The sequence below is a fragment of the Cydia pomonella genome, chromosome 2, assembly GCF_033807575.1.
Source record: "Cydia pomonella isolate Wapato2018A chromosome 2, ilCydPomo1, whole genome shotgun sequence".
Classification (NCBI taxonomy): domain Eukaryota; kingdom Metazoa; phylum Arthropoda; class Insecta; order Lepidoptera; family Tortricidae; genus Cydia; species Cydia pomonella.
The window spans coordinates 29,716,852-29,838,747 of record NC_084704.1 but is presented as its reverse complement, the minus strand read 5'-3'; the positions used below and the strand labels follow the sequence as shown (position 1 = coordinate 29,838,747).

The window sequence follows — 121,896 nt, the reverse complement described above, 5'->3', positions numbered from 1 at the left end:
GTGGTTTTCATTATCATTATGCTGGCATAAATATAAAGAAAAGCATCTATTTCGGACAAGATATCCATATTACAACATAAATTACAAAACACAAACAAGTGTGTGTGTTCATTAAAGCCTAATCTAACTACCCTGTGATTATGTGGTCGTATCAAAAACACACGCATTTGATTTTTAACGTTACGAATGCAGCTCGAACGGTCTATGCCTACTCTATTTTTTCTCAAATCTGCCAAAATGTACCTAAACATGACGCGACTTTAAAATTTCATTAACTTCTCGATTATCCAACCATTGCTTGAAAGTTTCACGCCAATAAATCGTTAGAAAATTCATAAAGAACATGTTGATCAACATGCAAATGTAATAACGAAGAAAATTAAGGAACTTAAAAGACATACATTTCAAGTCTTTATGCTATTATAGCGAATACTTCAGTAAGTTAACAGGCAAATTAGATTTCACCCGACTAAAGCACGAGCCAGCAGACGACCCGGTCGATGACCTAACTGGCCTGTTACTATTGCCATTGCTTACCGAATCGGACGCTGGGGGCAGGGATTTTAACTTTTTGACCCGAGAGCCAGGGCTAGGTTATTCCCCAAGGGCCAAAAGCACAGAGTAGATAGAGAACTAAGCGTGGCAGATGCTTCCCACAGGCCGTAGCCTAGCCACCATTTTTTTCGCGTTTTCAGAGTTACGATTACAGATGTAGTGAGTAATCCTTTCCCGTCGTATTTTCCCGGAAACGTTCGTATTTATATCATGTTATTTCAGTCAACCTCAGTACTTTTTGTACTGCGACGGACTGAAATAGCATGACATCGTTCGTCCGTTTTCGTGAAAATACGATGAGAAAGGATTATTCACTACATGTGTACATATTCATGTAGCAGCGTGTGGCTAGGTTTAAAAAATACCCTGTTATTTTTAGCGGAGGTGAAATACTTAACACTTTGCGTAGTTTAATATCGCAATTATGATGGTTAACCTGAGCTTCCAACTAATCTGCGCTTTTTGAGCTATTACAATAACACACCCGGCCTAGCGGAAATCTATCCATGGACCTTACAGACTTGGCCGTTAGGTTCAAAGTAGAATGAATTGCTAGCAATGGCTGTAAGACGCTTTTCTGGGCTCTTGAGGACTGTTAATAAATCATGAGCAATTCTTATTACTTTTTTTGACAGCTCATGACATGGCAAATGTTTTTACTTCTTCAACCGTTTTCTTACTTACTAGAATAGGTACGTTCGAAAATGTTATTCTGTACAAAATATCATTTGATATTTACCAGCCGCTTTTCGGTGATTGAAACCATCGTGAAGAAACTGGGTCTTACTACAACAGCCTAGATTTCCCCTCTGGGTTGGAAGGTCAGGTGGCAGTTGCTTTCGTAAAATTAGTGCCGGTGCCAATTTTTTGGATTAGGTTGCCAAGCGGATTGTATCAACCTTTTGTAAACCGTGGCATAAACCCGAGACCACTTTAGGAAGATGTTGATGACGTAGACCCCACTCTACCTGGTAGTATAATTAGGTATATAATTCCGCTATCTGCCTCTCTAGTCTCTATAGCACGACTGAGGAAGAGCAATAGAGAAGCAGATAAGTTTTTCTCGGTAGGCCGTCAGGTTAGTTGAGTGGGCTCAGGCTCCCAGGCCAGTGAACCGTTGGCTGGTTCTCTCTTGTGATGACGCGGCCTCGGCTCTTAGGATTAAATGTATTTCAATTTACAAGTTTAGATTGAGAGTTTGAGATCACAGACATGTATCTAAGTATACCACTTTGGGTGTTTTTCTTATGTAGACTTGGGATTAAACACTTTTTTAACGTTGAATTTAGATCTTTAATTTCGATTTGATTTTTCTGCTGTCTGATTAGATTTTTTAATGATTTTTTTATTTTTCTCGTCAGTCATCACTGTAGTTAGTACGAGTAAAACGAATTTTACCAAGACTTAAGTTTCATGTTTTATCAAAAATGCAAATCGCATCTCATCTGTATTTAGGTATTGTTGTATACAGATGATTACTATAACTAGCTTATATATAAAATAGGCCCTTGAGGCATTGTACCAAGGATGCTGGCGGCATTTCCTCGTTGTATCACAATACTGATACGTTGTGCGAGGAAGCCGCCAGCTCTTCGGTCGTCAGTTACGTCAACCAGACGTTTCGCGATATCCCCAAAAAACGTGTGCGCGCTGGGACCCCATGGACCTAGAGTTTCAACGCCAATTACGTTTCAAAATTTCGGCGCTTTCCGCCGCTGCGCCCCATTTTACATTAGTCCGTTGGAGGTGGCACGGTGCCAGTGTGTCTACGCAGGTAGCATCCCACACTAACATCCCAAGCTCCAAGGACACCCCATCAGGCCTCTTGCCATCATCCCTGATAATGCCAGTCGGCTCAAGAAGAGCAGGCACATTGATGGTGGCAAGAGATCGACGGATTATGTCATTAAGTGACGCATGTCTTGAAAAACGACCTGCACTTTTTTGACAAGATAATTCAAGATAATCTGTATTTTAGATACTTCATATTTTAATATTACTTTGCCTAATAGGTACTAGTAAGCTTATCTATATCTGTAATTTAAATGCCATCGACTTAGGTAGGCGTAGCGTAGTTAAGTTATTTAAAGTTTTTTGTAGAATTTTTAATCACTTCTTTACTTAATTGGTGCAATTGCGTCATACAATATAACGCTCTTGTAAGTAAAATAAATGGTTAAAGTATATACGACAATCAGAGATGCGGAAACGTGACATTTATAAAATAAACATTATAATAAGTAGAATGTAAACATTAATACGTATTTTTTTATATCTACTTACAAATGTAACCCACCATTTGGTTCGTTAATATAGTAAGCGAGTTATTTACACATTGTTGGTGCTAAGGGCATTTTCCGTTTATTAGCATGATTTAACACACTTCACAGAGAGCGCGACCACAAACAAAGAGACGGTTTCTTTTTATGAATCATTCTGTACTTATATACAAACATACCTGAACTTCTTAACACCTTACCACTTTCCAAATTAATAAAACAACCCATAGAATTGAAAGTTTTTCCACTTATACTTAAGTATTCTCTACAAGCCGCTTTATTGTCTGAAGAGCTGCGTATGCAGAAAATCGACCTGCAAAGCCAACATGGGGGTAGGGAGAAAACAGTAGAGTTGTATAAGTCTTACAGTCAAAGTTTGATATGCAGTCTCTTCCCGGAATTACTGGTTTATCCTAAGTTTGACCAAAGCCTTCGGGCAAACATGGAAATAAATTCAAATTTCGGCCTTTGGCTGAAGTATTTTTAATCAATACTATTCCTAACTTTTCAGTCAAACGTCGAAAGTAAAATAATCTGTTTCGGGCTTTGCCTAGTCGGTCAGCCAAACGTCGATCTGTACTCGGAAAATCCACCCGATCGTAAAGTTCCTGTGTAATGTTTATACTGAATTCATATTAAACCAATAGACAGGTAGGATAGTTTGTTAGGTTGCTTCAGATGCCCCAAGGGCAAACTGCCTAGCGCCGACTCAGGGAACGAGATTTCAACTACGACAATATTATAACAATAAACATTTAAAAAAAAACGGTTTTTTATACCTAATTTAAGGAATGAAAATGCTAATAGAGTCAGACCAAGATAAGTTGGCACCGATTTTGATAGCCCAGACAGTGCTATAAAAACCGTTGCCAACTTAGCTTAGTCTGACTCTACCTAATTCAAGTTTTGACTAGTCAAACCCGGATTTCATGAAATTGAGCTTCCACCAAAATTCTTTAGTCAAAGGCCGAAAAACGTCATTTGTTTGGGAAATCAGATCTGAGGATTGACTAGTCAAATTTAGAAGCGCCGGAGATTCGATGTTTGACTATAACATAAGCACTATTAAGCATCCGGACTCTCGTTGAAAACCCTGCCTAATGCATTTTCAAACTTTGCTTAGTATGATCGGAATCGTATAAACTTTAGAATATATACATACTTACATATAGGGGGAAATAAATAATTTTGTAGAATCATAAGTTTCATTAGGGCTTATTTTTCATTTCATTAAACATGCAAAGGCTTAAAATTTTCAGGCTACAATAAATTCTTAATGAACGAAACGAAAGTCCGCGGTGGACTATTTCTATTCTGAACTAGTTTATTTTTACAACCGTAAAGTTGTCGTATGCAGAAGTGAACCCCAAAATAGGACAGTTAATTTTCAAGCCGTGAGCACGCCGCCATGTCCGCAGTGCAATAAGTGCGACCGAAACAACATTGCGAGTGAAAGAGACTTGCACGATGACCGAAATCGATGTAAGACCGCAACAGGAATATCTCGCCTCTCACCTAACCGCCGGTACGCGCGCACCGAGAATGCACTAGCCGGCAGAGACTTGCACAAGTACCGAAATCGATGTAAGACCGTGAGAGGAATATCTCGCCTCTCACCTAACCGCCGGTACGCGCGCACCGAGAATGCACTCGCCGGCCGTATCCAATGTTTATATAAACTTTTCTATCGCATTGATTGTGACGACTGTTTGAAAATTGGAACGTTTTTTTAATTATGTCAAGAATCATGAGCTTGGCTGATCAGATATTTTCGTAGGCATGTTTCGCGTTGCAGAGTCTATAGCGTAGGTATATATTGTTACGTCACTGGCAATGTATTAGTCAATCGATGACAGCGTCTAGGGTTCACAAACATTGAACAGCTGTGGTCTTTGTTCGTGGCTCGCCAGCGACTGGCGATGGCGGCCAAGAGAGCGGCAGCGGGCAACACCACCAGTCAGTAGCACACCAGCCTCCGTACCGTGTCCACGCTAAATATTTCCGTGACAGTAACCTACTGATCCAATCGAATTAGGATAACTATTATCTGTGCAGTGTCTGTGAATTTTTAGTTGTGCATCGTTTGAGTTTCAGGTAATTTAATTTAATTTTTATACGTAGGGATTTGAATGTAAATAGAAAACAAAGACGAATTTGTTTTGCGTGCGGATGATTCGGTGTCAAAAATAACAATGCATGTCCTCAAATCCTTTTTAATGTTGTTGCTTTCTTTTTTGCATTTTATTCAAAGTTCACTACCTCTAAATTAACTACCGCAACAATTACTAGACGAAATATTATTACTTAATCAAAATAAATGAAGCGAAAAATCAAGCGTGACGAATGTTTAGGAGATTTACCTAACTGATATATATAGCGGGAAGAAATGTTTTCGTATTTAATTTAATCTTGACAAGTTGTTATTTGGCAATTAATCCTGCAATTTTTAAACAATGTCTCTCAAATACAAAAACAACTCGTTCTAAACTTGTTTTCTAATATACTCTTAGGTATTCGTTTTATTTATCCGAAAACGCAACACAAACCCTTGTCATTTGAATGCCTTTTATTGCATTTCGATTTGGTAGATTTATTAAAAATCAATTTGTAAAATCAGCATCAAATAGACGGCGACGGCCAAAGATGTCAAATGTATAGTAACAAATTTGTTAGGTACAAAATAAGGATGCATATTTGTCGTCACCATTGTAGTCTGTGCCGTCAGTAGTCACTTCACTACTGCGTGTACCTAAGTAGGTACCTATACCTATTAGATATACCCACTCAGAATGATGACTTTTTCTTTTGGCAATAGAGTCCTAGTTCAGTATAGGTTCGTCATGACACTTCGTTTTAGTGTCTTTTCTTTACAGGTAGCCTAGCCAAGATGTCAATCGTTGATAGAAAACACCAATCCAAACTTAAATAATGTATGGAATTAGTTATATGTTTTTTCCGTAGCATCGGTCACCCCTTTTTGTCGTTTGTCGATGTACGATTGTCATCTTGGCTAGGCCCCCGTAATGACCGAAGGCTGCGCACCCGCAATAATCACGCTCTAAATTGCCAGTTGGAGCAAAAACCTTAATTCAACCGAGTCTGTCATTATGCCTCGCTTAACAGGAGACATTTGCTAGAGGCAGTTTATAGACCAAGCTAAGCTGGCAGCGATTTTGATAGCCCCGTCAGTAGGTTATTTAAACGTCATAATTTCATAGAAGTATCACTGCCAGGTTAACTTGGTCTGCCTGACTCTGACTCTATCCTCTATCGTAATTCTCCTTTGTGGGAGTTATATTCCCACAGGTAGGTATATTCCTGTTTTTTTTTTACAAAAAGAATAAAGTAAGTCAGACCAAGCTAACTCTACAGCGATTAGGATAGCACAGACTGTGCATGTTGTTATTTTAATTGTCATAATTTCATAGAAGTTTTACGTTTAAAATAACACTTGCACAGTCTTTGCTATCAAAATTGCTGTAGAGTCAGCTTAGTAGGTATAACTTTAACAATAATTATTTTAAAAATTTAGGTAAGTAGGTACAGTCGCCATCAGATATATCGGAGCGGCCAGGTGCTCACAAATATCTGAATCTGAACACACCTCTATTGTCAAGGCGTAAGAGTGCGTGCCCAGATATTTATGAGCACCTCGGCAGCTCCGATATATCTGATGGCGACTGTACCTATGAGAATTTACAATAAAGAAACATTTCAACCGCAGCGTCGAAGCCATAAAAACTATAAAGCCGACAGAAGTTTACAAAAATGTCTTTTTTTAGATGAAGCTGCTGAAATATTTATAGAGTCGGACCAAGCTGACTCTGCATCGCATTTGTAATGACAAAGTGTGGCTATGTCATCATTAATGTCACATTTCTATAAAAATATGACTATTATGAATTTATGACACTGTCTTATTTAAGTCTGTTCAAATCGGTGAAAAGTTAGCTTAGACGTACTCTTAAGTATTTTTAAGTCAAGAACTAGAACTTCTAGAAAAACCGGTCAAGAGCATGTCGGGCCATGCTCAGAGTAGGGTTCCGTAGTTACTCTTCCGTCACAATAAGCTAAACTGGAGCTTAAAGTATGGTAGATTGTTAACCAAGGGATGAACTGTGGGTGTACGTCTTTTTACTATGAAGGGGAAACTTTTTGCGATAACTCAAACAGCTAAACTGATCATATCCGCTATAGTTTTCATTTAATGTCTTTCTTAAGCTCTACTTCCAAGATTTTTTTCATATTTTTTGGACCTATGGTTCAAAAGTTAGAGGGGGGGACACTTTTTTTTTTCTTTCGGAGCAATTATCTCCGAATATATTTACTTTATCAAGAATTGTTTGTTGAGGACCCCTATTAGTTTTGAAAGACCTTTCCAACGATACCCCACACCGGTAGGGTTGAAGCAAAAAAAAAAAAAAAACCCACATTACGTGTAGGGGAGGTACCCTAAAAAAAAATTAATTTTTTAGATTTTATTGAACGATTTTGTCGGCTTTATTGATTTATATATCCATGTCAAATTTCAGCTATCTAGCACTAACGACAACGGAGCAAAGCCTCGGACAGACAGACAGACAGACGGACATGGCGAAACTATAAGGGTTCCTAGTTGACTACGGAACCCTAAAAACTATAAGGGTTCCTAGTTGACTACGGAACCCTAAAAACTATAAGGGTTCCTAGTTGACTACGGAACCCTAATAAAAAAAGGCCTAGATAATTATGAGGGCTGGGAAGTCAACCCGATAAATCAAAATATTTTTTCATTATATAGTTCTATGAATATTATGTATATTTGTTCTATGTATGTCACATATAGTTCTAATTTCAAAAACCCTTTTGCTCGAGTTATCGGGTTTAATCACCCACTCCTCGAATTATATTTGCAAGTATACAATATAATTTCGTAGGTATGGCATGATGGTTAACTATAAATATTATGAATAATAAATATACAGACTTAATGATTAGTTATATTAATGTATTTATGCATCTGTACTCAAAGAACTGGTCGCACACCTTTTTCAATACACATACGTCTTCGCAAGTTCGTCACCCTTGTTTCAAATTGCAACATTGTTTCAGATGAAGCAATGCTTTAGAGAAAGAATAATAACAGAAAAGAGAAAAGTTACTAGCTCAAGTGAGTTACGTACGCGAATGCAATGAAATGCCCAGAATAAGATTGGGTAAAACTGCAAACCGATCAACGCTTTAGAGCATCAATCATCTGTGTCCGATATACTCTTCTTCTTCCTAGCGTTGTCCCGGCATATTGCCACGGCTCATGGGAGCCTGGGGTCCGCTTGACAACTAATCCCAAGATTTGACGTAGGCACTAGTTTTTACGAAAGCGACTGCCATCTGACCTTTCAACCCAGAGGGTAAAGCTAGGCCTTGTTGGGATTAGTCCGGTTTCCTCACGATGTTTTTCTTCACCGAAAAGCGACTGGTAAATATCAAATGAAATTTCGTACATAAGTTCCGAAAAACTCATTGGTACGAGCCGAGGTTTGAAGTTTGAACCCGCGATCTCCGGATTGCAAGTCGCACGCTCTTACCGCTAGGCCACCAGCGCTGTGCCCGATATACTCTAGCATTGTTTCACAATACTCTGCAGATAATTGATTGAGAAGATGTCCCACATTGAAAGTATAAAACATTTAGAATTTCTAGATCTTATAATGCACATAACTTTTCTCACTTTATTGAAATTGACGGCAGGACCAAAAATCACCGGCCTAATGCAATACCTGCAGACGTCATACGATTGAGAGAATTCTATGCTTACACCTACATAAGGCCTTGCGGGCTTACCGAGCCATGCTTGTAATCAATCAGGGGTTGCGAGCTACTTACACACAGAAATAACCACGCCATATAGGCGATATGACATAATGGTACCTCTTGTATGAGTACCTTACAAAGTCTCACACGCGAGCACGGCTTAAACCACTGTACTGCCATTATCGTTAAACCTATTGCTACCGTTGGGATTAGTAGCTATTTTCGGCTTCAAATTGGGGCAGTACAACTTTATTTTAGGTAGCTACAAAGCTGCAGCGAAAACCCTTTGCATGGTATCTTATTCTCACCGCGATAAGTCCGCCTGTTGCTACCTTTATTTACATTGTAAATCTGTTATTTAATTTATTATTTACTTACTTATTTTAAAGACTTATAATATCTAACTTTTTCTTGTAGCTGGTCATATCTGATGGCCATTTTTTTGCTAAATAATTACATTAAGATAACCATTACCAGTGAAGGCCAAATGGATTTATAGTTTGGAAAATAAGTAAAGCATTAGCCAAATATTGAGAGCCAAGAATATCGGGTCGCCGATATTGAACCGCTCCATACAATAGACATGATGACGTAACTTTATGTTTATACCCACAGAAGCAAGCCTGACATAAGCCTAAGATGGCTATAGGTGCAACATTGAAACTTGCATACAATCAGGTATGTTACTATTGGAAATAATCGCCAGAACCAATTACACCATTATCAGTATTCACGGAAAAATCCAACGAATTGATCAATTGGGCTCATTAAAGTTTCTCTGAATCAAACCTCATGCGGGAATGTAGGGAAACGAGGACATCGATAAGGAAGCGAAAATTACCGACACCCTCCAGAAGACAGACACCTTATGTACAGTCAGCATCAAAAGTAGCGGATCAAATAACGTTTCATAAGTATCTACCATTTTATAACAGCTTACCAAAAAGTGATGTATTTAATATAGAACAACAAAGACTGTAAAACTTTGTGACTGTGTGTCTTGAGCGCGAATTTTAACAATTTATCTATATTTGGAAAAGTTATCCGGAATATCAGATACTTTTGGCGCGTTGTTTCATCCGCTACTTTTGATGCTGACTGTACTTCGACCACTTCTGTTTCTTATATCGAACGATTATACAGAATAGATGACTAAGAACTCCTCAACATCTACCATAGGTTGACCACTAGGTTGATCACAATTTTCGAATTCACCCAATTGCACAGCGGTCTTAGTTTTCAGAAAACATGCTTTCTCCGTTTCAAAACTCAATAATCTATGTCCATGTGCACGAAGTTTATTCGTTTTCTAACTTATCAAACGTCAATCAGAGTCACCCTTTCGCCAAGATAAATGCCACAATACAGGCAGAAGGCAGATCGGACCCAATAATCGCCAGTGACCTACAGTACCGTACTAAACGATTCCCAGTCTTTGTCGTAGTTCGATTTAACTGTATTTAACGAAAAAGTTTTGACTTCGAATTATGTATATCCGTGTCTAGAGATCTCAACTTACTTTTGGGAAGTGTCATAATTGCACGAGTATATTTTTGTATTCCCATATGCTACTAATATTTAATCACTTATGTTAATCTCATCCACGTCTTCTCAGTCGCAAGTTAATTTTAAAGCCTAGTAAAAACTTAATTAAAAACTTCTCAGCGTCTGTCTGCATCCTTAAGTTTGTAAATCTACTTAAACAATTTACTTCATTTACTCCTCACGTGGGTTTTTCAAAGAAATTACAATAAACAGAAACTTGACGTAATGCTATTACATATTCACCGGAATCTAAAGTGAAATGTTATTAACGTAACAACTCTGTTATCTTGTAAATCATCATAACAATTCTCTAATAGAGCATATTCACCGCCTCAGATGGACTACGATTGACGACGTCAAAAACTTGACAGCTCCCGAGATTAATCTCGGTGATTTATTGATTGTTTATAAAAACCAATATTCCGTCTGTTTTTTGCTAAATTCTTTCTGTTTTTTTGTGGATGGAGACATGGCAATAACAAGGACGATGGTGTATTCCCATCTGTGCCCGCCCCCCGATCAGGGTGCCTGCATATTTTAACGCCCGCATGTCCTGAAAAAAGAATGAATGTCTTCCTCCTGTGCATGACTCTTCAAGCAATTTTTTTTGTAAGTGTTAGGAGTTCAACGACCCAATACGATAAAAGTAATAGCTAATTTATTTCAAGGCTTTCTGAAAGGAAATCCGCCTAAGTATTTGCGGTTCTACCTACGTGCAGAATTAATGGCGTCGTAGGCTTTCTCTGACGACGAATCACTTTTACAAAAGAAATAGGTTTCACGCGGAATTCCTTGGCGGTGTTTAGAGGGGACTCTTTTTTATCTGAAATTCAACTAAGTATGTATTTATAAAAAAAAAAAATTACCCTCCCTTCATGCGGTACCCTATGAAAATACGGTCTGTAGCCTGTAGCGAACGGAACGCAACTGTCACTGTCGCACTAATATGGAAGATAAACTTGGCTACGCGGGCAGATTTGCGTGGCGGAATGTTTCCAAATATTTGGAAAAATTCTCGGGTATTTCACAAGAAATAAAGAAAACTTTCATTTCGGAATCGGTTACAGGGACCGTGCGCATTGGAGGGTCTGCCATCTTGTGGCCTGAATTGGAATCATAAACATGTACATTTACACGTCACGTGATTTCTTGTGCATAGTAGGTTCTGCCATCTTGTGGGCTACATCGGAACAATAAGCATCACATTTACGCCTCGCGCCAAAAATCTGACGGCTGTTGTGCTGCCTCCTGTGAAGATTCTGTAATTTATCAATGTGGAAATTTTGCACTTTTGGAAACTTTCCGTCAGCACATCAGTAGTTTTCATATATCTTCATAAAAATATTAAATTTTTAGCCCGGAATACTAAACAAATTGTCCAAGTTCAAGCAAGGATTCCGCTTTGACGTGAAAACGGCTTATTGAAAGATTGAAAATATCTTTTTAGAATTTCGTACTCATTTGTCATGATCTCGATTCTGGCATATCACAACTTATGGCGTTATTCATAAACGTTTGTCAAATGTTAGCAAAATGTTGTCCCTGTTCGTCATTTTGACATTTCTGTTTATTAGAAAGAGACAAAATTTAACAGATGTTTTTAAGAGGTTGCTAAATGTAAGAATAAGAGGGGTATTTCTTTTTTCAATGTTATTTTCATTTATACTATGCAAAATTGCCCCAGAGCATTCTTCATATCTGAAGCTAAATTCAATTTTCTTATACGAATCCAGAATCCTCCATTTCATTTAAAACTTACCAATGTTCAGAATCCCATTTGGTTTTAATAGCGTGGCAGGGGTCCCAAACGCCCCGAAGGTGTCAGCAGCTAGATTAAAGCCATTTCTTTCATAGCTCATTGCTAATGCACTACTTTCGGGACTGGCCAACAAACCGGCGGGAAGACATTTAGTGTCCTCGTTCTATTAGATTGAAATTATAGTCCTGCGTGAAATTGGACGTGTTAACAACCTCACTGCGTGAAACAGATTAAATTGGGACAATATACTAGTGCGTTTCTTAGGAAGAGGAAATGTATCAATTGATGTTAAGAACTCAATCAGACCAAAGAGCATCAGCGTGCTCGTTAGCAATGACATTTTAGCGTTAATGTTTAAGCTAATAAAGCAGCTAAATTGATAGAATAAAATAATAAATAATAATAGAGCGGCGATTATTTTACCAGTGACGAACAAACTTTTGGTTTTGGATAAATACAAGTTTTTATAATTGTACGAATAAAAGAGTGTATTTAACGAACTGGTTGCTATTGTCAAATGATGTTTAGATTACAGAGACAAAGAAACGTTAACCCTTTGTGAATCACCATTGTCATCACTCGGTAGTTAGTCATTGTTCCATCTGCGGGTATTGTACTTGAGAAGCGTTTAATTTCATCGATTCAATCAAATTCCACCATTAAAAACCTGCGTTGCATAAGATCTTTCAACATGTGAAAATTTACATACGAATAGGACTGATAAAGTTCTCCAAGAGACTTAGTGCAACGTAGCCCACGGTAACATGAACATGCAAAGGCCAAAATTACCACTGACCCGGTTTTGCCAGCATTTTATTGAACCACTAAAAAAAGTAACGTTTGTAAGCTACATTAGCGGAATGCTCTTGAACTGACTGTCTCATTTTTAAACGTCAATTTTATTAGTCTCATGTTATGATTCTATAATTGTTATATCCTATCAATTTGCGTGACAACAAGCTAATAATAATATATGCAGTATTCGCAACGTGGCGGGAGTCATTTTAATGACGTCATTACGCTGAAGTAGTTGGCCTGCGCCGCTGTCTCCCGGCAATTTTGGGGTCCCAATACCATGCCTGACAACATAATAAAAAGTGGTTACCGGCACTGAACTATCTCTTCGACCGTTCCCCAAAAGGAATGTAAATGAAATCAGTACAGGTATAGTGGAGTGCACTTGTTTCGCAGCTTTTGACCGGGTAAAATAATGACAGATCAACTTTCTGTGGAATAAAAAGATGACGGCGAAGGCCTAAATGTGGACGTGGACACTATTGCTACCATCACAATCACTGATTGCTAACATCACAATAAAAGCTAATAATTAAGTAATCAACTAATTTTAGAGTTGAAGAAGAGAATAAGTTGGAGAAAAGTACAGTTCAATCGATAGGTTTTCCGAGTGTGCTGTGGCAACCAAAACAAAAGATTGCAACTACCGAATAGACATCGTATGCCCGTTTATTAAAGCTTTATTTTCTTTGATAACAAAAACCGAGATCTTCATTTGCTACGAATAAGTTCTTCTATTTTTAAATTAAGTTGTACATTATTTTACGGAGCATCTAACTGAAAAACATTCACTAAAAGCATTTGACTTTAAAATAGATCATTGTTGAAAATATGCCCGAACGAATTAGGCCGCTCTATAGTACATTTTGAGTCTTATCCAATACAATTTGTGTCAGAATGAGACGTTTTTGAAACAAATTGTATACATACAAATTACATGTAAATTAACCTTGGGGTGACGATAACTCATTCCATGTTCTAATCACCGGTATCTGTAGTGTATAAATTATATATTAACAATTAATTTGTAGTATCTCGACGAGCCCATTAACTAGTGGCATTTCAACCTCGACCTGAATTTGATTGGGCCTTACTTAGTCTCTTAGGAATATTAGGAACATCCAATTAGATAACAATTGGTTGGCAGTGCTGTTTCTATTGCAGTATCAATATTGACAAACAAATCCAATTTGATTTAGTTAAACCTATAATATACATAATATTCTGTAAAATTGGACTAAATAATTATTGATTTTTGGTGCAGTAATGTAAAACAAAACAAAAATTTCTTAGACCAAAAAATCTATAGGTTCCATTTAATTTCATAGATTAAATGTGTGGATTGAAAATTTTGTGTTAACGACTGTGTGAAGGTACTGCGTAAGTACGAGTATTACTCAATCTCAATATACATAACATGGGCTTAGATCACTCACTCAAATTCGATTCTTATCTGACACGTATCACTGACAGTTATCCCTTCTCCATAAATATGTATACCCCGGTCCCGGCTACAATTTCCCGCTATAAAAAAAGGTCTGATATGTCAAACATCTTGCGCGTTATTACAATATTTCGAGTTGTTGTTGTCGAGCCGTGCGCAGTACAGTTGAGTCGCTCGCGGCACAATACACTTGGGGTCATTTATTTTAGCTTAGTCAGGCTTTTAAAGTTATTTTAGTTTGTTGGATTCTTGTTTCCAAACGGAACTAGGTATACTTATCGTGGAATAATTTAGCCCCGCTGGCTTACGTAAGGTCCCAATCCGGAACGTCACAGCAAAGGTTACGGCTGAGGTTAGGCTTGAAGGCTTGATCGATTAAAGGTGACAGTCCATTTCTGACCGCAGCTGCACTACTGCTCCGACATTACTGCAGCGGCCTGAACGCGTCGGTGTTATTGTCGATTTCCATAGTAAAATCAATGACGGTACCGACTGCACGTAATATGGTAATTTTAACGTATTTCCGACCGCAGCTGCACTACTGCTCCGACATTACTGCAGCGGCCTGAATGCGTCAGTGTTATTGTCAAATTCCATAGTAAAATGATGACAAGACCGACTGCACGTAGCATGGCGATTTTTAGTGTTTGGAGCGCAACTGCAGCTGCGTGCCGCACGTCAAATCTTTCACCTGTACAGAAATGTCTTTGGTCACAGATATTAGTAGCTCTAAGCTAAGAGGATATAACCACTACATTCTAAGGAGTTTATTACACCCGCGGATAAACAACCCCGATAGTTTCTGTGTTTCGCGGTAGGCCCTCTGTATCCTGGCGTGGCTCTTATTGTTTTTTATTAATGTTTCCTGATCAATTCATTAAATAAACTGTGCTTTCATTTTTTCGTACTTTTCCGAGGTCAGCCGTAAGCTCGAAAGGGCAAGAGCGATAGAGAGGCAAATATACGATTTTCAAATTAAGATTTTCATGGTAGGCAATAAGTAGATAGGAGCTATGTATGTATGTATATATAAATTATTTACGTGACTGATAGTGAAAAAACTGGAAAACTAGTTCGCATTTGTACTAATGATGAGTGTTTTTTTCCTGTTTTGTTTTCATTTTTGTACAATTAAGAGTTTTACTACTACTATGTACTACTAAATTACAGGACGCACTTATATGTTAGAAAAAGATCGATGTAGGTATAATAACTGTTATTCATCATACAATCATGTACACACAGCATACAAATGTGACAATATAATATTTCTTTGATGATTCTAAGACTGAACGGGGTGGTCGTATGCAATTTCCTCTCTCTCCTCTTTCTCTCTGACTTATCCATAGATTTCGGAATTAAAGTAGAAAATGTTTCGAATGAAATAGCTTACTCTGTATCTTCTGTATTTGTGTTAGGATACTACGAAACCATAATAGTAGATCAATTTTTTTACTGGCCACAATGGTCGCGCATTGTGCGGCTTTTGAGGAATTTCCTCCCCCGGGCGCTCCGACTGAGCTCCCTGCCGAGGGTCTACAGTATGGGTTCTTCAAAAAAAAAGTGTACAGGCTTTTAAAGGGTCGGCAACGCGCATGTATCACTTCTGGAGTTGGAGGCGTGCTTAGGCTACGGTGACTGCTTGCCACCAGGCGGCGCGTATACTTGTTTGCTACCGACCGAAAAAAAGTTTAAGTGATTCTCGCATTTAACAGGATTAATTACTGAATGCTCGCTGACCATACCGTGGCACAGTGAATTTGGTGTGATAAAATGTGAAAGTGTCGTAATATCATATTATATACATCGTGGGTTGGTAAAACCTGGCAGATTTTAAGCACGCATTCCTGAGGAGCAAAAAAATGTTTAATCAAATTCGGCAAAAAAATGTTCTTTTTTCTTTTAGCCGATAAAAAAGAAATTTTCTGCACACAACACGTTATTTCTTTTTACATCTTGGCGAAAAAAAAACACCACAACGAAGAAGTAAAGTTTTCTTAATTCATCTATAGATCAAAATTGCGAGTGTTCTTTTTAGTTCAGTAATGTTTGTCAGAAGGTATGTCTAACTAAACCAAGTCACATAGAGACAGCGCCCCAGCCAAAAAGGCGTTTTCTCTAAAAGAAGACCGATTTCAGAAAACTTTGTATGATATTTTGGTCTCTAAATGCGATTAAGAATACAAATTTAAAAATTATCAAGTTTTACCAGCCCACGGTGTATAATATCGTTTAACTCGTTTATGGTGACACTTTTTCACTTTGTCATAGCAAAGCCATTCCTGAGCTAAAGGAGGAATCAGTAAGTTGTATTACCATGTATTATAAATGGCAAAGTTGTTGTTTAACACATGGTAGCATATGGATACTCAATCATAAGAAAGATTACAAAATTGAACCACGAGAGAAGTGACAACGGTTTTAAAAGTAAAATTTTATTGACAGTTGCGGGGATTCAAGGAATGAGAGTTAAATAAACTTTGCTACAGAGTGCAACACGAAATTTTTTCATCACTTCACGAGGAAAATATGTATTATTCCGATTAATTTATTCAAAATTCTTTCTATCAGTCCCTTGGCTGACGTAAATAGCTTTCTTCATAAAGGATTTCTTGTCTCGCCCGTCAAGTTTTATAAGGTCTAGTCATACACTGTATCTGCCCCGACCACGAGTGCCGTCGCCTATGGACACCTGCAACACAAGAGCCATTATAAGATTTAAATTTGTGCTTCAGTTTGAAATAGGACACTGGACAATATTAAGTGTAAATTGCGCAATTATAGCTCTTACAAAGCAATTTATTCATTTATTTTTCACTGTTAGGTAAAGAAAGTAAAATTGGCTTAATATGAAAACTCGGAAAGATAAATGTGTAATATTTTACTAACACTGAACGTCTACATTGGAGAATTTATTCTTACGTGTCGCATTGCCATCTCCGAAACCCACGAATCTCTTTGCAAACCAGCGTACACCGTATCCATCATAGTACGGTCAAATTAAATCAAATTTCACTAAAGTCAGGAACTAATTCTAAGGACTAATAAAATCACTACGGATTGTTTTGTATGGGCTAAAAATTGAACTTTATACAATCGTTACTAAATTCACCCCCCCGGAAAGGGGTGAAATCGGCTGAAAATAATGTAATGGTTATAACTAAGAAGAGAAAAAAGGTGTACTCGGTGCAATTTGGCGTACGTTTTACAACACTTATATCTAAATTCGCACGTGTTATATATGTTAATTTAAGCTACGGAACAGGTAAAAAAAAAACAACATACAAAAAAATCTATTTTGGCCATTGCGGGTCTGGGGAAAGTAATGTACTCGGTGCAAATTGAGAAAATAATTAGAAAAAATATCTAAATTCAATGTCAAATTCGCACCAGGGTGCGACACCCGGAAAGTAGTTTTTCATGTTTTACTGTCGTTGTACTTTGGGGGAAATTTTAATACTATTGGAAATTGATGCAATCATACTCATTTGATTTTGTTTACATTCGCACCCCATAAAAAATTGGCATTTTTATACGGAACATGCAGTTTTGTAATCAAGTACCAAAAACGTAGAGCAATAAATACACAGAAGCGACAAGCGCGTGATTAGTGGCAAGAGAAGGAACGCGCGTAGATGCACCGACGAAGCACGGCTCTTGAGGCACGAGTAGTGGCATGTACTGCAAAAATAGTAGGGTTTCTGAGTATGCTGACAGACAGTCAACAAATTAAATACAGGTACGCTCAATGTTTGTTAAATTCGAAAAATCGCGTTTTTCCATATACTTACGAAAACGTTAGACTACTTAGTTCACTCAATGATTGTTTAAAACAATAGTTCCGTTTTAATGCCAGAAGAAAGATTTGTGCTCGTTGCCCGTCAAAAGTGTCAAACAAACTGTCTCGGAACAATCGCTACGCGTAGGGTTTGAGATCCGGATGTCCGAAATATCCGGATATCCGTCAATTATAAGATCCGGATATTACGGATCCGTTAAATATGGTTATTGACCTATAACCGAAACAATTTTCTAATGTAATTTATGAATAATTTCATACCATTTTGTCATTTAAATATAGTATTTTCATATATTTAATCAATTCAAATACTAACAGCACATCAATTTTGATCATGTCACGCAGTAACTTTATACAATGAATGCGAATGTTGCTTAATGCAAACATTAGATCATTGGATATCCTGATGACTTGGGGCTATAGGCTCAAAACAAAAGCGACCTGGAGGCCAAGACTAGGATAGTAGAGTAGGAAGGAGAGAAAAATGGTCTGATAATCAACCACTAGAATATCTCCAAATGAATAGGGCTAAGATGGTCGGCTCTTTATCATTTGTCATCATCATTTAAAATTGGTTGGGGTAATATCATTGTATTAAAACATTAAAAACGTTATTTCTGTGTTATCTAAATCCGTTTATTCGGATATTCGAATAATTAGAATATCACAATATTCTAATTGCAAACCCTACATATAACTTCCCAGTAGTGACACAAATAGGTAATATAATACTGCGAGGAGGATCTTGTTTAGGAAATAATCGGACAGACAGACGGACATGACGAATCTATAAGGGTTCCGTTTTTTGCCATTTGGCTACGGAACCCTAAAAACAGAGCGATCGAGTATATTCCTTCAACAGGATGCTCTCCTACAGCATATAAAAAGGGCTTAACAGACCCACATTGGGACCAATTTACCTGAATAGCGACCCACAAATGCTAGATTCTTGCAACTAGGCTTGGCGAAAGAAAAATGATGGACCAGCGTACACCACTTTGTAGAAAACCCTTCCTGATGCTAGTCTCAGTTGCAAGTGCAAAGAACGCTGTACAGGGTGTGGGTGAGTAAAACACGGATTTAAATACACTATGCTTTGCGCATGGGAAGGTGCATGCTCTGGGACAAAATAATACGTAAAAAAATAAATATTTTTGTTTAATTAGTGTGTAACTTTAATTAGCTAGATCCGGAGTAAATTACAATAAAACGATCTCAGTATTCTTAATTTTGATAATAATACTTTTATCGAAAATATTACTTTACTATAAATATCGTTCAGCAAGTTACCTTTACTTAAACATCATTTGCCTTGCAAATTGTATTGAAACAGCCATCCGACTCTTGGTGGTGTCATCCGGTATGGAACAAAAATAGTGTAATTTGCTTGTTTATAAACCGATTTTCAAAATTTTAATGGAATTTTATAGCTTACTAATGTAGCATTCATATCTTCATACAATGTTTTCCTGTAAAGTTACAAGTAAAGTTGATGAAAACAAAAAACGGTTTTTTTTCGGGAAAATTTAAATAAAACTTAAAATTTCTCGCAAACTATGGTATTTACAAGGTCAAATGTATAAACAATATTGTAGCGCATTTAATTTTGCTTTTTATGACACCCCACACAAGCTTACATGTGATATACTTTCTGTGGTATACGCAATATTCTGAACACGGCACCGGCCATTTTGATGACGTCATAACTGGTGACTTAACCACGTTAGAAACTGTCTCCCGATGGTTTTTTTTTGTCAAAATAACATGCTTAACAAACTGGTTTCATCAAAGGCACCTTTTGGGCCCTATATGACCCTAAGGGAAGCGACTTCATACCTACTCGTATAACATTTTTTTATACAATCAAACACATTTGAATAAGTAGTCGATAAAGCGGTCAAACACCGATAGATTATTAATATGTTGTAACATGACATCACTATTTTTGATCTCACATAGACAATTTACGCACAAACTTGCATTTCATTTTTGGTCGCACTTTTGAAGTTTGACAGTCGTTCTTGATATCCTATTTCTATGTATCCGGATCCGAAAAATTGTCGGATATTGCAAACCCTAGCTGCGCGCTGCGCTATCTCCCCGCCCCGCGCGCCCCGCGCCGCGTGCGGCCAACCACCTTCGCTCGCAGTTCGTTGCGATTAATTCTATTTACTTTTTGACAAACTTCCGGTAAAAAAAATCTATTTTTTATTTAGTGCAAATGTAGTGTCTTTAGATAAGTACCGTTTTTAAAATTTTCACGTCTCTCTTAATTTCCCCCGAAGCACAATGTACAAAATAATTAAAAATACATGTTCCATAATTTGCCCAGGCGTGCAAAGTTAACTGAATGTTTATAATGCTTTAAAAAGCTTAACTTGAGATTGCACCAACCGACTGACTTAGCCTCGAGCCGCAATCGAAAAAAAAAATTTTTTTAGGTTATCATACATTGAACATCTTTTTAATTAAGATATACTATGCACCAAGGTGTTCTCTATACACTACTTAGCTTGAACCCAATAGCTTTTAATTTACTCCAGAATTACGGCACTTTATAGTTTATACCTAAAATTTAACGGTCTTCCGTACATAATAGAAACGGTGCAACTCGGGGGAAATAATCTAGTTGCGCCATCTAACGAATCCAAAAAAAGCACGACTACACGACTTACTTCCATACTTTTCCTTAACTTGACTATACTATCACGAGCAACATGAGTCCCGCTCTCGTCGGGTTGCTGTGTGCGCGGTGGTCACGCATTTAGTCAAGAGGATGGGGAAGATAATTTCAAAATGTTAACTTATCTTAAGTTAAGAAATATTTGCTCCTCTGCATTAATTTCATTCGAGTAATTTGGTTGTATTTCTTCGATTTGAAGTTAAATTGCTATTTATTTAATCGGCATACAAACGATCACAATTCAATATCTGGTTTTTAATAATATTGCGTAACTGCCTTGGACTGACTGTGATTCTTGTAGAAAGGCAAATCTGTTCTTCATTTTCGTATACAATGTAGCATTATCGTCACTTACTTCTTCTCGTAAAATATACAAATAAGTAAATCAGTAATTTTATTTATACGTCTGACAGTGACATTATTCATAACTCATTGACATTGACAGTCAACTGACGAACGCTGCCGCGACTGCACGCCGCAAGCAGCAGCAGTCGGCCGCTGCAGTAATATCGCACCAGTAATGTCGCAACGGTAGTGCAGCTGCAGTTGGAAATGGACTGTCACCTTAAGATCGAGTAGAAACGTTTATATTCAAGTATTTTGACTTTCGATTAAATAAACTATACTTTCTTTATTACATTATCTATGTATTACGAGGGCCCAAAGCATGCCTAAAGTCAAAGATAAATTGAGTAAGATGTAAAAAATAACAGAAGACTGCATGCTTCGAATTTGATAGGTAAACGAGATGGCGATGGCGCTGTACATCCTCATAGATTTTGCGGTAACTCTGACTGTCAATAGTTGACAGGTTGGAGTATTCCCAATCCCGTATCTCCGCCAGGCACAGACAGGAATAGGTGTTTTTATATAATTAAATCATTCCCATTTGTCCCCGCCTCATGTATGGCGGTCACACGGGGCAGGGACAAATAGAAATACACTGTTGCTCTAGTCTAGTGTGCAGGTAGGTAGTGTAATTGTTACGCAAATAGCCACGGAAGCGGAGTTATTGTCCATTGGAAAGCGCGTCCATTCACTTTAGTGCTATTTCGGCTACGTCTTTATCGTATCACGAGTCTAGATGCTGAAAAAAAACTAGGCAATAAAGAGACAAACATATTAACAATAAAGATGTTAAGACCTGTGTTATATTTTAACTATTTTATGGCTCTTAGGCCGCAACTTTATCTTTTTGATGCTCCTGAAAAATAAAGGGTTTTGTCCAAATGCCTTACTAAATATTATGGAACTGATCAATGATAAGGAACATGTTTTTTAAAGTTTTAACTAGATAAAAAGTAGTAATTTTTACTTGTCCAAGGCGTAGTAAACACATCAATCGATGTTGCAGAATCTTTGACATGTAACATTTCTCACTTTTTTCTATAGTGAACTTTTGAACACACAGAAAGATCAGTTGAAGTAAAAGCTCTCTTTTTCTTTTTAATGGATGACAGACTCTGAAAGACACTGTACTGCGCCATCCGATTCATTTCGTACAATTATTATTTATTTAAATGTGATTTTATCGCATATAAATAAGATCCCAAATTACCTGCGATGTTATGAAAACGAAATTATCTTGGAGTATCCGGGATTTTTTCCAACTGTTTGGAAACGTTCTGCAACATGCACAAACAATTTCATTTTGACCGTCAGAAATCAATGCCAGTAGACGTTTTGTCTGATAGGATACATACAAATAACTAAACGTCGATAATGTATACTGGAGAAACTTATAAAACCTTCTTGTTGAGTACTTCTTTGAAGTAAAACGTCGCGTGTAACGTTCAAAAGATGTTTTAAAGTTTGCAGTTTATTATAACAGGCTTATGCCCTATGCCCTCGTTATCTTACCGACGGCGATCAGTTAGAAGCGTGTAGCAATAAGCAAGGATTGATAGTTTTCGCCATAGGCGAGTATTTTCTCTTCAAAAAGTTCGTGCTTTAGGATTAATGTTTGCATCTCTTTCATTCGCATCGGCTCTACTATTTACGTCTACACGTAACTAGGTTTCTTGTCTGAGAAAAGTGTCGATTGCGCTAATCGTTCTCTTGCCGCTAATCGGTGAGACGCTTTGTCCTGTCAGACTGGCTAGCATGAGTTGCGTTCTCGCGCGCTAGTCCATAACGCAACTCATGCTAGCAGGTCAGATATGTCAAAATTGTCAAATACGTACTTATAGTGTTTGTTTTAATATATATGTCCATGATAAAACAGCTCATAAGGGACATACGAGTTTAAAAACCAATTTAGTCGAACAGTCTGTCTGTAAATCTATAGTTGTATCGATGTAATGTTATTACTTTTTTCCGTATTGTATTAAATATTCGTATTAATTGCTTATTGTTTGAGATATTACTAGATCTTACTTATCAAACCATAAAACACTTATCTATAGACAAAGGCTTGGTTTTAAAACGGCTTCAGTCTCGCCTGGAGCATCTATTTAGATAATTAACCTTACTTTTAAAGGATTGTCGTTATGAGCGCGATGACACACAATTGTTGGTTTGGATATAATTAATATTACCTATTTAAAATTGTAAAATGTTAATAGAGTTCACAAAGTAACTTAGCGAATCTAATGAAGGGACATGACGATAGATGAGGAGACAGATAGAGGAGGCATGAGGGAATATTAAATTTGTTCATGTTGAAGCATCGGAACTGATAGTTTATGTTTCTGTACGTTATAGTCTGTAGATTCGTTCTTTTTTACGCTGTTATAAATAGATTTCACTAAATAGACGGTTACTTTGTTCTTGGAATTCCTGTAAATGTATAATACTTATATCTTAGGTATGAAGATCGAAGCGTTTTATTTTATGCTTATCGAATTATATATATTTTAGGAAAAGGGAAAGGGTAAATGCATTTATAACTATTTGTATTGTAGTATTTGTAGTAAACGTACTTTTAGATATGTAAAACGCGCGGCTGCGCCCGCGCCTGATTAGGCATTAAATAGGTATGTACAATACTGTCTATATGTATGCGTGTTTGACTCATTCCTCAACAAAGTAATCTAATTGTGTCGAGTTATGACCATTGAAAAAATGCTATGTTCATTATTAATAGGTTTTGTAAAATAAATAATGTATATTTATTAGGTTGACAACTATAAAAAAATATTTATGTACACCAGTGTATATGTATAATTGACACATGCCAAGAGGATTCACTCTCATTCGTAGATTAGTTATTCATAAAACTTAAAATGCTCATGATAGCATCTTATCTTATCTTAACTTATGGGTTTTCGGGGCCCTTGCGAATACACTTCGACCCATAGGGATCTTTTGTGTAATCACCCCCTTAGGAAAGATCCGTCAACTACTCAAGCTCATGATAGTAAAAGTAATACGTATATATGTTTTTCTTTCTAATTAACATAAATGTCAAAGTAACTGAGAAGAACAGGAGAAATTTTAACATACTATTTGTTTGTTTATATTATTTTATATACATATATAAGAGAAGTGAAACACAAGTGACAAGACTCGACACATGTCACGCGGGAGAAAAGCCATTTGCAAATAAAAAAATAATCTCGTAGTCAAAGCAAATCTTGCTCGCGACACATCAAAATATTACTTCTGTTCTATTGATCCCACTTGAGATAAGATTATAGTTGAATCTAGCCACTTCAGATACTTAACACCTGGCGTTCGAACATCAAAAACGTGTATAATACAGTAATCACTGATAAGACTAGTGCCACTCGTGATATTCGGATGTCTGATGGCCACTAGCCACTAATCAGTCAACTTACAACATTGTTAAATATTAGCATTATCATTATTACAGATATATAAGTACCTAGTACACGCGAAATAACATATTTCTGTCATGTATGTATTATGTCGTACACCATATGAGTAACACTGTAGTGATATTGTGGTCAGCCGCGCCCCATATACAAATTGGCGCTCAATTTTTTTCTGGTGATTAGCTACGCAGTCTTTGATGTGATGAAATTTACTTTCTATGAGTTTTGTTGTTAGAATACACGAATTTTAGTCGAATCTATAATTTTAAAAATGTTATCCTTAAGTTAATAGAATGGTGTAGATTACATCCAGGTACTCAATACTCAATGTTTTATTGCATATTCACAAAGTGGTTGTACAGGTGGTAAACTTATAAGCTAGGTGTTTGTGAACCCTGTTGGGCACTGCAATATTATTATTTACAATTCCAAGGAGAGGAGAATTTGTGATGTGGTATTTTATCAATAGTATCCATTAAAATATCCTAGTAGACAAAAAAGATAGCCTTACCCTTACGTACTGAGGATAAATATCCTAAAAATTATATAATATGAGGCAAATTACCTGAGTGGTTTTTATTCTTGCAAATCGCGGCACGTGCGACGTCTATGTAGATATATATTTGTGGGTTCGCCTTATCGTTGAATCAAGTGGAGATTAACACACAAAATACAACTCGAAATCACTTCTGACGAAAATAGGATAGTGATATGGGTATCTATGGAAAAAAACGTATATAAAAAACTTCTTAAATTAAAAAAAAATCCCATTCATTCTTAAAATCTCATCCATTTACAGTTTGTCACTTTAAAAATTGGTATTTCAATGTTAAATATTAATCCGCATAATTATCTTAAACAGTCGAGGTTTCCAATGTACCTATATGTTTGGGGTCAATATTATTCAAATTGTGTAAAACCCGTGTGTAATTAACGACGATAAAAATATCTGATATGTTTTCTCAATGCAGTTAAAACTGTTAAATTAACAAATATCTTATGTATTTGGCTAGCAGTCTATTGTTTATATTTGTGCCCAGGCGGGCAACAGAATAAATAAAGTCATTTAAGAACCCTAACTAGATTCGCTTTGCGTCACTGTTTGTATCAACTTATAGAAAATTTTTTTTGGCAAAAGTTTCTTTTTTGGTACAAGCTTTTATTTCTGACTGTACTTTTTTTCCACAGGCAACTAATACTCGAGACAATTCTAAAAACCCCAAACACAATTAGGTTGCGTTGTTTTATCAGAGTTCCTATGGCTACCTCCTGTGTCCATCATCAGATCAGCTTGATGGTACTATATGGTTGATTAGATTGTCACCCGACTTACATATGTACGCATCAGCTTCATCGGAAACCGGGAAGTGGGTCAAATTTAACTTGCAAGATTTGTCCCATACATACGAACAAGGCAAGTTAAATAAAAGCTTCTAAAAAGGACTTAAGTGATGTGTAATCAGATGTGAAAAGTGATCTTAATGCACCGTGTTATAAGGTACATTTCACCATATTATCGCAAAATGCACTACCTCAGTTTTCAATAAAAACGTCACTATTTCAAGTCCAGTATTTCGGTTACACGGGTTGTCTAATAGAGTTAACCTGAATCGACAGCTCTGTATCTGGATTCGGGATTTAGGTGGATTTTCCAAACAATTCAGCTGTAAAACTATCCAATTATAGTCCAACAAGTTTAATACGTAATTAAGTATCAATACCGATGTTCATTTGGGTTCACAGAAAACCGCCTATAGAAGAATTTCATATCCCTTTCTCTCGTTTGGCCTGGTTTTCAATCAAGGTGGCAATCTATGTTGATATTTATATTTGGGTGTCTATAGTTGGGTGCTTTTACGGTACACTATAAACACATACAACATTATCAGGCTGTAGTTGAATTAATTAGTTAGAACATATTAAAAAATTACGTAGCTAAACCATTCAGTGACGTCGCTAGTCGGAGATTCGAACTAGAGATTGCATGAAGTTTGTTTGAAAAAAAAATTATCGATAATGTATTCGACTGCATTGAGAATGGGATTCGAAAGTACCGTTAGTACAACAGTAATTATAATTATCTATGACGTTATCTTAATTATATTCATTAGCTAATCTACGATATCATGTCAACTAAGAATACCACACGCAAAGAATACCACTTTTACTTAAATGTAATTTGATGTTTTTTTTTTCTAATTTTAAAACGTTATTTTATTATTATAGGATTCATTAAAAAACGACATAATTATGTTCACAATCCCATGCTCGTCGCGTCCATCTATCGAGAAATAATACCGCCAACGCGCAAACGGGCTGGCCAGAGATAGTTTTAGCCCTATAAGGGAACTATAGTTTATCATAAGCATAACGAGGAAGGTTTAAGTTGTACTAAAATAGACCTAACTGCCTACATTTGGAACTCATCCAAGTGCTCAGAATATGAGGGTTATGTTATGTACAAGTTACTGGCAGATGTAGCCAAGGAGGCCTCCAACGACATAAATGCAGTATACTCGTATCAACATAATATTTCAACGCCTAATGGTTATGTCTGAATAAATGAGTAATTAATTAATTATTAAAAACAAATAAAACACAAATTGATTAAAATCAGTTATACTGTTTTAAAAGTAACAATTTAAAATAAACATAGGTACGGTTAAAAACGGTTAACAAGGTTTATATGAAAGTCTTGATCAGGACAATACTTCTATAAAGCAATAATTGATTTTTTTCATAATAGCTCAAAAATGCAAGAGCGATAGAGATTTATTCGATCACGAGGCGATGTTTGCGGTAATTTCGATATTTGCGGTAGCCCTTTTGCACAACTTAATCTCCATAGACATCTAACTTTTTTATAATTACTCGTATTCCTAAACACAGAATCTACGCAAAGATATATGAATATGAGCTATGAATACACATAGCTAGAATATCGATTAGGAAGTTGGTTGCGGTCTGTACGTACCGCTTTACTTGTTATTATGTAGGTACTTGAGGTTGGCTGAAAGCCCAACGGGCGTACAGCTTGGTACAGCGTACACAAACCGCTGTTCGAACGCGACCCTTTGTGTGTGTGCATATTATTTAAATGGGCCAAACACAATGGCTTACTAAAAGATGGTGACGATAATTGTTGAATTCGAATGGATTATAGGAATTAGGTACTTAATTTCTATAGTAATTTTTACTTTTAGTTGTCACATCAATTTATACTTTTTGGGCCGTCTTGACTTCTACTTTAGGTACCTACTAGTGCAAGAAGATAGGTAAGAACTAGTTGGAACGTAAGTGATAAGAGTTGCTTGTTATTGCCATTCATCGAAAATTTCAGCCAGTACCAGCTGAAATGATCTCGAGCAATTAAATTTCATAATAACATTAATATGAACCTTAATTGAGCAGAACTTAAACTATAGAAACTGTTTGTAGCAATTAATTTTATTGTACTACGCCGTACCGAAATTGCTACAAAATTTACGTTGTTTTGTGTTCTGGTTCTTGGTTGGTTGCTGTCGTTGGTAGTTATAGGGCAAAACACCTAGACACCGTCTAATCGACATCTTAGATTAGAATGCAACCATCATCGCGTAAATACGTCATTCTACTCGTATTGCCCTCGCCTCGCCAAACATGATCTGCTATTCGAAAAAAACATCGGTGATTTAAATTTATATGGGTGACCTTAAACTTGAACTCGAGTATTCAAGTGGGTTGCATGCAAGTCGTGAGCTTTAGATTCTGGTTTTTAATAACTATTTTCCATGACGCTGGACACAATTAACTCCTTACTTATTAATTGGTTCCAACGATATAGTCGTACCAAACAAGCTGGTCAATTGATATTATTTGCAACAAAATCGTAAACTTATGTGACTGCTCGAATCGATGGTTGAAATCTTAAAGCTTTTAAGTCACATTCAAGCTTTAAATTATTATAGAGAGGCAGAAAACAAAAAAGCTGGAGAAAAGTAGATTTAATTAGCTGTGATTGTGAAATAATTATTAACTTAGTGTAATTTGAAGATAAGCGGTATTAATTTTCATGCCTTGAGTCGGATTTCAATATATATTTCAGTTTCTACTGTAGTGCTTCTTCTCGCATGGTTACTCTAAACTATTACTACTACAACAATCGGGATACTTGCAGGTACTCTGACCTAACCAGTTCATTACGATGCGTCCTCTTTGACGGCCTCAACCCAAGTGAACGAGCCTGTCCAACATTTACCGTGTCCCCACCACTTGCTAAAACTACCGTGTTGCCAAAAGTATCATGTTATTTTCCCAACTACCCCTGTATTAATCGGGGTAACATAATAATGTTGTCACAGTTTAATTATTATTTAACTGCTATCTTAAATGTGAACGAATAAATCATGACATTACATAACTGTTACCAAGTAGTAATTAAGTGCGATAATGTCGATTTATTTTGATTAAATGGCATGTGATTCGAGTAAGTGCGGTGAGCGGGTACGATCGTGTCTATTTGTGTAGTGCCTGTTCAGTGTTGAGTGATGGTGCTGCAAGCTATTGCCGCTGGAAGCCGGGGGCAGGTACTCGCATCAGTGACCTCGTATAAAAGTTAAAAAAGTTAAAAAAGTTGATCGCCATATGTGAGGGTTATGCTGGGCAGCGTGGTCTTAGGTACAATTCAACCAAAAGTGAAATACTCATTTTTAAGGCTCCAAAGTATAATTCAAATCTAACTGTGCCTAGGATCATGCTGGGTGGAGTACCCCTCAAGGTGGTGGGCAGCTTTAGATATCTAGGGCATATGCTCACCGGAGATCTGAAGGATGATGTAGATCTGGAGCGGGAGAGGAGGGCTATGGCGGTAAGGGGCAATATGGTTGCCCGCAGATTTGCACGTTGTAACACACAAGTAAAGTTAACGCTCTTTAGGGCATACTGTCAAACTTTTTACACGTGCAGTCTGTGGGCAACATTTACACAAAGGGCCTATAACACGCTGAGAGTTCAGTACAACAACATTCTGAGGATGCTGTTGAAACTGCCGAAGCACTGTAGTGCTTCGAGCATGTTTGCAGAGGCGCGAATAGATGACTTTTACGCCATTAGGCGTAAAAGAATAGCGTCTCTGCTGAAGCGCGTGCGTGGCAGTAGCAACAGCCTCCTGAGGACATTGTCCGAACGTGCCGATTGCCGCCTCACAAAGTACTGGGTTGAGATGGTGATAGGCAGGGCCAAATAAACCATCTTGCCCCGTGGTCCTCTCTACACGCAGGGATGTATTGTAATAAATAGTTATAAGTGTTGGTGTATATGTGTTTTTATGTAAGTACTAATATAGGATGTAAGTTGTTTTGATTTACTAACAAAATATGGATCTGATGGTCTGAAATAAACAAATTTTATTTATTTTTATTTATAAATGGGGTTTCTAAATTTGTGTGACGTCAGCATTATCTTCACAGCAAATCTTACCAAAAAGTGACCCGACCGATTGTCGTCAATCCATAGAATACAAGTATAAGAGATAATTTTGTTATATGAGTGACGTTATCACGGGCGGACTACATTTTTTTTCCGTTGCTTATGTTAAGGCAAAAAATCGTTTTAAACATTTTTACATATGCGGAGTCAGTCTGACATATAATTAAATTAAACATAGCTACTGAAAGTTAACTTTACCTAAAAGCAATTAGTAAGTCTACCAACTTTAATCTTCTAAAAATTAAACCCACCTATTAGATAAAGCTTCATTTCTTCTCTTCTAATTCGGTCCCTCACTGCTGAGGATCGTGACTTCGCTTGCAAATTTTCCTTATGCTCTTTAGCAGCTCTCCACTTCTCCCTGTCGGTTGCTTTGTGGAAAGCGTTGCTTAGTGTGATGTCCATCTGAGCGGATATTTGGTCACACTATCTCGTTGGACTTGTCTGCCGTCCACTTTTCCCATGACCACAAGTCTCCAAGTTGTTAGGGTCTCTACGAGCTGGTGGATAGATGGTGGATAGTCTAGGTTTGTTTCCAATTTGAGCTGGGCTAATATATGCTGCGTGTGTGCTGCGTGCAGTTCAGGGTATTCAGGGCATCTTTATTTAGTGCTCACATTTTTCATTTGTTTACTGTCTTATCTACGAGTATGACATACTTATACACAACAGAATAAGCAATTCAAATTTATTACTTAAAAGGAAAATACTTAGGAAATAAAACAATTACTTCTGGTAAGTACAAGCATCGAAACTGAAAAAGCTTCTTTTTGCTACAATATTGCGTGCGTGTTCGTCACATATTGAATGTTTGTCAGTCAACGTGGCGGATTCCACTTTGATTCGACTTGTAAACGTTTCTGCGAGCCGTTCTTTTCCCATTGGTATTTACTAAGTAATGTTTCACTGTAGGGTAGATTGTGCCTGTATTTGAAAGGTTCCGTCGTATTTCACCAATATCCCGTCAGCAGATCCTGACCTCATGACAACGGGATCTACGAATATACGAAAAAGAGCTTTCCTAATCAGTACAACGATCTTCGAAAATCGGGGAAACATAAAACAAAACAAAAAAAGAAGAATAATACCTATGTATAATGACGAATTGAGAACCAACCTCCTCCGTCGAATTTTTTTAATTCGTTAAGGTGCGGTAGGCTCAGAGAGCGAAGTTTTTAAAAGATCGTATCGCTTTTTTAGATAACAATACGGTTGCCAAAAATATTATTTATTTAATCAGCGATTCGAATCCTGATTTTATGACTTACGCTCGATAGACATTTTCTTTTTACAATTTATGCAAAAAAGCTAAAACTATGGAAATTGCTTGTAAAAATGCGTAATTTTATTTTGAGGGAACTAGGTGATTACTTTTTTCTTTTTTTAAACTTACAACAAATCGAAATTCAAAAACATGATATCCGCGGTCCCGAGCACGCACACCTTACGCTTACGCTCAGTGAGAGTACAACATGAACCTACGCGGCCTTAAAATTGTACAGTGCTTGTCGCTATAGCCTGCTCGTCACAAAATGAATCTCTCTGTCAGTCAACATCAACGTGCGGATTCCACTTTGATTGGACGTGTTGACGTTTATGCGAGCCAAAAACCAAGGTTACTTTTGTTTCAGTATGTTTTTACTAGACAATGTTTTCTCCCCTGCGGATGTAAATGTTGGATTCTTAAAATACGTCGTCATTATTAATGATAGTAAAATATTATTACGCTGGAAAAAGAACCAGTGAAGATACTTTTGCACAGCTTTACGGATCCTCCGATTCTGTAGCTTTAAAAAAGCTACCACCTTCTCTACTACTACATTTTTAAATAACTTTTATTATTGCAATGTTCGACCTTAATTAGATACCTAAGTAACATTTCACTAAAATATCCATCATCCATCAACGACAAGAAACTTGTTCAGGTTGAGATATAATCTTGACCTATTTTTCATTAAGTAATTGATGTAAAAAACATCCGTTTTCACAAACATTTCAAAGCGTAAACTATACCATTTAAAATACACCCCATATTTAACCTTATTTTTTTTGATTGGTTGACTGGTAGAGAATGCCTTAAGGCATTAAGTCCGCCATTTGTACCTTCATGTATTGTGCAATAAAGATTAAATAAATAAATAAATAAATCTTATACCTTTAAACGAGCAATTCTTGTATATATATATATGTATATTTATATTTCTGTGATCTCGGAAACGGCTCTAACGATTTCGCTGAAATTTGGTATATGGGGGTTTTTGGGGGTATACAATCGATCTAGATTAGTCTTATGTTTGGGAAAACGCGTGTTTTCGAGTTTTCATGCGTTTTTCTTTCGACGCAGAATATGGTCGCCAATTTCGTTTTGCCGGCCACTGTCCTTCTGGTCCAGCGGGTTAAGACGCGGACTGCTAAACGAGTGATACGGGTTCGAATCTCGCCCGGTGACTAACTTTTGTTTTTTTTATATGTTCAAGTTTATATATAATTTTTTAATTTTTATTGTTTTAGACAAGTTTAATTTAGTTAAAAAATGTAGTTAAGATTTTCACCTATACACCACCATATTACACAATAAATAGTTATAAGCGAGCAAAGCTCGGTCGCCCAGGTACTAAACCTTTATATTACACTTTTCAAATCTTATAACTTAAGTTTAAATCGCTTCTCGGTGTCTGATTAAGTTGAAATTTCACGTACTTCCGTATTTCCGATGATGATGCATTAATTTGCTACCATGGATGTGCCTTGGAGGTGATCTGATGATTTAGGCAGACAGCCAAATGAACTCCTCGATGAAAAAACATAAACACATTGAGTTTAGGCAGTTATTTGTTTTACAAGGGGGCAAAGTTGTTGGTTAAGAGTCCGCAGTAAGCTCTGCCGAATTTCACCTTCCCATACAAACGAAGTTTCGTTCTCATTTTAAAACTACGCGTTGGATTGTAATGAAACTTTGCACATACAATGACATGAGGTATATCTATGCCTGTAATTAGTTTATATAGCTCCAGCTTAAAACATCAAACGAAAATGAGCAAAACAAGTTTTGTATGAAAAACTTAAATACGCTGTTTTTTATTTACTATGGTATCTGAAGCTACATAATTACAAGTATAGATATACATTATACTATTGTAAGGACCTACAAAGCTTCAGCGCAATCTACTTATTTAGTCGTTTTAAAATGAGCGCGTAACACTTATATTGGATAACCGAGCTTGCTGCGGACTCTTGACTCCTCGTGTAAATATTGATTTTCGTTTCGAGTACCCAAAAGATTGTAAAATTTACAAAAGATTGTATGTTTCCTTATACTATGATAACATATAAATCCTGTTATCAGTTACAAGTGGTATCTGCAGCTGTTCCATTCATTCGTTATCACGTATCAGACGTTATCATTCATTAGTGTCAATGTAACTTGTATCTCTTATTGGTTTGTTATCTTTAGTGCATGTAATTAATTATATGCATGACCAATTTTATGTAATATCCGAGGATAGTTATTTATTACTCTCTAGAATAGATAGCTAACTGTTTACTTAATGTATGTGTACGTAAATATTATTTATTACTTTACTATTACAATTAATAAAGTTTCAGGGTTATCTTAGGATATAATATTTAAATATTGGAAATAAAAAATACCAGAATGAAATTGTTAAGTTTGATCGGAGTGTACAGGTTTTTAAAGGGTCGGCAACGCGCATGTAACACCTCTGGAGTTGCAGGCGTCCATAAGCTTCGGTGACTGCTTACCATCAGGCGGGCCGTACGCTTGTTTGCCACCGACGTGGTATTAAAAAAAGTTTGACCATAACAATTTCACCCTGTATGATATGTTAGGATGATATTTATTTATTTCATAATATTACATTGCATTGACAATGTATAAAAATTATGATCGTCGAGAGTACAATATGAAATACAAGATACTCGTATTCTAACAAACAATACAACACAGTTTAAGAGGAATTCCTAGTTGCGATTTTTCCATACAAACGCTCTCGACTGATTCCACCCTGGATTTTTAACCTAGAGCAGTGATTTTTTCAAATAAGATCAATATCATCAATATCTGTGCCGCTATGTTTTGCTTTTTTGGATTATTTTATTTTGAAGAAAGATACAGCGCCTCGAAAATCGCAAAAACGGCTCAATTGAATTGGCTGTAAAAAAAGGCACAGTATACAAATATGACAAAAAATATCCAAAAAATCAAAACATAGCGGCATAGATTATTTCTTCCTCTTGCAGTTTCCAAAATTTCATAAAGATTGATTGCGTTTTGGAGGAGGAAACAGTCGAGAGCGAAACCTCGATTTTTGAGTTTTTTGCATGTGAATTTCAGTCCGGGCTGCAGTTGTCCTTATCGCACGAATTGGAGGCGGAGACAGTTTCTAAATATACGTACACAGAAGAAATAGTGATGGGCATAACATCCTTATTAGGGATTGCAGAACCGGTACTGTTTTAAAGAACCAGGATTTCCCGGTACTTTCGTAACCGGTCTAATTATTTCATTATTTTAAATAAAACGACAGCATTTTGCGATTTGACCACTTTTCGTATTATAATTTAATAATCACATGTTCTTTTACTAAGTATAATCACAATAAACAAGGTAATTTTTTTAAGAAATATACTTTGTATTTTACATTGCGCACACTTGTGCGTCACAAGTAAAAGATAACTACTTTGATGTTTGCCACTAGATGGCAAATTTAATGCAATTACATTGACGAGGGGATTTATATACTTATAAGCAGGGATCGGAAACCGGTATTTTTTGTATGGGAACGAAAACGGTTTTTTTTTCGTTCTTTGTTAATTATTTCATTCCTAATCGGGCAATCTAATAATACGAAGTCGTTATCTAAAAACACAACTGAGTCCTACATTTTGAGTATAAAATAAACCGAAATATATGGTTATTTCGATGTTTTTGCAAAAAACCGGCTCCGATCCCTGCTTATAAGTATCGCAGTCGTATTGTATAATCCGCCGTATTACATTACGGCTAGCCGATATCAAAATAAGGGCCATTTTGAAATGCGGCGGTTCAACGATTAAGGTATGTTGGGTAAATACCGGATGCGGGTGAAGAACGTAGGACATTCATTTCTCCCTAATTTGGCTTTATTTTTTAATGGTGGCAACATTGTGTAAGACATCATTTCATTGCGCCTCGACTGCCAGTGTCCCCGCGTTGCTTAGGGAGTTTGTGCTATGCGCAATCCAGGCGCGGATACAAGATTTGGCTTAGGGGGGGGCCATTTTGAGAAAATCATATATTTTTGCACAGAAAATAAGGTAAAAAAAATTTACTCAATTTAGTAATGTGAGAGCCAGGGTTTTAGGGGGGGGGGGCATTGCCCCTATGGCCCCCCCTTGTATCCGCGCCTGGCGCAATCACAGAGAGCAAGGTAAATTTCGCGAATTTGAATTCGCCCTGTAATTTATTTTGCGTATTGTGATGAAACTGTGTTTGTTTTTGTAATTGTGTTAACAGACCTAGCACTGCTGTAGACCGATATCCGATCGTGACCCATCCAGGTAAAGATCGGAAAGAAACAATCCCATCTTTACCTATTTAAAACAGCAGTGATTGTCAAACTTTAAATTTTCTTCAATTTACCTACTGACCTACTTAATTATCACATTTATTGTTTTCTTGATCACACTTTCGTACCATTATTTTTATCCTGTACCATCCAGTTGTATGTGTATGTACACTTACTTACTGACAATGTAATTTTTTTAATTCCCGCAACCCAAAGGTTGCCTGGAAGAGATCGCTTTTTAGCGATAAGACCGCATGTTGTTTACCTGTGCTTATGTTTCTGTTTTCTTTTGTATTGTTTTCTTTTATTGAGGTGTGTAATAAAGAGTATTTATATTGTATAGGGATGATGATACATGTTGAATTTTATAACAAAATCGAGTAAAATAGATAGCAAATGAGCAATTTTTCGCAATAAAGTACCTACACATACGGATGCATATGTAGATGTGCACGCATACATACATAGCTAGTTTCGGATACAAAATAGAGATAGGGCTTCGAAATTAGTTTCCTTAAAATGCTTCAAGAGGGCTCTCTTTTCCTATATATTTACTTTACTCTTTACATACGATCCTTACATTTTATAAAAAAAAGATTATATATCAACTATATATTATATACATAATTGCAAAATTAAACCAATAAAATCGCAATTTTACTTATTTTCCATACTTCAAGATGGGCTCGCAGTGACCTTGACCTTTTTAAAGAACTACTTAGTATTTTTGATTTTTAAATTTGATTCTTATTTTTTTGGCGACCTTCATTAAAAATGATTGGGCACGATTATTTTTTATTTTGATTTTTGTCCCTCCTACTTAAGTACTTAATATATTCCAGTACATTCCTTTCAATAAACAATACATTTACACTTTTACTAAACCTGTACAGTTCACGAGATCTTAAATTGTCAAAACTTCGAAACCTATCAATTATTTTAGTGGTTTTTCTTATTTTATTACTTCGTGTAAACCTTACAATAAGAGGTTTCTTAGCACATTGTTTACTTATCAAATTACCTTATGAGTTATGACATAGGTATCAAAGTTTGAGAGCCACAATTTTACCAATTTTTGTATCAGGGTTAAGATCGGATACAAAAATACGAAAAAAAACACTTTCGTTGACAACTTTTAAGTTTGTAATTATTGGTGGCTGTAATGTAATTTATATACAATGGATAATAGACACCGGACCTATTTCTTTGTGATACCTTATTCTCTTTCCATTAGAAGCAACTTTTTTTCACCATTCGATGTTCTCCCTTGATGGCAAAACACTCGTTACCCTAACCGTTCTATATTGAAGATTACCAAAATTCAGGCCGAATCTACGGTTATTATTTAACGATTCGCTCCTTACTTCAAGAATCTGTCACGTGCTGAGATCTCGAAAAAATTTTTTTCACGAGTTCTCTCAATTGGTCCCAAAATTTTCCGGCATTACCCAGATTGTCATTGTCATCAAGTTTAGCCCCATCGTACTATAAGTTAAATAGATTGTAGTTTAAACATATATTTATACCTACTTACAAAATTTCACAAAACACCATGATCACTCCCAACTTACTGATACGGATAGGTACAGTCAAGTGTAAAAATATGGGTGTACACATCTTACTCAAAAATATGTCCCGTTGCATCTTATTCCAGTGTAATAAGAGCGTAGTACCATATTTATGAGACGATTCTTTCGATACATATTTTTGTACTTGACTGTACGACGACGACCGAAGCAGGGACATCATTCTTTTTTTTCTCTTACTTATATAGTAATTAATAGATACAGTATAATATAAAAATGAAAAACAATATTATGTGATAACAACAAAAACAACTTGCGTCGGTCGGGCAGCGCAGGATAAATTCCGTCCGGCTCGCGGGCGATGTCGACGGAACGGCGCGCAATGAGCGAGCGTTCGAGTCTCGCGTCTGTGTGCGCGCACTCACACTTAGATAGCTCCCGCTCCCGCCCACCGCAGCGCGACAGAAACATAGCTTCAAAAATTCGAGATTTGAAAAGTTGCTCAGCTAGGAATTGCTCTTAAGGTTCCAGGAATTCTTCTATACAATATATGTAGCAGTGTTTGTTTTATATTTTCTAGCACTATTTGTTTTAGGTGGGATCGAAATTCCGACCCACTGTTTAGGTAACTTTTCATAAAGGGATGGTCCCACAGTTCTTAAATACGGTGACATTTCAGTTTTTTACTCACAAGTGTGATGAGAAACATTGTGTGTGCCACGAGCGATACAAGAATTACGAACTCGTGTTAATTAAGCCCTGGCCCTCAGCTTCGGGCTTAATTAACACTTGTTCGTAAATTCTTGTTTACCACCCTTAATACACAACGTACTATTACACGCAAGTGAGTCCCGAGATTTTACACGCAAGAGAGTAAATAATGAACAATTATTAATAGACAACAGACAACAGAGATGTTGTAACCAATAGATCCAATCAAATAAGATCACTGCATCCAATCAAAACATCGACGGGACTCCTGTTCATTCGTGGCGTATTGGCGATGTGAACTTGATTGACGTCACCGCTCGATAAACAATTCCAACCACAATCGTGGGCGGTCAACCATTTCGCAACAGAAGCATCAGAACTTGGAATATCTTAAGTTATTTAACGAAAATAAAAATAAAATTTGAATAAAGCCAGTTTAGAGCTCGATAACATAGGACACTAATTAACCTGTCCTAATTTGAAGAACTCATTATTATACTCGTATTCGTACACCGAATTGGGGTTATCGTGATATTTGTAGGTAAACAATAAATAATGTTTCTCCTACAAAGTACCTTCATGGATGATAATATATGTATAGATCGTGTCATTCACGAAGACGCGTGCCTTGACTCGTAATGTCATGTTATTAAAGGCTAGATTTGTCAAATCTGTGCGTCATCGTGGATGACACGAAGTATAATGTTTATAATAGGCTATTGGCGTTGTCACGGTCATGTCATAATCTGTTGCGTGCTTAGAACAGACCAGGAGACTTCGAGTCGATATGAATGTCGTATGCCGGTTCGACCAGTCTGAAATAGGTGTTAATACTTAATACTACCGTAAAATGTCAAAATTGCATGGGCGACTCGGATTTATAATTGAAGACTAAAGGAACTACGACAGGTTGAAAATATAAACCTAAATGTTTTCTTGACCTTGACACTTTTGGCAGTGACGTGCCTGTCCTATTATCGCCGACTGTACTTTTTTTCCATACCTAGTTACTAAACCGTTACTCATTTTGAATATTCTATTTGACTTCTGCTTTCAGATTCTTGACGTCATTACCAGCATGACTTATTAATAAGTACTTTTGTATTCACAAACTCGATGTTACCTAGAGTTCTACCTATAAATAGGGTTGTTTCCAATTTTTCGAAACGCTTGTATTACGTTCTATATTAACTAAAAGTTGCCCTAAAATTCAACTTTTATCCTAAAAAAGGCTTTAAATATGTTAAATTAACAAAATATATTTTGACAGATGCTTTCGCGCCCAAAACGCTCTTTGGAAATTGTGTGACAGCAGGCGACGAAGCGCCCAGACTGCCCACGGGATTCAGTTATCACCATTTATACTCTTATACTCGTATATACATATGTAAAGTACGTTGTGAAAGTAAATTATGTAAAAAGTTATTATTTGTGCCTAAGAGTTACTTGAACCGAATAGCTCCTAAAAATGTTTCCATACCTATTCAATATATTTAAATTCTGCCTAAACTTTCTATTTCGTTTGTCAAAGTGCGCGTTTTCGGGTGATTTTAAGATAGTTTGCGAAGTATGTGGAATATTTGCCAATTTTTTGACCAACAAGGAGGGACAGACAAGCTTAGTTGCTTGCTTTACCTACTCACCGAAAAGTTTGTCACTATACCAGCCACCACACCACGCTACTCACTGCTTGATTTGTTTTTCGTTTTCGTGACATTAAATATTTGATGTTATTGTAGGCGTTAGCAAAAGCATCTTGTTTTTCATAATACCTATGTGTCTATATTCTACCTACTCCTTAATAAGGATTGTTTTTTACATTAATGCTGCGAATTACGTCTTAGCGTTCCTTTGGCAAATAGAGTTTTTTTTTCAGATAATGTTAAAAAATACAACACCATATCTTAATTTTTAACCTGTAACCCACTGTTCAGCAGAGGCCTGCATCATAATATATGCGCATCAGTTTTTTATGTATATTACCGCCATACCAATCGTATCTTTCTTGCTTCAGGGTATAATACCTTACAATGGTAATGCTGCGATGACGCCCGAGCTGACGATGGAGTCCAAGGGCACCCAGATCCATCTGCCGCTGGTTGGGCGCGGCAGCCGCGGCGAACTGGGCGACAAGGTGACCTTCAGCCAGGTCAAGAGCCCGCCGTTCACAGAGCAGCTGAATAATGGACAACTGCTGGGGTGAGTGTTGTTGAAGGGCAGGTCCATCTGCCGCTGGTCCGCGGTGTCAGCCGCCGCGAGTGTGATAAAGGCACCTTCAGCTAGGTCAAGAGCCCATCGTTTGCGGAGCAGCTCAACAATGGACAACTGCTGGGGTGAGTGTTGTTGGAGGGCAGGCCCATCTGCCGCTGGTACGGGGTGTCAGCCGCCGTGAGTGCTATAAAGGCACCTTCAGCCAGGTCAAGAGCCCATCGTTTGCGGAGCAGCTCAACAATGGACAAATGCTGGGGTGAGTGTTGTTGAAGGGCAGGTCCATCTGCCGTCGACCGACGAGTGTGATACGGTCGCCTTAAGAACCTTGGTCTTCCAAGCAATTGAACAATGATCAACGGAATTGATTTTACCGATTATACCGCACAATTATTAAATTATATTTCTTGTGTGCTTGAATAAATTTCTCACTAATCATCAATGTATTAAGCCGATTTCTAGATATGTTAGCCAATAAATGTAAAAAAATATTGTAAAATAATTGTAAATCATACCATAACATAGATTTTTCGGTGTCTTGAAAATAATTGCAACTAGGTGTGAAGTATTTTTTTTCTCTGAAGCGCCATAAAACTATATTTTAAGCTGCTAAAAATGCTTATAGAATGCGAAAATTATCGTAAAAAAGGTGTGTAAGATTTTTGTGGTAGGAAATAAGTTATTACTGACAGCAGTTGTAGTTTATAGTATTGACGATGTTCTGTTGTTCACGTTTCGGTTCACGCTTGATGCGTTTACGTTTTTTCTTGTACGTGCCACCCAATGGCCGCATCGCTCCAATTGAAAGTTATTTGATTTTTCAACACGAGCCGCTCTCGTGGTTTTGATAGCGTAGGGCGTTGACTTATTACGAAACGATTTAAACAGATTTACGTGTACCTAATTAAAAATAAATTCATTTCTATATTACGTTTCCTAGCAAGAATGCCACAGAACAAAGTTATATTTTAGAGGTAGAAACGTTTACATGTGATTTTTATATGGGTATGTATGATTTTAAACGTAAGCCTATTAATTTACGACCCAGCTTGACCTAAAACTGAAGTCTTGAAGTTCCGATGAAAGTGTTAATGTGTAATTAATTTTATTGAAATATAGATTTTATATACCGGAACTGTAGGCTACTGTATATGAATTTATGTACACATAGGGTCGACCTATTTTCTATTTATATCATGATGGGGCCTGTTTTTTATATTTTAGGGTTTACCTATTTTATGGAAATCCTTAGTAAAATCTCTATACCAAAATATTGGTTTTTGCGTTGCGAACGTTAGGAAACGTGGTGGGTTTAACATTTATTGTTGTTAATAAATTGTTACGTTCCGCAATTTCGGTTCTTTTCCAATATCCCGGAAAGGTATTGGTAAATAACAGTGGTAAATAACAATAGCTAGGTTACTATGTACATTACGTAGGCGCCCTTGGTCCACATAGGACACAGCTGTGCGTACGAACCTAATTTTCTGGGCCAGTTGGAACGCGTAATCACGACATTGTTTCACTGAACAATCGATGATGGAAATTGTATCGTGAATGGACCTTTAAAGTAGAAATTACACATCTTATGACAGAAAAAACTTAATAGTACTAAGACTACTAACTGAAGATTCTGTAGGCTAATTTGACGATTAGCTTATCTACTTGTCGGTTGTTGCTCTCTCTTGGATTAGCAATGTACTACTCAAAAAATAAGTTAAAGAAAATAATGTTTTTCCTTTTATTTGGTCTAACAACCTTTTCGTGTAATCTCGGTTCATTTAATTTCAGTTCTCCTGATTTTTTTTCGCATATTTATTCATTTTTTCTTGTTGTTTGTTTAGTCGAAAATCACTTCTTACAACCTCATTTTTAAGGGTTTTGTAGTCACCTAGAAACCCTCATAGTTTCGCCATATCAGTCTGTCCGAGGATTTGCAACGTGATCGTTAGTGCTAAAGATGCAATTTGGCATGGGTACATAAATCATGCATTGCGACACAACGTTCTAATAAAAAGTATAAACATTTTTTTTAAGGGTACCTCCGATACAAAATGTTTTTTTCTTTTTAAATGTACTATGACCTAATGAAGGTAGAGTGGGGTATCGTTAGATCTTAGTCTTTCAAAACGAATAAGGGTCTCCAAAAACCATTTTTGATAAAGTTAATATTTTCGGAAATAATTGCCCCATATTTGAGTCAAGACGCTCAAAAATAACTAAACCCGCCTGTATTTTCATATCAAATCGTTGAAGTGCTTGTTCAAATATTTTTGAGCATCTTGGCCGGTCCAATATATCTGATGGCGACTGTACCAGTCAGCTGCAGGTATAATAGATTCCCCTGCATAAAAGTTCATTTACAAAAGGGGTCAACTATCTTTACAGCTGACTGTACTCACATACTCCTACATCGCAACGACATAATACTTCATAATAATATAATGCATATTGTGAGTACCAAATTACCGACACAGACAGTTGCCGTCATTGTGTTGAGTGTTGACATTTGTATGTATATTTACTTATATTTAATTAACAACGTGTTTTTCTTGTTTTTCTGCCAAGAGATTAACTAAGTTAATATGTACAGTTTTCCATTGAACACAGTTATTATGTAAGGTAAATGCGAGTAAGTGCGGCATAGGAGTAAGTATGGCTGGCCTTCACATTGGGCCTGTTTACACATTGGTTAGTGTTTAATGTTTATTCCGAGTTTATACCTACATTTATCACTAAACGCGAGTAGCAAGTAGCAAATGTATGAACTCGAATAAAACACTAATCAATGAGTAAAAAGGCCCCAATGTTATGGCCATCCACACTTATCCCTATGCCACACTTATCCCTGGCACAAACTTAGAACTTAACTGCCTAATATTTATATTACTCGTACCTACTTTGCAAATTGTTATATGGTTTCATAAAGTTCGTTAATTAGTTGGTACTTATTGTTTAATCAAAATATGTCATCACCTGCCGAAAATAACTTGCAAAACGTAAGGATTCCAGGAAAATATCGAACAAATGGGTACGGTTTTTAAAAGGTCATTGCGTAGGGGAGTTCTCTTTGCGTTACCTAGGGCAACGTTCTTCCTGGTAATTTAGTTACTTTTGGAACTTTTCTCATAACTTTATCAAAAGCAAACTGACGTTATCGATAGCATTTCCCTACTTACTACTTACTTATTTCTTTCTGTGTTTACAAAGCTGTAATATTTTAATGTACGAAAATTTTCTTTGACGTTACCAAGGGCAACGTTCATCACGTTTTAAAAGGCGTCCTGGTAATTTAGTTACTTTTGGAACTTTTCTCATAACTTTATCAAATTTAGTAAACTGACTTTATCGATAGCATTTTTCTCCTATTTTTTCCTGTGTTTACAAACCTATAATATTTTAATGTACGAAAATTTCTTTGACGTTACCAAGGGCAACGTTCATCACGTTTTAAAAGGCGTCCTGGTAATTTAGTTACTTTTGGAACTTTTCTCATAACTTTATCAAATTTAGTAAACTGACTTTATCGATAGCATTTTCCTCCTATTTTTTCTTGTGTTTACAAACCTATAATATTTTAATGTTCGAAAGTTTTCTTTGACGTTACCAAGGGCAACGTTCATCACGTTTTAAAAGGCGTCCTGGTAATTTAGTTACTTTTGGAACTTTTCTCATAACTTTATCAAATTTAGTAAACTGACTTTATCGATAGCATTTTCCTACTATTTCTTCCTGTGTTTACAAACCTGTAATATTTTAATGTACGAGAGTTTTCTTTACGTTACCTAGGGCAACGTTCTTCACGTTTTAAAAGGCGTCCTGGGGCGGTATTATGGTTCCATTTTTATCACTTGTCGCTATGCCCGTCACTTTCGCGCTTACATACTTGTTAGAACGTGACAGGTATGGTGACAAATGATAAAGACCCGATCATCTTAGCCCTACAGGTTGGATTTTTTCTCGTAACTATGTTAACAAATAGACTTTATCGATAGCATTTTCTCATTCCGCCGCATCTATCGACATCAATTTAAATTCAAGTTCAATGACCTGATTTCAGATCAAATTTTCTGATAACTGAATAAGATATGTAGCGATTTTCTGATTGCTTTTCGTATTGAATTAAGACATCGTAGACAGATGATTGGACTAGGCGAATACAAATCAGCGTTGCTATATAGGTAACATATGTATTATTTATCAATTTAAATGAAGTAACATCAAGGTTTGTGAGACCAATGTCAAGCCGAATAATGTACCTAAAGTGCGTGAATGACGATGGGTTTACGTACTCAATATGATAATCAAACGTGGTTACGATGCATTTTACGTCGATAAATAAAAAATAAAATACCGAAATAGTATAATTCTATGCAAATATACGCGTGTTTCGAGTAGGTATCGTGCATGAGTAGTAATTAAGATGTATCCACTAATCACCCAACATTAAACCGTGGAAGTGGTTCCGGCCCGTAATGGCTTTGATCATGATCATCAGTATAAATGTTCATCAACTTATATTGTCCCTCACAATGCCCAGCATAGAAAGATCCCTAGATCAGTATCAACAGCACGTAGCAAGAGATGTGAGAAAGTGACTTATCGCTAACTGTTAGTACATTGTGCACGTTTTTAATAAACTGGATACATAATTATTTGTTTTTAAATTATTTTATTCCTGTTTTATACCATAATGGTATTTTTATCGCTTTTGTCATTAATAGCTGCAATGTGATTATGCAATAATAAAAATATTATAAGCATAAAAGTAAACACACTATTAAAAAAACGCGACGTGACCTAATGAAACGCAACCTGTGTTGAGTGAATGAATTAAATAGTATTATTTACTATTACCAGAATTACACTAGAAAACAATACATATTGATATTGTGTAAGTAAATGTGTTTCCGCCTTAAATATATAAATAAATAATAATTAATAAATTAATAATCATGAGCTCATACGAATATGAACCACAAAATACTAAACTACTGTGTAAACTTTTTAATGGCGTTGTATATTAAAATCAATCTCTGATAACAATACGATTAGTATTTTTCAAACAGGAAGGGTACGCTGATAGATGTCATCTCCATACAATTTATAACCTAAAAACGCCAAACACGCTAAGATTTTTTCTGGACATTTTATGACAAGAATTTGACAACTTGCACAGCCGTCACACAACTAATCTCATTTCCTTTTCATCGCCCATAACTAGGATCTTCGGGGTGTAATCTTATTACGAAAACATTGTATGGCTGCCGGATTCAGGTGTGGGTTCATCCTCCACGAAACATATACTTCATTTGGTCAATTTAGATTGTAGATGCCTGTTTAATTAATTAATTAATTTGAGCGTTTTATCCTTTAAGTGGAAAAAATAAGTGGTTATTTTTCCATACAAACATCGACATTTTCCTCTCTGGATTTTGCCCTAGATGGATATTTTTTTATATGAGTTCAATATTACCATTACCTGTGTCTGTCGGTTTTGCTATTCTGGATTTTATAAGAACAAGGCCTCTTCAAACAGCGCTAAAAACGGCTAAAATTGCGCCGTAAACAGACGCTTAGCATATAAAATCGGCATCAATAAACGCAAAAATTTAAACGGTCAGACATAGATAATTTATTTTTCATTCCGCTCCCAAAATTTCATTACGATTGGTTAAGTTTTGGAGGAAGAAAATGAATCGAGAATGAAAGCTCGATTTCTGAGATTGTTACGCAGGGTTTTTCGCCTGAGCTGCAGTTGTTCTTATCGCACTAATTGTAGGAGCCGCCCCCGACAGCGCGAAGGGATATTTACCTAAAATTCTCAAATCTGAAAAGGGGATCAGCTGGTATATCCTCTTAAGGCTTAGTATTTTGTTGATACACGAATATGTAGGTACGCTTGATGATGTAGATGATTCTTTACGTCGACGCAGGAACGTAGTTTGTATTATAAAAACGTGTCAACATTTTCATATTTATACCTTCCCGATAACAGCTGTTAAGATTGTTTGTTCTAAGATGCAACGAAACTGAGTGCATGTGTACCGCACGAGTGAGGTCGATGCAATTTGCGACACGCACATTTCATTATTGAAATTTACTCGCTATAGGAAACTCCTGATATTTGTTACATCCTGAATGTTGAACAATACCATCATGTATTATTATTAAATCATTAGATTACACTGAAAGGAAAAAAATGGGACTTGCGAACTATGTGTTACACCGGCTAGCAGGTCGGCTTGTAACAACGAAATGGGTTTAAGATATCGGTCATAATTTATTTCTTACTTACTTAAATTCAGTTATTTTTTTAGTTACTCAATTTATATTATAAGTTCTGTTAATTATTCCTTTTAGTTGTTTATAAGAAAATTAGTGTGTTTGTGAGACGTGCTATGACATTAATTATTCATCTATATATATTGCAACGACAAGTTTTACGACTTTGTCTCTTGAACCAAAATTTGGTTTACAGGTGTCAGGAATTAATTCAGGCCCTTGTAGACTTCACTTTTTGGCATGGTAGCGCTAGATGTATTTTATGTAAGTTTACACTCGTGTATGTATGTTATTAGAAACATATCCTTTTATAGCTCTTTTATGGGTTTCGTTTTTCTTTCGAAATGGTACTAGCAAACCAACCGAATAAACCATAAAACGTAATTTTAGTTCTTCCGTATACACTGTTAAAGAAAATAAGTTTTTATGAATCAATCTTCAGACGGAGGACTGGCCACATTAACTTCATTAATCAAATCAGTTACCGCTAAATCTATAGAAAACTAATAAAGCGTTCAAACTACCTCGTCCTACATATTTTAGTAAAAGATTTACTTACAGAGACATTTACCCTCTATTGGCCTAACACATATTAGAAAAGTTGGCTGGCAAATTTAAATCAATTGCATTTGAAAATAGAATTGAACATTTTAAAATCGAACGAAACAAAAAAAAAGAAAGTCTGTTCCATTTGATAATTATTTAAATTCAACTGGAAATAATTTGTACTATTATTAGGACCGTGGTAGCCGTAGAGGTTATACCTGTCTTTGTGGCCGTATTGTCGAGGCTAATACATACGTACATGACCAGTGTTGAAGCAGAGTAGATTCAACACTAAGTACATTAAAATGTTGCTAGGAAACTGCTTCATTACGCTAACGTACTGATTACATCTACTAACTACTACTCGTACTTACAGTTATTATTTATTTTTATTCCTCCTTTCATAATTACAAGTAATGTCGATTGACCGTGTCATTCATGAAGCCGCGTCCTTGACTCGTATTGCCATGTTATTAAAGGTTAGTTTTAGGAAATCTGCGCGTCAGCGTGGATGACACGAACTATAATTTTTACAAACAGAAGAATCCGCTCTATTTGAGTACTGGAAACTCTCATCGCCCCATATTTTAATAAACTGGTCGAAAAGCATAGCGGATGTCACCTTAAGGCCTGATTGGCTCACATGCGATTTTAGTTACATTGCGGAATATTGAGGTTACAACCAATTCGGCCGACCGATGAAATACCGCAATGTAAAGAAACTTGCATGCGAGTTCTAGCACCATCTAAATGAACCCTAACTCTATCAACAGTATGATTAAGTTATGCACCTAGCACTTGAGTAAGTAAATTACTAGGTGCGAGTTAGCAAGTACTTGCGAACTAACCGGTTCAATTACCACTACCGTTGTTGGCCTCCGAGTTCGTACCCAACTGATAAACAAAGTTTGTCTTTGTTAACTGGGTTATGATTCATACTACACACGAAGCTGTGAAAATTTGTACCTACATGTTTTCATTTGTGTAAATCAGTCCTACTTTGACTCGAGAAAGTGACAAAGCGTATAAGTAATGGTTTATAGGTTCAAATCTTAAAAGTTGAAATTACCAAAATCTGATTTTAAAACACAATAGGTACCTGACATGATATGGTGGCAAGTCTTGACAACCTTCCTTTGTAAGCATCAAAAATGTTTTTTGATACACACTTTATTGCCGGCTGTACTTTCTCTTCTTTGTATGTCTATCCAGTACTTCTCGAGACCATTCAATTGAGCCTAAACTCGAAGAGTTCCTTTGCCTACCTTCCGATTGCACTATCAGATCAGCTCCTAGTTATTATTGCATTGTCATTGGAAATACGGTATGCCAAATTTCAGCTCGAGCAGATGCCGGGAAGTAGTTAAAATTTAAGTTACAAGATATAATGCAATTAAACATATATTAATACAATAAAATTTTACGCGGTGAAGGTAAATAAACGTGTGTAAAGATGTATATCGCGAGATCATTTCTATACATATATCACTATTGACTGGCGTTTTTTATCAACAATTGTTACTTGGGTTGACTCGCGGTAACCCTACTTCTTTCTTGATATTCTTCTTGTCTTGTCTTGTTCTTATCTTGGGTTGTTTCTTGGAAGAAATATCTGCTGCAGCCATTTACTAAGTGGTTGTCAGTCAGCCCTTTCTGTTTGTCATATCAAAGTTTCAATGCTAAAATACAGTATTTTTCCTTGAATGGAAACATTTAGTGAAGTGCTTGTGCCACAGACCGGCTAATAGACTCCGCATTATGAAGCTATTAAGTCAAAGCTTTTTTACACGTAAAGTACTCACGACGCACGTTACACGCTTGTTACCTACACAATTTTATTATACAACAGCCCGTGCTTACCATAGAACTCATATACTTCAGTTTAGTTAGTACAGCTCCTAAACGTTGACGCCACTGGGCCATATACAGATAGCAATACAAACTGTTTTAAGCCTGGCTTGTGTGCATATAATGATTATCGCGAGTTGTTGGTAGGTGGTGGTAGGGTTCAATGAAAAAAAAATAGGCCCTTATTAACATTGGTTATGCCCACACGAGACACGTGAACGTAATTGTTGTGTAGGACCCTGCACCTGAAATGAGCAAAAGCTGCATATAAATGCAATTGCTATGGGCGGTAATGGTTTCATAAAGCCCATCTAATCGTGCTGATCTATATCGAATAAACTCAGACCGAACCGTTTCCATTAGCCATTACTTAATTAAAGTTATTGCTAACCCAGTCAGGTGCAGCCAGCAATAAGTATAAGTTTTTGTTATATAAAACGAACAAAATACCTATGTTGTTACATATTGTCGCTATATCTTGGATTACATGGAAGAAATTTTGTTACTAGCTCACATACTAACGTATAAGACAAAGTTATTGAATTTACTGAAAGTAAACGTGCACATGTCTTTTGTGTCAAAATGGATATTATTCTATAAAATACACCCTAAGAATTTGTCTTAGACATTATGAACAGTTCACGTCTTCGTCCTACGAGCTTCTCGTTATATATATTATACTAAGCTTTACAAGACCTGAATTTCCAAGATAAAGAGCTTTAAAGTGTACGTGGGCTAAGAACCCAAATCACTACTTAACCCTCCTAGATAGAGTATTATAGGTCGACTTGCGCCAACTTGCGATCAACATGCTTGATAACATAATCTGTGTTTCATCAGTTGCATCCCGCACTATTATGTAATAAGTGTAATAACCTACTAACTAACTTATTTATCTCTCCTCTAGGTTGTAATCGACTAATCGTGGACTCAACTAAAATGGAGATTCACATTGTATTATACTTTATAAACATATCCCGGGTTTGCGGGGATAAAACGTACTAGTCTACCAGTGCTAGGGATTCTTTAAATATTGACTGAACCGTTATCGATATCGATAGCAAGCAATTTCTTAACCATAATAACAAATGTGACTCATCCTTGAAGTAAATACATATTAAGTATTAATTCTGTGCCACGTTGTATCTTGTCGCAGTGACAATAAAATGAGATCCCTAGAGGCTTTCGTGCGATACAAAGTGGCACATAAATTCCTGCCTTCAAAAACTAGGAGCAAAGCAAGCGAAGTGTGCGACGTTTTAAAGTTTATCAGAAATTATTAAGGGAGCTAAAGCGTGTGTGCATTTTGAACAGCTCAGCTACTTCAGCTGACTCAATGTTTTATAATGAGGGATCTAGTCGCACGTAATCTACGATTAGGGGTAATCAGGGCGTGTGTGCGTATGCAAATGGAATTAGGTAAACCGTATACCAAGGTCGTATAATAAGCAATTTGGCTAACGAAGTGTACGAAGCTTCAGCCCTTTAGAAGCTTGACATGGTCTTAAATGGCTTCTTGAAATAACACATAAAATACGAAGATGGTCTCTCCGAGGCATCAATATGTGCTGTAGGTCATACTGTTTTTTAAGATGGAGCCAACCTCGCAATCGTGAAAAAAATCTGGTCTTCCATAAAAAAACACTGATATTATGATTCACCTAATGTATGACACTGCTTTTTTTAGGGTTTTCGGGTTTGTCCCCATATTAAAAGTTGCTCATCATGACCAGCATATTGACCCCTCAAGGTATGGCTAGACAAAGACAACATTTACACTATGTTTATACTTTCTGAATTTAACAGGGTCAATCAGTTCTTTGGGAAACATAAAGCCTATTTCCATAAAACTTAGGGCATTCGACTTACGAATTAACAGTTGGAACAAAGTCGCGTTACATAAAAGTTTAATAATATTCAGTTGAACTTAACTATGAACCATTGAATGGATGGAGCCTCTTCGTCTGCCATCGTCTGGATTTCCGCCATGAATTATTTATCGAATCGCGTCGATCTGCATATTCCGTCCTCCTCTAACTTAGGTTATGTTATGTAAGAGAGACTTGACGCCTACTTAGCATGTCTCCCGAGATGCCGGGAAAGTGTTTTATTAAATTAAAGACCGGGAAAGGTTCTTGAATGTGTTAGGAACGTATTTAGTGTTCAAGTTATCATATACAGTAGTAAGATTTTATGGTAATTGCACGCAAGGGCTAGTGGGCAAGTAGGTTAATTCGAGTAACACGCAGAACCTGTTTCTTTAGGTGTTAAAAATTAACTTTGCTTTGTTTTTGTGACCTGCTTTCTTTGCCTTAAGTGTATTTATAAATAGGTAGATGCACATATTCGAACAGTAACCTCAGTCAACCGCAATTTCCAAACCACATTATTAAAGTGCCTACTTCATATTCACTGAAAACACAGATAAACAAGTAAATCCTAATAAACATGAGTCGGTGAAATCGTATATTGCACCCGGGAACCTTCGTACCTAATCTTTACAAACATACCTACAACATGACGTTGTGACGTACCTAACATATTTTGTCATGATCTAATAATTGTAAGCCCTACAAACCTGGCAAGAATGCTGAACGTACGCAACAAACATAGCCTGTAAGTTTCTATACTATAAACGAGTACATTCATTGCATTATAGTGTATAGTATATGGTGACAAGTAGACTAGATAAATTCAGGTGTAGTATACGTCAGGGTTGAGCACGTTGGCAACTTGCCAGCAGCATTACAAAACCATTGATGAGATGGAGCCGAGTCGGCGTTTCGTCATGTGCGTGTTGAAGTTCTCTATTATCTCCACCTAAATACATACAAGATAAAACTCAGAAGCAGTAAAACCTTGACTGACACGATTAGTACCCGTACCATGAGTCAAGACACTGCTGACAGTGTCAAGACTGACACGTCATCCCAAGGGACACCGATTAATTCCAAGGACATTCCTAAAAATGTTTGGCCGTTACGTTGGGTATCTATGTTGCTACTACCAGTTCGGCACTGACATAAACGCTATCGAGAACGTAATTTACTTTCCATACATCTTGATCGCACTTATATGCGAGTACGAACGAGATGCATAGAATGTAAGTTACGTTCTCGATAGCGTGCCGTTACCCAACGTAACGGCCAAACATTTTTAGGAATGTCCTTGGAATGAATCGGTGTCCCTTGGGATGACTTGGAATGAATCGGTGTCCCTTGGGATGACTTGGAGAATTGAACCATGACCACAAAATAAAATAAAACATAGTTTATGCCTTATAGATTTAGTTTTGTAATAGCAAGGATAGGCAGTAATCAATTTGTATTATCACTCCTTAGGGTCAGAACCCAGAGAGTGACTCAATTTCACCCCTATCACCTGCGCTTATTTATCTGCTAGATTCTTCTGTGTCACACTCTCAGGTGTTTCAACCAATTCCGCTTATAAATACTTCTCCTTTACTCTTGTTTAAGACCAACTAAGAGTGAAAGAGATGGCATTATGACCTGACTCGCCACTTAATTTTGCGGCATTAGTATAGTCTGACTAGATGACTCGTGCGTAGGAGACTGTTGCCCCTCCTTGTGGAAGACCAACGGCTCTACGCGTCGCCATTCTGTCAGCGCGGTTGGCGCAGAACTCACTCAGCTGTGATTACAATGATAATTGCCACTATCCTATGTATTTATCCGTCTGCTCAGAAAATATGAAATTTTTGCACGATGCCACTTATGTTTCTACTATTCTACGTATTGTATAGTAGATTATCTGTACCCCTAGTGTAAATATTTTCGACAGCGAAACGTGACATACGCGTTTGCGTTAAGTGTCATTTTGTATGAGATTTTTGACTTTCCAAAACGTCCCGCTTGGCGCGCTGTTCAAAAACCCATACAAAATGAGACTTAACGCAAACGCGTACGTCACGTTTCGAAATCGAAATTATTTACACTAGGGGTACTGATCTTGATATTTTTCTTTTTGTGACACCCTTCATGAACGCTAACAATAATGTTTTGGCTTTCCTTTTCTCAATCTCACTAAAGGCGGATAGACAAATAAGAATTAGTCCTGTTTTGTTTTGCACATATTATGCCAATAGTCGTAGCTCACATATTAGGGCTATAATAGTTTACGCTCTTTATTTTTTTTAAGCATCGTAGCCCTAAATAGCGCGCACCGAGCACCGAAGTCACAGAACACACGCCCGTCAGTAATTGCGGACGCACGCGCACGGATATACGTGTACGAGTATGTTTACGAGTGTACGGAAAACTTCATGTGTTTAATCATTCCATCGAACTGTGAACCTCATAACATAGCTCCCAATGTATTCGTACCAACGAGTTTGTTTTCGCGAAATGTTTAGTTTCGTGATAACGCAATAACTGACGTCTATTTTTAGTCCGCTGAAACCGTAACCTTTAAAATAACGACGACGTCACGACCAATTTACCGTTTTCGGCAGTTTATCGCTCATAGATTAAGTATACATATATTTACTGAAAATTGTACTTTTTTAAATAGTATTTTTTGCATAACTTACTGTTTCAAATGGAATTAATAAAAATAGAGTTTAGGTATTCAATTCCGTTGTTTACTATTTGGCGTGCAGTTTTTAAAATGTGATCCAAAATTTTGTTGAGCAAAATAACAGCAATTTACATATTTCGTAAAAGGAATAGAGGTAGGTATGAAAATAAAAGCTACCTAACTATTTTTCAAACTTGTCTATAGAAAGTGTTTGATCATTAGGTATTTAAAGGCCCGCGTGCTATATGTGTATAACTCTTGTAGAGTGAAATTTCGCCTCAATCGTAATAGTTTACAACAAAAAGTTTCGACACACTCATGTAGATAAATTAATATACGAAAGTGATATAAAAATAATTTAATGAAAATGTAAAACTGGGTCTCATAAAGGCAAAAATGTTAACGTTAGGCATAGGTATTTGCTCAATGCTTTATATAACTTCTAACACTATCATTCAATGACGGTATTTTTAGTAATGTCTAACCTTTATCAAAGCTTATAGCAATGTAGGCCAATTCCAACTTACACTTTGATGTCAAAATAATATTTGAATAATGACATTTTGTTATTATTCGCCTGTGCGTCTCGCTCGCGCCAATACATGTACGCGCGTGTGATAACGAAATGCAAATATCATTTCGACATCAAAATGTAAGTTCGAATCGGCCTCTGCGTCACGTCAACAGGGTTTTGGATACTTATGAGAAAAATTATTGCACTGTTTGCCGCGCGGTATATATGTACCTAACAGTTGTATAAAAACATTTTTATGTGAGTTGTGTCAAGGGCACAATTAATAACACGCGTGAATATTTCCAGCACTCACACACGCGTTGCACTACTACTACAGTAACAAGAATATATAAATATAACATAGTCAAAAGCTATGGCGATACGGCTTGCGTTGGTAGTAGGGTTGCCAACCTTGGTGAACATATTAGCGGGACATATGCGATCAAATTGCGAGACTTGGGTATAAATGCGGGTCGTTTTCAACCGGCTTAACTGGTTAAGGTATATAATATTGGCCTACGTATAGCGGGACGGTTGGCAACCCTAGTTGGGAGTAATGATATAATGACGTCAATCTATATTAGATACTCCGAACATGGGTGAAATACTGCATGCATTCTTTTCTTTTATTACCTACATTATGCTATAAGGAAAATTTAGGAAATAATGTGTGGTGTACCTTAGGCAAAGATGTATTTGTTTATTTAATATTAAGCAAGCAGCAGGCAGTTATATTACTGATGTTGCCTGTATACAGTTCTCTTCAAGATAATGAAGTCGCAAAAGAGGTGTAAAGTAATTTTTCATTTCAGAGGTTCACAAATCAACCTATGTAATGGAGGCGCTGGCACGGCCGCCATGACGGGCCTCGTCCGCAAGATCCCCAACGGTTACGACCAGAAGAAGCCAATGGCGTCCCTCACACATCTGCCCAAACGTCCCCCCGTTGACATCGAGTTCTCTGACCTCTCCTACTCGGTCAGCGAGGGTCGGCAGCGGGGCTACAAGGCTCTGCTGAAGTGTATTAATGGGACCTTCAGGTCTGGAGAACTGACTGCGATCATGGGGCCTTCTGGTGCGGGAAAGAGCACGCTTATGAATATTTTAGCGGGATACAAGTAAGTAGCATATAAATTTATCTTGAAAGTTAATGCATTATATGTTAACGTTTTGTATTGAAATGACCTCCGCCTTGGCCTGTCAAACTGGGCGGAAACGGAAGATAATAAGCCCCGAGGCCGGTTGTAGATCCATCTTTTCCTTATCATCCGATGCAGTACCAACGGCAAAAGAAGTTTCACCTAAAAACAAAACATTCTAAACAATAACCTTATAAGAGAGGACCCCTAAATTATAGTGAATGTTTAAATATGAATTCGACTTTGTATTATCATCTAATCTAGTGCATCGATTAGTGAGAGTTATTTCACCTTTGCTAGACAAAGTATTTATAAACCGGTTGTCCCAGCTATTGCGGCACGCTGTCCAAATTGGTCTTGGAATGTGTCCAGCGCAATCTAGAACTACATGACTATTAAAATTAAATCATATTTCTCCCATTTCAGAACTTCTAACGTCAGCGGATCGGTGCTCATCAATGGCAAGGAGCGAAACCTGAGGCGGTTTAGGAAGCTGTCTTGCTATATTATGCAGGACGACTGTCTTTTACCTCACCTGACAGTGAAAGAAGCCATGCATGTATCAGCGAATCTAAAGTTAGGGAAGGACATGTCTGTGCAAGCAAAGAAAATAGTGATCAACGAGATAATAGAAACGTTAGGGCTAGTCGATGCCAGTGATACACGGACGATTAATCTATCGGGCGGGCAACGCAAGCGTCTGTCCATAGCTTTAGAGTTAGTAAACAATCCCCCTGTGATGTTCTTTGACGAGCCGACTTCTGGCTTGGATAGCTCCTCGTGTTTCCAATGCATATCGCTACTGAAGAGCTTGGCGCGGGGTGGACGGACGATCATCTGTACGATCCACCAGCCGTCGGCGCGGCTGTTCGAGATGTTCGACTTCCTCTACACGCTGGCGGAGGGCCAGTGCATCTACCAGGGCAAGGTCAAGGACCTGGTACCGTTCCTGTCGAACATGGGGCTCAACTGCCCGAGCTACCACAATCCTGCTGACTACGGTTAGTACTTTACCTTTATCATTAAACCGTTCCAGTTTATGTAACTGTCCTGCATGATTGTTCAAAATGTTCAAGTATAAGATACCTTAAACTACCTTGATTTGGTTAATAGTATGTAGTTCTCATTTTTTCGTAATATTAACGGGTTATTAATATTAACTTAAGGGTTCCCCAGCAAACTTGGTTCTCCATACAAACGTAGTTACGCTCTCATTTTAAAAGATCTAGCTAAATTGCTCTGAAACTTTGTACTTACAATACGATAAGGTATACTTACACTTAGCTAATTAGTTTACGTAGCCTCAGATACCATACCTAGTTAAAAAAATTCAGCGAATTTAAGATTTTCGTACAAAACTTGTTTTTGCTCTATTATTTTGTTTGTTTTATAAGGTTTTACCTCATGTTATTGTATGTGCAATGTATCATTACAATTCAACACGTAGTTTTAAAATGAGAATTAATTTCCGTTTGTATGGGAAGGTGAAATTCGGCCGAGCTTGCCGGGGACTCTTAAATAACGCCCAGTTGTTCGCTATAAATTACGTATTGTTTCATTTACAGCTGTTACTTTCATGTAGGTTTTTCATGTCATAAAATAAATATAATTTTATATGATTTATATTTAACCGAAATACCTATGCACAGCTTGTTCCTGTGTAACTTGTGTTAACTTTACATTCATTGTAAAAAAAAAAAAAATATTACAGTATGATTTCTAGCAAATATACCAGAGGTTCTATTAGACTGAACTTTGTACTTCAATCGATAGCAATGCGAGCACACAGTCGGACAAGGTCTCGCCTTGTCACCATTATAATGATGTTATTGTAACAGATTTTCCTTCGCTGACAATTGTCTTTTTTGATGGATTTTCCTTTATGCTTAAAGTCAGATTAAGATTTAATTTTCTTAGATCTTATTATAAAATAATTCATAATAAGTCGTAAATACTTACTCCTAGTTGGTTTTATGGACTCGTAAAGTGTACATTACATACCTATCAGGAGCTCGTTATGCCATCTTGGCTGGTCTAACGACATAATAAAAGGGACTAAGAATGCTACCCTATGGAAAGTTACAAACTAAAGCTTGCAGTTAGCACATTGTATTTAGAAATGTCTCAATTGTTTCAAGAGTCGATATAATTATTCTTCTATTATTTACCTATGTTCTTGACCTTAACCGTACGGCGTACTGACAGTTTGCCTTATAGTTGCTATAACATTATTTTAAGTAACTTGTTTCATTTTTTATTTAAATATAAACTCCTTTTGGTGTAAATAACGAAGTCATGGGTCATTTAGTATTGACTGATATGTTTGTTATTTACACATTTCTACTATTTCTATACATACATACAAGACAGTCATGACGACAAATGTTCGAACATTGTGATGGTAATGATAATTAATGTGTTGTTTATGATACTGATGATAAATTTTAACGGAGATTGTGATACGTTATGTTCAAAATCCAAATAAGTAAAGAAAATATAGCCCGGGTATCTTCCATTAGAGACTTAGGTGTTACTTTAGACTCAGAATTAAATTTTAGTTTACATATTGATAATATATGTAAGCGAGCTTAACTATTATTCTATTCCTTTGTTAGGAGTATACTTGAATTTGGTTCTGTTGTTTGGACGCCTCAGTACCAAGTCCATATTGATCGTCTGGAAAGGATCCAAAATATTTTTCTAAAATTACTCTGTTACAGAACGGGTAATTATTTTGAACGTGTTTTTGTGCGAAGCATTTTTGTGTTCCTTCCCTTGATAACCAAAGACACTATTTAGATATAATGTTCTTGTTTAAAATTCTTAAAGGAGCGATTAAATGTCCGAATCTTATAGAATTAGTCACTTTCAGTTGTCCGCACCACCCCCTACGTCCTAGATCTCTATTTTATATCAGCTTTGCCCGCAAGAATTACTCTCGGCACACTTTTTTCAGACGAGTCCCTAGTTATTATAATAAGTACCTACTTGATATTGATCCTTTGCACACTTCATTGTCTAGTCTCAAAATGATACTTAAACGTAAATTGTTTTAGTTCAAGTACCTATTTCATATAATTAAATATAATACAATGTACACAATGTATAAATGTAACTTTCCGGTTGTCCTAATACCTACCAGATATTAGTAAAAAAAAAAATACAACATATCCGATAATTAATGAAACAGACAGTAATGTCAAACCTGCTTACTGTATTACTACTTATTGTATTTTTTTTCCTCTGAAGACTAATAAATAGAATTTAAGTATGGATGATTTCATTTTCTTTATGCTGTTAGTATGTATGTTAACATTATGTAATTAATAATGAACCTCCAGGTCTATGATTCTTAAGTATGTTTAGTACTCTACATTGTACTTCAAATCCATTTGTATATGTGACTGTTTGTGTTCTAAATAAAAAAAAATAAAAAAAAACTTATATTATCAGAACTTACAACCATCAGAACCGGTGTTCCTCAAGGAACTATGATAGGGTCGCTGCTTTTTGTATCTAAATAATAGCACTTATCAAAAGATACCATGTGACATTCCAGTGATGGAGGTGGCGACCGGAGAGCACGGCGACTGGGTGCACAAGCTGGTGATGGCGGTGAACAAGGGCAACTGCGGGCGCCTGCAGCCCTCCGCCGCGCCGCAGAACTCCAACTACAACAACCAGGCCAAGAACAATGTCAAGTCGCTGGAGGTGGTGATGGGTAAGTTCCAAGGCAGGAGAACTTCAGCCTTGAATTATATCAATTTAGCAAAGTATTTCATGTTTAAATACCCACAACACAATACAAACAAATTTTTAAAAACATGATCCAAGAGGGACTGACCTTGTAAGTGTGGTTTCAGGAGAGTCAGAGATCTTAATCAATTGCAGACGTTTTTCTTCAAAAATAAAAATAAATGTATACAATATGTAAATACTATAAGTACACAATTCGTTTTATTATACTCTGTATCTTTAGGTATTGAAATAAAAGTAAACAAACGATTTGTACATTTTCGGGTAGTTATTAACATTTATTGGTTAACCAATCAAATACAAAACCGCCTGGATCTGTCACTGAACGAACTGACTTTAACCTAGGTACATTATTTGATCACGTAATGTTTTCATCTACCCTCAACTGGCTTAGAGCCATTTGAGGGTAGATTTTGTTTACTTTTATTTAAATACCTAAAGATACAGAGTATAATAAAACGAATTGTGTACTTATAGTATTTACATATTGTATACATTCAGAGTATAGTGAAAAGACAGTTATATTTTGACGGTTCTTTATCTCTACCACTGTGGAGAAAAATGAAATACTCAGAAACTCCAGAAAGTTAGGCTAATAATAAATAGTATATATTTTCAGCAAGTCGTAACAATGCTCGCTTAATAATAAATAGGTACGTGTTTTCGTATTATTGACCAAACAAATAGAACAAACACCAAAGGTCAACCAAGGGACTGGCCTTGGCATTTGAGACAGCACTGCCGGTACCAATATAGACTGACAACCTACTCGTTGTAGTCTAGAAATAGGAATAGTACATTACGATACAAGTGCGAAAAATAGGAAATTCGAAACGAGTGGCGATAAATTAAAACACGACCGAAGGGAGTGTTTTAAATCGACACGAGTTGCGAATTACCTATTCGCACATGTATCGTACAACGTTTTACAGTACATATGGCCCTTTAAATGTTCGACACAGCAACGTATGTACTGTAAAAGCTTTTACAAAACACATTCCGCTGGATGTGGACCTATTATTAAAATTTTATTGGGCTTTATTTATAAAACCATCAATTAGTTACAACTATACGCGGTTGAATTATAAACTTACTGTATGTATGTATATGTACTTTAAAATAGCTAGAGGAGTTACATGCGCGTTGCCGACCCTAACACTCCTCACCGCACCCTTGTTGAGCCCTGGCAACCTTACTCACCGGCAGGAACACAATACTATGAGTAGGGTTTAGTGTTTTTTGGTTGCGGTGTTCTGTAACGTGGTGGGAGTACCCCTAGTTAGGCTCTGCTCTAGATCTGGAATGACATCCGCTGTGTTGTGCCCTACCACACAAAGCGAGATGACATTCACAGTGCCCATACCTCTCTTTTAAACGTAGTTTAAAGAACATACCCGGGTCCAAAGTCCAACTTATACAAGTATAATTAGGTACCTATTTAATTGTGTACTACAAGCAAATGGAAGAACAATACACACGAAAGAGATTGCTAGAAAACCTTATTTCCTATTGACCGGAACACAAAATTTGCCGAACTTTATTTTTGCTTTCAGAGGATGAAGCAAAAAAGTTGTATGAAGGCTGTCAAAAATCCTTGTCTTTTTAAAAGCTTAATTCATAATCCTACTCTTATCTGGGACTTATAATAGCTTACTGTTTTTTTGTTGCAGACAAGCCAACCTGCACAGTAATAGATATGTCAGGCCCAACTCCGAACCCAGAGAAGCAGAACGCCGTTCCGAATTCCACCAACCTGGCCCCCGTGACGTGCACCACCTCCCTCCTGGACTCCAGCGAGAGCTTCACCAAGAAACCTATCAAAACCGGCTTCCCGACTTCCGGCTTCAAGCAATTCTGGATCTTGTTGAAGAGGACCTTTAAAAGCATTCTTAGAGATCAAATGCTGACGCATTTAAGGCTATGTTCGCATACGGTTGTCGGGCTGCTGATTGGGTTCTTGTATTACGATATCGGGTCGGACGCGGCGAAGGTTATGAGCAACGCTGGATGTATATTCTTCACTGTTATGTTCACGATGTTCACGGCTATGATGCCTACAATCCTTACATGTGAGTTTACTGGTTTTCTACAAATTTCTATAGCAATGTAAAATGTTTATTAAATTTTGTAAACTATTTTACTTCAAATTATACATTGTCGTTACTTATGTTTGTTTGTTTCAGTCCCGACGGAAATGAGTGTGTTTGTGAGAGAGCATTTAAATTACTGGTACTCTTTAAAAGCCTTCTACTTCGCAAAAACGCTAGCGGACTTACCCTTCCAGGTAAATTTAAATGAAATGTTATATATACATGTGGATGAATATAAAATTTTCGTCCAATAAGGACTTTAAAGATCAAACAATCGTCAACACTTGCTCAAATTTCTAAACTTTTCCGCTCTGTTGTGAAAATTTATTTTGCTAAATTCAATAAATACGAGCATATTACTAGACATCCCGTATAAAGTATTAAATAACGTTATCATATTTTCTATACTAAAATATGTTCTTTGTGTTCTTACAGATAGTGTTTAGCGGCGTATACGTAATAATAGTGTACTTCATGACGGGACAGCCGATGCAGACGGACCGGGTGCTGATGTTCACGACCATCAACATCCTCACGGCGCTGGTGGCGCAGTCGCTGGGGCTGCTCATCGGCGCCGCCATGAAGATCGAGACCGGCGTCTACCTGGGGCCCGTCACCACCATCCCCGTCGTCTTGTTCTCAGGTACGTGCACTGTGCACTGTGCACTGTGACCACCATCGGCGCCGCCATGAAGATCGAGACCGGCGTCTACCTGGGGCCCGTCACCACCATCCCCGTCGTCTTGTTCTCAGGTACGTGCACTGTGCACTGTGCACTGTGACCACCATCGGCGCCGCCATGAAGATCGAGACCGGCGTCTACCTGGGGCCCGTCACCACCATCCCCGTCGTCTTGTTCTCAGGTACGTGCACTGTGCACTGTGCACTGTGACCACCATCGGCGCCGCCATGAAGATCGAGACCGGCGTCTACCTGGGGCCCGTCACCACCATCCCCGTCGTCTTGTTCTCAGGTACGTGCACTGTGCACTGTGCACTGTGACCACCATCGGCGCCGCCATAAAGATCGAGACCGGCGTCTACCTGGGGCCCGTCACCACCATCCCCATCGTCTTGTTCTCAGGTACGTGCACTGTGCACTGTGCACTGTGACCACCATCGGCGCCGCCATGAAGATCGAGACCGGCGTCTACCTGGGGCCCGTCACCACCATCCCCGTCGTCTTGTTCTCAGGTACGTGCACTGTGCACTGTGCACTGTGACCACCATCGGCGCCGCCATGAAGATCGAGACCGGCGTCTACCTGGGGCCCGTCACCACCATCCCCGTCGTCTTGTTCTCAGGTACGTGCACTGTGACCACCATCGGCGCCGCCATGAAGATCGAGACCGGCGTCTACCTGGGGCCCGTCACCACCATCCCCGTCGTCTTGTTCTCAGGTACGTGCACTGTGCACTGTGCACTGTGACCACCATCGGCGCCGCCATGAAGATCGAGACCGACGTCTAATTTGAACACAGTCATTTACTTTCGCTACTGAAAACTGCTACTCTTGTTTTCCTGTCGGAGATGTATACTAAAAAAGCGGCCAAGTGCGAGTCGGACTCGCCCATGAAGGGTTCCGTACCATTTATAAGGAATAAAAAAAAAACTACTTACTAGATCTCGTTCAAACCAATTTTCGGTGGAAGTTTGCATGGTAATGTATATCATATATTTTTTTTAGATTTTTTATTTTGTTATTTTAGAAGTTACAGGGGGGGACGGGACACATTTTTTCACTTTGGAAGTGTCTCTCGCGCAAACTATTCAGTTTAGAAAAAAATGATATTAAAAACCTAAATATCCTTTTTGAAGACCTATCCATAGATACCCCACACGTATAGGTTTGATGAAAAAATTTTTTTTTTAATTTTACGACGTTTTAAAAAAAGATTACTTACTAGATCTCGTTCAAACTAATTTTCGGTGGAAATTTGCATGGTAAAGTATATCATATATTTTTTTTTGATTTTTCATTCTGTTATTTTAGAAGTTACAGGGGGGGGGGGGGGGACATTTTTTCACTTTGGAAGTGTCTCTCGCGCAAACTATTGAGTTTAGAAAAAAATGATATTAGAAACCTAAATATCATTTTTGAAGACCTATCCATAGATAGGTACCCCACACATATGAGTTTGATGAAAAAAAAAATTATTTTATTTTATGACGTATTAAAAAAAAACTACTTACTAGATCTCGTTCAAACCAATTTTCGGTGGATTTGCATGGTAATGTATATCATATATTTTTTTTAGTTTTATCATTCTGTTATTTTAGAAGTTACGGGGGGGGACACACACACACACACACACACACCCATTTTACCACTTTGGAAGTGTCTCTCGCGCAAACTATTCAGTTTAGAAAAAAAAAAGATATTAGAAACCTCAATATCATTTTTGAAGACCTATCCATAGATACCCCACACGTATGGGTTTGATGAAAAAAAAAAAATTTGAGTTTCAGTTCTAAGTATGGGGAACCCCCAAAATTTATCGTTTTTTTTTCCATTTTTGTGTGAAAATCTTAATGCGGTTCACAGAATACATTAACTTACCAAGTTTGAACAGTATAGCTCTTATAGTTTCGGAAAAAAGTGGCTGTGACATGGTTCCGTTTTTTGCCATTTGGCTACGGAACCCTAAAATGAACATCGCGCACCAGTAACGTGATTGCGTATGTACTTTCCATTATGGTATATTTGTCCTCATGTTCTTACTATAGGTAATTTTCTGGACAGGAACGAAAAATGACATATAAAGTATCGCGCTACCAATGCTGTAAGCTGTAAATAATTTTATTTGTGTAGATGTTGCGTCTTGCTTTGTAAATTTCAGGTAGAACTTTGGGAACAAATCAAATTATTGTATTCAATATTTGTGTTGTTTACTTAATCATTAGTGATGTGCCGTTACTAGAACAGAGAAAATCGCCGGGTAATTTACGCGGTAACGTTCTCCGTATGGGTTATTAACGAAAAGTTGTCTAAGTTTTCTTTTTTGTCTGTCTGTCTGTCCGTCCGAGGCTTTGCTCCGTGATCGTTAATGCTAGAAAGCTGCAATTTGGCATGGATATATAAATCAATAAGCCTGACGAAGTCGTACAAAAAAATCTAAAAAAAAGTAGTACTTCCCCTATAAGTAAACTGAGGGTAAATTTTTTTACGCTTAGATAGGGTCAAGTAAATGGCTCAAAACGAATACGGGTCTTGAACAAACATTTTTTGATATTAAATAATTTCGGAAATAATCGTTCTAACCTCTTGAAAATATGAAAAAATCTGGGAAATAGACCTTAAAAAAGACATTTAATGAAAACTATAGCGATTATAGCGAGTATGATCAGTATAGCCATTTTTCTCCCCTTCAAAGTAAAATGAAAGATAAAAATTGCTTATTTTAGTCGTTCTATTGTTATTTAATATTTAATTTCTCTGAAACAGTTTCATATTGGCTGTATGTGTAGTGTACCTAATGCTGTTGACTATTCAAATTTTTAGAACGAAAAAGTAAAAAATTACAAATAAATAAATAAATATTATAGGACATTATTACACAAATTGACTAGGTCCCACAGTAAGCTCAATAAGGCTTGTGTTGAGGGTACTTAGACAACGATATATATAATATATAAATTTTTATAAATACTTAAATACATAGAAAGAGGTACAAAGTAAGAGGCAAACCCGCTGATTTTCATACTTTCATTGATAATTCATTTTAATATTAATACAGTTTCCTAAAATATATGTTATTTTCATAAATATTGCAATTTTATGTTTTTTGCTATAGGTTCTTATGATTATGACCAGACATGCAAAGTCTCCGATTGAAAGTAAGTCCCAAGGAAAAAATCAAGGCCATACGCTATTACTTTAATTACATAATGCTGACTATGCAAATTTGCTTTGTCTTTTTGGTTTCCTCGTATTCGATATGAAAAGTAGAGTGTTTGACTCAGGTCACTCGGGTGAAAGATACCAAGCACTATTTAATCCCTTTGTTAAGAATTTTCTATTATAATAGCTGCTTTAGCCTACTTAACCTATTGTTACGGAAGGGTAACTACGGAACCCTACACTGACCATGGCCCGACATGCTCTGGTCGGTTTCTTATTTTTTACAGAATCAATTTTTATTTAGAAAATACAATCTGTACTGAAACTTTCAAAAACATCTGTCAAAAGGAACGAGTTTATTACCAAAATTACGGTAAATTTCCGCCGTAAATTACGAAGAATCTTCTCCGCGAATCTTTAGATTAGATTCTAGAGATGAAGTACACAACAGAATGAGAATTACCGTAAGTGCATAATTTCTCGGCGGCACATCACTAGTAATCACACTATTATATATAAATAATCCCTGGAGGTTAGGCGCGTAAGCTGAAGACGCGGGTTCGAATCCCGCCTCCTCCGTGTCCGCCACTGGAGAATAGATTAGCATAGAAAATATTTATTTACTTGAATACGTAACAATCAGATCTTATAAAATAGTGAGACACAGTACTAAGTCGACACAACATCAACACCATGAAACAAAATGAACAATATAGACATCTATTTCAGTTTATACATTTCTGACAGTACTTGCGAAAATTGGTGTCTTCAAAAAAACTATTTTCTTTTCTTTTTAGGGTTCTTCGTGAACTTCAAAGCCATCCCAAGCTACCTGCAGTGGATCACATACTTGAGCTACGTCCGATACGGCTTCGAAGGCGCCATGCTCTCCGTGTACGGCTTCGGGCGGGAGAAGCTCCACTGCTCGGAGGTGTACTGCCACTTCAGGAAGCCAGACACCTTCCTCAAGGAGATGACCATGGACAAGGCCAACTTCTGGATAGACGTAGGAGCGCTTGTCGCGTTTTTCGTATTCATCAGACTCGTGTCGTACTTAGTGCTAAGGTTCAAACTGAAGATGATGCAGTAGGCACAAATTTAGGATTTATTAAGGTACGATCACTTTTCCATTAACAGATTTTGGAATCACAAAATGTACATTTTCACTAGGTTACGCTGTATTTAGACGCTTGGTCCATTATGGGCAACCTGCAAATGTACTGGTCGATTAAAGCTGACGTGAACTGATCGTGAGGTGAAAGAAAATATCTGATGTGACAGGATTAGTAAATGTTGCTTGATCGTGGTTGAACGAGCATATAATGGAAGCCTTAAACGTAACGTTTGAATGAATCATGTAGTTTTTTGGTTACGAGCGAATTGCGGCCTATTTGACTTAATCCAATCATAATGTACAACTCGATATGAGGACCGTTCCCCTTCTCAAATTATGAAACTTAATAATATTAATAAGTTGACATCAATCGTATCGAAATAGGAAAACGTTATAACTAGAATGTGTTTAATGATAGGTTTAGCATAGTTATCTAGTTGTCGACTCAGCCTTTAAAAGTAATATTAAGGCACGCATGTTCCAATAGTTTTAAGTATGCGGAACTACCATGAGTTTGTATGAAACATCTAAAATAATTGAAAATAGGGTGGAAACTGTATTTTATATATTCTGCTCAAGTCGTCATTCATTGCATAGTCTCGCTCAAGCAGTTTAAATACTAAAATATTTGGCTTTGTTTATTTTGATGTGATTTTCATGTTATTGAGCCGTAATTAACAATTATTCTAGATCGCGGGTTATCGATGAGAATGTGTATTGAGATTTGATTATAACTGGCGTCATACAGCTCATGGTAAGTTTTCAGATCGACTGTAGTTAGTTAGGTACAGTTAGGAGAAAAGTAATGTTTCCGTCAACGTTTTACGATCGGTCACTAGAAGTAAGTAATCAGTAACTCATTTTTATCAATTTTGCTATCGGCATCTAAGAAAGATACTAACTTTATGAAAATAAAGTTCCTCAACTTGCTTCTTCAGAATCCAGTCATCAACTAATTACAAATTTATTTTTATTAGAAATCTGAAACCACCTGTGTGCTTTTTTTGAAGTTTAACGGACATTAATAAATACTTTAATACACAGAAAACACCCATGACTTAGGAACAAATAACGTGCTCATCACAAAAATAAATGCCCTTGCCGGGATTTGTACACAGGACCATTAGCTGCACTACTGACTAAGCCGGATTGGTCGTTAAAAATAATATTAGGAATGCTGGGATTCTTCAGAAATCAACGAATACATACAGACAGAGAGGTTCACACAGACAAGCAGGCGTACATGTACTTATATATCTAATATAGTTTTTTTTTATTACAGACTGACCAGATTCTAGTTTGATGTGCTGGAAATTGATGATATTAACTCAGCTAACTGGTTCAGATTTTTTATTTATACAGTAACAGTTATTCTTATTAATATGTGATTGTTAGTGACCGGGCGTAAAGCATTTTTTGATATTCGGCTGCAGCCGCCGGCTTGGCTTAGGTTAGGTTAGGAATTTAGGATAACGTTCGGTAGATCGAAATATTTAGCTTAAACTTAGTTTGTTATCTAGGGGTTAAGTAAGATTTTTTAGACCATTGGGCCCATGACTTAAACCTAAGTTCACAACGCAATCTTGCACCAAAGTTTTGCAAATTATACGTATGTAGAAATTGATCTTATAACCACACATTTTGTTGACTTTAACTCAATCATTGTGACCTTTGCACCGTTCCTTTTTAAATATCTAAAATCATCTTCTATTGTTAATCCTGGTTCCGGGTCAGTCCGTTTGATTTACAACGATTAGGCTGGAGGATGAATGATAATAATTTTGTCATATTATTATTTATATTTTAGTTCAATTACCTACTTCATTATTATGACTGTTTATATTTACTTTTTTACCCTAATGAACCGGACGAAAATATTTTTGTGACGCGAATTTAAAAGGTACTTATTAAGGTACATCGTTCATCTGATGATCTCAAGTGATTTCAACTTTATGCTAGTTCGCTTCAAGTTGGTCGTTACCTCCCCGCGCCACGCCTCAGCCCCGGCCCCTTAGTACTGTGACGTCATTTCATTATGCAACGGCCAACTCGAAATGAACGGGTAGTAAACATTTTTAGTTTATCTGATTCTGTATTCATAAATGCGTTTATAAAACTCATCAAAGACAACAACCAATATAAATAAAAGTTATATTAATAAGCTATATATTTATTTGGGTTGTATTGAATGTATGTAAACAAGTTAGTCTTTACACTCCAGGTTAAATTTGCCCTAGCCTAACCCGATGGCCACAAAAAAAAAACGTTTCAAACGAAGCTTTAGGAGTATTGGACGCCATATTATCTGCTATTAATATGTTATATTCGAGACCGATGCATAGGGCGAATAATTGAGCTGTAAGTGTAACGTCAAACTCACGCGTTTAATAATACGTTTTTCAACATACTAGGAGAGGTTCTTTGATATTATTAAATGTAAAAAATATACGTGTAATATAAGTTGAGTTTAAAATGCAAAGATGTAACCAGGGGCCCATTACGCGAACGGTATTAGATTAATATTATTAGTACGCGAACTGCGAATTACCTATTCGCACGTGTATCAAACAATAACGTTTTACAGTACATATGGCTCTTTAAAGTTTCGACATATGCACGGAAAGTGTAAAGAATATTTACAGTACATATGGTGCTACTTTCACGCACGAATTGTGAAATTGGCAATTCGATACTTTCGTAATTGCCAATTTATTGCCACTCGTTGCGCATTTCCTATTTTCTGCACTTGTATGGTAAATAACTATAGTCTAATACCATTCGAGAAATGGGCCCCAGATTGGGCGAATAAGCTGCTAGGTGCTCGCGCGCCATTGATCGCTTACCGATCGCGCGCTTCATACGTAAAATGTAAAATGCATGCGGGCAGTTAGCGTGGCTTCGCATGGTTCGCGAATGGCGCGCTAGCATGCGCCAGATCTGAACGAACCCGATGGTGCATTACCTAAGAGCTTTTTGATGACGTGTACTGAGAAATTGTTCGATACCGCGAAGTTGTTTTGAGGGAGCCTTTTGATACCTAATAGTTTAATTTAACACACGATAGGCTACTACTACGTACTCATTGATATGTCCGCTATCAAAGTGGCCACGTTAACAAGTGCCATTATAGTGGTCGTTCGAATACTAAAGCGACGTAATGATACGTAAGTTCTTGTTAGTTTGGCCGTTTTGGTGATATACTAGATTAAAATAGATTTAAAGTACCTTTCCACAACGCTAACGGTTTTGGTAAATCTCTATGTCTATCCTTATAACCAGTATTTATTAATTATTAAACGACTGTGATTTTTATTATATCGATATGGTTTCATTTTTATCTCTAAATAAAACCGGACAAGTGCAAGTCGGACTCGCCCACCGAGGGCTCCGTACTTTTTAGTATTTGTTGTTATAGCGGCAACAGAAATACATCATCTGTGAAAATTTCAACTGTCTAGCTATCACGGTTCATGAGATACAGCCTGGTGACAGACGGACGGACGGACGGACAGCGGAGTCTTAGTAATAGGGTTTTACCCTTTGGGTACGGAACCCTAAAAATGCATAGGAATCCCGATCCTGCATCTACTACGAAAAGTGAAATAAGACCAGACCGCCACAAAATGCAGTCTACATTACTAAGAGTGAGAAATAACGACAGATTAACTATAAAAATGCTTCTAGTGCAAACATTTTTGATTAAAACCAATTCCTCCAAAACCTAGCAAGTGGGCAAGTGACCTAAAAGTTTTCTTCAGATGAGGTAAAACTCCCCAAAACGAAAACGGTCACGATACTTAACTCCATAACAGAGTGTATTTATCAAAAAACAACTGGTTCTGCTGGCTTGCAGCAGTTAAGAGCCCGTACCTAGTCGATTTGAAATCGAAAATCAAATTCGTTTGCAATTTTTAATGTAATAGGTAGTTTGTAGCGTTCTGATTGCATATATAAGTATTAGAGAGTAGAATAAAATTTATTTCTTCATAACATTGTCAAATATCTGACGACGTGCCATAGACGTGCCTTACGGGCAATAAGAATGGGGCCAGTGAAGTCTAAAGCCACAACGCGATTGATTTATGAGTTCGCATCACGCGCGCGATCGGTCGCAAGTCGCAACTAGTTGCGTTAGACTGCACGATTGACTCGAATTCGTGAGTGACACCACTGAACTAGCACCATTCTATTATGTCAATCTGATGTCAATGCTTCATAATAATTTTTTTGAAATACACAGCTTATAAATCTCCTTATTTTGAAGTAAAAATACTATCCACACTAACGAAATCAAGAATAAAACAAATCGAATAGGTACCACAAGAGAAATAAGAAATATGAAACACAAAATTCGCTCCTGTGAGAATGATCTGATAATGATATAAAGATTTAATGCCCTCAAAGTAACATTCGGATTATGGAAGGTAGAAGCAAGGAACAGAATCTCCATATACCAAAAAGTGTACGACAAAAAACCATAAATAGGTGGCGCTACAATACCTAGAATACTTGAGAAAAAAAATCTAATCATAGACAACGCACTTCATTCCGTCAATAACGCCTAGGTTCTTACCTACTCTAGCGCTACTCTGGAGAGATTTGGAATTATTATTTATAGCTGACAGCTGGACACTTGCAACAGTTCTGCCTAAGGAGATTCTGTTCCTTGCCTCTACCTTCCATAATTCGGATGGCGACTGCAGCTGTGTTTCTGTTTCAGCATTACTGCTGCAGGTGACGCAGTGGTGTCATTGTCAATGCCTTAATAAAATGAGTGACAAGTGAATGATATAATCGTGACAGCAATGCGGCAACGACAGTAACGCAGTCTATCAAGGAAATTGACGCTCTATTTGTATCTCAGAGCTAAAATTGACAATTCGGCGAGAAACGGGGTTGCCGGCCGGTCTATATCTACTTGGCTTGCAATGCAACCCTTCGTTTCTCGGCCTCTATATTCTATAGTAATGTACTATTTATTTGAAAACTGTGTGTGTATCGGACCACGCAATGTTTCCTGCCAAGTGCTACTTTAAGTACATATGGCGCTTCTATGGGATAGGTAGGTACAGTCAGCATCAAAAGTAGGGTAGATACATTCTCTAATAACAAAAATATGTACCTTACAACAATAAGACTGTCACATATAATTTTGACCGCGAACTGAAGAGATACCTATATTTCTATTTGACGACCTGTCTGGCCTAGTATGGGTAGTGAGCCTGCCTATGAAACCGATGGTCCCGGGTTCAAATACTGGTAAGTTGATTTGTGCGAGGACGGATATTTGTTCCTTAGTCACGGGTGTTTACTATGTATTTTGTATATTATATTTTTATCGTTGTCTGAGTACCAACAGCACAAGCCCACTTTCACTTTTCTTTCGAAGCGATCATTTCGGACAATATTCACTTCATTAAAAAATGGTTGTTGAGGACCCGTATGCACTTTGGAAGACCTTCCATAGGGATAGGGACTACCATTCGACGCGAGAGGTATAAGACTGTTAAGATTACATAAATACATATAAAACAGGTTTTTATAGGTAGACCAGACAGAGCCTTGAGGTTGAGCTATAGCTATAACAGGTGTCTCCTTTGCATGTAATGGCTCTGAAGTACAATTTTTATATAAAGCGAACACAGGTTTCAGTTGCTCGCAGTGTTTGTTGGTCTGTTGGGAGTGATAGAATCAAAAATCCTTTTGCCAGGTGAACAAGCAACACTAGTCTCCGGGCAAAGGAACCATGCCGCTAAGTTACCCAAAGAAAATGTAGAAAAATCCAGCAGAGTTCATCAATCAAGGCAGATTGATACTATATTCGTACCCCTCAGTGAACGAAATCGTTTGGGAAGAAATTAACAAATAAATATTTGACCTAAAAACTCAATAAAATTGAGCTAATGTCTGAACTCGTTGCCGCCAGGCAGCAGCCAGTCACGGAATCATGGCCACCAGGATTATAATTATGTCTCTCAGTTGCCTAATATTCTGTTGGTTGTGAGGTGAAATGAAATGATGTCAACCGTCACGCCTAACTCTGCAACGTATGGCGCCATCTGTAATATTTTGACTGACCCATCACATCAGTTTAGTTTGGACTTTGGGAGCTCTTTATCTACATAAATATATGCCTCTGAACAAAGAGCATAGTTATTTACGATACAACTGCAGAAAATAGGAATTTCGCAACGAGTGGTGATAAATTAAAACACGAGCGAAGGGAGTGTTTTTAATCGACACGACCTATTTGTACGTGTATCGTAAAACATTTTACAGTACATATGGCTCTTTAAAGTTTGGACTTGTTAGGTTAGTTTTCGGAAAGTAGCACCATATGTACTGTAAATAATATTATGAGTTTTTTACAAAGATGGCAGAAGTAAGAACTAATTAGGTATTTGGTTATAAATGAAATAATAGGCCGCCATATCCACGCCGTTGTGTCACCGAAAAGTAGTGTTCAATGTTATTTTATAATGACATTATTATTATAGCCTGCACGTATGTTAGTCTGTAAGATATATGTATTTAGGCATTGTTGTCTTATTTAAAGTTAAGTAAATAAATTGAATATCACACATATCGCTTTATTATGTTCTTTCGTCAACATTTGGTAGTTACGCCAATTATCCAAACTATACTCGTCCCGTCAGTAGCGACTAGCGACATGCCACGTTTATCTTCTGCAACTTTCTCATTGAAATCGGACCCGAGCCCTGTCAGTAACGACTGCAAAATAGTTGCAAAGTTATGTAGGGGTTCAACTATGTCAATGGCCTCTATAAACTCGGCTGGCGGCACAAATCCTCGGGACTTAGTTCGGATGACTTACAAATGTTACTTTTAGTTGCGTGCTTAAGTGTGTAAGCTAGTGAAATGTATGGCGTGTCTGTATAAAGTGACCGTGAGTAAAGGGAGGCTTTTGATGGTCAGAAAAGGCGAAATTTATTTATTTATTCGTATGGCATTTACAGAGTCGCTTAATTATGAATTATAATACAATATCTAAGTTCTTCACCCATTGGGCAGCGTTTGCATTAGGTGAGTGAAGATCTAGGGCCTCTCCAACAAATTTCCGTATCGGGCAATTATGTATAATGTGGTGTATAGTCTGCACTGGGGCCCCGCAGTCGCACGCTGGTGAGTCTCGCCAACCACACTTAAACAAGTAGTCCGCACAGCGTCCATGTTCGGTGCGGAGTCTGTTTAATTGGCACCATTCCTTCCTAGATGCTGAAAAGCCATACGGCTTTTTAGTAGGGTCGTAGGTATTTAGGCTGGGCTTTGGCAGGTTGGATTTCCACTCATCTTTCCAAGCGTCTTGTATATTGAATCCGCCTTGCTTGTGTATTGAAAGGCGAAATGAAAACTATATCTAGGTATTAGTTTTTAGGATTAGAACTCCGCAGAAGTAAAGCATACAATTGTAAATCGGGAACTTTTTTCGGACAGGCAATTTTATTAGTAGGCAGGCAAATCAGGTTTTAGGTTACTTTCCGTTCACGTCATCTCGGATATGGGTAAATATGGTAACAATGCATCAGTTTGATGTCCTGAACACAAATATATGAGATGACAAGCGCGAAAATGGTGGGGGTAGTTACTGTGACGTCATAAAGTCGGCAGTACAATACAAAGTTTTTTACTTTTTTTTCGCATTTTTCATGTTTTTAGCTTTTGTGCATAAATTTTTACACGTTTTTAAAGTGCGTATTAAAACTATGTTAGTGATTTTTTTATATCGAGTGAAAGTCGATTCGAATTGATGAAGTCCCTAGCGAAAATCTTAAAGAATGCTATTAATTTTTGGCAACCGTATTGTGCTCTATAAAAGCGGTACGATTTTTCAAAAACGCCGCTCTTTGGACCTACGGTATTTTAAATGTGTTGTATATGTAAATGGGGGTTATCTGTTTGATTATGCGTACTTTCGAATATTCCTTACCCTACCATAAAACTACTACTTACTCACTACAACCTACTACGGACGTATTACTGCTCATTACTTACTGTTACTCTTCAGAGGTTTATATCCCGATTGAAGTCAGATCCCTATTGAAGTAGCGTTTGTTTAATATTATGAACAAGGGTCGAATAAATTGTTTCCGTTGTTTCCGGTTCATTTTCCTTCACATCCGGCGTTAGAAACTTCCTTTATATCTAAATTCTTGATAATGATCCAACGTCACAGACAATGTTGTTATCACAGAAGTTTGTCTTTTAAGAGGGGTTGTCTAGTTTTCCTGGTAAATACAATCCCTACTGATTTATAAATGCGAAAAAACTCTGTCTGTCTGTTACCTATACCGCTTAAACCGCTGAACCGATTTATATGAAATTTGGTATCATCATCATTCCACGCAGGCACAGGAAGTCGCGTGCAGAAGCTAGGAAACAACAAAGCACATGTGCCCAAATCTGCTTAATAATAAAAGTACCTCGTTTTAAACGCTATAAGCTACTTTAACAAGGTTTGATCACGGATATACATTACTGGCCACCGTCCAATAACTGGACACATTGTACTAAAATGGCTGAAATAAGAATCCTAATTATTTATTCACACAACTCAAGTTAACAAAATAATTAGTTCTGAAAATGCACTTATTGTGTGAGTAATAAACAGAATTGTTTTTAGTACAAGATGTCCAGTCGACGTCCAGACGACCTAATAAACGATGCTCCGATAATAAGATCCATTTTCCTACATAATGCCACATTTGAAGGTGGCCAGTAATAGACGATTTACGTACGGCCAAGATGAGCCGGCCCGATATAACTATATAGCCAACCATAATTATAGTTATTGTAATGTATTTTTAATTTGTTACTATCTTTGTCTTTTGTATGTTTTATATTAATTTTGTTTATTATTTTGTTACCTGTCGCGATTGTTCCACCGGATGGCTGGAAGTCGCCAGCAACATGCTGAGATGAGACCATTTCGTGGCACTTTCTCCTTTTTATGTCTCTCTGTATTGTATAATTTTCTATTTTGTATTTGTGCTTCTATTGTATTCTATTTACCCTACAATGTATGAATACAAATAACACACTTTGCTGAAAAAAGTCAATAATTACACCTGCATAGTCAAATTGAACCGATATTTTTTAATATAAGGTGTACAGTTATTTGAAGGTGGCCGGTAATAGACGATTTACCCTATAATGTATGAATACACATCACACCCTGCTCAAAACCGTCAATAATTACTCCTGCATAGTCAAATTTAACAGATATTTTTACTATAAGGTGTAAAGTAGTAGATTTACCCTACAAAACCAGCGCCACGGATTGCCGCGGCATTATGCTGAGTACGGATCCTATTTTAGCGTCCAAATGTTTTTTTTTTTATATGTACTATGTTGTGGCGTTAAATAAATGTATTTTCTTTCTTTCTTCCGTTCTTTATAATGTATGACACACATCACACTTTGCTGAAATCCGCCAATATTTAGTTACCTACACCTGCATAGTCAAATTGCGGATTTATCTTGTTTCCTGTGCCGCTACCGTCCTTCAAAGAAATTAGTGAAGCCTAAAGAGAGCTTCTTCACCTTCGTCAACAACTTGTGCCGACTTCGTGTCCGTTTTATGTAAACATACAATATAATACACCTACATATACCGGGCGGGGCCTGTAAAAGGAGCAACAAATTAAACTGTAGGCTGTACTCGTCAAATTTGGCCAACATTTGTTCAGCGATTTTTAAAAATAACTTTTACAGTACATATGGGGCTACTTTATAGCACTAGTGCGAGAAGTAGCATATTACGTTACTGTGTCGAACATTTAAAGGGCCATATGTACTGTAAAACGTTGTACGATACATGTGCGAATAGGTAATTCGCAACTCGTGTCGATTTAAAACACTCCCTTCGGTCGTGTTTTAATTTATCGCCACTCGTTTCGAATTTCCTATTTTTCGCACTTGTATCGTAATGTACTATTGTGGAGTTTTTTGGTTCACTTATAACTTTATTCTAAGTTGCAACAATTATTTCAGTTTATAATAAGTAGTAAGTGAAAAAAGGATACATTTTGAATAAAATTAAATTATGACTACTTATAAAATAAAACTACTAAAACTAAACCTACCTAGAAAAAATAAAGATACCTAAAACAGACCCTGGCCTCTTGGCAGGGTGCCCATCACGCAGGCAGCATTTCCGCGCTGTATCGCGACGGCAAGCCTTTGCGCGAAAAAGCTGCCTGCGCGAGGGTCTCCTGTTGCCTCCCTCAATCGCTTTCCAAGCTCCCTGTGGAGCCCACGCGCACTTTTGCCCCACGGACCAAGTGTCTCGACACCAAAAGCTACGAATTCGTAGTTGGTGCCGATACAGCTATATTTATTAGTTTTAAAACGCTCTCGGGCGTCAGCCGCCGCCCGCCCTGGCGTTTCTGCTGGTCGCTGATGGCAAGTAGGACGCTGCCAGCGTATCGGCGCAAGTACCGTCCCACACCAGTTGCAATGTATTGTGAATTTTGTTTTATTTAAAACGTGATTAGGCGATATTCATTACCTACGTTATAGACTCACAAGGAAAGGTACCCAACTGTCCGGTTCCGATTTGATTTATTTTTATATATGTTATAGAGTAGTCTAAAATAACGGACACGTATTTTTTTAGCTGCCCAAACTCAACCTATTGGGAGAAATTGTCCTCCAAAGTACTAAAAAGTTAATAAATCTTCTAACTCCTATAGAAAGAAGTGCTCGAGCAACTTGCTAGTTAATGGTTTGTTTGAGTACTTATATGTTTGAGAGCAGGAAAAAATAATGTACACGTGTTTTGTTATATCTGCTTAAACTCAAGTTTTCCTAAAAAAACACCCGTCTTATGTGTAACTTTAGCGATAAGCGAATGTCGATTTTTTTAGGAAAAAATGAGTTTTAGGTTAGGTTCGTTAGGTATGCACAACAAATATATGACAACTGCTATGTATGTCATCAAATATTATAGCTAAAAATTTATGACACAATATAATATGACTTTTCATTTGTATGCGCAATGATTATTATGACAGAAGTTGTTATGCGTATCAAAGATATGACTTAAACTTGTGTGCAACCCAATATGGACCCCTACTTTCGCATTTATAATACATATTAAAAGTATGGATATTTTCCGGATATTTCTCAGTCCATCGAGACAGTGATGCGAGTATATTTATGACGTGTCAATCTTTATAATACAAGTGTTTGTCAATAAGTCCCTCCGGTCCCTTCTGGACGAAAACTGTAAGAAATGAAGAGTTGTGGAGTATATGCCGATAACCGCCGATCGCCCAAGATTAGCGCTGCGGAAATAGACATGGATCGGACATACCCTTTGAAGAGGAGCTGCGAACAGCTCCAGTAGCACGTTTGAGTGGCGGCCTCAAGACGGAAAGCGAGTCCTGGAGGTGGGGCGTAGAGAGCGCGCTGCGAGCCGTAGAAGTAGGACTGAGCTGGAACGAGGCCAAACTTGCTCAAGATTCGGTTGGTTCGGTGGCGTGGAAGGATCTTGTGGAGGCCCTATTCACCCCCGGGGTGTCCTAGGACCAACAATAACAATCTTGATGTTATTTAAGCAGGCGAGGCGTTCAAAGTGGTGTCTCACTATCATATCTGGGGGCACAGTAGTGCCCCCGCCAAGTTGAGCAAAACAAAGAGGCTCGGCTGTACTATCCTTTTCTCGAAAACATACAGTCCATTTTCAACCTCCTGTAATTTTGTGCTGGCTAAATAAAGCCAGTGAATTTTCAGTGACATATAATTTAGATATATATTTTAATATTCAATTTTAACATGAATATTAAAAAGTCGTCACATTTTTGTCACTGACTAACTTTACATGCCTATTGCCAAGTCATTATGTGCATTAAAAAATATGGATGTTTAGTATTGAAGCGACTTTTAAATAGGCAAATCGGTGGAAATCGAGTTCTGTGGACACCTTCCCGGTTCTGGCTAAAATAACCGAATTGGTGTTAAACCTCCATCTCTCCAAATGAAATCTCCAAACGTTTTTGTAGTAGAAGAACTGCGTTACGAGACTAGCATATTTTTACATGTAGGTATAGGTAATGTTTTTAATGGGATTTTCTTTACAGTAAATTTGTGTTTATAAGCAAATCATACAGAACACATCGCCCGAAAGCAAGCACCGTAGTCAAGTTTAAAATGCTTTGTAAATACGGAACTAGTGATCAAGTATAATTCGGTTACCTACAGCGGCGCAGCCAACCGCGGAATGCACTTTGCAAATGAGATCATATTTCAACGGAACTAGGTCGAATTTTGGTTTTAGGTGATTACCGGCGCCTGCTGAGCGATTTTAATCTGCTAATAGTGCTAATAGACTAATTTACAAACAAAATCGAGCTAGCGTGAGAATGCCTGCAGGGTATGTTAGTATCAGGCAAAATATTTGATTATCTGGCATTCTGTTAGGTATTTCCGGCATACACGCTTTTGTTCTATAAAGCGCTGGTAGCCTAGCGGGAAGAGCGTGCACTGAAAGGTTACAGGTTCAAACTCCGGCTCGTACCAATGAGTTTTTCGAAACTTATGAATTATGATAGCAGTATGTACCTACGATTTATAATTAGACATTTATGAGCCACTTTTCGGTCAAGGGAAACATCTTGAGTCGAAACCGGACTTAGTCAGGCCTAGTTTTCGCTATGGGTTGGAAGGTCAGATGGCAGAGTCGCTTTCGTAATAATTAGTGCCTACGCCAATTCTTGGTACTAGTTGCCAAACTCTAGGCTCTGATGAGCCGTGGCAAAAAGCCGGTACGAAGAATTAAATACAACAAAAGCTCACTTATCCCTATATGGTATCTCTTCCAGTCAACCTTTGGGGAATGAGAAGAAAATAAGTAACGATGAATGACAAACCAAAACAACAATGTACAACCACTAAAACTAATGAAATGTAAATTTTTAATGGACACTATACGTACTAACTTTACTCTTTGGATACTAGGATACTAGGATAGGTCTTAGTTGCCAGATAATAAATGATATTTAATTTTAATTTTTCGTAACAAAGTAAATTCAGGTGAATACTAGGGATTGCAAATCCGAATCTATTTCACCAAATCCGGATTTTCGGATAATTTTTACGCAGAAATCCGAACTTCGGATAAAATCCGGATTTAGGGATTTTTTTCTTGGTACTAAGAATAAATTGAAATATCATATATTTATATCATATCTTATGATCATTAACAAGTTATATTCATTACACAGTTATATTAATAACAAAAGTATCTTGGGAACAAAAAAATATCTTCTTTAATAATTTTAATTAAGAATTCTACATCCTCACAACACTGAGATCAAAATTTATTGAGTCAAAGTCAAAGTCAAAATATTCTTTATTCAAATAGGCCTAGCAACAAGCACTTTTAAATCGTCAAATTTTACAAATATCATCTTAATCTAAATATCCGAGCAATTTATTGATGCAGTTATTATTGTTCTAAAAAAAACATTGAACTATTATAGATATGGTAAACTTAATAATAAGAATTTCACAAAAGGATCGTCAAACATCAAAATTGTATAAAAATACTAGTCTAGAACCTTTCTAGAATAAAATCTAAATGTCAAAAAATACGGTATATATATACATTGAATTATCAATTTCATCATTAATAACATAACAATAAATAATTCATCCTTTACAATCACACTTAATCCCACGGTGTTTCATCATTCATGTAGTCTTGTGTGCTATAATAGGCTTTGGAGATAAGCTTACGTTTTACATAATTTTTAAATTTACTAACAGACTATTCAGTTATAATATTAGGAAGTTAATTGTAAAATCTTACACAATTACCCATGAATGATTTCTTAATTTTATGGAGCCTAGTGAAGGGCACTGCGAGCTTATGCTTATTTCTAGTATTAATATTATGTATTTCACAGTTTTTCTTAAAACTGGCAATGTTTTTATGTACATACAGAATATTCTCATAAATATATTGACAGTGCACTGTCATTATGTTAATGTCCTTAAACTTATCTCTAAGTTGAGGGTTTTATCACATCTCCGCTACGGAACCTATACCGCAGTACCCCGTTACATATTTCACTGCGAAACATGACAGCATCGAGAGCTAATCAAGAAAAAAAAAAGCATAACCAGAACCGCACCTCACAGATTTGCCATTGTTTCACTCTCGGTCCGCCCAGGTATCGCGGAGAAACATGTAATACGGTACGCGGTGTCGTTTTAGTGGCAGTGGTAGAGATGTGTTAAAGTCCTAATCTCAAGAAGGGGGTAAGGCCAGTGAGCGAGCGCTCGGGCAGCAGTGGCAGCACGGCCAGACAACTCGCTTGACGCGTATTTTCAGTAATCAGAACATTTTAATGGTGCAAAAAGCAATTGTATCATAGTTTGACAAAAATCCAAAAATTCGGATTTTGGTTTAAAAATCCGGATTTTGAAACGGCTTGAAAAATTGGCGGATAATCCGGATTTTTGAAGTTCGAATAATCCGGATTGCAATCCCTAGTGAATACATACAAAATTACCCGTTTGTATTGTCTCTGGAAGGTAAAATCTTAAAGAAAGTTACACTGAAGGTTCAGGGGGCCGATTTTTGAATTTCGAGTGCTCGATTTCCCTTCAATTTATCTCCACTACTAAGCATTTAAATTCTACTAATATAATTGAAAACGGGTGGTCAATACCACTAGATTCCCAATTTCTATTGCTTGTATTTCTAAAATATCAATTCGCCGTTTTCCACAGATCTTATAAGTAAGAGAGGGTAAGATAGGTCTTGTAAGTTGTGTGTTGTGTTGTTTGTTGGTTTTAAAGGGGTTACGAGTTAAAGAGGTAAAACGAATAAATGTAAGAGCCACCCCACACTAGCGTCTCCCGATCGTCGGCGTCTATTCAACTCTATGGATGCTGCTCGACGCAATGACGCTAGCAACTGCTCAGCGACGCCATTTTCCATAGCGCTGACTAAACGCCTACGCTCAAAAGACGCTAGTGTGGGGTGGCCCTAAATTGGTATTAGAGAGATAATTTTACAGACGCGTAAAATGCGGTGTTATTGGTGTCTAGTTACAGAAGTTTGTAAGCAATAATGTATGTACATTAGAGGCGATAAGACAAGAGATCTATCTCTAAGGGCAAATTTCCTTTTTCGAGTTATAGAGGTAAACTTTGTATTGGATAGTAGTGAAGGGAATCATTGATTATGATTACTTCGTCTTGATGAGGTTAAATATATCGAGATTCCACTGTATGCGTACTTGTAAAGTTTTTAATATGGATGGTAGAGGTAAGGAATGCAATCTCCATAGAAAGAACGAATGCACAAGTGTCCAGTTGTCAGCTATAAATAATAGTTCCAAATATCTCCAGAGTAGCGCTAGAGTAGCTAAGAACCTAGGCGTAATTGACAGAGTGAAATGCTCTGTCTATGATATGATTTTTTTTCAAGTACCTAGCCTAAGTATTGTAGCGCCACCTATTTAAGGTGTTTTGATGACACTTTTTGGTATATGGAGATTCCATTCCTTACCTCCACCTTCCATAGTTTTTAAAGAAAGTGACAAGATATGATATTGATCCACGATGATCCTTCTCAGGTTAAAGGATGACTCACGCAAGAATGGTCCGGGTCCGGGCCGAGGCTTCCCGACACTTCGGTTTCGGTGATCGTTCGTACCGTTCGAGCATGAGTCAAATTTTCCCTGTCGATTTGGGTAGCGACCGCAAATAAGATAACATTTCGAGGCCCGCCAAGCCGCCCATTTGTAAATACCACACAATACCGCCGCTAGATTGACGATACAATATTAATGAAACATACCTCTTGTTCGTCGATCACAATGCTTCCAATTACGGAATCATTCGATGGATTTTGTAACATGGGATTATGGTGCTCTCAAACTGACAGTTATATAAGGTAATAGTACCTGGGCGACCGAGCTTTGCTCGGTTATAACTATTTATTGTAATATGGTGGTCTATAGGTGATAATTTTAACTACATTTTTTACTAAATTAAATTTGTCTAAAACAATAAAAATTAAAAAATTATATATAAACTTTAACATATAAAAAAAAACAAAAGTTAGTCACCGGGCGAGATTCGAACCCGTAACACTCGTTTAGCAGTCCGCGTCTCAACCCGCTGGACCAGACGGACAGTGGCCGGTAACACGAAATTAGCGACCATATTCTGCGTCGAAAGAAAAACGCATGAAAACTCGAAAACACGCGTTTTCCCAAACATGAGACTAATCTAGATAGATTGTATACCCCCAAAAACCCCCATATAGGTACCATATTTCAGCGAAATCGTTAAAGCCGTTTCCGAGATCACAGAAATATATATACAAGAATTGCTCGTTTAAAGGTATAAGATATCATGTGACAAGGACAACATGATTCTATTGATAGTGTCATTAAGCCCGTGTGTAACGTGTGTTACACACAATGTTTTTTCATCACACCTGCGAAGAAAAAACTAAACTTTAGATACGGTGACAGTTGACACTCTTAACACCCCTTGTGATTTTTTGACAGGTTAGGCATCGAAGGTACAGGCCCATCCGGCATTGAGCTACGACGATTGAAAGTTGTGTGAAATATTTTAAACGGCTATTAAATTAATAAACAATACGCATGACAAAATCGATGATCACATTTGAAGGAAGCATACACATGCCGGAGGCTCTGCCTTCGGACTTCGCAATAGGTGTACACACCACGTTTCACGTAAACCATAGCGGTTGTGTTACTAAAACAGCATAGCCAAGTTTTTACTTTTGAGTCCAACTCACGCTTAGATTTCTAATAGGTTTTCCTGTCATCTATAGGTAACGAACTATTTTGCGTATTTTTTTCAAAATTTTACAATCAATAGTTTTGGAGATAAGGTCATTTCAGACCTAATTTTCTTAAATAACTTCCAAACTTAAACTTTACTTTCGGTATTTAAAAATCATAATAAAAATCTATTTGAGATTCTTACAATGAGCTCTTTCATTTGGTATGTAACACGATACAGTTTGTAAAACTTTTTTTTTTAATTTTCTCATTTACCCCCCAAAAGTGACCCTATATTTAAAATCATTTGTTTACGTTGCATCTCCGTCTTTGGGACATAGACTTGCATATGTGTACCTGCACTTAATTGGTCCAGTAGTTTTGGAGCCAATAGGCTATGACAGATGGATGGATGGATGGAGATGGATGGTTTTTTCCTTTTGAGGTATGGAACCCTAAAAAACTTAACTCCCTTGGGAGTAAAATGGACTCTAGCTCCCGCTGCACTTGCATGAAATAGCACGCTTACTGTGTAAGTGTGATGAAATAGTATTGTCCCTGACACAATATTTGTATAACATTATATAACTGATGTCAGTGCAGGAGCACCACGTTCCAACGGAAATCCAAAGCAGGCGGGGCTAATTTGGTTTACGAATACGTCTTCATCAAGAGTAGCATTAAAGCGCCAAATGAGGTCAAAATACGTGAGGCGGTGGCAATTAAGCTCTATAGACGCACGTATGTACCATATATTATATAAGCACCTTATCCCTAATATCTACCTAAGGTGCTTTTGGAGTAGCTTCGGGGTACAACGGGATAATTTTGACAGTCCCTAATGTCTACCTACTAAACCAATATATATATAATAGCACTTCATACTTTTGCAACACCGCTCTTGTCATCAGTTCAGTCTCGTTTCAAAAACTTGTTTTTTTTTTTGTGTAAAGTATAAAATATACGAACATATCCTTCTCCTTATGCTTAGGCCCTCAGCACACGAAGCGTAAGCGTCAGCGTATCGTGAAAACGTTACGAGTACGAGATGCGTAGAGTTCTGGGCACCAAGCGTCGCGTAAGCGTAAAAGTTATGTAAGTGAAATCGAATTAGTTGAAATCATGTCACTGGCGTCTGACGATCTTGCTTTCTCGTTAGATGAAGATTTTTTTATTATTTGATTATGTCGGAAGATTTGTTTTTTACGTGCGCATTACGCTGCGCCTGTCGTAATGATGACAGAAATCTCATACGCTACGCTAAGACGACCCTTCGTGTGCGGAGTGCGGACTTGTTTGAAGTTGTTCGTGCTCGTAGCGTCCTCGTTCTACGCGCGCATTACGATACGCGCTTACGCGTCTCTTACGCTTATGCACAGTAAATATTTGTTATTTTCAAAATTAACCTATATTCGAAGTTACCCCAATGTACCTTATATAAAGTTCCTACAAGGTACATATTATTTTTATGGTAAGTTAAGTTATAAAAGTTGATCTATTATTGATTTTATTGGCTGTTGTGGCAATAAATTTTCAGATACATTTTTTTCCTACATTCCTTTCTAAGTCACAAAGATAGCCATAGTAATCCAGGGAATTCTGTGCCTAATTTTTCAAATATATTTTTGTATTTTTGACCTCCTCGCCAATTTCGTTCAAAAATGAACTAAGGCTTCGATTGTATCAAGTGCTCATTTAATATATAAGTATAATTGAAACATAACCTACGGGTTAAATTACGTAGTAGGTATTCAGTTCTCAAATCCCGGTATTCGGTATATACCCACAATGCATTTTCATTCAAATGGAATCTGTCCATTCTGAACCAATCGGACGGATGAGGCATTACTATATGGTTTCTATATATAAAATTGCAGAGAAATATTTTCTATAAGGGAAATATTTATAATTAAATGATGTACCTACATACAAACTAAATTTATGTTAATAGTACATTGTGCAACGAGGGGGGTAAGTGAAATTTTGGATACGAGGGTGATAATTCCCGACAGCCGCAGGGAATTAATGACCCGAGTTTGCAATATTCTTACCCTCAGACTTACACACAATGTTTTTCGTCACACTTGCGAAGAAAAAACTAAATTTTAACTGAAATAATTCTTAAATACGGTGACATATCAAACTTTTGTCCGCCATTTTGTAATTTCTGGACAGGTTAGGCATCAAAGGCACAGACCTATTCGACATTCAGCCACGATTGAAAATTATGTAAAAATATTTTAAACGGCTGTTAAATTAATCAAATTAAATAATTAAACATAAACAAAAATATTAAATTACAAACGTCAGTATTTTAGACGTAAAACTCGTTTATGCTACTTGGTTTGTATGAATAAGAGACATAATTTAAGAAAAAAAGCTATAACTCCCTAGGGGGTTATAGCTTTTTCTTTCAAAATCCATAACTCCCGCGGGAACAAAATAGGTCTTTGTTCTTCAGTACACGTGCATGAAATAAGTTCTTTTTTGAGCAATTGTGATGAAAAGAAATTATTGTAACTACTTATAAAATAGTTATTTACGATACAAGTACAGAAAATAGGATATTCGCAACGAGTGGTGATAAATTAAAACACGACCGAAGGGAGTGTTTTAAATCGACACGAGTTGCGAATTATATAGATAATAGTCGCACGTGTATCGTACAATGTTTTACAGGACATATGGCTCTTTAAAGTTTCGACATATGCACGGAAAGTGCTCATTCCACGCGTGTGGGAAAGTAACATCATATGTACTGTAAATAATGTTACGTGTTAATTTAAAACTATGCAGGGAGAAAAATGGGGACTACATTTGTATGGAGAAGCGGTCGCTCCCATACCTCTTAAGAATCAGTCTCATCTCATCTTCCTCACGTTGTCCCGGCTCATGGAAGCTTAAGGTCCGCTTGGCAACTAATCCCAAGAATTGGCGTAGGCACTAGTTTTTACCAAAGCGTTTACTATCTGACCTACCGACCCAGAGGGTAAACTAGGCCTTATTGGGATTAGTCCGGTTTCCTCACGATGTTTTCCTTCACTGAAAAGCGACTGGTAAATATCAAATGATATTTCGTATATAAGTTCCGAAAAACTCATTGGTACGAGCCGGGGTTTGAACCCGCAACCACCTGATTGAAAGTCACACGCTCTTACCGCTAGGCCACCAGCGCTTTATTCAGAATCAGTCACATGGTTCCGAAAACATTGCGATATTCACATTGACACTTTTCTTTCTTTCCATACCAATAAAACCATATAGATATGCTTAAATCTATTACCGCATGATAAAAAATCCGTAAATAATTTAGAAAATTGATGGAAAATAAATGAAGAAAAATAATTGACAATAAAGAAAAGCTTTAAATTTATAATCGCAATAACCGTCCGGTAATTTATATAGTAGCCACCGCCGGAATACATTTAAAAGTTAACATCTTCATTAAAATTCTTAATAACGTCGCATTGCGGAGTTTTCTCAATATTTTGGTTTAGTCTTATTTTTAGGGTTCCGTAGCCAAATGGCAAAAAACGGAACCCTTATGGATTCGTCATGTCCGTCTGTCTGTCCGTCCGTATGTCACAGGCACTTTTTTCCGAAACTATAAGAACTATACTGTTGAAACTTGGTAAGAGATGTATTCTGTGAACCGCGTTAAGATTTTCACACAAAAATAGAAGAAAAAAAACAAAAATTTTTGAAGGTTTCCCATACTTATAACTGAAACTCAAAATTTTTTTTCCATCAAACGTATGGGTTGGGTTATTAACTAGTAAGTAGTTTTAATAAAACAATAAATTTTGGGGGTTCCCCATACTTAGAACTGAAACTCATTTTTTTTTTCAGCAATCCCATACGTGTGGGTTATCTATGGATAGGTCTTCAAAAATGATATTGAGATTTCTAAAATAATTATTTCTAAACTGAATAGTTTGCGCGAGAGAATGGTAAAATGTGCCCCCCGCCCTGTAACTTCTAAAATAACAGAATGATAAAACTAAAAAATATATACCATGCAAACTTCCACCGAAAATTGGTGTGAACGAGATCTAGTAAGTGGTTATTTTTCAATACGTCATAAATGATACGCAACCCTTCGTGGGTGAGTCCGACTCGCACTTGGCCGCTTTTTTGCATGTTTTTGTTGGAAAGGCGTATCGTAGATTGTTAACCAAGGGATTAAATGATGCCGTTCACTCGAGCTAGGCACTCTACCTTTCATTTCGAATACGAGGAAAGTACAATACTTATGTTATTAAAAACATGACATTTTTATAGCATTTCTTGAGGGTATTTTCAATTAACCATTTGGGTAAAAGTATCGTTATTTATGGAATGGATATTTAAATATCAGAATTCACATTGTATAACAAATCCATTTATTTAAACCCAAATTGCAATTGCTTATAGTAAAAAAATTAAAAAATCGTACTTTGAAAGTGAAATGCTAGTTCAGAAACGAATCATTTTCTTCACACTTTTTAGAGCAGCAATGACCCTCTTTCAGAGCATGAGAAATGAAAAAGATATTTTCAAATACGAATGAATGATAGCACATTTTATAAATCGTTTTGTTTGAAGCTTCTCCCTCTACATCTCTAAGGATAGTTTAATATCTTTTTTATATTTTATCTCTGACACTTAGAGATTTATACATCTCTAAAGAATTTTAGTATTTGTTGGTTTTATTTTTTTATCATAGTTTTTTTTTGTTTAATTTGACATTTAGAGACAGTATACATCTCTAATAAAGTATTTATTATTTTAACGATTCCATATTTGTAATTGTGTTTTTGTAATTTTTATTGTTTGGTAAAATGGACATGTAAAAGTGCCCTTGTGGCCTATTTGCTGAATAAATGTTTGATATTGATATTGCTTTTATTTTGATTTAAATACAAGTACATATACAGCAGTGCATTTGGCACATAACCACAAATTAATTTAATAACATAATTATGTAGATGCCCCAGCCTTTTACTTAGTGACATCATTAACTTTTTTTCATTATAGGTTTTTTCGCTGTCTCACGCTAAACCTGCGTGAAATATCATCCTTTATGAGCAAGTGTGATGAAAAATAATTTCAAAAATGGGTTTTAAGTAATCTGTTGTCAAGCGTGCGGCGACTGGCCTTAATAAAAATTACATTGTTAAAAAATGTGCGAAGTACGGAACACTTGGGGCGCGAGACTGACTCGCCCTTGGCTGGTTTTTTGAAGTTCGAATTCCGCTGTAACGAGTCACCAGCGCTCGCGCATCCAGCGCATCCAATGCGAATGCAGCCTGCACTCTCAGTTAATGGATGCATGTGGTTTTATTGCTAATAAAAAGCGGAACGGCTATCAGAATGCGTTATGGCTGCATTTTAGTGACGGACAGCTAAGTGCTATCTGGCATGCTTGCAGGTTAGTTTAGGAGGTTTTAATAACGTACGACTATTAGCAGTATTCCTGTAACATAAAGATAATTATCTTTTGCCGCTGATTTAGATTGAATATTGCATTGATAGAAACGTAAATTTTCACCACTCTTGATACTTCAAAAACTATTGAGAAAGTTGCATTTTACCCACAAGTGTGGCAAAGTAATTAGATGAAATTTTTGAGTTGATTCCTCATTTTGACTGGTGGTATTTAGTGATGATTTTGAATTATAAATATATAATAGCGTTCATTCGAATTTAATTTGTAATGTCTTACAGTTAGTATTATTTTCGCGTTGGTATAGTGAAAAATGTTGTATTTCACACGGTAGCCAAGTTTGTTTAATCCTCGTGCAATGAAAGCCTCGCAACGCTCAATATTCCATTTTCAAACCACTCGCTACGCTCATGGTTCTCATGGTATATCTTGATCCCAAAATCATTATCCTAAGCCAAGACCTACTTTCTTGTATCAAATAAAAAAAAAATATATCAGTTCAGTCTCGTTTCAAAAACTTGTTTTTTTTTTTGTGTAAAGTATAAAATATACGAACATATCCTTCTCCTGGCCTCTTACTATCTCTCAGTGGCTCATCGACATTACTTGTTGGGTAAGCCGGAGCCATTTGGCTTTCTTGCAGACTTGTAACATAACATAGCGTGCTCAGTTGTCTTGAAAAAGGCATGCCGGTGGGATTTGAGTCACTACTGCCATCTCAAAAAAAATGGTATACATATATTAGTACATTGTGCAACGAGGGGGGTAAGTGAAATTTTGGATACGAGGGTGGTAATTCCCGACAGCCGCAGGTTGGAGGGAATTAAAGACCCGAGTTTGCAATATTTTTACCCCCGGAGTTACACACAATATTTTTCATCACACTTGCGAAGAAAAAACTAAATTTTAAACGAAATATTTTTTAAATACGGTGACATATCAAACATTCGTCCGCTATTTTGTAATTTCTTGACAGGTTATCATCGAAGGCACAGACCTATTCGGCATTCAGCCACGATTGAAAATTATGTAAAAATATTTTAAACGGCTGTTAAATTAATCAAATTATTTAATTTTAAACATAAACAAAAATATTAAATTATAAAGGTCAGTTTTTTTAATGATACAGGAGCCAAACGAGCAGACGGATTACCTGATGGTAAGCGATTACCGCCGCCCATGGACACCTGCAACACCAGAGGGGTTGTAAGTGCGTTGCTGGCCTTTAAGATAGGAGTACGCTCTTTTCTTGAATGTTTGAAGGTCGTATCGGTCCGGAAATGCCACAGGCGATAGTTCATTCCACAGTTTAGCTGTGCGAGGCAGGAAGTTTCTGGAAAAACGCACAGTTGTGGAGTTGGTTAATATGAATAAGGGACATAATTAAAAAAAAATCCATAACTCCCGTGGGAACAAAATAGGGCTTTGTCCTTCAGTACACCTGCATGAAATAAGAACTTTTTCGAGCAAGTGTGATGAAAAAGACAAGACTTAAAGACAAAAATATAAACTCTGTAGATTGTGTGTGTATTCGCTATTATATTCGTATTTAGTCCTGGATAGTTTGCTGCCATTTTAACGCGAATTCAGAGCCGCCATAGATAAAAGAAAAACTCACCAACTGTCAGGATGACACTTCATTGTTTTTGGATCCATGGTTCAAAAGTTAGAGGGGTCCTAGTTCCTAACTCTAAACAGAGTGTAGTTAACTGCTGTTACTTTAATTATTTTTTACTGCTGAACTTATATCCTATGTTTTATTAAAGTTGAACAATACATTATTTCTTTTATAATAATCGGGAAGCCTATATAATCCGTCTACGGCCGGTTTTTGGCCCGTCCAGATTAGCGAGGCCCTACTGTAGTCATTCGTCATCGCGACTGCATGTGTACCATCCATCAGTCGATTACTATGTGCTAGGCAATGAAGAGCGATACGAATGCCTGAATGGCGTTGTTTCCCGGCCAGAGGCTAAAAAGAAGGGTTGTGCGTTTGATTTGGGAACTTGGGTACTGTTAGGCCTGTAATGTTTGCAAAGCGTATATAGGTATTTTTTCTGCTGGCTAGCATGCTAGGAGGAGATAACTATCTGAGCAACTGTTGACACGATACTTAAGTAAAAAAAAAAAAATCTTCATTGCCACACAACAAAATTTACAATAATTAACTTAAAATAACACAATAATTATAACTTAAATATATAATGTTGCAAAAGGTCCCAATCTCAGCATGTGCAGTGCCAGAGGGGTCTGCGCTGATTTTCAGACTAGTCCCGGGAGAGATTGGGGTCGGTCACTACTAGCATAATGTATAGTTTGTATTTTCCTCCGTGAGCTTCTACGGATTATCGTCTTATCTATTGTTTAAAAACCGCAAAGGCGCGTGCCACTATGAAAAAATGGTCAAGCCGCATAGGTAGCGTTTATTGAATTACTACTCTATTGAGCACGGTATAAGATTCATTATGAACTAATACAGAATTCTAACAGAATAGCTGTCTGATCTCTATTGGTGCGTCTAAGGTAGGCGACTAAACGCTCTCAAACCAGCTTAACTTGTGACACTGCGATCCGAAACAAAGATACGTATTCGAAGACCTCGCTTGCACTGGTAATGCGAGCGCACGGCTAGCTAGCGCCAAGGAAGCAATGTTATGTTTCTCGAGGAGCAGGTAAAAAACAGGGCCGGATTTTCACACAAATATATTTGGGTGGTTTTACGAAATAACGCTAACTCTTCAGACTTCTAACAAACTGACACTGTTTGTATGGTTTGCTTGAAAGAGTTAGCGTGATTTGACTCTAAACGATATGCATATTTTGTTTTATATTTATTTATTTTATGCATACACTATTATGTATATGTTACTTATTTTTTTGTTGACTCATAATATAAATTTGTATAAATGTTTTACTAAATGTGTACTATAGTTTATTAAATATTTATCTAATTAGCTATGTCCTTCCTAGCGATGGGTAATTTATGAAAACTTTTTTGTTTCCAATAAATAAATAATAAATATTATAGGACATACACAAATTGATTAAGTCTCACAGTAAGCTCTATAAAACTTGTGTTGTGGGTACTTAGACAACGATATATATTATAATATAGGTATAAATATTTATAAATACTTAAATACATAGAAAACACCCATGACACAGGAACAATATAATACTTATATCTATGCTCATCGCACAAATAAATGCCCTTACCAGGATTTGAGCCCGTTGACCATCGGCTTCATAGGCAGGGTCACTACCCACAAGGCCAGACAGGTCGTCATAAGTAATAATAATTAATTAGTAATTGTGTTATATAATTACCAATAGTATCTTAAGTATTATACCTACTTATTCTGGGCCGAAGCTCGAAGGTGCCTTGTAATGCAAAATAAAAATAAAACACAAACAAAGCTGAGTCTTGAACCTGCAAATAAAAGCTACATAATATTAAGTTAAATTTACTTCATAGAATTAAATGAATTAAGTTTAATTAGTAACAAACAACACGAAATTTAAGTATACATTTTACTGTGGAAATTGATAAGCTGCCTCATCAGTAGTATTAAATAATAATAATAAATATTATAGGACATTATTACACAAATTGACTAAGTCCCACAGTAAGCTCAATAAGGCTTGTGTTGTAGGTACCTAGACAACGATATATATAATATATAATTATAAATACTTAAATACATAGAAAACAACCATGACTCAGAAACAAATATCCGTGTTCATCATACAAATATATGCTCTTACCAGGATTTGAACCCGGGACCATCAGCTTCATAGGCCAGACCGGTCGTCAAACTTTTTAATACGTCTCGCGCCCTTTTGTGGTTATGTACACGTAAATATTCTCTCTGCTTGCATCAAACGCATACCATAAAATAATATGATTGTCATGGCTATCAATGCATAAATACTGGTCCGGAAAAATAGAAGCAGGTAATATGTGTACAAGATTATTAACAAAACTGTTTGATGAATATTTATTGCAAACATAAAAGTCATTACAATGATGAGAAAGGAGCTGACGTTAAGAGTAAAATCATTGTTTTGATCTACACTAAAATCTTGCAAAGTTATCTTATCGACAAGTTTGCGCTAGAAGACGTGATACATTTTGCCATTCGGCACCTTTAGGTTTGATTAGCCTTATTTTGTTCTGAAACATTTACACTTAATTAAAGCTTGCTTTTATTTAACAGTAAAACTATTTCTGTTGATTCGGAGAACCTTACCTACCGTAATTCGAAGTGTATTTTAATATTTACAAACTGAAACTTATTGACTACGGAGATTTTAAATTATTTTGTTTAGAATTAATTACAAGGAGTAAAGTCAAGTACCTATACATTTTTAGGGTTCCGTAGTCAACTAGGAACCCTTATAGTTTCGCCATGTCCGTCTGTCTGTCTATCCGAGGCTTTGCTTCGTGGTCGTTAGTGCTAGAAAAATGAAATTTGGCATGGTCATATAAATCAATAAAGTCAACAAAGTCGTACAATAAAATCTAAAAAAATATTTTTTTTAGGGTATCTCCCCTACACGTAAAGTGGGGGTGTTTTTTTTTGCTTCAACCCTACAGTGTGGGGTATCGTTGGAAAGGTCTTTCAAAACTAATAGGGGTCTTTAACAAACATTTTTAGATAAAGTGAATATATTCGGAGATAATCGCTCCGAAAGAAAACGTATGAACCATAGGTCCAAAAATTAGAAAAAAAAATCGTGGAAGTAGAGCTTAAGAAAGACATTAAATGAAAACTATAGCAGACATGATCAGTTTATCTTTTTTTGAGTTATCGCAAAAAGGTTCCCCTTCATAGTAAAAAGACGTACATTCACAGTTAAACGTTATTACGACTGTGGGTTGTTAAAGTTATTTGGCATTATTCATGTAAATAAGCTAAAATTTTAGATAAAAATTTGCTTATTTTACTCATTCTGTTTTTATTTAATTTGTCTACAACAGTTTCATTGCTGTATGAGTAAAGCCATTGACTATTGGTAGTTTTAGAACGAAAGAGTAAACATCAAAAAGTAAGAGGCAATCCCACTAATTATATATTCATATTCGTTTATTGCATTCATGTACGATGCATTATGTCTAGGACTTATTGTTATACTTTACTTTTTCATGCGTTAATGAACCAAATCATTTTAAAATTACTGCAGTTTGCTAAAATATGTGTTTTATTCATCTATATAGCAATCTGAATGTTTTTCGCTATGGGATATTTATCTTTAGACTTGCAAAGTCTCCGATTGCAAGTAAGTCTGTTACTTTAATTAGTACTATACTTTAAGCTCCAGTTTAGCTTATTGTGACGGAAGAGTAACTACGGAACTCTACACTGCGCATGGCCCTACATGCTCTTGACGGTTTTATTTAAATGATATATTTATTTTCGAAAAGACTATTATTTTAAATTAGTCAGACATAGAAAAAGTTTCGCTGCTACTTTTTTTCCGGCCCACTCCTTATATTACGTAATGATTTGTAATGGATACGGCGTGTTTGTCAAGTTTTTTTTTATAAGCAAGCTGAAGATTAAAGGAAGACTCACGCTAGAACGGTCCGGGTTCGGGACGAGGCTTTCGACACTTCTTTTTCTATGACAGGTGCTCACTATAGAAAACTGAAGTATTTGACGCCCCGGCCCGGGCCTTGACCGATGTAGCCATTCTTTAGGCCGTGAGTCATCTTTTTAGGTCTACTGGTGGTGGTTTGGTATAGCTATAGAGTTATTACTTAGGTTCTAGTTATTCAAGTACACCACTCCAGTGAGTATATGAAAGACTACAATTAAGTTTTAGGAGTTCATTCGCTCGACCTTTATTTATCTGCGTCTAAACATAAATCTATGCATATGTATTTATTTGAAAATGTTATTCGTCAGCAGAGCTCGTTGAAATTACTCGACAGATGCAAGTTTTCAATGAACTCTCGCTGGATAGGTACTCTGACTTCGTGGAAAACTTTTAATTTTAATTGATTATGATTTTATGAGCAGCGTTAGAGTTAGTACTTTCTTGCATTTTGTTAAAAGTTCCGTTTCGACTTTACAAATAACGGTTTGGGATTATTGGATGGCAATTCAAATGAAATGATCGTCCAGGTCCTTTGGTGAGTCTCGTCGTCGGCTGGTCTGCGATGGTCAGGAGCACCGGCCTGTGGTCGGATGAGAGATCAGTAGTGTAAATATGTATGTTCCATCTCAAAACTATTCCGCCAGAGGGCGCCACTTGGTAGTTCGGCAAAGATCCGCCAGAGGGCGCCACGTGGTAGTTCGGCAAAGATCCGTTAGATGGCGCCACTTGGTAGTTCGGCAAAGATCCGCCAGAGGGCGCCACTTGGTAGTTCGGCAAAGATCCGTTAGATGGCGCTACTTGGTAGTTGTTCATTGATCCCCGTCAGATGGCGTTACTTTGTACGTGTAAGTAAGTTAGTTATCGATGAATTTAAAAAGTTCGGCAAAGATCCGTTAGATGGCGCCACTAGCCCCCTTCCCGCCGCCTCCCCGCCCTCCCCCGCCCCCTCCCCGCCGCTGCCCCTGGCCCTGCGCCCCTTGGTAGTTGTGCATATATCCTCGCCAGTTGGCGCTACTTTCTATGTTTAAGGTATTTATCTCCCGAGGGAAAACTTCGCTAAAATAGATGGCACCACTTTGTACGTGTACGACAAACAAAAAGTGACGAGGTGGCCTCCAGTGGCGAAGGTCGGATTCGAACCAGCGTCTTTAGCTAACCGGGGCGTCTTTAGCCAGTTAACGTCATGAACCCCTAGGCCACCCCGTCACGGTGAAACAGGTCCTAATTTCTCGTTTTTGGCTCAATTTAGGTATTTATCTCCCGACGTGTTGCATCAGCCGCCACCGTGGCGCCGACGGCCACCTGCAAATTCCTACGTGGGCGTCGAGGTCGATCGAGATAAGAGAGAGAATAAGTTAGATTTAAAATATGCATATATATATTTATATATTTATATATTGGCGCTACTTTGTATGTATCTGACGCCACAGAGCACGTGTACGCGTCAAGGTCGAGGTCGATGGCCTCGGCTCGCTCCCGGTGCGGTTGGTTTTGGAGCTTGCGGTCAGCAAATATATGGACTTTGTACTTTTCCAACTGCCCAATAAGTTTGTTTTACAATATGCATACGGGCATATTTGCAAGAGCACATAATATAGAGTGGTTACAACCGGATAGAAAAATATATTTTTCTTGAATACCTGGGTATTCGATATTTATCCAGGTACTAGTCGTAATGTTAAACATACATGTTTTTACTTACATTACGGGATGTTTCATGTTAATCTAAAAGTTGTAACTATTTCTAGTTACATCTGGTAACATTTACATCACACTTTTTAGAAAAGGGAGTTTCTAAACCTAAGTATGTCGTTAACTAGCAAAGTCGAGTATATCTGTATGTGAATAATAAATAAATATCGAATATCCAGGTATTCAAGAAAAATACATTTTTATATCCGGTTGTAACCACTCTATATTATGTAATAGGTATTTTTTAGCTGACCTAATTCCGATTCCTGGTACTGGTGAACTTATTTATACCACGTCGGTGGCAAATACTGTCCGCCTGATGATAAACTGTCACCGTAGCCTATGGATGCCTGCAACTTTAGAATTGTTACACGCGCATTGCCAACACTTTAAAAACCTATACACTGCTTTTTGAATTGGGAATGGGAAATTTCCTATCGCTCGTTGAACAATAATGTGGAGAAATGATCATGTATGCGCAGGTGTGTAGATAGATAGGTATACTGAAATAAAAAAAAGTTTAAAAGTGAATGAGTAATTATTTATTTACCAATCATTTAGCTATTTTACAATGTCCCCATGCAAGGGTTTTATTACCATCGTTCAAAATGAATCTCTTTTCATCTTTACCACAGAGAATTTTCTTTCTTCTAATTTGAGTGTACATATTGTGCTTATCACTAATCAAATTATACATGTTATCATAGAGAGTTTTACTCAAGTCTAAACAGGTATAGTATTTATTAAAATTTAACCTACGTACAGCAGCGGCGTTAACACCTTTGTTTTTTTTTATACATTTAATTTCGTTATTGTCATCAGAGTCTAATATATACGCATACATTTTTGCCCTTAACGCAACAAATTCTCGTATTATTCTTCCATTGTTTTCATCCTTCATCATGCCCACAACCTTTTTATTGACTTGTGGTAAATTATATACGTTGTTTTGAGGCAAATCTGAAGTGTCAAATCTGCTATGCAAGTCAGGTTTAATGTCTTCGTAAAAGTTATCTGTTTTGATATGATAAACAAAAGAATCGGTGTCCGTGTATAAAAGGCTTACATTATCACCGTATTTATTTAACATGTAATCATAGTGAAAGTTGTACATGATTTGTTTACTCAAATCTAATACACTAAAACCTACATAAATAGGTTTGTCATATACAATTATGGTTTTGTTCATTTGCACAGCTACTAGTTCTTCAGAGAAAATAGAGGCACTGTGGAAATTTGGTCTGGAAATGTAACGATCGAGACCATATGTAGGTTTTTTTCGTTGTTTATGTTCGCTGTGCAAAGTATCCCACCGTTTACACAACTTGACATCAACCCTTTTCTCGACATTTTCAATAGTTTTCCCGAATATGGAGTTATTCATGAGTTTAAAGAAATCTTTTTCAAAACTGTTTTTAGCTTGGATTCTCATTTGCGAATTTAAGTCAATATATGATTTTAGCCAAGATGATTGATTGAAAGTGAGAATTCTATGAATTTTCTTACAAATTAAACCTTTTTCTATATAAAGTTTGAGGTTAGCATGGTGCACGACATAATTGGTTTTGTTATCGAACGTTAGCAATAACTTTTTAATTTTACCTTCAATTGGTAGCTTGGTTTCAGCACAGAAAGGGTAATCATTATGCAAGTCATGTAAGCTATGCGGATACTCCAAATCTACTTCCAATATATATCCAACATCAGAGTCTATCCGCTGTGTCGATATATCAAACAGTTTAACCTCGTCTTCACTCATCCACCTAAAGTTATCGATTGGAAGCGGACGTCGCATGGCATCACCGTAAAGATTATTTATATCCAAATAGATGATAAAACTGCTGTCCTGATTCATGTCATAATCATGCATAAATACATTATTGGCCTTAGCATAGCGGTTTGACGCTTGACATACACCACCTCTTATACCTTTCTTTATAAATTGAATCATTTCATAGTCCGTAAACAATTCTAGGCATACTTCGGTATGTTTCAACATGGCGTCCCAACTCAAACCGGGTGCAGTGACATATTGACACGGATCTAATTCATACGCACCTAAACACACTTGTCTAAAGTTTTCAAACACTTCAGCCAATAATAGAACATCTGTCTTTAAATATAAGTCACAGTATTCACCCAGAGTTGTAATATTGAACGCATCCCAAACATCTTTTGCATGTTGGTAATCCTCATCGGAAATATTTAAGTCCGTGAGGCTGCTATAGAAGGCGGCCTGAGGGGGTAGCGCAGTTTCCTCAAGCCGCCTCCAGTCACTTACATACTCGTAAGGAAAAACTCCTTTACGCGTAAGTAACTTCATATATTTCTCACGCTCGTAACAATTATCGGATGGTGGTAAGAAATGTGGTAGTATTTTGAATTGGTCCTGTGAAAGGTTTGAAACTAGTTTATCCAGGCTACTTGACATGAATTTATACGAGTCGACAAACCTAAGACTGTATTCGTTAATCTCTAAATTGAATGAAATATATTTTTCCTTGTTAATGGGAATGCAGGTTAACTTTCCCTTAATCTTGGCTAATTCCTTAATGAATAGATGACAATCGTAACCGCTCAAATTGTGAAAGACGACTGGTATAAACTTTGGTAATTGGTAATTCAAATTACATGAATTGTGTGTTTTGCCTCTAATATTACCCGTTAAATGACAATGATCAATTACATAAGCTTCATCATCTCCAATTTTTTTCTTGCAAATATGACATATATTGGAGGATGTGTTAGCACCGGTGCTGTCGCTGTAATTTTTTTTTGGTGGTACGACTTTTTGCAAGATTTTTATGATTCTATCAGCGTCTTCACGAATGCTCTGTATAAATTTCTCCACACAATCTTCACCGCGATAGATAACAAATTTGGATAAATTATTGTCATATTCACAATGAATATAATAGGAAAAACTACATGGCACATGTTTATGGGTGTTACAAGTAGCACTTGTAGTATTAGACTTTTCATTAGCTAATGGAACTAAAATCGATTCAAAGTCACCATAAATTACAAATGGCACTTTCATTTTATTTTTATAATTTTTGAAACGTAAGTATTTATTATTAGGCTTAGGTAGCTCTACAAGTGTCTCCCCACAACCAATTGCTCGGTGTCGATCTAGTTTATTTTTATTTGCAAAGGGGTGTAAACACCCATCACATATCCATGTTTTTTCTGTGTGTTTAGTAATTTGCGAACGCACCAAACGAGACAAATTTTTAATCCAACAATAATGTGAAACATCACCTCTCTCAAAATATAACAAATTTACATGATTTTCGCAAGACATTTTCGAAATACGTAGAGGTACAATAGTCAGACCCCTGTCATCCCTTTTCTTATCTGTATCAATACCATATACATTAACACTGATTTTATTAAATTTTTCAAACGTTTTAATGTCCGAGAGACAAACCGGATCTTTTATACCTGTCACGTTAAAAATGTCTGTATAATGTGGGTACGATGAGGGACGATCACTGTTTTTATCAACTGGATAGAGAGCACTAATGATGGCCCAAAAAAAGCACTTGTTATCTTGATTTTTCACGTTAACACATGCATTCTTCGATTGCACCTCGGGTGGCAGTGGTATATATGTAGATCCTTTGAGTGGTTGATATTTGTTAACGTTGACGTTGAGAAACTCAATCTTCTCGAGACCCCAACCGCTGTCCCTTTCGTTGAAATCTTCACATTTTTTGGAAATACACAAGGATATTTGTTCAAAATACGATGGAAAATCCATACAGTCTTTATGCAGAGCCACGTTTTTTGTGTTGAATGACTTTAGATCACGTATCACTTCACCTTCAGCATTGGTTTTCACAAAAGTACCAAAGAGTTCAACATTTATTTTTACATGTTTATGTGTTTTTAGTTCAATGGTAATCAGCTTTTCAAGCGTTTCTCCAATATTCAACAAATACATTTTAGGATCCAAAATGTCTGCACTCCCATTAATCCGGTATGTAATTATTCTGCACTTGAAGGCACTGTCAACAATGTAAACAGCACCGTCGGCAGACTTTTCTTGTGCACAAAGCAGGATGTGGCGGTCACTTTCCGAATGAGATATCAAACAGTTTGATAATACATCTTCGTTACAAAAGTTGCAATGATGTAACAACGCCATGGTGATGCTTCAATTCACTCGCTCAGACAACGGTACGGTCGTGCCGTGAGGCGGGCTGCGGGCAACTGACATCATGCCATGCGCTGGCGTCTGCGGTGCGCGGCGAAGCGGGGAAGGGGAGCCTAGCCGGCGCCGCGCCCACGCATGATTTGCACGTGTCAAGGTCGACCTCGACTCGTGCGCTGACGTCTGCGGTGCGCGGCGAAGCGGGGAAGGGGAGCCTGGCCGGCGACGCGCCATGCGACGCCCACACATGATTTGCACGTGTCGACACAGAGTGAGTCATTATTGCATCATCGGGCTTGACTGAGAATGGTTAGAGAAAACGGGGATTTCCCGTCGACCAAACACAAGTGAATGATTACATATCTTCAAGTATACTCTGGTGAACCCACTTTGTGAGTAGAAAAAAAAGACGTAATATTCAATTATTACTGCGCGTTATTACTGTACAGCCTACAATTGCATTGGTGTAGGGGAGGAAGAAAGATAAGGTTCTATGTTAAAATAAATAATAAATAGGTTAGTTATTGTTTTTTATTTTTATTTTCATGAAACTTTAACCGTTTCAATTGAAAATATAGGTATTACACAAAATATCGGTGGCATAACACTTGATTTCAGAGTCGACAATATCGTTTACATTGCACAAACTACCTATAATATTGCGTGCATGTTGAACATTAGCGGGGTGATATATCTTGAAATGTTTCTTGAAGAAGTTGAGACGGTTTTCGTAGGTAGACTTTATTTTGTTCAAGTATCCGATACGTGCGTTAATACACTCCATAACACATTCGATATGACTCCATTCCATGTGGTTTATCACCAAGGGGTGTGTGTTCGTCACCGGTTCATAGTCACAGCTGAGTAAAAGTAACGGTACAGGAGAGATACACATCCGAAGACGATCGCACTGAATCAGCTCTGGTGAAACACACATTGGGCTATGAAAGAAGTTTCCAATGACGTCAACTTTTTCCGCAAACATTGCATTCCATTCTTCACAGGTGAGTTCATAATGGCCATTAAAACTGACACAGGTATGTAATCTGATTTTAGCTTGAATAAACTGCAACTTCAAGTATACATGGATATTTGCAATCGGAGCACTTGCACCAGCAGGACAGCGTTTGAGATTGTAGACACTCTTGCTCAGCTCACAGCAACCATCACCAGCACCGGAACAATCAATCAACGGTGTGTAAGAAGGTAAAAAAATGTTTGAATAATTCATTTTTTAAACGTATTTTCAAAGTTCCAAGACACGTTTACAATTGAGGGTGGTCAATGCTCTACTGAATGATTTTACGTGTGGCACTGGTGAGAGCGTTGTACTCAAACAGTGAATCATTGATAATGAGACAGTATGCCGTGGTGTTGGCAGGTACATTCTCTTTAAACTCCATTTCCAATTTAATATCAATAGCACCAGCTCCCGAGTTGAAGCTGTCACACTGTCTGGACGTGTCAATGACTATTAATGGAGAGTGTGTCTTGTAATGAGCATAATTTACTTGAGGGCTGGTATGATCACGGCTGTAGTACGATCGTTGGAAATTGGTAAATGCGTCATATAAGAGCGCATAGTTGTTTGTTTTAAATTCAGCCGAAAAAGGATCGTATGGATAATACTGTGCGTTCAAATACACCCTGCAATTGGTAAGATTACAATGGTCGAATATACTCATATCTTTGGTCTTGTCGTTCCTGCGTGCCGTTTGGAAACCAACAATGAGATAGCGAGGTTTCTCAAGCTGAGTATTAGTCTTGATGCACCAAATATGACGTTCTGAGGAAGGTAGTATGGGATATTCATACAGTTCCCACGTGCGGAACGCTATCTGAACTGGTATGCTGCCCTCAACATACGACATTAAGCGCAGTTTCTCCTTATCAGATACTTTTATGACTGGCATCCTCCATGTGACACGAGTGATTTCAATCTCACCATTTGGAGTCGGCGGTTTTGGTACCGTATTCGGATCAACGGGTGCTAAATCTAAACAGTTTACATCTATACTGGCGCGATTTAATATCAACTCGTGTTTCCCATTCATTATTACCTTCTTGTAATCCTCGGCGAAACCCAAGAAATGAGATAGTGGTATGGTTAATGTAAACTTGTCATGTATCTTTTTAGCACCAACTTCCCACCCCGCAGTCTGAAGACTATGGTCCATTTCCTTGGTGTATGAGATTAGTCCCTTAATGGTGGATGTGATGCCGCAGTTTCTCGCTCGATCAATCTCCACACCGTTCAATTCATAACGAATGTCTTGAAATAAAAAAGCAGCACCATTGTTGACCAGTAGACAGCCTTTCTCCACAGTGCCTTCCACTAATATTTGACTTTGACTCGGTAGTAGAATTAGATCTTGACGGTTGATACATATGTGGATGTTATCGTTGTTTTTGAAAGAGTCATTATACGGAGTGTATGGGTGAAATTCTATACTTTCTATACTGTCATCGAATAACACCTTCTCACCAATGTTTAAGATAGATGACGAGGACATACTTTGAAACCGATACTCTGTAAAAATGTACTGTTTTCTCTAGTCAATTTCCTTGGTTGTTGTTGTTTTTGTAGTGACTGCCGCTGTCTCTCGTTAATACGACGAGTTGTAGTAGTTCTCTCGACGAGAGCAAGATCTCGACTAGTTGTGAAGGTGTTGTTACCAAGGCTTTTATTGTTATGTATAATCATTTTTTTTTTACTTTTTACGAATATGCAAACGAAGTGCAATGCTTTCACCTCGGAAATTTACCGTATTACCGTGCTCGTTTACAATGCGCAATTCAATGTTTTGTATGCGATTGTTACTCTTCTTGACGGGTAGATATATAATATTGGTAGGTTGTTCAATAATTTGGTAGCCGGGCGGGACGTCAGGTGAAAACTCGTGTAAAACATGTGACGGCTTGTTGTTTACGAATGAGCCCTCCACAATATTGCACTCTATTCTTATAGTGTTTGTAATGATTATATTAATTGTTTTATCCGACCAATGTGATGTTTTTGCTTTAAGCTTTTTCGCTGAATAACCAAACAATGACCCTATGCTGTTTGGTTTGTCAAAGCGAATATCATACTTTGGCGAGAATATCATACACTTGGAGGTATTGTTATTTACAAAGATATCCACCAATTTTTCACCATCACCTTTAGCCCTCTTTGTCATTTCCTCGTTCAAGAGGTGTATTATACTGGAGAGCTCGTATGAACCTTCAGGAATTGCGATTACATCATCCCCATAGTGAAACATATTATTGCTCTTATCAACATTAGGAATAGTGTTGAAAGTCTTAAAGTACACGAGAGCACACTCGTAAAAACCATCATTGTCCAATTCTAGAGCCGGTTGAAAGTCTACATTCAACACAGGCTCGTTACCGCTCAGACTTATTGTGAATGATGTCATAGACATGATACTGACGGGTAGACGATTAATGTAAGAATGAAACTACGCATGTAATGCTCATTATATTTATTTAAAACAAACGCTTAGCATTGGTACACAGGAAGGCCAAACATAAGTGTCCACAATTTACAGTATTAAATTTCTGTAATCGATTGTAATTATACTCTACTCGCATGTTGCGCTGTTGTTTGGTACTAGCGGAATCATTTATATAATCAATAAACTCTCGAGGTGGTCTCAAATCACCAAAGCTATCAAAATATAGACAATAATTACCCTTTTTCGCATAGGCACACCAATGTGTACCTTCACCCTGCTGAGAGTCTAAATTGATAATACCAGTTTCATAATAGTGAGGTTTCTTTGGGAGATTATCTCGCATGAAAACACCCCTAAAGTAGGGGATTTTCTCTCTACGTGCAAATCTCACAATGTCCACATCGGTGAGAGCTTGACCAATCGGAGGTAAATCTAATTTCTTGTTTTTTTTTTTTTCGCCACTTTTGCAGTTGCCGTTACTGTTGCTGCTGCTGCTGCTGCTGCTGCTTCATTAGCCGGTGTAATGTAGAGTCCCATTCCACGTTTATAAGGTGCTAAATATAAACCTCTACCGACAATCTTGCTTTCATTATTATTATTATTATTTCTATTCCTGACCATTTCATAAATATTTTTAGCAGCAGTGGTAACACCGCCGGCCAAAGTTCCCGTGGCTGCTAAAGCACCCAGTAGCGGTATCAAAGCTGGTAGGAAACCGCCTTTCTTAGGTATTGGAATGACTCGCTGTTTCTGTTGTCCCTTAACAATTTTCCCTTTAACAAAATGTTTAGCAGCTTTTACACCCACTTTTAGTAGTGTATTAGTAGTTATATCCTTCTTTTTCGCAATGTGTTTTTTTACAGCATCACGACTTGCTTTAATGACTTTAGATATGGGAATCATACCCATACCGTGTTTAACTTTATATTTCATAATCTTATCTACCGCTAACGCGGCAATACGTTCACCAATTGAATTGTTACCACGCCAACGATTTTCAGCAGCTTGGGCCAATCGCAAATCTGCTTGATGACGTCCCTCCAATGTTTTATCACGTGAGTAGGCAATATCGTGTAATTTACAAGCTTCGTCAAGCGGATTCACACCGGGATCGTTGCGAGCCAATCTCTCCTTCAATCTAGTACCGGGACCGCAATAATTGTAACCGGGTATGTGCGCTTCGAATGGTAGATTATTAATTAAATTATTTATAATACCCCCACCGCTACTATGAGATCGCAGTCGTCTAGGTCGTTTGGGATTATGCTTAACACTAACCCCGCCAATGTGTGTTATCATCTCAAGTATCTATACTTGACTGTGTACGTGAGTATAAAGTATGCCTATATATATCTATATAATATTTAAACCTTTGAAATTTGATCATGTATGTGTGTATGTGTGAGTATAAAATACATGTCCTAACGATTTGATACATCACAGTGAAATGAAGCTTAAAAAACAAAACACGTCACTCGCTATTAAAAATTGGAGTGTTGTGCTAGATGATAATGTGAAACCAGCAATGACTCATCGCTCCCTTAAACATGGCTCGTTGCTGGCGAATAACATTAGATGTCTCATCTGTGGACCTTCCAACTGTGGCAAGACAAATGTTCTGTTGTCTCTGCTCTTACATCGGTGTAAAGTTTCATAATGTTTATCTTTATTCGAAATCATTGAATCAACCTAAATACAAGTTTCTGAGTGACGTTTTAGAGCAAGCGGGTGACATACCGTTTCACACGTACAATGATAAGAGTCAAGTCGTCCCACCGGAGGAAGCTGCGGAGGACAGCGTCATTGTATTTGACGATGTGGCTTTGGAAGATCAAGATGCCATTCGTCAGTACTTTGCAATGGGACGTCATCGTTGGTTAGATTGTTTCTACTTATGCCAGACATATAGTAGGATACCTAAACAGTTGGTACGTGATAATGCCAATCTTATATTGCTATTCAAACAGGACGAGTTGAATTTAAAACATGCCTATGACGATCACGTGAACACCGATATGGGTTGGGAAAAGTTTAAGGAAATTTGTCGCGAGTGTTGGCAGAAAAAGTATACTTTTTTAACAATCGACAAGGAGAGAGACATTAATAAGGGTCGATATCGTAAAGGATTTGACGTTTTCATTATTGTATAAAATTTAGTGTCATCTCCGGTTTATTATCAGTTTTATGTTGTCAGCTACTGAAGAACAACGTCGTTTAATTTATATCCTATCAACATATTAGCATCGGCCGTACCAAAAGCAGCAGCAGCAGAAGCAGCATCAGCACATATACTATAAAATAAAATATGTTTGGTAATAAAAAGTTGAAACGGAAACTCGTAGATTCCATTGAGAGTGTAAAGAGAAAAGTAAAAGCGTTGCGAGCAGATAAAACTTTGCTTGACACTTCGCTAGCTCAAACCTTTGAACCAATTACAAAACCGCTCAATGTTTTAATGACTAAAGCTTTAGAATCTAAAGGTAATAATAATAATGATGACAATGCTAAACCAGCAGTAATGAATAACCCCCAGCTCCCTTTGATAAAGACCTCCACACCATTGTCAAAACATTCACGTAAAAGGAAATATCTGATTAAAACCGAAGAACCCAATAGTAAACTGATTAAGTGGAGTAATAATCTTTTTACAAAAACACAACAGTTTGATGATGCTGCTGATGATGATGATGATGAAGATGATTCTAATGATGATGCTGATAATGATGATGATGATGATGAAAGAAAAACAGAGGGAGATGAAGAGTTTAGCGATGCTGAAGATATGAAGTCGGCTCTTGAATTTGATGAAGGTGGTGGTGGTAGTGGTAATAGTAGTATTGATGATCTACAAAATAAATATATGAAACATCTTTTAAAAACATCAAAAATACCATTTGGTGTTTATCTCAAGGATAATAAAATGCATATTGGTAATAGTCGGGTTAAAATCATTGATGACGTGTTACATATTAAAGATTCACGATTCAACCTAACTCCTGGACTGTTGGAACTTATCTTTAAAAGAATACCAAACAAGAATATAGTTTTGAGAAAAGATGTAGAGGATTACAATAATATTTTAGACATTACAAACGCTCATCGTAGAGGATTCTCGCCAAACGGCCAATTGAGTGGAGATAGAAGTGTAAAATATCAATGTTACATTAAACAACCACAAGAATCAAAGAAACATAAAGAAGGTGGATGTTTGAACTCTGGTAGAAGAGATGTATTAACAACTAAAACTTTTTATCCTAAAACTGATTATATCTATTGGGATGATCCCAACGAACTGGTGAGCCGTTTACAGCTTTTGATAGCATCACAGAATGCTGGCAACACCTCTCATTCGAACGAGATCAATGCAATCGTTGAGGAACTGACTGAGAGCGGTATAATTTTAAAGTAAGAAAACAGACCCTCTTCTGTTAGCTGTTTTTAAACCTGTTCTGAGCTGTTATCTAATAAAACAGACATGTTTTGTAACTAAGCCTCTCCCCCCCTTGCTACCTTGTTATAAATACCGATGAGGCCTCCCCCATCGTTCACTTTCACAATGCCTCTTAACAAGTTTGGACAATACTTGGGTAGCGAGTCTACAATCCGTGACGACTTGAAAGTGGAACGAGATTTAGTAAATTTTGAAAATAGACGGGTGGCAGGAATTCATAAATCTTTTCTTAAAACTGATGCTATTTGTAGGGCTGAATTGGATGAACAAGTAGTATTTTTAAACACAAAGCTAAAGGCAAATATTAAAGATATAAAAGATTTACGGGTAAAGGTTGAACAATTATCAGCTAGAATTACTACACAAACACACGCACCACAACCAGCCCAAACACCATCAGCAACGGCAATAGCTCCAGGAAAGCGATTGAAGAAAAATGAGTAAAGCTCAAGTGGTCAACGAGATACACAGGTATGCGAGAAAAACATTTCCACGTCGTCGATTCATTCAGAGGGGGCTCGATGACACATGGCAGATTGATCTAATTGATATGCAAAAGTACTCCAAGGATAATAACAACTACAAGTACATTCTAGTGTGTATCGATACCTTTTCCAAATACGCTTGGATGCAACCGCTAAAGTCTAAGAGCGCTGAAGATGTTACAAAGGCAATGAGCAGAATTTTGAGTGAAAACGGGAGAAAGCCCAAGAATATTCAATCAGATGATGGAAAAGAGTTTTTCAATGTCAAATTTAAATCGCTCATGAAACATCATCATATCAATCACTACTCTACCTATAGTGTCATGAAAGCTTCCATAGTGGAAAGGCTAATTAGAACCTTAAAACATTGGATTTGGAAACAATTTAGCATGAATGGTTCCTACAAATGGATACAGCTGACAAGTGAAGTGGAACAATATTACAATAACAAACTGCATCGTACTATCGGTATGGCACCGGCGAGTGTGAATAAAAACAACTCTAAACAGTTGTTACATAAAGTCTACAATCACATTAAAGTCAAACCACGTGCCAAGTTCAAGGTCGGTCAACATGTGAGAATTAGTAAATATAAATCCACTTTCGCCAAAGGCTACACCGGCAATTGGACTACGGAAATATTTACAATAACTAAAGTGCAAACTACTAATCCAGTGACATATTTACTTCAAGACGCTAATCACCAACCCATCTCTGGATGTTTTTATGAACAAGAGTTGCAGAAAACTAAACACAATGACATTTATCTAGTGGAAAAAGTTTTAAAGCGTCGTGGAAATAAAGTGTATGTAAAATGGCTTGGCTTAAATGAAAAAAGTTGGATAGAAAAAGATAACATTGTGTAACTATTTTACTCAATAAATATTCATTTACTCCAAATCAATGAGGTTTCACTCAATAAAACATTCCTATATTCAGTAATATGAATTTATTATTAATACGTGTACATTAAAACATTTACATTCGCAGCGAGCTAACAATTTAAAATTAAACAATGACAAGGAATAAATGCATCATCACCTTAATATGTACGAGCATTCTTACATTTAGGTTCACATTCATAATCACCGGAAGCTATTATGTTTGGACCTAGCACACAAAATATTGCATTGATTAAATAATTAAAAGATTTAGTATTGAACACCACGCGTGAAAATAGTTCCGCTGTAACGCCACCTAATAACGCAATCCAGTCTTGATAGTTGATTTGAGCATCTCCCACTATCTCTTCTACGTCATCGTTTAAATCGTCCCACATTACAATTAACGGGTAAATATGACAATCGTCATGGTGACCTTCCATATACAATCGTTTTAACAATCTCGCTACTTCCGCTCTAAATGTGTGAAATGGCATGGGGAGGCGCCATCTATTAATCAGAGTATTGTTCTGGAACGCTTTTATCCACTTGCTTTTACATCCTTGATAAAAAGATTTCATTTCATCGCTCGTATCGCTCTCAGAAGCGCTCTCTAGGCAGTTTGTTTTTCCCTTGTCCCCATCGTCTTGTTTTAACAGTGCCTTTGCTGTTGCCATCGGTTGTGGTCCGGGTGACGATTGCGAAGTGGAGCTGCTACAGCCACCGTCACAGCCGCCGCCGCCGCTTGTGGTGGTGGACAACCAACACTGGCAGCACCAAGTGGTGATGGTATTGTTGTCGGCTGGGGAAAATATAATAAAAATATTGTTATTATTTATATTAAAAGTCAGCAAGTGTTCCTAATTGAGAACATAAGGGATAGGTCGAAAGTGATAGATTATTTAAACTACACAGACAGAACAGAGGTGAAATACTCAAATGTTAATGTGAGTATAATACAACTATACTTACATTTGGTATGTGATGAAGCTTGCGGATCCATGATTTCAACGCAATATTCGTTGTGACACTGTAGTGGGAATATGGTTCAACATGCTCTTTTATAGCAGAAAAATTCAGTGGAGGGGTGGGGTGTAGACGGGCGGGGGGGGCGCATGTGGTAAAGAAACGTGTGAAACGGTTCTCATGAACTCTATGAAAAGAGGAAAAGATATGTTTGTTGAGTTATCGTACAGGAAACGAAACTACATTATTTTGTAATAATTAAAATATAAATATATGTACTTACCTCAACTTTCGGTGCAAACTGAATCATCTTTGTCGAGCGAGGTCAAATGTAGTCATTTACATTATTGCTCAACGAGCTATAGGAAATTGGCATCGATACATGCGAATTTCACATAACGCCTAGTCTCACTACGATTGCATATATAGTCGAGAAATTAGGACCAGTTTCACCGTGACGGGGTGGCCTAGGGGTTCATGACGTTAACTGGCTAAAGACGCCCCCCCGGTTAGCTAAAGACGCTGGTTCGAATCCGACCTTCGCCACTGGAGGCCACCTCGTCACTTTTTGTTTGTCGTACACGTACAAAGTGGTGCCATCTATTTTAGCGAAGTTTTCCCTCGGGAGATAAATACCTTAAACATAGAAAGTAGCGCCAACTGGCGAGGATATATGCACAACTACCAAGGGGCGCAGGGCCAGGGGCAGCGGCGGGGAGGGGGCGGGGGAGGGCGGGGAGGCGGCGGGAAGGGGGCTAGTGGCGCCATCTAACGGATCTTTGCCGAACTTTTTAAATTCATCGATAACTAACTTACTTACACGTACAAAGTAACGCCATCTGACGGGGATCAATGAACAACTACCAAGTAGCGCCATCTAACGGATCTTTGCCGAACTACCAAGTGGCGCCCTCTGGCGGATCTTTGCCGAACTACCAAGTGGCGCCATCTAACGGATCTTTGCCGAACTACCAAGTGGCGCCCTCTGGCGGATCTTTGCCGAACTACCAAGTGGCGCCCTCTGGCGGAATAGTTTTGAGATGGAACATACATATTTACACTACTGAGATCGTTAAATACCTCGTGCCGCATAAGGGCATTGACTCCGCGTGAGATTGCGAAGTCGATGGTGGTACCTCTGTGGTACGGCGGGTGTGAGAGCGAGTACCCGCACGCCAATTCCTCAGCTCTACGAGGTAAGATGGGCACTGCCTATGGTTGGCAGGGTGGTCCCCGAAGCAGTTGCAGCACGTGGCTGGCTCCTCCTTCGGTCTCGTGCACTCGTTCGAGTGGTGGTCCAGTGCGCACTTGACGCACCGGACCGCCCTGTGGCACCCGTGGGATGAATGCCTGAATCCCTGGCACCGGTGGCATTGCGGTGGCCCGGGCTTACCTCTCCAAGGTTCGACACGAACCTTGGTGGTGATGCCGGCTAGGTCCGTGAGGTCCAGGAAGCCTGGATTCTCGCGTTCCGTCCCGACGAGCTCGACGAAGAACACGCTGCTTCCTCGTCCTCTGCCTGGGGATATAAGTTTAGTGTGCGATACGTTATACCCCTTTTCAGCGGAAGAGTCACACGAACCCGCCGTCAAAAAGCCGTCCCATACAATTGAAGTTATGTTCTCATTTTAAATTAGGTACATGAAACTTGCCATGAACATTTACGTAACATATATCTATGGTACTAGTTGTTAATTAAGTAATTATAGACATATGTATGTCTTTTTAAGCTGTTTTGATACCGATTGTAACTCCATAATTTGAATTTTTGTTTCAAACCATGTATACTCAACATAACTATAAGCTTAACACCCCTTCATACATATTTGTATGCAGAGGTGCTAAGCTAATAGTTTTGCTGACTGCAGGTACCTGTCAAAAAGCTAAGTCAAATTGCGCCCTTGCCCACTAAATACCCACTAAATCATAAAACATGGAGCAAAATTTATGTAGAGTTGTCGGAGAAAAGTATTTATTACGAGTGGGGGCTACGGAAGGGCCCATCGGGGAAATGTTAATGAGTCCAATTTAGGCCCTTAAAGTTCAGAGAGGCACAGATATTGCACTTAGTTTACTTGTTGTTGGTGCGTTGAGTAAAAATGTGTTTTTATAATTACTAAACTTAAGTAATATTCTTATTCTTACGATTTACTGAATTCTTATGTAGATATCCGATACCACAGCGCGGCTGAAGCCGAAGAAATATATAACAACACGCAATGAGTTTAAAAATTTAAATAAATACGTATAAACCTATATTATATACCACAAAACAAACATCTAAAAATGTTTCAATAGGGATCATTACGCAAAACTATGCGTTACTAGCACAAACTGAGGGCCTACCGCGAAACACTAAAATAGAAATTTTGTAATTCATAGTGAAAACTTGTCAATGTCCAGAAACTGTTGTATTGCTTTATGGCAATGGGTCCCATATAAATGTCGGCGCCGATCGTAACATCAGGCAGATCGTGAAATTCCTAGATAAACAAAGGAACGTGAAACTTTGTCTCGTTCCCTGGGTTGACGGACGGAAAAAGTTACAAGGCATAGTATGTATTTATAAGTTAATCTATCGTTTACAATATGAGATAGTGCTGCACTCTGTATGTCAATGTATAAAACGTACATCTGAATGGCGCGATTGATCGCCTCGGAGCCGTTTAACGTACATATTTAAATTAATTCTAACATTACGCTATAAAAGACTCTACACATAAGATTACACGAGAGATCTTCCTTTTTAATACGCTTAAGTCCATAAACGGTCTTTTTAAAAATGTAATTAAAGTAGAACCACGATAACTCGAACCTCGATAAGGCGAAATCCTCGTTATCACGAAATAAAATGCCCATACCATCCAAGACCCAAAACCTCCATAACTCGAAATATTTAACCTCATTAATTCGAAGTAGCCAACGATTTCCGTCACAACTATCCAGAACTCGAAAAAATGGGCGTATTGTTTTATCACCTCTATATCTCGAAGTTGTTTACTAACAAACCTCTGTAACTCGAAAAACAATAAGATTGTACGTTTACGCGTTTGTATATTTAATATGATTTTTTCATTTGTTTTACCTCTGTAACTGGAAACGTATTTAAGACGAACATAAACTTATAAAAAACCCCCTTAAGTTGATGCCCTCTATAAAACGAAACCTCGTTAACTCGAAGTTTTTGTAATTTTCCTTGAGATTCGTGCTATCGAGGTCCCACTGTATTTCAACTCCTTTTCGGTGAGGCGTATTCTGATTGCAATACTAGGTTATGAATTTGATCTGGATTTGTTATGGATTTGATCTGTCAGTGTCAGAAGTGACATCGGTTTGGGCGGTTTGGGGTACAACCTACGGTTTTCAACACAACGCTTCATAACGGAGCTGTGTTTTTTCTATCGTGTAATAAGAGCAATCATATTCAAGCGCATATGCAAATATTAAAATGTCTGTATTTTCGTTACAGTATAACCCTTTTTAATTTTAAATATCTACGTTTTCTCTAGGGAAAATTAATTTCTATGTTTTTTAGCATAATGCATTCTCACATTTAGAGGTAGCTTTAATTAAGGCATTCAAGAACACTAGTTCTAACTAGGTAAAACGCGTTTTAACTAAGTCTACCTAGAAATCTACCTAGGAAAACTAGTTTCCATACTGTAATATTTCAATTTTCTATGACATAGGTAATATTTAATAACAGCAGAATCGACTAAATAATCTAAAATTAAATTATTACATGTGTTTAATAGTACTAAAGTAGCTCTTTCAGTTCCTTATCTTCTGAGCATGTCATGCTAAAACAAAACTCCCATCTGTAGCATAAATTTAATGGTTATAGTTCTCATAGTTTCACTGCGAAGAACTAGAAGCTAGAACATAAAATTGTTTTGTATCTTGAGGATGTTCAAGTTTCAAAATAACATTCGACTTTTTGGCATAGTACGGCGTATAATGATTAACATGATTGAGAATTCCGCAGTTGAAGTAGGTACCTACCCATCTCATTCAATATAAAAGTACAGTATTTAAGAAAAACCATAATATTACAATTAAAGAGTAAAAAATATCAGGAGTGGGTCTAGGATAAATGATTTTATTAATTTCATCAATAATATTCGTTATTTTAATATTTGTATGACGTAAATACAAAGTAAATAAACTTGATATCGTTTAAATATTGTTGCCAGAAATGTGAAATTTCATTATGTAAGTATTTTATGATACTTTTCCGGAAAATACCGTTTCGTTTTTTGTGAATAAATGCATATGCTAAAACTTTTAAGCGGAGGAGCAGTTTGATATCTTCATAAAATGAAGGCATATTTTAGGTCATTCATGGATAATCGATAGTGATAAAAATCATTTTGATATTTCATTTATAGTAAATAATTTTACCTGTGAGTCGACCACCTATTGCATCTTCAGAAACTAATTATTATAGTTACCTATTAGTATCTATTTTGTTCTGCTAATACCTAATGTTGCTGCCAGTTTTGCCAAAGTGCAATTAGCGAAACATGATAAACAGGCATGCTTATTAACAAACAAAGATTCAAAAATACTCTTACAACTGCATGACAGACATTGATTAACTCTCAAATAAAAGCTACAAACATGGAAATACGTTCGCGCCATCTTGAGCCAAAATATACTGCGTTAAGGACTCAATTGGGTTGTATTTGAGTTTTAAGTTATGCCGTTTGGTGTAAAGAATGTACTTGAACTAATGAGGACAAAGCCGCGGACAGGCAAGAGTGTATTGTAAAACGCGGGAAGACGAAATGATCTCATTTTCCATTCCATTCGTTGCGCACAAGCCACACAAACATTTGTGTTGCTTTGCCAAGATGCCGTGGGGGCGTCAGCGATGCGATGCGGCGATGTTGGTAATAAATAAGGTGAGCATATTTTTTATGAGCTTAAACAATAAGCAGTGGCAAATGTTAGCAAATTAATTTTTTTGCGTTAAGTGATGTTATTAGTATTTTTTAAGTGTAAAGGTTTTTTAATCCAACCCATACATACACTTCACACGAAGCAGGCGGTCCCGGGATACAATCCTGGTAAGGCATTTATTTGTGTGATTATCACAAATTTTTGTTCCTGTTATGGATGTTTTCTATAGTACCAACAACTCTGTGTAATCTTAAAAAAAAATTAAACCTTAAATTAAATTAAATACGTACAGATTATTTAAAATTGTCATTGCGAGACTTTCATTGCGAGGCTATTTACCTACTTTATACTTGCCAAATGAGATACTGAGTACCCACTAAAGCTGGTCGTTTTCATAAATTTGTCTGTGGTGCACCGGGTAATAAGCAAATGCATTGACAAACAGAGTTCGAACTCAAATCAAAGCCAACTACGAAATTAAGTATATCGAGCTCTCGGGACCACCGTCGAAATTGCACCATACGGTCAACAGTTGTTGTTCAGTTGCTATTAAATGTATTCGCTAAAACATTCAAGTCTACATAGTCTTGAATTTTTTGGATGTTTCACTTTGCGCGTCATCAGCGTCGCTCAGTTACGCCCCGATTCGAACAATGCTTATAAGATGTCACAGCGATACGATACTGATATGTCAGTGTCAAAAGAGACATTTTTTCACCCAAAACGTCACTTTTGACACGGACAGATTAGTATCGTATCGCTGTGACATCTTATAAGCATTGTTCATATCGTGCCGTTAGCTTACTTGATTTGCGATTCTTACTAGATACTAGAACATTACGGGTCAAAGAATCTGGAATTTCCTGGATTCAACGGGCATTAGTAACGAACTTTAAAGGGCTGTCACAATAGATCACTGCTTGGTCGACGTGGCACTCAAAGGTTCACAAAACCCCAATAAAATAAAATACTAGATCCGGAGCCCGATTCAGATTTAACAACTTGTTACGGTTTTCTTCTTATTTTGATACGACCTTGAAGATCACCCTCCACCAAGGGGTCCATATTGGCTTGCATAAAAGTTTAAGTCATATCTTTGATACGCATAACTCATTTGTGACAAAAACCCAGTTATGTTTAGGAATAATTCTGACTAAAGATTTTTATGACTTGCAATTTATGCATAAAGTGTTATGACAATTGAAAATATGATAAAAGTTGTTATGCGATCAGAGGGAGTCAACCATCACCAAGACAAACGCCAAGGTACTGGCTCACACTCAAAACAAATTGTTACATTAGAATCGACCTCCCGGCGGGGCTGGGAAGGCCCGGAGGTCACGACCTTCAGTCTGGAAAACTCGGTTCTCGATAATAATATCTTCGCTACAACCTGTAACTCGCGTCGTCTCATAAAGTCATTTGCATAGAACACTTTATCCAGTCGCCAAGGAATACCGAAACCTGATTTAAATAATCAACGTAAACATCGTTCGTGTCACACGCTTTATTCAAGGATTACTGGGTTATCGCACACTGTGCCGAGCCGTCCGATGTCGTCCGATATTCAATGAAATATTGACGACTTGTCGTGTTGACCGCCGCCAACACAGTGCAACTTTGGAAGTTCTGGCAACGCGGTTATTATCGCATTAATTACATTGATGATATTTGAATGGAAATTGGAGCTGTATTTCTGTATCCTTGATAAAATGAGTGACAGCGCGGCCTCGTTGCAACAATCATGTAGTTGCAGTTGCCATCAGAATGTTACCTTAAGAGGAAATAATAGTTTTGCGATCCTAACGAAATAACGGTACTTTTTCCATGAAATTCCATCTCGGGAGAAAACGGTTTCCACTCACTAAATCTAAACAAATCACTTTTATTTTAATGTCGAATTCTTCAGCATAATATATTTTTGGTTTATAGTTTTCACTTTTTTGAATAAAAAATATTACAAATTTTGAAAAAAAAAGGAAAACCTATAAACCTAGTTTTTACTTGTGTCAATAACATGCTAAAAACATGGATAATGGAAAATATTTACATATAAGTGCCGAGTACGTGCTGCCAGCACGGCAGCTACTACTTATCTCTTAAAGGTACTTGTCTCTTAAGGTGGTATTTAGTGCATTGGAACTAAATATCTGGCTATTAAATACATAAGTATCAGTATCATGGTTTTGATACCTAACTAAATCTTTAAAAAATATCTAAAGAAAAGTTCACCTTTTGTTATTTTTAACACAAGGGTACATATAATTAAACATTCACGACGTCTTTGGAGTGACCTAAAGGAGCCGTGAGTTAATTTCAAAAGCTGAAGTAACGAGATCGCTGAAAAGGTAATGAAAGTCAGAGGTGCGACAGGGAATAACTTGGAAGTTCGAAAACTTAGCCTTAGGGCGGCTTCGGGAGCACTTAACCCTGGTGAGTTAAGGAGTGGAGATCAATTTTAACAAGGAACGAGTATATGCTCGAGTAACACTTTTTAAGGACCTCAATCAAATCCATAAAGAAAATTTCAGTTCCTATTAGTTATTGTAATAAAATCCATAAAATTTTATGTTAATTTCCAAGCCACAATATAATGTAAAGAACACCTATTATTACAGCATATAAAAAGTTAGATTTCTATACTGAGTATCTATTATATCTGATAGGAGATGCCAAATCTGATATCGTTATATCATAGAAATCACTCGCATATCAGGTCAATTGTTTCAAAGATCTTGTTGAGACGAGTCCAAACACGAAGTGGCTTCACGACCTGGTTGATGAGTACTCTTGACCACCTTCCGGCTTCGTCATCAGACCCTGGGTACCACCTCGTGTCAAAGGTATTGTTGTGACAAATCATATATATCATCGTATCTACCATGCTAATGCCAAATTAGATTAGTAGCAAATACAATCCAAGAATCAAATCGCATGTGGTCGCAGTTTACACGCACACAGTAGAGTGATACCACCTGAACAATAAAACACGAAGAAAGAGTTAAAGTCGAAGGTCATCTCTTGACACTTAACGTACCACGGTAATCCATTCAGCGCTAATCACGGCACGTTGTCGTTTTGCCTCTACGAAGTATGTCCTCTACATACCGGGAAACCTATGTTATCGGCTACGATCGTAGCTCAGTGGTGAATGTGGTAATTAAGGTAATGAATATGGAAAACTAGTTGATTAGGTTCTAGCTGCTGAAATAATACGTATATATGTGTGTGTAGTAGTAATACAGTAGTATACGTATGTGTATTTATATGATAGTATTGCACGATGTGTTTTTCATTAAAATGTTAGGGATTTAGACGTGGTATATTACGTTTAGCTTCACTTAAGTCGATTAAACGTCATACCTTTTTTTAATTTGAATGTTTCAATAAACTCAATCTTATTCATAAGAAATCGATAGGAACTGGGGACTCGATGGGCGATATTTTTTTGCTTCTCAATCCATTTTGTAATTTAACATTGTAAATATAGCGACATACGTAACACTGAGCTTTTCACAAATCGTGAACACATTTAAATGAATTTACGACCTATATAAGAACAGTGCCTAAGTACGGCGTATTAATTATTCCTTCAAGAAATTTCTAACAGAAGACCTTAGATTTAAAGCCCCTTGTAATGTCTCGAGTGGGTGTTAAAAGCTTTGTTTCTATATATATTAAAGTCATTAGATCATTACTTTATTTTTCGTTGAAATTCTTCGAGTAGGTTGGTACATATTTACTGTATATTTCTACACAGGAGCGGAGGAAAAATGAAACTAATATCTTTTATATATCGTAAATATTTACTTGTATTGATGATAATGGAATTGGAAAAGTTTCCAATCACAATTACTGTATTTATAAAAGGCCAGTGTTCTGTGGACTTAACAGTTTAAAATGGTTAAAAAACAAGAAGTTTTTTTACAATAATGAGGTATTTATTTAAGTAGTACGGTATACTTAGTACCTACCGTTTAGTAATAATTAGATCTCAATATAGTTACGTCGGAATTAAAAGGTATTAAGTTATATAAAATCGTCAAACTTCTTCTTCCTAGCGTTTGTCCCGGATTGTAGCCACGGCTCATGGGAGCCTGGGATCCGCTAGGAAACTAATCCTATGAATTGGCGTAGGCATTAGTTTTTACTACTGACTGCCACCTGACCTTCCAACTCAGAGGGGAAACTAGGCCTTATTGGAATTAATCCGATTTCCTCACGATGTATTCCTTCACTGAAAAGCGATTGGTAAAAGTCAAATGACCGAAATAAGATAACAAGATAAGATAAGATGATAAGTTCCGAAAAACTACAAGCCGGAGTTTGAACCCGCCGGATTAAAAGTCGCACGCTCTTACGGCTAGGCTACAAACGCTTATTAAAATCGTCAAACTCATTTAAGAAAACCTTAGCACCAACCATGTACCAACGCTTCGTCCTGTCATTTGCAAAAGCTTGGAACTCGAGATCGCACTAAACAATGACTTCATTTTGCTTTTGTTGTCCGGTTTTTAAAGCCACAACAGTAAATAAATCTCAGTCTTCGACAATAAGTACCTGAAATCGATTCTTCGCGTATCCTGCCAAAATACAATTCCAAACCAAGACCTTTAGAGCACTTGCCGACAGCTACCGATTAACGTTGAGATTGTAACAATTAAATAGAGATTCACACAGTATTCGTGGAGAAGGGAATAAGGCAAGGATTGGCAGGATCTGTTTTTCAAACGGTTTGAGACTAATATTGTCAGTTGGTCGTCATGGAAACCTATAATTTGTCAGTTTATGAACAAATGAGCCCCTGAAAGTCGCGAGACGAACGACGTAATGAGGGCTACCGTTTTTGTGTTCACTAGTTGGCGCTACCAGCGCTACTCTAGATGGTGGTCCAGAACAGAAAACAGATCTCAAAAAGCTTATAATATTATTTAAAGAAAAATAATACGTTTTAATATAGACAAAAGTATTTTAACGTCCAAATTAGCCGTTTTTAAACCTGTTTAATTTTGCATATATTTTAGTTGGCACTTTTTTTTAAACCACTAACATTTATTGAACTATATCTAATGTTTACCATGAATAATCAAAAATAGAAAATATATTTACCACAGACAGTATATTTAGCCCTTATTGGGAAAATCTTTAAATAGACCGCGAGCCAGCTACAGATTCCCATGACCAATCGCCTCCCGGCCGAAAACTCGTGTAGTGGTTATCGGCTAGGTATGATGAACCCTCGTGGACGTCAGCTGCCGCTCCGTTGGTGCGTTGAGGAATGGCATATATGTTCATTTTACAGCTGACGGTCTTTCCACGCGATACAACTGGCTGACGGTTTTTTTTTTAAATTTAAAACAGCATCTAAATTATCATCTGACAAAGTATCAGCCGAGAGGCGGTCTGACGAAATATGCTGCTGGCCCGCGGTCTAAAGCGTTTTAACCTCTGGCGTCAAATGTTTTTTTTTTAATGACGCCAATCATTATCTTTGAGAAAACATTCCGTTGTAGTAGTAATCAACACTGTAATGAAAGAATATCTATTATTATAAAAATTTAAAAACCCTTTACGCTATATCTATATGCCAACCAAATCCATTTTATACCAAAAACGCCTCACATTATTTTTGAAAAGAGCTGATACTCTTGAAACTGGTGGATCGATTTCTATGAAATATAGCTAAGAACCGCAACAAAAAAACTCGCTTTCACGTAAAAAACTGCATCGCAATCGGCGCATCCGTTAAAGAGCTACGATGCCACAGACAGACATAGACATTGGAGTGAAACATATAACACTCCTCTTTTTGCGTCGGGGTTAAAACAATAAACAAAACAAAACATGAAACCACAAAATAGACTACAATATATCTGATATGTCACAAAATTGGACTGCGACTAGAGGTCGAATTGCAGCTCAGATCGGTATAACATGATAAACGCTATCGTCGTTAGCTTGTATTTCCATAGTGTGGCTGCGCTTTTCAGCGCCACGTCGGGCAGTTAGTGGAGAGCTATGGGCTATAAACGTCACTTAAGGCAGGTGTAATTGACGTCACAGATATGTCTACAGTTTTGCACCTTGTTCCGTTGAAATAAGGCGAAAAATGACAACAAATCTTTGACGTTACCGCGCCATGATAGCGGGTCTAAAAGTCACCAGCTTTCAAATTGTTTAACGTGGGTCAAAGGTCAAATAACTTTTGGAAAAGGTTCTTTCTGTGGATCAAACTATAAAAGGTAACATTCCGGGTAAATTTACTCTTATTTGAGTACTGAAAGAATCAAATTTGATTTTGATTCTCTTAACTTTACAATGTCTACAGGAAAAACGCGAATGAGTTAAGAATACAATGAAGTGTGTATGACCCGCGTATTTCTATTGCAGTTTCAAGTGGATTTTCATTTACAGATGTAGTGAATATATATATATATATATATATATATATATATATATATATATATATATATATATATATATATTTTTTTTTTTAATTGATAAAAATGTTTACATGACATTACAGTTGAACCAATGCGTCACGAAACTTAAACTAACTAATAATTATAAGTATTAACAATTATAAAACAATAATGGCACATTAACAAATTAAATTGGGACAGTAGAGCACCTAGCATCCATCGCCTCACAGAATCTCAAGCATTCACTATACACTACCGCCCATCGCCAAGCAAATAGATCGCATTCAGGCGTCGATGCCAGGAGCGCATTGAGCAGTGAGAGGGCGCGGGGCAGCGGCGAGTTCCTGCGCGATACGGTGTTCGCCGGCGGCACGGCCAACAGGTCGCGTTGTCGTGGTCTGAGGGCCATTCTCGGGACGTCCGGAACAAACAGGCGCACGAGACCAGAAACAACTTCGGGACAGTCTGACTCCCCACGCAAGGCTCGGCATGCCATGACAAGGAGTTGGTAATTCCGCCTGACCTCCAAGGAATTGTACCCGAGGGAGCCGAGAAGATACTTTGTCGGGTATATAATATCCTTTCTCAATGTTTTTTACGGAAACGTACGAACGTGTTATGATATTTCAGTCAGTCTCAGTACAAAATGTACTGATCCCGAGAAAATACGATGGGTGCAGTCGAGTTCATAAATATATAAACATTTTTTTACCTTAATCCATTGCTATAAGGTAAAAAATGTACACATAATTATGAACTCGTCTGTATATACCTAATATTTGTACGCCATCGTCCGCACGATTTTAATGTTGAAATAATTTTCGTTGTAAGTACATAATATTTTTTAGATAATTGTGACCTTCACAAAAATGAGATCCTTTTTGGGAATAAATGAATTCTTACTCATAAATAAGTGCTTTCATCGTGAATTTTTGCGGTAGGAATGAAGGCAGGTCACTTAAAAATCTGCATAATGGGCACGACCACTCCGAAAAAGTCAAGAGCCGCTTGAAACTGAAATTGTTGTAGTTACCTCTCTTTGCAAAATTAAGGCTCTAAATATACATGTATATACCTACAACCTGCACCTTTTATACCAATAGAATATTTAAGTTGGAAAAAATGTATACAGATTTATGACGTAGCCTTACCACGTCTTAGGAATGTTAAACTGACATATTCGCTAACTTCAGCGTAACTAAATTACATTATTGAACACTAAACCCCTTATTCATAAACGTGCACTAAAGTTACGATGCCGCTGATCATCGTTTGTCCCTTTCCGACGTTAATGTTGGAAAGGGCATCGTAACTTTAGTACACGTTTATGAATAAGGGGGTTATTGTATCATTTATTATTTAATTATTGTGGGGGTGGCTAATATAGGTATTGTGATAGATTTATATACCAAGTATGATTGTATTTTATTTGGATGAATTGAGGTTACATTAACATATGTACTAAATGGAAAGTCGATTTTAGTATCGACGAACTAGCAAAAATTGCCCACATTTTTATATATCTCAAAATATATTAAAACACTTTCCATAATATTAATATCCAGAGAGGAAAATGGAGACTACGTTTGTATGGAGAAGCGGTCGAAGTGTAGAAGGCCGCAAGGCTCTTGAGGCCGCAAAAAACAATAATAAACATGCTCTACGCTTCATGTTTTATAACAGAAACATGGATGTATTCACCAAAGGTTTCTCCATTTTTCGAAAAGGATTTTCCCCCTTAAAATCCACCCTACATTTCACAACTCGCTGAAAGTTTAGTTAAACAGTAAACACTTGTGTGTTATAAATATAGTATTGTCACAAATATAACTTATTTTCTACTAAAAATCGTAGCGTTATTATAATTTTTGTACATTTGAGGGACACAAAAGAATTTCCTTAAAGATTTTTTTTTTGGTTTAAGATTACCAAACGAAGGAAGCCGCTCTAAAGGAAAGTGGACGACTCCTTGTCCATACAAACGTAGTTCTGAGTTTGCTCTCTGGATGTTAACATTATAGACAAATTGATGCATATCAACCACAGACGCGGTCCTACGTTTGATTATTTATACGGGGGGTTATTTGTAA

General features: G+C 37.2%; 2 protein-coding genes across 5 annotated transcripts; one reads left to right on the top strand and one right to left on the bottom strand.

Moving 5' to 3' along the window:
- Window positions 1–4,652: 4,652 nt before the first annotated feature.
- LOC133534871 (ATP-binding cassette sub-family G member 4) lies at window positions 4,653–68,891 on the top strand. 4 transcript variants are annotated; one of them, XM_061874166.1, is made up of 9 exons: window positions 4,653–4,928; window positions 39,713–39,897; window positions 54,448–54,753; window positions 55,201–55,775; window positions 58,334–58,495; window positions 60,201–60,599; window positions 60,714–60,814; window positions 61,056–61,263; window positions 65,258–68,891. In XM_061874166.1, exons 2-9 carry the CDS (start codon window positions 39,743–39,745, stop codon window positions 65,548–65,550), a joined length of 2,199 nt encoding a protein of 732 aa, XP_061730150.1. In that variant the 5' UTR covers window positions 4,653–4,928; window positions 39,713–39,742; the 3' UTR covers window positions 65,551–68,891. The 4 variants fall into 4 exon arrangements, with proteins under 4 accessions (XP_061730150.1, XP_061730151.1, XP_061730152.1 ...); XM_061874167.1 differs by lacking the exons at window positions 4,653–4,928; window positions 39,713–39,897 and adding an exon at window positions 39,969–40,031; XM_061874168.1 differs by lacking the exons at window positions 4,653–4,928; window positions 39,713–39,897 and adding an exon at window positions 52,642–52,853.
- Window positions 68,892–100,530: 31,639 nt separating this feature from the next.
- On the bottom strand, window positions 100,531–101,754 carry LOC133515516 (uncharacterized). The gene has a single exon (XM_061848062.1). The coding sequence runs from the start codon at window positions 101,752–101,754 to the stop codon at window positions 100,531–100,533; it is 1,224 nt and encodes a 407-aa protein (XP_061704046.1).
- Window positions 101,755–121,896: the final 20,142 nt, after the last annotated feature.

Bases quoted from the DNA above. Each gene is read 5' to 3' on its own strand.
- LOC133534871 (XM_061874166.1), top strand. From the start codon at position 39,743: ATGACGCCCGAGCTGACGATGGAGTCCAAGGGCACCCAGATCCATCTG. The intron at 55,776-58,333 runs GTTAGTACTTTA...GTGACATTCCAG, and splicing joins CCACAATCCTGCTGACTACG to TGATGGAGGTGGCGACCGGA. The intron at 61,264-65,257 runs GTACGTGCACTG...TTTTCTTTTTAG, and splicing joins CCCCGTCGTCTTGTTCTCAG to GGTTCTTCGTGAACTTCAAA.
- LOC133515516 (XM_061848062.1), bottom strand. From the start codon at position 101,754: ATGTCCTCGTCATCTATCTTAAACATTGGTGAGAAGGTGTTATTCGAT.